This window comes from Rhineura floridana, chromosome 3 (genome assembly GCF_030035675.1).
Source record: "Rhineura floridana isolate rRhiFlo1 chromosome 3, rRhiFlo1.hap2, whole genome shotgun sequence".
Classification (NCBI taxonomy): Eukaryota; Metazoa; Chordata; class Lepidosauria; order Squamata; family Rhineuridae; genus Rhineura; species Rhineura floridana.
Window position 1 is genome coordinate 202258602 of NC_084482.1, and position 141378 is coordinate 202399979.

At 45.8% G+C, this 141378-nt stretch overlaps 7 protein-coding genes and 1 long non-coding RNA gene across 16 annotated transcripts in view; 5 read left to right on the forward strand and 3 right to left on the reverse strand.

Moving 5' to 3' along the window:
- Positions 1–8986: 8986 nt before the first annotated feature.
- Positions 8987–18666, reverse strand: LOC133381146 (zinc finger protein 397-like). The gene is made up of 4 exons (XM_061619765.1): positions 18535–18666; positions 15273–16198; positions 13461–13596; positions 8987–12413 (listed from the first exon to the last, which is right to left on the reverse strand). Exons 2-4 carry the CDS (start codon positions 16053–16055, stop codon positions 11290–11292), a joined length of 2043 nt encoding a protein of 680 aa, XP_061475749.1. The 5' UTR covers positions 16056–16198; positions 18535–18666; the 3' UTR covers positions 8987–11289.
- A 7950-nt stretch (positions 18667–26616) lies between these two features.
- LOC133381147 (zinc finger and SCAN domain-containing protein 12-like) lies at positions 26617–36870 on the reverse strand. 3 transcript variants are annotated; one of them, XM_061619769.1, is made up of 5 exons: positions 36747–36870; positions 34175–35130; positions 32330–32447; positions 31797–32083; positions 26617–31655 (listed from the first exon to the last, which is right to left on the reverse strand). In XM_061619769.1, exons 2-5 carry the CDS (start codon positions 34193–34195, stop codon positions 30837–30839), a joined length of 1245 nt encoding a protein of 414 aa, XP_061475753.1. In that variant the 5' UTR covers positions 34196–35130; positions 36747–36870; the 3' UTR covers positions 26617–30836. The 3 variants fall into 3 exon arrangements, with proteins under 3 accessions (XP_061475753.1, XP_061475751.1, XP_061475752.1); XM_061619767.1 differs by having other exon boundaries at positions 26617–32083; XM_061619768.1 differs by having other exon boundaries at positions 26617–32083; positions 34175–35074; positions 36785–36818.
- Positions 36871–44482: 7612 nt separating this feature from the next.
- On the reverse strand, positions 44483–48485 carry LOC133381148 (uncharacterized). The gene is made up of 2 exons (XM_061619770.1): positions 47311–48485; positions 44483–45444 (listed from the first exon to the last, which is right to left on the reverse strand). The coding sequence occupies exons 1-2, from the start codon at positions 47932–47934 to the stop codon at positions 44740–44742; spliced, it is 1329 nt and encodes a 442-aa protein (XP_061475754.1). The 5' UTR covers positions 47935–48485; the 3' UTR covers positions 44483–44739.
- Positions 48115–54330, forward strand: LOC133381149 (uncharacterized). Its single transcript, XM_061619771.1, has 2 exons — positions 48115–49427; positions 53214–54330. Exons 1-2 carry the CDS (start codon positions 48861–48863, stop codon positions 53913–53915), a joined length of 1269 nt encoding a protein of 422 aa, XP_061475755.1. The 5' UTR covers positions 48115–48860; the 3' UTR covers positions 53916–54330.
- A 10758-nt stretch (positions 54331–65088) lies between these two features.
- On the forward strand, positions 65089–80350 carry LOC133381150 (zinc finger protein 397-like). 4 transcript variants are annotated; one of them, XM_061619774.1, is made up of 4 exons: positions 65089–65217; positions 68738–69456; positions 76231–76321; positions 79346–80350. In XM_061619774.1, the coding sequence occupies exons 2-4, from the start codon at positions 68749–68751 to the stop codon at positions 80224–80226; spliced, it is 1680 nt and encodes a 559-aa protein (XP_061475758.1). In that variant the 5' UTR covers positions 65089–65217; positions 68738–68748; the 3' UTR covers positions 80227–80350. The 4 variants fall into 4 exon arrangements, with proteins under 4 accessions (XP_061475758.1, XP_061475756.1, XP_061475757.1 ...); XM_061619772.1 differs by lacking the exon at positions 65089–65217 and adding an exon at positions 65228–65352; XM_061619773.1 differs by lacking the exon at positions 65089–65217 and adding an exon at positions 65374–65665 and having other exon boundaries at positions 79346–80349.
- A 17358-nt stretch (positions 80351–97708) lies between these two features.
- LOC133382421 (uncharacterized) lies at positions 97709–111725 on the forward strand. The gene is made up of 3 exons (XR_009761954.1): positions 97709–97867; positions 111054–111128; positions 111391–111725. It is a non-coding gene; the product is annotated as an uncharacterized LOC133382421 (long non-coding RNA).
- Positions 111726–119919: 8194 nt separating this feature from the next.
- Positions 119920–128462, forward strand: LOC133381152 (zinc finger and SCAN domain-containing protein 21-like). 2 transcript variants are annotated; one of them, XM_061619776.1, is made up of 5 exons: positions 119920–120189; positions 121167–122124; positions 124201–124263; positions 124850–124976; positions 126594–128462. In XM_061619776.1, exons 2-5 carry the CDS (start codon positions 121339–121341, stop codon positions 127541–127543), a joined length of 1926 nt encoding a protein of 641 aa, XP_061475760.1. In that variant the 5' UTR covers positions 119920–120189; positions 121167–121338; the 3' UTR covers positions 127544–128462. The 2 variants fall into 2 exon arrangements, with proteins under 2 accessions (XP_061475760.1, XP_061475761.1); XM_061619777.1 differs by having other exon boundaries at positions 126597–128462.
- Positions 128463–134264: 5802 nt separating this feature from the next.
- The window catches only part of LOC133381153 (zinc finger and SCAN domain-containing protein 2-like), a 9900-nt gene continuing 2786 nt past the window's right edge, over positions 134265–141378 (forward strand). Inside the window, exons 1-4 of one of the 3 annotated variants that reach the window (XM_061619780.1) lie at positions 134265–134366; positions 137219–138216; positions 139230–139347; positions 140901–141378. The exon at positions 140901–141378 is cut by the window's right edge and continues 2786 nt beyond it. In XM_061619780.1, coding sequence (XP_061475764.1) covers positions 137464–138216; positions 139230–139347; positions 140901–141378 — 1349 coding nt within the window. In that variant the 5' untranslated portion in view covers positions 134265–134366; positions 137219–137463. Of the gene's footprint in view, positions 134367–134394; positions 134575–137218; positions 138217–139229; positions 139348–140900 lie in introns of those variants that run through there. The other 2 variants (XM_061619778.1, XM_061619781.1) reach the window with 2 other exon arrangements.

Here is a 141378-nt window from a genome sequence, read left to right on the forward strand (position 1 = left end):
AAACATTGGCATATTGGTGTTCTTTCACATTAGCCATGTTCCTCTCTGAGTTCACACTTCTGTTGCAAGGCAATAAGCAGCCTTCGCCAACCCAGCACCCTTCAGATCGTTTAAACTACAGCACTCATATCTGTGATGGGGAGGTCTGCCCCTGTTGAATGTCTGTCTGTCACAACATAGCCTTTAACATGGGAGAGAAACAGAGAGAGAGATTCCATCTTAGCTAGAGGACATTATGCTTTCAAAATACTTTGACAAATGGGATCTTATACACTGCTGTGTCTTTAAAACCAAGAAATTCAACAAATGAAGCCTTTCATCGCTACATCTATATCTACTGGAATTCTGCTTGCCATGAAGCATTAAAAACAATGGAGCCGTTCCAGAAATAAAAGGTGTATTTTTTTTTCTGTAGAGAGCATGCTTATTTCAAAGTGTTGTAATAAAACTGAGGATCTTAACCTGGTTTATTTGACCTTTACAGAAAAGAACACATTAATTCCTATGTAGTTTCCACCCCCTTGCCTACTAATGGTAATCTGGAGTCAGAAATGTCACTACAGAATCATAAAAACTGCAGCCCTTTGATGTTTGCAGCACATTCCCTTTTCTCATATTTCTGTGCCTCTTTAGGAACCTGAGTGAAATTCTGTGGATTTAACCTTTCAGCTGTTTTCCAGGAGAATGCTTGGATGCACTTTGATCTTCTTGTCCCATGGAAGCCTTAAGAACATAAGAACATAAGAACATAAGAAGAGCCTGCTGGATCAGGCCAGTGGCCCATCTAGTCCAGCATCCTGTTCTCACAGTGGCCAACCAGGTGCCTGGGGGAAGCCCGCAAGCAGGACCCGAGTGCAAGAACACTCCCCCCTCCTGAGGCTTCCGGCAACTGGTTTTCAGAAGCATGCTGCCTCTGACTAGGGTGGCACAGCACAGCCATCATGGCTAGTAGCCATTGATAGCCCTGTCCTCCATGAATTTGTCTAATCTTCTTTTAAAGCCATCCAAGCTGGTGGCCATTACTGCATCTTGTGGGAGCAAATTCCATAGTTTAACTATGCGCTGAGTAAAGAAGTACTTCCTTTTGTCTGTCCTGAATCTTCCAACATTCAGCTTCTTTGAATGTCCACGAGTTCTAGTATTATGAGAGAGGGAGAAGAACTTTTCTCTATCCACTTTCTCAATGCCATGCATAATTTTATACACTTCTATCATGTCTCCTCTGACCCGCCTTTTCTCTAAACTAAAAAGCCCCAAATGCTGCAACCTTTCCTCGTAAGGGAGTCGCTCCATCCCCTTGATCATTCTGGTTGCCCTCTTCTGAACCTTTTCCAACTCTATAATATCCTTTTTGAGATGAGGCGACCAGAACTGTACACAGTATTCCAAATGCGGCCGCACCATAGATTTATACAACGGCATTATGATATCGGCTGTTTTATTTTCAATACCTTTCCTAATTATTGCTAGCATGGAATTTGCCTTTTTCACAGCTGCCGCACACTGGGTCGACATTTTCATTGTGCTGTCCACTACAACCCCGAGGTCTCTCTCCTGGTCGGTCACCGCCAGTTCAGACCCCATGAGCGTATATGTGAAATTCAGATTTTTTGCTCCAATATGCATAATTTTACACTTGTTTATACTGAATTGCATTTGCCATTTTTCCGCCCATTCACTCAGTTTGGAGAGGTCTTTTTGGAGCTCTTCGCAATCCCTTTTTGTTTTAACAACCCTGAACAATTTAGTGTCGTCAGCAAACTTGGCCACTTCACTGCTCACTCCTAATTCTAGGTCATTAATGAACAAGTTGAAAAGTACAGGTCCCAATACCCATCCTTGAGGGACTCCACTTTCTACAGCCCTCCATTGGGAGAACTGTCCGTTTATTCCTACTCTCTGCTTTCTGCTTCTTAACCAATTCCTTATCCACAAGAGGACCTCTCCTCTTATTCCATGACTGCTAAGCTTCCTCAGAAGCCTTTGGTGAGGTACCTTGTCAAACGCTTTTTGAAAGTCTAAGTACACTATGTCCACTGGATCACCTCTATCTATATGCTTGTTGACACTCTCAAAGAATTCTAATAGGTTACTGAGACAGGACTTTCCCTTGCAGAAGTCATGCTGGCTCTGCTTCAGCAAGGCTTGTTCTTCTATGTGCTTGGTTAATCTAGCTTTAATCATACTTTCTACCAGTTTTCCAGGGACATAAGTTAAGCTATCTGGCCTGTAATTTCCGGGATCCCCTCTGGATCCCTTTTTGAAGATTGGCGTTACATTGGCCACTTTCCAGTCCTCAGGCACGGAGGAGGACCCAAGGGACAAGTTACATATTTTAGTTAGCAGATCAGCAATTTCACCTTTGAGTTCTTTGAGAACTCTCGGGTGGATGCCATCCGGGCCCGGTGATTTGTCAGTTTTTATATTGTCCATTAAGCTTAGAACTTCCTCTCTCGTTACCACTATTTGTCTCAGTTCCTCAGAATCCCTTCCTGCAAATGTTAGTTCAGGTTCAGGGATGTGCCCTATATCTTCCACTGTGAAGACAGATGCAAAGAAGTCATTTAGCTTCTCTGCAATCCCCTTATCGTTCTTTAGTACACCTTTGACTCCCTTATCATCCAAGGGTCCAATTGTCTCCCTAGATGGTCTCCTGCTTTGAATGTATTTATAGAATTTTTTGTTGTTGGTTTTTATGTTCTTAGCAATGTGCTCCTCAAATTCTTTTTTAGCATCCCTTATTGTCTTCTTGCATTTCTTTTGCCAGAGTTTGTGTTCTTTTTTATTTTCTTCATTCGGACAAGACTTCCATTTTCTGAAGGAAGACTTTTTGCCTCTAAGAGCTTCCTTGACTTTGCTTGTTAACCATGCTGGCATCTTCTTGGCCCTGGCGGTACCTTTTCTGATCTGCGGTATGCACTCCAGTTGAGCTTCTAATATAGTGTTTTTAAACAACTTCCAAGCATTTTCGAGTGATGTGACCCTCTGGACTTTGTTTTTCAGCTTTCTTTTTACCAATCCCCTCATTTTTGTGAAGTTTCCTCTTTTGAAGTCAAATGTGACCGTGTTGGATTTTCTTGGCAATTGGCCAGTTACATGTATGTTTAATTTAATAGCACTGTGGTCACTGCTCCCAATCGGTTCAACAACACTTACATCTCGCACCAGGTCCCGGTCCCCACTGAGGATTAAGTCCAGGGTTGCCGTCCCTCTGGTCGGTTCCATGACCAACTGATCTAGGGAATAGTCATTTAGAATATCTAGAAACTTTGCTTCTTTGTCATGACTGGAACACATATGCAGCCAGTCTATGTCCGGGTAGTTGAAGTCACCCATTACTACCACATTTCCTAGTTTGGATGCTTCCTCAATTTCATATCTCATCTCAAGGTCTCCCTGAGCATTTTGATCAGGGGGACGATAGATTGTTCCCAGTATTAAGTCCCTCCTGGGGCACGGTATCACCACCCACAATGATTCTGTGGAGGAGTCTGCCTCTTTTGGGGTTTCGAGCTTGCTGGATTCAATGCCTTCTTTCACGTATAGAGCGACTCCACCACCAATACGTCCTTCCCTGTCCTTCCGATATAGTTTATATCCAGGGATAACCGTATCCCACTGGTTTTCTCCATTCCACCTGGTCTCCGTTATGCTCACTATATCAATGCTCTTCTCTAAGACCAAGCACTCCAGTTCTCCCATCTTGGTTCGGAGGCTCCTAGCATTAGCGTACAGGCACTTGTAAGCAGTGTCTCTCTTCAAGTGTCTTTGGCACTTGTGGTTAGGCCTGTGGTAATTTTGCTCTTCTGAATTTATATCCTGTGCCCCTGCTCTCACAATGCCTACTTCTAGGCCTACCCCTTTTAAAATTTCATAATTTCTTTGGTTTTTATCCCAGGGGGGAGGTTTATTCCGAACCGGACCTTTCTCAGCTCCTGTCGGGTTTCCCCCCTCAGTCAGTTTAAAAGCTGCTCTGCTACCTTTTTAATTTTAAGTGCCAGCAGTCTGGTTCCATTCTGGTTCAAGTGGAGCCCGTCCCTTTTGTACAGGCCCGGCTTGTCCCAAAAGGTTCCCCAGTGCCTAACAAATCCAAACCCTTCCACCCGACACCATCGTCTCATCCACGCATTGAGACTGCGAAGCTGGGCCTGTCTGGCTGGTCCTGCGCGTGGAACCGGTAGCATTTCAGAGAAAGCCACCTTGGAGGTCCTGGCTTTCAGCATCCTACCTAGCAACCTAAATTTTTCCAGGACCTCACGGCTGCATTTCCCCATGTCGTTGGTGCCAACGTGCACCACGACCACTGACTCCTTCCCAGCACTGTCTACCAAACTATCTAAACGACGGGCGATATCCGCAACCTTCGCACCAGGCAGGCAAAACACCTTGCGGTCTACACGCCCATCACACACCCCACTGTCTATGTTCCTAATGATCGAATCACCCACAAGGATCCCTCCACCCCCTGGAGATATATCCTCGGCACGAGAGGATAGCTGCTCATCCCCCAAGGAATGGGTCCCTGCTAAGGGATCGTTTCCCTCTTCCTCAGCTGGATGCTCTCCTTCCCCGAGACCATCGTTCTCCATGATAGCAGGAGAGCTATCATCGTTGGAGTGGGACACAGCTATAACGTCCCTGAAGGCCTCCTCCACACACCTCTCTGCCTCTCTCAGCTTTTCCAGGTCCGCCACCTTGGCCTCAAGGAAATGAAGTCGTTCCCGGAGAGCCAGGAGCTCATTACACCGAGAGCACCGAGAGCACCGAGAGCACCGAGAGCACACCCATGACTTCTGTCCAACAGGCAGATAGTCGTACATGCTGCAGGCAGTGCAAGACACTGGAAAGCCCCCACACCCCTGCTGGCTTCTTACCTGCATAGTTTTGTTTAAGGTTTATTACGTCAATGGGTTGGAGACTGCGGTTTAGCTGAGGTCAGGGAACCGACTGACAGAGTGGGGGGCCCTGGCCTCCTCGCCCTGCTGCCGAACTCGCTCTGCTGCTTAACTCGCCTTGACGCTTTGTCAGCTGGGGCTCCTTCTGCTCGTGGAGCAGGCCTACAGATTGCTTCAAAGCACATATTGTAATTGCAACTGGCAACAACCGTTTTAGTGAATTACCACTATTAATTATGTAATGATCACTGTACTTTTCTGCATTTCATTTCCGTCAGATCTTAAAGTTTACAGCTCCCTTCCCGAAAAACCTCTATGTGTATACCAGACAACTGAGGATCTCACTCCATGCATCTGACGGAATGTAGTCCCTAAAACCTTGTGCCATAATAAATTGTTAGTTTTTAAGGTTTCACAAGACTCTTTGGTTTTGGACAACAGCGATGCTTTATTTCTATTATAAATTAAAGTCTTCTTTTTCTTTATGTCAGGATATTAAACTGAACATACCCACACTTGATTTTTGCTAAATCACACCTTCAACCTTGCTGCGCTACATTCTTGTGAAATTATAGTGTTAATTCTTCCTGTTTGCACATAATTGACATAATAGTGCTTTTATTAGGCATTGGGGCTGTAGAAACAAATTTTTGGAACAGCCTGCATTTGTCACCTGCGGAAGCTCCTGCCTGTCATAAGCATGTTTTAGGGTCATGTGTGAAGTGCATGCACATGCATGTTCCTACATGTGTAACAGCTTCCTGCTGAAAACTTGTACATTTTTATAGCACAAATGTTCCAGGAGAAGGTACACCCCTTATCAGTTTCTGTGCCCCTCCAGACGGCAAAAATGCTGTAACACTGGGGAAGCAGAATAAAGCAGAATAATGTGTAGACAGTCCAGTATAAATCCACCACTAATGCAATATTACTGTGACAATGACATATTGCAGAATTCACCCGCAAAAAAAATCAGTCCGGAGGGGCCCACACCAGCCCCAGCAGCAGAGATGGCAATGAGTCTGAGGGGAGGCCAAGAGCTTCCTTAAGGTCCTCTCATGAGTCCATGACAAAGGGGAGAAACAATAGTTAATAGAAGAATTCTAACTACAATGTAAACAAACGTTTAACATTTTGAAAAAGAGATAATGGTCCACCCAAAGGGATGAGATATAATTTATATCAGGAAGAAAAGAGACTTGATGGCTGAAGATACCATTCCTGAGAACCCTGAAATTACTGGCTGAGGGAATGCTTTTATTAGTGTTTTTGGAATGCTCCCTAAAATGTCTTTATGATAGATGTTTTTGTCACCATAGGCTGCTTTGGGAGAAAGGGCGGGATATAAATTGAATAAATAATAGTAATTCTAATAATATATGAGTGGGCCATTTAAGAGCTGCTATTTAAATTTTAAGAATTGGTGTCCGAGTTTTGCTGTTTTCCTCTTCCCTCCTTGGCCCTTTTTCCTTTTGTGTCATGCCTTTTAGATTAAAAGCCTGTGGGCAGGGACTATCTTTCTTAATTTAATAATTTATATGCAAGATCCTGGGGCCTTTTTCAACTCAATAGTGGGGTACAAATGCTCTAAACAAACCAACAAACCTATACTTCCTTCCTTGGAGATATACCCCATTGAACTCAGTGGTACTTACTTCTGACATGTTTTGCTGGAAGCCTAGGATGCTGCTTTTTACCATCTAGCTCAGTATTGTCTACACTGACTGGCAGCAGCTCTCCAGGTTTTCAGGCAGGGACACTCTCCCAGCCCTACCTGGAGATGCCAAGGACTGAATCTGGGACCCTCTGCCTGCAAGGCAGATGCTCTACCACTGAGCTACAGCCTCTGTGGGATGATGATGATGATGATTACATTTGTATACCGCCCCATAGCCGAAGCTCTCGGTTTACAACAATTAAAAACAAATATATAAATTTAAAAACACATTTAAAAAAAAAACAATTTAAAATTATTTTGCTGAATTGGATTACTGAAAATTCAGCCTCAGATATTAGATAAACAAAAAGATAAGGAACAAAAAAGAAAGAGAAACAAATGGTGCGAAGGAGAGGATTTTTGGGGTGTGTGAATAGGTGGGATTTATATGTGTTGTGAAAGAATAATGAACTTTGACCTTTCTGATAAGGAGGATTCTATAATCAATATGCTTGTATCTGTTTTGAAGAACTGAGAGGCTTTCTATCTTTCTATCACATCTTAAGGTACATTTTGCAGTCACAAAGGAAAATGAGGAAATTCTGTGGGATGCCAGCTAGCAGGGGAACAGGACAGTTGGGGGCTAGCGAAAGATTTCACAAAGAATGTCAGTGTAAATGTCAGGCAGCTGCTATAAGCTGGTTTTTAGGATGACAGGTTTTCGGATGGGGGTTGGTAGCAATGGTATGTACTCAACACATGCTCTGCAAACCCCTCCTCACTGCCCTAAGTAGTGGAGATACATCATGTGTATTAATAACCACTAGCTTACCATGTATGGGATAAATCCAGATGGTTCTATGTGACGTATATAAAACTATATAAGCCTGTGGGACCATGGTTTGGGAGGGAGACTCTTCGACTCTCTTTCCTGATGTACATCAGCATTTTCTTTATTGCAATAAACCTTGTTCAAGCGACTGCTTCTCCTAGGTTTGACTGGTGAGTTATTTTTTCCTTCAACAGTGTTTTAGCTCGGCAAGGAGTTGGACAGGGTACCACATTATAGCAATTGTGGTTCTTAGACAATTTTGGTGCAACCACATCAAAACACTCCAGAAAGTCACCCCATAATATGCCACTACATTTGTGAAAAGTACGCCAAATTGAGATGCCAATTCTCAAGCATTCTGCAGTCATCAGCAGCTCTGGGGTGCAGAATGGTATTTGCAAGCTTGTAAAACCAGCAACTAGAGGGGTGTTCAAATAGGTTCTTATGGCACCAAAACAACACCATCTGTGTACGAGAGGGCGGTATTGACTGGTTTGCAGGAACCCAATGGCTTGCTGAAGTATTTCAGGGGAAAACGAAGAACTGCAATGTGGTATGCATGATAGACAGCCTGACAGAGATGGGCTGAGTTGGCTGGCAGAGTAAGAAAGGCTGGGTACTAGGGATGGGGAGAATATCCACTAAATCAGACTTAGTACCGGATTTTGACTGAATCCAACACTCCACTGTCTTTTCGGACCGGCACTGATTTCTTGCAGCAGGCTGCAGCTGTAATCAGCACAGGTTTTTTTTTCAAATCCCCCCCATTTTACATAATTAACTTTGTAATTACAATCACCATTATCCATTAACTCCTATGGATTTACATAAACATTTATGTTAAAAATTGCAATTTTTTTTCACACACCCCCAAAAAAACAGCAGATCGAATCGGCAAATGCAAGAGCAAGCAGGAACAAAAAACAGCAGATTGGCATTGAATAGGAATAAAAGCGGATCAGAACTAGGCAGCGAACCCCAACCCTGCTGGGTACACACCATACATTTAAAGCACATGGCTTTCCCCAAAGAATCCTGGGAGCTGTTGTTTACTCCTCGCAGAGTTACAATTCCCAGCACCCTTAACAAACTGCAGTTCCCAGGATTCTTTAGGGGAAGGAATGTGCTTTAAATGTATGGTGCGTGCCCAGGCAAAGAGTTAGCCTTTTGTAAAAGTTTTTGTTTGTTTGCCTGGTTGAACCTAAAACTTGGTTCAAGGGGAGTGGGTTTGTGGTTTAAGGTTCAGAAGCCATACAGCTGCCTCCTGCTCTCTTCCATTTTGTGATGGCCCCCTCAATACTTTCTCAAAATTCCAAATGTGCCCATGGGCTCAAAGCAGGGTGGGCCCCTGGTCTACACTGACAGGCAGCAGCTCTCCAGGGTTCACAGAAACCCTCAGCAATTTTCAAGCAGTCTGTGCGGGGGAACAGTTTGGGAATCACTGAAATAAGGCAAAATGCATACTAAGCAGAAAGTGTCATATTATTCATAGAGTCAGCGTAGCAACAAATTCCACACCTAACTTTGGTAAATTTACCAGAATGAAAAAGTTCAGTTTGAGAGTGGGCCGTATTTATTTTAAAACGCTTTTTTAAACACGTAAGGAAATCACACACATCCGTCCCATATGGGTTAAGAACCGAAGAAGAGCCCAGCTGGGTCAGGGCAAAGGTCAATCTGTTCTCCCAGTAGCCAATCAGGTGCCTCCGGGAAGACCACAAGCAGGGCATGAAGGCAATAGCCCTCTCTCCTTGTTGTTCTCAGCCACTGGTATTCAGTGACTCTGATATTCCTCTGATACTAGAGGTATCAAATAACCATAATGACTAGTAACTTTGATAGCCTTGTCCTCCATGAATTCAAGCCACTTTTTAAAAAGCTGTCCAAGCCAGTAGCCATCACTACATCTTGTTCAATTGTGCGTTGAGTCATTCCTTTTGTCTGTCCTGAATCTTCCAACATTCAGCTTCATTGAATGACCCCCAGTTCTAGTATTCTGAGAAAGGGAGAAAAACATTCCTCTGTCTGATTTCTCTATACCATGCATGATTTTGTACACCTTTATTGTGTCTCCCCTTAAATCTTTTTTTTCTAAAGCAGGGGTTCCCAAACTGTGGTCCGCAAGCTTCATTCAGGTGGCCCACAGCATGTCCACATCAAATTGATTTTTAATTGTATTGTTATTGCTTCTTTTACTGCTTCTTTTGTATTTGATTGAATTACAATTAGAAATCTATGGAAGCAATTTATAATACAATAAAATACAATAAAAGAAATAAAAGCAGTAAAAATATAATTTAAAATCATACAGCACCTAGCACAGTGCATTACCATTGCTACAACAGGCAGAAAAAGAATTATTTTCAAGTGGTCCTTGGGAAAAAAGGTTTGGGAACCAGTGTTCTAAAATAAAAAGCCCAACTGTTGTAACCTTTCCTCATATGGAAGTCCATTTTGATAGTTTTGGTTGCCCTTTTCTGAACCTTTTCCAGCTCTACAATATCCATTTTGAAGTGAGTGGAGCAGAACAGTACAGAGTATACCAAGTGCAATCACACCATAGATTTGTAGAACAATACTGGCAGTTTTATTTTCAACCCCTTTCCTAATGATCCCTAACGTGGAATTCATCTTTTTCACAAATGCTGCACACTGGGTCAACATCTTCAAGGTGATATCTGCTATGACGTCAAGGTCTCATTCGTGATCAGTCACAGCCAGTTCAGACCCCCATCAGTGTATATGTGTTGGGGGGCACATTGCCTCAGTGTGCATCACTGTACGCTGGCTTGCATTGAACAGTCTTTGCCATTTTAATGTTCGTTCAGCCAGTTTGGAGAGATCCTTTTTCAAGCTCCTTGCAATCCCCTTCTGTTTTTAATCACCCTAAACAATTTGATGTCATCAGCAAGCTTTGTCACCTCACTGCTTGCCCCTAACTCCAGATCACTGATGAACAAGTTAAAAAGCACTGGTCTCAATTCAGAGTTGTGTAGGGGAGTTGTGTAAGTGGTCTCTAGCTACTATCATGTGCATTGCCTGTTGGTCGAAGAGAGTCCCCTTTTTTCTTCTGGAGGTCAAGACAGGAGACTGTGATTCATTACACACAATTCCCTATTAAGAAGATAATGCATGAATTGAAGATTGCAAACCTTTTTCTCTGGCTCTCACAAAAATACATGGTCCCATTACCAATTCGCAATGCTTCCCCTGAACTTTAGTTACAGTCTTTAATATTAAAGTTATCTCTTGTGTAAATGTTCAGCAAATTCTGTAGTCAGACTAAAACCTGTCTGGATTCGCAGTTGAGTATTATAAAAATCAGATATCCCTCTTCAGGCTTCCTCAGTGTCAGATTTTAGTTAGAAGCTTCTTCCACAGTCACGGCATTGATGCGACTTCTCTCATAGCCAACCTCCAAATGCTTATGGCGGGAAGGGGGATCCTGTGGCCCTCCACACCATCCCTGACGAGTGGCCATGCTGGCTGGGGCTGATGGGAGTTGTGGTCTAACAACATCTGGAAGGCCACCAGTTTCCCTATCCCTGCCTTATAGCCTCAAAACCAGCCTTTCCCAGCCTGGTGCTCTCCAGATGTTGTCGGACCATAATTCCCATCACCCTGACCTTTGGCCCATGCTAGCTGGGGCTGATGAGATTTGAAGTCCAGCAACAGCTAGTGGGCACCAGTTTGGGAAGGATAACCTAAACCTTTTTTATAAAACACTGGGGTGGGGAACTGGTGGCCCTCCATATGTTGTTGGACTCCAACTCCCTTCAGCCCCAAGCAACATGGCCCATAGTCAGGGGGATGGTGGGAGTCATAGTCCAGCATCACTGGGAGAGATACAGGTTTCCCACCCCTGTCTTTAACACAAATGACTTCAGTGTAGATTCTCTTTTGTGTCAGAAGGAAGACGCTCCATCCAAACTCTTCCCCAATAACCCATATGGCTGCTCTTCCATGCTATTTTGTTCTCCTCCTCTCAGCTGCCCTACGCCACTGAAGTTTTCCCTACAATCAGCACTCGTAAGCAATCTGTCCCCAGGATTCGTTTCCTGATGCACACAACTGTTTGCACTGCCAGCCACTCCCTTCCGACACGCTGAGCGCTTGTAGGGGTGGACTCCAGTGTGAACTCGTTCATGTGTCATAAGGCCTGACTTCTGACAGAAACTTTTCCCACAGCGGCCGCATCGATACGGTTTGACTCCCGTGTGAATTCGTTCGTGGGTGATGAGATTTGAACCATCAGTGAAACTCTTCTGGCACACAGAGCACTGATACGGTTTCACTCCGGTGTGAATCCTTTCATGAACCCTCAAATCCGCAGATGTCCGGAAGTTTTTCCCACATTCTGAACACTTGTATGGTTTCTCACCCAGGTGGATCTTTTCATGCGTCGTCAGGGTCCCCTTCTGACGGAAATTCTTCCCACAGATAGAGCATTTAAAAGGTTTCTCTCCGATGTGAATTTTCTCGTGCGTTGTCAGGGTCCCCTTCTGGCGGAAACTCTTCCCGCAGTATGTACACCTGTATGGTTTCTCTCCAGTATGAATCCTCTCATGGGCAACGAGGTTGGAGCCGCTAGTAAAAGTCTTCTGGCACATGGAGCACCGAAAGGGCACTTCCCCTGTGTGGATCCCCTCGTGGGCCTTGAGCTGCGCAGATTTACGGAAACTCATCCCGCATTCTGCACACTTATATGGCTTCTCACCAGTGTGAATTCTCTCGTGAACCCTGAAATTCGAGCTCCATCGGAAGCTTTTCCCACAGTGACAATGGTGGATTTTGGGCTGGGCTCTGGTTTCTTCCTCAGCCAAGTTACCTTCGCTGACAGGAGCAACTTCATGCGCACTCTTCCCTGATTTTGTTCTCCACTCACTCTCTGGCCTCTCCTGGCTCCCAAGCCCCGTTTCCTCACTGCAAGACTGGAATGCAGTATCTCCTTGCAGTGATGTGTCTGCTGGTGCCTCCAAACAACCCGGATGAAGATTATCCAGCTGGTTTACAGGTACCTGTCCATCACCTGCAGGAATAAAAAGAGTCAAAAGTCCTGCTTGGAGTAATTTTCTAGAGAGACGTATCAAGGAAATTAAGTAATATGGAGTTCAAGAGGAAATTGTTTAAAAAAGAGAGAGAGTGTCTCTGAACATGTTTAGCTTGCTTTTCCTTTAACAGTGAGCAACCATAACCACCACATGCATGTTGGAGTGAAAGAACGGGGGCGCTTCCACACAAGCATTCATCCTGATTTGTTTGCAGGGAGATGAGACAAAGCAAGGGTTATCCATACTTTCCAGTCCATTTTCCTCTCACTTTCCTTATCGCAAGAAGTCTGATGTTTTGGGGAATTAGGTTTGTTGCACAAGAGCTCCCAATTTACTATAACTGCACAAGCTGAATTTATCAGCATGTGACTGAATCCCACCCACAAAAGAGTGACTGCCTGGAAGCAGCATGGAGGAGTTCCCATGGCGATCTTAAATTTGTGACACAGGTGCATTTCTATCAAGATGGGTTGAGCGCTCTTTTTAGAGCCGGCCTAATAAGGAGGCAGAATGACACAACCGTCTCGAGGGTGGCACATTGGCATCAATCCTCCACCGAACCCCCTTGCTTGCCTCGTTATTGTCCACCCAACAAGGCAAGGCTGTCCGCTGCCATCTCCTCCTCCTTGGCTCACCTTGCCTTATTCTGAGAAAGGGCTGAGGGGGTCCTTCTTCAGAGCACGGAATTCTGAATGTGGTGGCCAGGAGAATGCCTGCGCCACTGCTTTGATTTGCTGTGGCGGCTAATATAGTATTGTCTCCATTGATTGGCTGTGGCTCTCCAGGGTTTCAGGGAAGAGACATTCTCAGCTTTACCTGGAAAAGCTGGGGATTGAACCTGGGACCTTCTGCATGCAAAGCACACTGTCTGCTTCAAGCTACGGCTCAGATACGCAAATTATGCCGGACCAGAAAGGCATAAATGAAAGGTGGTCAAACATGATTAAAAAGGGCTATAGTCAAAATGTTGATTTTTTTAAAAAAAGTTTTAAGTATCCAGCAACTGCGTTGCAATCAATCCTTACCAAATAAGCTCGCCTCTTCATCTTGCTCCTGCTTGGGCTCCTTGAATGGCTGCCTTTCCCACGTGGCTGGTGGTGGTGGATCCAGGCCTGCCTTGGAGGGATTTGCAGCCACTGCAGCTCCCAAAGGCCACAACACCTGAAACAGCAACGAGGAAAACTTTTCAGGGCAAGCGATGGTCCCAGACACGCTGGAACTTCTACACTCCTCCTCCACTGAGAATTCACACAAACACAACCAGTTCTAGATTCCCCCCAAGGAAAGAGACATGGAGATAAATTAAGGGGCACAGGGAGGTGGGCTTGCCTAGAGTGCTCCTAGCTGGGCAACTGTGGAATGAGACAGAAGGGGCTGTTGCTGCTCCTCCCACCTACCTCGGCTACCCACTCGTTCTCCTGCTCTCTTTCGCTGGGCTGGATAAATCACAGAGGGCGGGTATTGGTGAGAGAGCTGGAAGGAAATAGGAACAGTTGCTGACTTGGACTGGGCTCAAAGGGAGTGAGTAGGGTGATCTCCCACATCCCTCCCAGCTATAGGGTTCTGTTCTATGCTATTGGGAATACAGAACACAGGGCTCCTGGAAAAGAGAATCACTAGTTTTTAGTGCACTTTAGAGATCAACAGTGCCAGTCCCACAAGCCAGGCCAACTTAAAAAAAAAAAACAGATTCCAAAACCTCAATTATTTTCTGGGTGATAGATGAAACCAGTCAGCCTGTTTACGATTTTGATAGGACGCCATGCTCTTCAGAGTAACGTTTATTCAAAGTCAGAAGGCTTGACACAGACCTTTGTGAAGTTTGTGGGGTGGAGGAAACTGTTGATCATGTAGTATGAGACTGTTTGAGATACAAGGACAAAAAGGAACCTCTCCTCTCCTTGGCAAGCTTAATTACTTGGGCATCATGCATCTGTCTTTGAGGGCTCTCTTTGGGGACAAAAATATTATTTTGGGTGTAGTGCAGTGATTTTATTTATTTATTTATTACATTTATATCCTGCCTTTCCTCCAAGGAGCTCAAGGTGGTGTACATGGTCCTCTTCCCCATTTAATCCTCACAACAACCTTGTGAGGTAGGTTAGACTGAGAGACAATGACTGGCCCAAGGTCACCCAATCAGCTTCATGGCTGAGTGGAGTGGGGATCTGAACCCTGGTCCAGCACTCATCATCATCATCATCATTATTATTATTATTAATTGCATTTATATCCCACCTTTTCTCCAAGGAGCTCAAGGTGGCTTACAAACATTGTTCTCCCCCTCCTCATTTAATCCCCACAACAACCCTGTGAGGTAGGTTAGGCTGAGAGGCAGTGACTGGCCCAAGTCACCCTTCATGGCTTCATGGCTGCATGGGGATTCAAACCCTGGTCTCCCAGGTCCCAGTCCAACACTCTAACCACTGCACCACCCCTGGTTCCTACACCAACACTGGCACCACTGATTTTATGGACATTCTTGCAAGGTAACTAGACATTATGAACAACTGTAACTGAGAAATAATAATATAGCCAATAGGTGGCAGTAATAGGGACTCTTCTTTCAACTCCCATTAAAAATTCAAGAAGCAGCGATATTTCTGGACAGCAACATTACTCCAGCTTGACTTCACCACAACTCCACCTCTGACTACCTACAAAAATCTGGACTAAAAATGGCTTTGGCAACTGAGCCTCTGGGACATTGACACCTTTCAGACGACAGAGCATCACTGAATTGTCACCTCTGTGAAAATAACAATGTTAAGGAATCAACTGTCTCCTGAATCCACCTTCCAGGACCAATTGAATGACCAACATCGAAACCACCTCACCTCTCCTTCCTGTTTCACCATTTTCTGTTTCAGCAGGAAATCCTCAGCTAGGACCACAGCCTGGGCACAGGTCTCTGGGCCCCGTTCTCTGACCCAGCTCTGCATTTCCTGAGGAAGGACGGTCAGGAACTGTTCCAGGATCAACAGCTCCAGAATCTCTTCCTTCGTGTGTCTCTCTGCTCTCAGCCACTGACGACAAAGTTCCCGGAGCCGACTATAAACTGCACGTGGCCCCTCCGTGTCCCGGTAGCAGAACTGCCTGAAGTGCTGGCGCTGCCTCTCCCTCAAGATGGCCTCCCCTTGCAAGATGGCTGCCTTCACCTTCCCATAGTCACCCCTGTCTGGGGAACTGAGACCACTGAAGGCCTGCTCGGCCTTTCCGCTCAGGGACGGCAGGAGGAGGGTCACCCACTTGTCTCGAGGCCACCGGCAGGCTGAGGCAACTTGCTCGAAGGAGGCCAGGAAAGCCTTAGTGTCCTCCCATGGCGAGGGCACCACAGACTTTTGAAGGCTCCCCCATCCCGAGTGAGGGGCCTGCAGCGTCCTCAAGAACTCCTGCCATTGGGCTTCCCAGCGCTCCTGAAGCTCCTCTTCTGGTTCACGTTTAACCTGCCGTGGAGAGGCCACAGCTTGTAACTCTCCAATCCCCTCTCTGTGTCCAAGCTGTGGGGCTTTTGTTCCCCCGAGATCAGCCCACAATTTGACGCTGGGAGCGTTCAGCTCTGGGGCCTTGGCTGCCCCTTCGTCCACAGACATGTTCACCTCCACACTCAAGGCCTCCATCAAAGTGTTCAAATGTAAGGAGAAACGTCCATCCTCTGATTAGCTTTCTTCACATTAAGTCACTGCTCAAGCACCATTAATCTCTCAGGAGATAAGACACTTCCAGCAAAGAGCAGAAGACAGAGAGCTTCTCCTAAAATGCGCTGATGGGAGAGGATTAAGACAGAAAAAGAATATTTAGAAAGTCACAGTCCCACCTCAGCCAGAGCATAGAATCATAGAACAGTAGAGATGGACCATCAAATCCAACCCTCTGCTCAACGCAGGAATCCAAGTTATAGCATCCCTGACAGGTGACTATCCAGCTCCTCTTGAATGCCTCCAGTGTTGGAGAGCAATCAATATTCATGCATTCGCAGAACTTGGAGTTTTCTGATGTTTAGCTTTGCAAGTTCAGGAAGCTTTGATCCGCCCCCCACCAAATATCAAGGGTTGGATGTATGAGCTTTTGCAGTTGGCAGCTCAGAACATGGTCCACTTAGTAAACTACAAAAGGAAATTTCTTAAGGTTTGGATTGGTTGCTTAAAGCTCTTTGCAGAATAAATCCTGGGGCCCAAGGAGAGTCAGTGTGGTGTAGTGGTTAAGGTGTTGGACTATGACCTGGGAGACCAGGGTTCGAATCCGCACACAGCCATGAAGCTCACTGGGTGACTTTGGGCCAGTCACTGCCTCTCAGCCTCATGAAAACCCTATTCATAGGGTCGCCAAAAGTCATAATCGACTTGAAGGCAGTACATTTACATTTTAAGGAAGTGGAAGACACATGGAAAGTGCAACTTTAAAAAAGCAATATTAGTATTATTATAATTAGTAATAATAATAATATGGGCACTGTTCAACAAATTCATTCCATCAGCACAAGAACTTTGGGCTGCACGAGAGAACTTCCCCTCTCTTTCCTCTCCCTGTGCGTCCCCTGAATCTATTCTGACAGTTCCCTCAATCCTATGGATTTGGGGATGGTGCGGTGCCAGGTCCCAGCCAGGGGAGTCCTCATCAGGGGAGTCCTCTTCAGAGGAAGATCAGGAGGCTCCGGCCTGAGACCCAGGGCTGGGTCAGGTTCCATCTGGGGGTGAGGAGCCAGGGTCCTGCGAGGAGGCCAAGGAAAGGCCATCTGGAGAGCCGCCGCCACCAGTCAGTGCAGACAATACTGAGCTCAATGGACCAATGATCTGACTCGCTAGATGGTAGCTTCCTAGGTTCCTATATACGTCAGGGAGGGGGAACCTGGTGGCCCTCCAGACACTGTGGGACTCCACCTCCCATCAGCCTCACCCAGCATGGCCAATGGTCAGGGACGAGGGGAGGTGGAGTCCAGCAATGTCTCAGGGGTGGCACGGGTTGTTCCCCAGCTCCATCTTAGTGGAATTACTGGTAGATCTCGGGTCGATTCAAAGTGGATCAGCTAGGATTGCTGATTCTGAACTGGTTCTCTTTAATGGCAACAATGCAGTATTTTGCACTGAAATGCTTTAGTAGGGGAAATTACTAGTTTTGTGTGTGTGTGTGTGTTGTTTTCTTTGGACTCAAAAACAACAACAAATTGATGGGCCCAGAATTCTTTCATTGTAAGTGTAGGTCTTTTTGACACCTGGCTCCAGCTGCTGGATCTTGAAAAACACACGCACAAAATAAATCCTACAAGCCTGATATCTGTCCTAGAGAGCCAGTGTGGCGTAGTGGTTTGAGTGTTGGACCACAACCTGGGAGACCAGGGTTTGAATCCCCACACAGCTATGAAGCTCACTGGGTGACCTTGAGCCAGTCACTGCCCCTCAGCCTCAGAGGAAGGCAATAGTAAACCACCTCTGAATGCCACTCACTATGAAAACCCTGTTCGTAGGGTCGCCATAAGTCGAGATTGACTTGAAGGCAGTCCATTTCCCATTTTGACACCTGTCCACCCTGTAGCAACCTTCAACATATATATAACCGTGCCACCTCTCAGCTTTTGTACAATCTCCCCTTTGGGGCATGTTTAATGCACTTTAAGATATGGAAGAGAGGATGCCCTGGGAGGCAGCCTGCGTCTCAGCAGTAGAGTATCTGCTTTGCATGCAGAAGGTCCCAGGTTCAATCCCTGCCAACTTCAGGTAGGGCTGGAAGAAGTTCCTGCATGAAGCTCTGGAGAGCTGCTGCCAGTCACTTTGGACAATACTGAGCTAGACAGACCAATGCAGGCCGTAGCTCAGTGGTAGAGCCTCTGCTTTGCATGCAGAAGCTCCCACGTTTAATCCCCGTCATCTCCAGGTATGCCTCCTGTCTGAAACCGTGGAGCGCCGCTGCCAGTCAGTGCAGACAATACTGAGCCAACTGGACCAATGATCTGACATGGTACAAGGCAGTTTCCTGCAAATCGTCCCCGCTGCCTCAGTCCGCCCCCATTTAGCAATTGCTTACTTCTCCTGCAATGTTATTCCTTGCCCAATCTCCCCGTTACTGCCTCGCCCTTCTTAACAACACCCCCTTTTAACTCACCTCTCCCTGCAGGCTTGACACCTGCGCTATCTCCCTGGCCCTGAGAAGCTGTTCTTGGCAGCTCCCTCGTGTCTTCCCCAAGCCTTCCCCAACGAGAACTAATTCAAAAGCCAGTTTCCCACCAGAGGTGAAGCAGAGGGGTGGGGGTGGGGGTGGGGGTGGGCAGGAAATGAATTCTCTAATCATATATTCACCGCAAAGAAGCCGCGCTCGAGAGAAAACACCAAGAGTTCGCCCCAACCTTCATTTCAGGTTTCCATTAAAATCCCCTATTTGAGAGGCAAAACTGGGGTGGTACCTGTTGAATTGCTGCCTGTCCCATTCAAAAAAAATGAGAATAGCGCCTGAACATTTTGCCTCATATTTCAGGTTCTGCAAATGCTAGACATTTGCTATAAAAAAAATAACAACTGGGAATGTGGGGGGGGGGTATTGCTGCTCCCTGTTTCTGAAAAATGACAATCTGCTTTGTAACCCAGTTCTCCGTCCTGGAACCGGATACAAGGTCGCCTCGTGGCTAAAGATCTGACTTAATTTTCCTACTTGGTTTTTTTTTTCTAAAAACAATTATTATTTTCTATTGAATACGTAATAAATATATAAACAAGGAAAGAAAGAAATTTCCCCACTCATCCTGTTTCGTGTAACAGTATCTTATCTGATGAAGAGCTCTGGAGAACTCGAAAGTTTGCTCATTATTTTATGACATTTTGAGTGGTCCCAGCAAAGGTATTGCCCAATTGTAGATTTTGGAGTTTGCTCATCATGAGACAATTAAAACCTGTGTGGGAGGGAGAAATACTCCTTATCTACCTTTTGTACTTTATTGGTTAGAAAGTGAGATTATTTCATGGCAATGAAACAAGAGTCTTTTTAACCCTGTCTGCTTTATCTGATTCAGTCTCTATCCGTTCTTATGATACCATGATTATTTCAACCCGCCCTGCAATCGGGAATCGGAAGTGTCCTTTGAGAACTATGAAAACTGCAGTCCTTGGTTGTTAAGAATTCATCGCACATCCTGGGCTCGCTAGGAATCTGAGCAGAGCTCGGTGGGTTTAACCTTTACTGCTCAGCTGTCTCCCAGATACGAGGGTTAGTGCCTCTTGGAGGTCTTCCTGGGTCAGTTAAGCTTCAAAACATCTACTGCAGCAGCATCAAGCTACGTCAGCTGCACAATAGTAGTGATTTGGGGTCGTTTGTATCGAATACAGTCATTGCTGCACCGTTTTCAAATGTCCAACGTCTTTAAACAATATCACATGATCCCTACAACATCCTTGCAAAGTAGGTCAGTGGTTGCAGCATCCCCCTCATGTAGACGGAGGGACTGAGAGACCATGCAGTAGTTTGACAAGCCCCCCTAATGATCTCATGGTGTGTTATGTGTGCTATGTGCCTTCAGGTCGATTACGACTTATGGTGACCCTATGAATCAGCGACCTCCAACAGCATCTGTCATGAAATACGCTGTTCAGATCTTGTAAGTTCAAGTCTGTGGCCTCCTTTATGGAATCAATCCATCTCTTGTTTGGCTTTCCTCTTTTTCTACTCCCTTCTGTTTTTCCCAGCATTATTGTCTTTTCTAGTGAATCATGTCTTCTCATGATGTGTCCAAAGTAGGATAACCTTAGTTTCATCATTTTAGCTTCTAGTGACAGTTCTGGTTTAATTTGTTCTAACTCCCAATTATTTGTCTTTTTCGTAGTCCATGGTATGCGCAAAGCTCTCCTCCAACACCACATTTCAAATGAGTTGATTTTTCTCTTATCTGCTTTTTTCACTGTCCGACTTTAAGAACATAAGAACATAAGAAGAGCCTGCTGGATCAGGCCAGTGGCCCATCTAGTCCAGCATCCTGTTCTCACAGTGGCCAACCAGGTGCCTGGGGGAAGCCCGCAAGCAGGACCCGAGTGCAAGAACACTCTCCCCTCCTGAGGCTTCCGGCAACTGGTTTTCAGAAGCATGCTGCCTCTGACTAGGGTGGCAGAGCACAAACATCACGGCTAGGAGACATTGATAGCCCTGTCTTCCATGAATTTGTCTAATCTTCTTTTAAAGCCGTCCAAGCTGGTGGCCATTACTGCATCTTGTGGGAGCAAATTCCATAGTTTAACTATGCGCTGAGTAAAGAAGTACTTCCTTTTGTCTGTCCTGAATCTTCCAACATTCAGCTTCTTTGAATGTCCACGAGTTCTAGTATTATGAGCGAGGGAGAAGAACTTTTCTCTATCCACTTTCTCAATGCCATGCATAATTTTATACACTTCTATCATGTCTCCTCTGACCCGCCTTTTCTCTAAACTAAAAAGCCCCAAATGCTGCAACCTTTCCTCGTAAGGGAGTCGCTCCATCCCCTTGATCATTCTGGTTGCCCTCTTCTGAACCTTTTCCAACTCTATAATATCCTTTTTGAGATGAGGCGACCAGAACTGTACACAGTATTCCAAATGCGGCCGCACCATAGATTTATACAACGGTATTATGATATCGGCTGTTTTATTTTCAATACCTTTCCTAATTATCACTAGCATGGAATTTGCCTTTTTCACAGCTGCCGCACACTGGGTCGACATTTTCATCGTGCTGTCCACTACAACCCCGAGGTCTCTCTCCTGGTCGGTCACCACCAGTTCAGACCCCATGAGCGTATATGTGAAATTAAGATTTTTTGCTCCAATATGCATAATTTTACACTTGTTTATATTGAATTGCATTTGCCATTTTTCTGCCCATTCACTCAGTTTGGAGAGATCTTTTTGGAGCTCTTCACAATCCCTTTTTGTCTTAACAACCCTGAACAATTTAGTATGGTCAGCAAACTTGGCCACTTCACTGCTCACTCCTAATTCTAGGTCATTAATGAACAAGTTGAAAAGTACAGGTCCCAATACCCATCCTTGAGGGACTCCACTTTCTACAGCCCTCCACTGGGAGAACTGTCCGTTTATTCCTACTCTCTGCTTTCTGCTTCTTAACCAATTCCTTATCCACAAGAGGACCTCTCCTCTTATTCCATGACTGCTAAGCTTCCTCAGAAGTCTTTGGTGAGGTACCTTGTCAAACGCTTTTTGAAAGTTTAAGTACACTATATCCACTGGATCACCTCTATCTATATGCTTGTTGACACTCTCAAAGAATTCTAATAGGTTACTGAGACAGGACTTTCCCTTGCAGAAGCCATGCTGGCTCTGCTTCAGCAAGGCTTGTTCTTCTATGTGCTTAGTTAATCTAGCTTTAATAATACTTTCTACCAGTTTTCCAGGGACAGAAGTTAAGCTAACTGGCCTGTAATTTCCGGGATCCCCTCTGGATCCCTTTTTGAAGATTGGCGTTACATTGGCCACTTTCCAGTCCTCAGGCACGGAGGAGGACCCGAGGGACAAGTTACATATTTTAGTTAGCAGATCAGCAATTTCACATTTGAGTTGTTTGAGAACTCTCGGGTGGATGCCATCCGGGCCCGGTGATTTGTCAGTTTTTATATTGTCCATTAAGCCTAGAACTTCCTCTCTCGTTACCACTGTTTGTCTCAGTTCCTCAGAATCCCTTCCTGCAAATGTTAGTTCAGGTTCAGGGATCTGCCCTATATCTTCCACTGTGAAGACAGATGCAAAGAATTCATTTAGCTTCTCTGCAATCTCCTTATCGTTCTTTAGTACACCTTTGACTCCCTTATCATCCAAGGGTCCAATCGTCTCCCTAGATGGTCTCCTGCTTTGAATGTATTTATAGAATTTTTTGTTGTTGGTTTTTATGTTCTTAGCAATGTGCTCCTCAAATTCTTTTTTAGCATCCCTTATTGTCTTCTTGCATTTCTTTTGCCAGAGTTTGTGTTCTTTTTTATTTTCTTCATTCGGACAAGACTTCCATTTTTTGAAGGAAGACTTTTTGCCTCTAAGAGCTTCCTTGACTTTGCTCGTTAACCATGCTGGCATCTTCTTGGCCCTGGCGGTACCTTTTCTGATCTGCGGTATGCACTCCAGTTGAGCTTCTAATATAGTGTTTTTAAACAACTTCCAAGCATTTTCGAGTGATGTGACCCTCTGGACTTTGTTTTTCAGCTTTCTTTTTTACCAATCCCCTCATTTTTGTGAAGTTTCCTCTTTTGAAGTCAAATGTGACCGTGTTGGATTTTCTTGGCAATTGGCCAGTTACATGTATGTTTAATTTAATAGCACTGTGGTCACTGCTCCCAATCGGTTCAACAACACTTACATCTCGCACCAGGTCCCGGTCCCCACTGAGGATTAAGTCCAGGGTTGCCGTCCCTCTGGTCGGTTCCATGACCAACTGGTCTAGGGAATAGTCATTTAGAATATCTAGAAACTTTGCTTCTTTGTCATGACTGGAACACATATGCGGCCAGTCTATGTCCGGGTAGTTGAAGTCACCCATTACTACCACATTTCCTAGTTTGGATGCTTCCTCAATTTCATATCTCATCTCAAGGTCTCCCTGAGCATTTTGATCAGGGGGACGATAGATTGTTCCCAGTATTAAGTCCCTCCTGGGGCATGGTATCACCACCCACAACGATTCTGTGGAGCAGTCTGCCTCTTTTGGGGTTTCGAGCTTGCTGGATTCAATGCCTTCTTTCACGTATAGAGCGACTCCGCCACCAATACATCCTTCCCTGTCCTTCCGATATAGTTTATATCCAGGGATAACTGTATCCCACTGGTTTTCTCCATTCCACCAGGTCTCCGTTATGCTCACTATATCAATGCTCTCCTCTAAGGCCAAGCACTCCAGTTCTTCCATCTTGGTTCGGAGGCTCCTAGCATTAGCGTACAGGCACTTGTGAGCAGTGTCTCTCTTCAAGTGTCTTTGGCACTTGTGGTTAGGCCTGTGGTAATTTTGCTCTTCTGAATTTATATCCTGTGCCCCTGCTCTCACAATGCCTACTTCTAGGCCTACCCCTTTTAAAATTTCATCATTTCTTTGGGTTTTATCCCAGGGGGGAGGTTTATTCCGAACCGGACCTTTCTCAGCTCCTGTCAGGTTTCCTCCCTCAGTCAGTTTAAAAGCTGCTCTGCTACCTTTTTAATTTTGAGTAATGACATCGTCAGCAGCGGCAGTGCAAGGAGTTGGGAGTTGGGATAGTAATCCCCTCTTCTTCCTGGTAGCACCTCAACCTCCTTTGGCATCTGCCATGTGTGGTATAGGCTGATGGCTGCCCTCAGCGTGCCTGAAAGACGCTTTGGCACTTCAGTAAAGTCCTCCCCTCTAGTTTGGAGCAAGGGGAAGGTGTCATCTGCAACAACAGTGGGGAGCAGACAGCATCCAGGCAGTGAAGACTTTTTAAAAATAAATAAATAAATAATGCATTTCTTGCTTCATGGCCCCCAGGTTGGGAACCACTGGTTTAGGTGTTTCTTGAGAAAGAGGCTATTGATTATATTAGTTCAGCCATTACAAGAACGTGGGGAAACAAGAACTATGATGCACAAGGCTTTCAAGATAAAATAAATAAATAAATAAATAAATAAATAAATAAATAAATAAATAAAATGAATGTGGTGTTCAGTGATACATCTCATGGTAGAAGATATTAAATCCAGGAGCAGCGAGTCTTTTTTTCAGCCCAAGGGCCACATTCTGGGGGCCACACAGTAGTGGTAGTTGGGCCCAGAGGCAAAAGTGCACGGAACAACTTATGTAAATCTTACCATCATATGATAGTTTTCCTGAGTTCCCTTGTGGGAGGAAGGCTGGGAGATAGATGTATTTAACAGGAAAAAATAAAATACTCTAGTTTCATCATGCACACTCATGCACCCCTCTCTGTCCTCCATCCCCGGTAAGCAAGAGGCATTGTGAGAGTTCAAAGACCCATTCCTGCTAGACATAAACACGCAAGGAGGATGTGAATCAGCAGAACTTGGAAGTTACTTTTTTGAACTACAACTCCCACCAGCCCAATCCAGTGGCCATGCTGGCTGGGGCTGATGGGAGTTGTAGTTCAAAAAAGTAACTGTTCCAAGCTCTGTGAATCAGGACCAGTTGGGGGTGTAACCTGGGAAGACCCCAGGGCCAGAGAGAGAAGCTTGGAGGGCTACATTCAGCCCCCAATACCTGAAGTTCCCCACCTCTGTATTAAACCAGGATTTATTTCTTTTTTTGACTGACACCGATTGCCATCTCTCTGGTACTGGCTGTTTTGTAGAGGCAGCAGTAGTGCATGTTTGACACCCTCCCCCTGCCCCCCTGTGGCTTTAACAATTGCTCACCAGGCAGAAATTCATCCGAAGAGGCACTTCCCAGACTGGAGAAGTAGGGCTGAAGGGAAGTTTCTCCTGCTGAACTCCAGAAGGAATCTCAGCAAAACAACAAGGAGTCTTGTGTTATGCCACAGATGAACACGACACGACAATGGAACCAGTTACCTAGAGAGGTAGTGAACTCTCCAACACTGGAGGCATTCAAGAGGCAACTGGACAGCCATCTGTCGGGAATGCTTTGATTTGGATTCCTGCACTGAGCAGGGGGTTGGACTCGAGGGCCTTGTAGGCCCCTTCCAACTCTACTATTCTATGATTCTATGAATACACTTACTGTGGCAGAAGCCTTCATGAGCCAGATGCTTCTGATTATTTTCTATCTGCACTTCAGTTATAATGAGGGATAGGTGTAATTTCTCAGTTGAAACATATCAGTGCATTCGTTAGTCTTTTTAATATGTTGCAAGACTCTGTTGCCCTGCTCATTAATGGCTGCCTGCCATGCAATTCTCAAAGGCACATGAGCTCACCCAGAAAAATGAAGTTGGCAACGCTAACAGGAAGGGATGCCTTATCCACGGCATTGTACTGAGTCACATGAGCCAAAAACAATTGTGGAATGGGGGAAACTAGAGAGAACCAAGTTATTGAAAGGGCCAAAATGTTTTATAATGCCCAGTGTGTTTTGCTAGTAAGAAATTCCATCATCTGGGGCAAGCAGCATTCCTTACTAGCGACCTGCAAAGATAAACCTCTGTCACTTTTAGAAACTGACTTATCTTTACAAAAGGGTTAATTTTTAAAAGAAGTGGCTAAATCCAACATTTGCAAGGGACAAGTTTTTTAGAATTTTAAATAGTACTCTGAGTGTGGATCCTTACATAACCAAAACACCACCATGAACTGAACCTTCTGCCTGCAAGTCAGATGATCTACCACTGAACTACGGTCCTGAGCTACAAGGATTCCCAAGGTTTGTAGTGGTAAGGGGGGCAGCAAGACTCCAAACAGCCCAATAAGGACTGAGCATGTTCAATGGCCCCAGAATGCTGAATGTCTGTTGGGATGAAAACTGGGAGAGGAGTGGGATGGAATGGAGTATGTTGGGAAAGGGCATGGCTGGCTGGAACACTGAATGGGAGCGCTCAATTTTTATTTATTTTATTTACTTATTTTTGCAGATCCCATTTGTGGATTGATAAATCTCAATCCCAACATGCTTCCAGCGCCACGTTCTTTATCAGAATGTGAGGACCTAAGCGTGCTTTAAAACGACACTGTATCTGTAGCCAAGAAAAAGTTAGCCCTATGAACATTTCTGGCAAAAAGAGATCTACAACACACATTTAAAGCACATGACTTCCCCCAAAGAATCATGGGAACTGCAGCTCTGCCAGAGGAAAACCACCATTCCCAGAATTCTTTGGGGGAAGCAATGTGCTTTAATTGTGTGTTGGATGTGCTTTAAATGTGTGGTGTGGATCATACACACACACATACAGGACACACCACTCTATCCACCCTAGGGATGTGTCTATTTTACATTTTTCCTTTTTGCCACCATAAACTCAAAGTGTTGGTGTGTATGCGTGTGTGTTTTGATGGACCACCAATGCATTTCCACTTTATAAAGCAAATGTCCCGACTGAAAGGCCTAGTCTTCATTGAGGTGGCAAAACCTGTGCCAGGGCTGTACCACTTTGGACGGCAGGGGAGGACAGATGAGCTGGAGGAAGGTTCCACCCTTCAGCTTTTCTTTTCAGTTTCTACCTGAGTGAATTCCAACAATAAACCCACCAGTTTTCTTAGTCTGCAAACAAAGTGATTAGGAGTTTTATTTATATATTAAAAGGTACTTCAATACAAAACACACGGAAGCGGGTTTTTTCCTAATTTAAAAAATCTCTCTCACAAAACCTGCAAACATTTACCCCTTTCAATAAATATAAATACTCGGAATAGAAATCTGAAATTTAAAATCTGAGGAAAGAGAGGGAGGGAGGGAGGCAAAGACAACATAGTGGCCTGTTCTTGTCAGACTGTCCACAGAGCCTACTGACCCCATCTGCCCTGTGGATAGGAACATCTGATGCCAGCTCCTGTTTCAGTGGGGCTGGTGGCTTTGTTTGCGAGCATGGGGCCTCTGTCTGCACTACATCTGAAGCACTCTTATACCACTTTAAACAGTCCTGGCTTCCTCCAAAGAATCCTGGGAACTATAGTTTGTTAAGGGTGCTGAGAGTTTCCTGGAGAGCCCTGTTCCCTTCACAGAGCTACAATTCCCAAAGAGGTTTAACAATCAGTCCCTCTTCCCAGGGAACCTCCCTTTTAGCAGGAGATTCTCATGCACACCCCTTCCTGATTCAGGGAGAAAGTTGCATGGAAATCTCTTCTAAAACAGAGGTATCGTTTTAGCAGACACTCCTCACCACCAGCTTACCCTTCCAACGGAGAACGTGAAATGGTCTTAAGTCCCCTTCTGCCTTGAGATGCACATAGTAGTTGGCTTCTACTTTCGGTAGCGGCTGGTGGCTCTATGTCAGAGGAATCCACTCCTGGTTTTTCCAGGAGCTGTCCAATGAGCTGTGACCTATTCGCAAAACAGGCTTCAGAATTTTGGACAGCTCCTGGAAAAACCCAGAGTGGATTCCACTGCCCCACTGACATGGAGCCACCTGCCTCCACTTCTGGTGTTTATTGGGACTGGTAGGGCGGAAGACAAGGAGCCCTACTGTAGGTGGAGCCAGAACCAATGAGAAGCAGAGCCAAATAATTCTAGTTTTCTCCCCATCCTCCTCCCTGCTGAGTTCTACAAGAGCAACACTAAGACCAAGGTGCCTGGAGGCTGTGAAGGGCTGGATGTGGGCTAACAAACTGAAACAATCCAGACAAGATGGAAGTACTGCTGGTCAAGGGGAAAACTGCATCAGGGATGGGGTTGCAACCTGTTCTGGATGGGGTTGCACTCCCCTTGAAGGAGCAGGTCCGCAGTCTGGGAGTCCTCCTGGATCCTGCCCTGCTGCTTGAATATCAGGTGGCTGCGGTAGGCAGGAGTGCTTTTGGCCAACTCAAACTGGTCTACCAGCTGCGTCCGTTCCTGGAGGCAGTTGACTTGGCCACAGTGACACATGCATTGGTGACATTGAGGTTTGATTACTGTAACACACTCTATGCGGGGCTGCCTTTGAAAACAGTTTGGAAATCGCAGTTGGTTCAAAATGCAGCAGCCAGAATGTTAACTGGAGCACGGCGCAGGGAGCATATCACCCCTGTGCTTTATCGACTCCACTGGCTCCCAATTTGTTTCCGGGCCCAATTCAAAGTGCTGGTTCTGACCTTTAAAGCCCTAAACGGCCTTGGACCAATGTACCCAAGGGACCGCTTACGCCCATATGTACCTGCCCGGGATTTAAGATCATCTGCCTCTGGTCTCCTTTACGTGCCTGGAGTGAAAGATGTTAGATTGGCAGGCACGCGGGAGAGAGCTCTTTCAGCTGTGGCCCCCAAGCTTTGGAATACTCTACCCCAACCAGGCCGGCTCTGCTCCCTCTCTGTTGGTTTTCTGGAGACTTCTGAAAACGATCTTGTTCCGGAGAACCTTTGGGAAGGACTGAAGGTAGAGCCTGATACTGATTTTATGCCTTCTATGTTAAATTTTACCTTTGTAGTCCCAATCCCTTGCGCGCACGTGTGTGTGTATACTCTGTGTGTGTATATATATATATATATATATATATATATATATATATATACATACATATATACGGGCTTGTGTGTTCCAATGAACCCTGTGAGCGATGCCGTCGGGAGTCATGTACTCCCAGCAGGGTCACCCACGGCGGTAAGGTCAAGAACAGGTGGAGGCTAACAATGTGTATGTTACAATGGCTGTGAAGGCGGATGAAGGCTGCAGCAGATAAAAGACTTCCAATTGTCATGGTACCCATGCCATTGGATCAAAGCCTTTTTCTGTAACATTGTGTGTTGATCATCGTGCACCGATCTCCCCACATAAAACTAATTCACGCACAGGCATCTTGCAAGCAAATTATCTTGGAAGACAATCTTACTCGGCCACGAGTGATCGCCAATGAATTTTGTATATATATATATATATACACATATACATATATATATTGTATTTTATGTATTTTAATTGTATTTTATATATTTTAATTTATTGTAATGTTTTTTGTGATTTTACTGTTTACAATTTTATTATGTACATGTTTGATTTTATTTTTGTAAGCCGCCCTGAGTGCCCTATTACAGGGTAGAAGGGAGGGATAGAAACCTTTTAAATAAATAAATAAATAAATAAGGGGGAGGAAGCTGACAGGCAGTGCCACCCACTGGACTGGTTGTGAAGAAGAAGACAGGCAGGCAGGGCCTGGCTGAGGTTAGTGGGACAAGGCCCTGTTTGCTCTGACCAGCCTCTCCTGTGCACTTCCTCATCTCTGCAGGTATTTGTGGGCTGCATTTCTGTTTAACGCTGCAACCTCTCGGTCACGGCCACAGCCCCTGGGAGAAGCTGAGAGCTCCTTTGCTGAGCCATGCGCTGCTCCATATGCTCCTTTAACAAAGAGGAGGACCTGCCCAAGAGTGGCAGCAGGGGCGCCGGAGGCCACAGAAAGGCTCAAGGGCCATCAGCATCTGCACCACAGCGAGGCAAGTGTCCCTGCTCCCAGGTCTTGCCGCCCGGACAGGAGCAGAGGAAGCTGCCTTACACTGAATCAGATCATTGGTCTATCTAGCTCAGTATTGTTTACCCTGACCGGCAGGAACTCTCCAGGGTTTCAGGCCCTACCTGGAGATGCTGAGAACTGAAGCTGGGACCTTCTGCATGCAAGGCAGATGCTCTGAGCTACAGCGTTAGGAGCACAGCAAGCTGCCTTCTATCTGGTCAGGCCATTTCTCAGCTGAGCCCAATATTGTCCGCTCCAACTGGCAACAGCTCTCCAGAGTTTCTAGCCAATAGCCTTCCTAGTCACCTGCAAGGCTGATGTTTGTAGCTGGAGATAGTGAGGATTGAATCCAGAGCCCTTTGGCATGCAAAGCAGGCGCTTTACCTCTATTTCAGACCACAAAGGATTTCTCCTTGGTAGCATTTGTATTTCTGATCAACACTGATTCTACTGTCAATGCTAGGCTAAAGAGCCAGGCGTCAGATACATGACCTAAGCCCTAAACGACTTAGGTCCCAAATGTCTGAAAGACCGCTTCCTTCCCTACAGAACCTTTTGGGTGTTGAGATCAGCAGAGGGGGCCCTTTTGGTAGTTCCGCCACCCTCAGAATCTCGAGCGGGAGGTGGCCCAGGAGAGGGCATTCTCTGTGGTGGCCCCTAAGCTGTGGAACTCTGTCCCCGACAAGGTGTGTCTGGCAGCTTCATTGTACAACTGTTGCAGAGCTTGGAAAAGTTACTTTTTTGAACTACAACTCCCATCAACCCAATGGGCTCTTTACCCTGGCCTTCGACGCCCGAGATGTCTATTGTTAGGACCCACCCTATTTTTCTATGATGTTGTTTGGGTTGTTTTTAACTGTTCTTAATTACACATTTTAGAATTGTTGTAATCCACCCTGGGACCGCTGGATGAAGGGAGGGAAATAAATTCTAATAATAACAACAACCACAACCTGTACCAGGCAGGCTGCCAGCATCGCTCTGTATCTGGCCTGGTGCCACCTCCAGTTGCCACCAGGGACAGCCCTCAAGATGCAGGCAGGTGCGCTATGCACGCTGGCTGCTTCAGCTGTCCGTGGCAGAGCACACAGTCCGTCTCTGCTGGCGAGCTACCTTGCAACCAGCAGTACACAGTTAGGTCATTTTAGACCTGATGGCCTTACAGGGAATAGGTGGGGCGGAAGAGCCTCTTCAGATGATACAATGTGAATGATCACTTCAAAATGTGCTAGGCCAGCCCTGCTGCATCTGGGGGACCCTCCACTGCCGAGTGGGGCCCCAGACCTCTGCCCCAAAGCCCTGCCTTGACAGCGCCACTTCAGCCTATCCTTGGCTGCCAGATCTAGGGACGAGTCCATGTTCCTGTGAAACAAGGAGCAAGCCATATTCTGCATCAAGACGGGGCCTTCTGGCTCCCTTTGGCCTTCCTGTCACCATTGTTCTTCAGAGCAGACCGAGATGGAAAGCCCCTGGGCCTCCCCTTGCCCACTTCCCCTTGCCGCAGCACCAGCTCGTGATGCTTCCTTAGATGGTGCATCATGCCCGAGTTGGTGAGCTGCCCCATCACCTTCCTGCGGCTGATCTGCCTCCTGCACAGGAGGCATTGCCCCCGCCACGGGTTGTCCATTTGGCGGAAGTACTTCCACACCTCCAAAGTGCGGGGGGCTCCGCCTGGCCTCCTCCCGGAGCCTGCGCAGGGAGTAGAATCGGGGGGATGGCGCTCGGCTTCCATATGCTCTTCCTCCCCCGTCACAACCTGCATGGAGAAGCCACAGCCACTCCTGCTGCCTTGGATGGGGGTGACTTGTGGCTGTGCAGCTGGGAGAGCGATGGGGGAACTCGGAATCGCATCGCTGTAGTCGAGTTCCTGCTCCTCCTTCTCCTGCTGAAGTATGTCCTGGGTGGTAGGGGACAACCTGACAAGGTTGATTTCCCCCAGGTCACCCTCCTGAACCTGAGCCTCCCCTGCAAAGTCCCCCTGGAGAACGGCTTTGGCCATAGTTGTGGGGATGAAAGTCTGGGCAAGAACAGCCTGTTCCTCAGTGGCTGCACCAGTGGTTTTGCCAGTGAACAGTGTGCACCAGGTCATATTTTTCCTTCCTGCTCCAGTGCTGCTCAGTTTGGTAGAACGTCGGAAATCTTCCCCACGTATAAAACAGTGATGCGGTTTCTCTTGGATGTGGATTTCCTCATGCGCCGCAAAGGATCGGCCCTGAAGGAAATTTCCCCCACATTTTAAACACTTATAAGACTTTTCCCCAGTCAGAATTCTTGCATGCATGAGGTTAGAGCCATTATTACAGCTACTCTGGTATACAGAGCATCGCTGAGGCTTCCCTCCAGCATGAATTACCTCATGTGCTCTGAGGTTTGACCTCCACCGGCAGCATTTCCCACAGTGACAAAGGTAGGTTTTGTGGATGGCCCCAGTTTCTTCTTGATCAGAATCGCCTTCGCCACTGGGACAGGCTTCGTTCATGCATTTCCCTGGTTTGGTTCTCCTCTTGCTCTCTGGTCCCTGCTGACTCCCAAGCCTTGCTCCCTCCTCACGATAGTGGAAGGCGTTGCTTCTTTCCAGAGGTGGGTCGCCTGATGCCCTTTGCTCAGAACCACTCTGGGGAAGATGACCCTCCCCATTGCCTGCAAGGACCAAACAAAAAAAAAAGCAGAAGAGAGAGTTGCGTACTTTGCAGGTCAATCGTATGTTTTTATTCAATGGGTTAATGGACAAGCTTAAGCACATGACTTCCCCTAAAGAAACTTGGAAACTGTTGTTTGTTGAGGGGGCTGGGAGGTTCCCTAACCCTAGGCTATAGTTGAAATGTGAAAGAATTTTTTTTAATTAAAGTTTTAGCATCCTCCAAACTGTGCACAATTAATTCTTACCCAATGAACATGCCTGGTCATCATGCTTCTGCTTGGGCTGCCTTTCCCACGAATCCAGGAGCGGATCCTGGTGACCAGTGTCAGAGGGATTCACAGCCACATCCAGAGGCCACAACGCCTAAAACAGCAATGAAAAAATATTCAGGAGAGCTTCTAGAGGTGCAATTCAATTGCATACTGGCAAATTCAGGTAGTGCAAGAAAAGTGATTTGGATCTCTTATGTACCCCCTCTTCCAATTCTGACATCCTGCAGTAAGAAAAATGATACGAAAATATCATTTATATTTTCCATATAACATACAATTTCATTATCTATATCTGTTTTAAAAAGCATTATTGATTTTATCCTCATTTATGGTTATGGTTATATATTTTTGGTTTTAACCATGATGGCTTTATGCATGCTTGTTTTTAATTGGACTGTGGATTCTACCTGTGTTTTATCTCCCAATTTTATACATACATTGCTTGGAGAGCCTTTTGATCAATGGTTTATACAATTCCAAATCAATAGTCAAGAAATCAGAAGAAGGCTAGGACTGGGGAGGGCAGCTATGAGAGAACTAGAAAAGGCCCTCAAATGCAAAGATGTATCACTGAACACCAAAGTCAGGACCATTCACACCATGGTATTCCTGATCTCTATGTATGGATGTGAAAGTTGGACAGTGAAAAAAGCGGGTAAGAGAAAAATCAACTGCTTTGAAATGTGGTGTTGGAGGAGAGCTTTGCACATACCATGGACTGCGAAAAAGACAAATAATTGGGTGTTAGAACAAATTAAACCAGAACTGTCACTAGAAGCTAAAATGATGAAACTGAGGTTATCATACTTTGGACACATAATGAGAGGATGTGATTCACTAGAAAAGACAATAATGCTGGGAAAAACAGAAGGGAGTAGAAAAAGAGGAAGGCCAAACAAGAGATGGATTGATTGCATAAAGGAAGCCACAGACCTGAACTTGCAAGATCTGAACAGGGTGGTTCAAGACAGATGCTCTTGGAGGTTGCTGATTCATAGGGTTGCCATAAGTCATAATCAACTTGAAGGCATACAATAAAGACAAACCACAAGTATTCAGGGGCATACTGTCTCTGACATTCAAGGAGACAGTTACTTGTTCAGGTTTATACTGATGTTTTCAGATGATATCTAATTGTTCTGTGCTGCTCTAAAATACGGATTTGTGATTATATTTTCTGAATTTATTTCTGATATTTTTACGTTCCTGCAAAGTGTTCAGAGACTTCTTTGAAATATAGAGCAGTACATAAATCACCTAAATTAAAAGAAATAAAAAGAACAGACTATTAAAAAAATAGCTTCCCAGATCATCTTTATTCCAACTAAATTCCACTAGAAACCTGCTTGGGAGAAGCTACAAAAATCGAGATGAAAATGTTGGTGGCCTCTGGTATTTTGATCCCCTTTAGACAACAGGCTGCACGAGATTCCTAGCCTGCCAAGAAACACAAAAGCTGGAGAATTCAGTGCCTCCCAACTCCCCCCTCGGGGACAGTGGTGGCTGGGGTCCATCGGGACTGGTAGGGTGGAAGGCACAGCCACCAAGAGTAGGTGGAGGAGGAGTCAGAGCCAATCACATGTGGAGCCAACTGATTCTAGTTGTTGCCTCCCTCCTCCTCCCTCCTGAGTTCTGCAAAGGGATAGGAAACTGACAGTCAGTGCCACCCCGAGGACTGCATGCAAGTAAGAAGGTAGGGCAGATGGCGGCTGGCTAAGGACAGACTGAGGCTGGTGGAGCAATGCCCCAGTCGCCCCTAAAGGACCAGCCTCCACTGCTCGGGGACCAATTGAATGACCAACATCGAAACCACCTCACCTCTCCTTCCTGTTTCACCATTTTCTGTTTCAGCAGGAAATCCTCAGCTAGGACCACAGCCTGGGCGCAGGTCTCCGGGCCCCGTTCCCTGACCCAGCTCTACATTTCCTGTGGAAGGACGGTCAGGAACTGTTCCAGGATCAGCAGCACCAGAATTTCCTCCTTGGTGCGGGTCTCTGCGGTCTCTGCTTTCAGCCACCAGCAGCAGAGCTCTTGGACCCGACTATACACTGCACGTGGCCCCTCCGTGTCCCGGTAGCAGAACTGCCTGAAGTGCTGGCGCTGCCTCTCCCTCAAGATGGCCTCCCCTTGCAAGATGGCTGCCTTCACCTTCCCATAGTCGCCCCTGTCCTGGGAACCGAGGCCACTGAAGGCCTGCTCGGCCTCTCCGCTCAGGGACGGCAGGAGGAGGGTCACCCACTTGTCTCAAGGCCATCGGCAGGCTGAGGCAACTTGCTCAAAGGAGGCCAGGAAAGCCTTAGTGTCCTCCCATGGAGTGGGCTCCTTAGACGTCCAAGGGCTCCCCCATCCTGCCTTAGGAGGCTGCAGAAACCTCAGGAACTCCTGCCACTGGGCTTCCCAGCACTGGTGGGCTCCCTCTTCCAGTTCCTTTTTAATACATGGCAGAGATGATACAGTCTGAAACTCTCCAACGCTCCCCACGTGTACAAGCTGTGGGTCTTTTGTTCCCCCCAGATCGATCCATAGTTTTTCTCTGGGGGTGTTCCACTCTCCCTTTTCAGTTCTGGAGCCTTTCTTGCCCCTTTCTCCACAAAAACGTTCACCTCCGCACTCGAGGTCTCCATCAAACTATTCCAGTGTGAGAACAAACGTTCAGCCTTGGAGAAGCTTTCCTTGGGTTAAGCCACTCCTATGGGTGACTCTCACTGAATAGCAGTCCTGCTAGGAAAGAGTAAGTACCACACAGCTCACTGGTTAAGTGGTACAGACTTCTCCTAAGTTAGGCGGGAAAAGACAAATCAATATGCAAGAAAATATTCAGAAAGTAACATTCCGCATCAGCCAAAGCAACTGTACATAGGGACTCAGAAGGCTGCCTTATACTGAGTCAGACCATCAGTCTGTTTCACTTAGTAGTGTCTACACTGACTGGCAGCAGCTCTCCAAGGTTCCCAACCCTACCTGGAGATGCCCAGGGATTGAACCTAGGACCCCTTGCAAGCAAAGCAGATGCTCTACCCACTGACCGATGACCTTTCCCAATAAAACGGGGAGGGTCAGGGACCCTTGGCATGTGCCAAGGATATCTGAAGGTGTCATGGTGCCCACAGGAGCCATGTAGGAGAGCCCAGGTCTACTCTGACTAGCAGTGTCACTCCAGGGTTTCAGGGTGGGGCCATTCTCAGCCCCAGCTGAATGCACTGGGCATCACCACAGATGAGTGGAGAGCATCTGCTGCCTGTGCCGATGGTTCCAGGTTCAATCCCCAGCAATGCCAGATAGGGTTGGGAGAGAACCTTGGAGAGCTGCTGCCAGTCAGTGTAGACAATACTAAGCTAAACAGGCCAATGGTCTGACTCAGTACAAGGCAGCTCCCTATGTTCCTGTGCTTTAGCTGGAGCCACTGGAAGGCACAGCTACAAGGATCATTTCAGAAGCTAGCAAATCCACAGCAACTTCGAATAACTGGGACACCATCCTTCCCCTTATGGCATGCTAGAACTGCTTTAAGGTTTGGAAAAGAGGGTGTCTGGGTAAGCATGCTGTTCTCCCCTGATCTGGCAGCCCAGTGTCAGGACACCTATTCAACAACTTTCCCTTCTACAATTTATTTCTTCTCCATCACCTGCCTCTCTTCTCTTAAAGGTAAATCCCACTGAGTGCAATGGAATACAGTACTCCCAGGTAAGAGTGCTGTGTTTAGTATTGCCATCATCCATCTACCTAATATCACCTGAGGTGGAGGCTGGTCATATATCCAAGTTGTCTATGAAGGACAGATAAATCTCCTCTGTACTGATTCAGGCCACTGGTCCATCTAGTTCAAATCAAATCAAATATATTTATTACGGTCATAGACCAAAGGTCCATCTAGTTCAATGGCAGTGGCTCTGCAAGATTTCAGCCAGGGAGTCTTTTCCCGTGCCATTGGGGATTAAACTTGGGACCTTCTGCATGCAAAGCAGATGCTCGGCCGAGCTATGGCCCTCCCCTATGGTTCAACAAGGCAAATGGGGCACTGCCCCACCAACCTGCCTTCTTACTTACAACCAATCAGAGGGTGGCTCAGCCTGTCATTGGTTCTGGCTCCACCTAATGTTGGGCTTCCTGCCTTCTGCCCTACCAGGCTCAATGGGCATTCGCCACCGCTGATTCTTCTGCACTCCATCAGAATACTGTTTCAAATTGTGGACCTTCAGGCTTTAACAACATGCTCCAATTTCACCCACCCACCGACCCACATTTCCCCTTTTCCTTTTTGCTTAACATCCAGCCAGAACTTCTAAAGAACTTCTGACTAAAGACTAGCTTGTGACATTTGAGTTAGTCCTAATCAAGGTATTAATCTCCCCCCAGACACACACATTTTAACAAAATCCCTTGAATTTACCTCTCCCTTGCAGCTAAACAATACACTCCTCTCCTGACCTGACAATCTGTTGTTTACAGCTCCTGTTTTCCCCAAAGCTAAAGAAAAAAAAAATCGAAAGCCAGATTCCCATAGACAGGAAGTGCCTTCTCTCATCGGTTTACCCCAAAGAGATTTATCACACACAAAACAGTCTTCATTTCCGGGTCTTTTAGAATTTTACATTTGCAGTGGAAGTACGTGGGAGGCAGTGGGTAAAATGTCAAATAAAATTCTGTTCGTTGTAGTGCTTTGAAATAAATACGTCGCTCTGCCCCCCCCACAATCACACCCCCAAAAAGTGAGTGTCTACCTAGAATTAAATTCCATTGAATTCAGTAGGATTTACTCGCGTCTAAGTGGGTATAGGACTTTGCAACCTGAATGAGCCTGATTCTTACATCGATCGCGTGCGTGTTAAAAACAGAAAAAGCCTTTTGGGTATCTGGGGCTACTCCTGTCTGTCCTCAGTACCCTGTCAGAATTTAAAATAATATGTTACTCCTTTAAGAGAATCCGCAATCCTAACCATGTCTTCTCGTAAGTAAATCCTATTGAATTCAGTGGGGCTTACTCCCAGGTAAACGGGGTTAGGCATACATGCTTAGGTAGTTTGAGCTGTGTACACACCATACATTGAAAACACGTTATTTCCCCCAAAGAATCCAGGGAACTGTAGTTTACGCCTGGCAGAGCTACAGTTCCCAAGACTGTTTGGGGAAAATAATGTGCTTTCAGTGTGCCTTAAAAGCATGGCATAAAAAATTACAATGGCCCACTAAGAGTTTTCCTGCAACATGCTCTGACAATTACAAATACAGCCTTCAGTTTCAGTTGGGGTGTGGGAAACTCCCCACCCGATGCCTTCAAAGGCAGAAATCCAACTGGATCAGTCTGCCCTCACTGCAGACTGCACTGCATCTCCATGATGGGGAGTGTTGTATCTGTTGAATTTCTGCCTGTCACACGGCCTTTAAAAAACAGGAACTCCCACCCACTCTCCTGTAACTGTTTTCAAACCATTTCAACCAAAGCTTTCTTGTGCTTTTCAACTATACCCTGACAGATAAAAATTCAACAGGTTATAACTTTCTTGTCACAACTCCTGTTGGATTTCTGCCTTGTTTTGTACTTTTTGGGGGCAGAGAGCAAGATTTCAAAGGGCTGCTCTATCCTCCGCCTGCTTTTTAGATTCGTCGCACTAGTCCATAGGCAATCGGAACTATCTCTAGGGAAGTATGAAAACCGTAACTCTTGCCATGTTAAAGGAATTCCCTCTTTCTACCGTGGCCCCATTAGGAATCAAAACGGAACTCCATGGTTTTAACCCTCTAGTACAGCCTTTCCCAACCAGTATGCCTCCAGATGTTGTTGGACCACAACTCCCATCTTTCCTGACCATTGACAATGCTGGCTGAGGCTGATGGGAGTTGTGGTCCAACAACATCTGGAGGCACACTGGTTGGGAAAGGTTGCTCTAGTAGTACCTTTCAGCTTTCTTTCAGGGGGAGGAACGGATGCGCCTTGAACCTCTTCCAAACACAAACTGTAGCTGCATCTTGGAACCACTTCTGGCCCGAGGGCCATGTTCCCTTCCGAGCAACATTCTGGGGGGTGACATGCCAGTGGTGGGCAGACCCACAGACCAAAGTGGTCAGAGCAAGGAATGCACATTTTCCCTTTGGTACATTAGGCTAGTTCCTACACACATCCGGCTCTGTCCATCCAAGAAAGCAAAGGCACGATCAGATTTCAAAGACACACTCCAGCCAGGCAAAACCACTTGGAGGTGGAAAGTCCTGCCAGTGAGGGGTGTGGCCTGGATAGGGTCCCGAGGGCCAGTTACAAAGACCTGGGGTTGCGTTTGGGCGCCTGCCCTGGGCATGAAGTTCCCCATCCCTGGGCTGTGTGAACTGCATAACACTGGTACTTTAAAGGCTGTCTGCAGGGGCCCTTGGCCAGGGCCCGATTTGGCCACCCGCTGGCGCCAGCCCTGCCTCCACTGTCTGTGGCTGTGTGCTTCTGAAGACCAGTTGCTGGGAATCACTTGTGGGAAGAGTCGTGTTGTTGCACTCAGGTCCTGATTGTGGGTTTCTCTTTGAGGCATCTGGTTGGCTGCTGAGAATAGGATGTTGGACTAGATGGGCCATTGGCCTTATCCAGCAGGGTTTTTATGTTCTCATGAGTAAGGCCAGGTTGGGGAAAGCTGCGATATAGACTTTTCTGGGGGTAAGCTCCATTTAACTCAAGGGAATTCACTCTTTATGGGTTCATCTTGGAGGGTTAGTGTGTTGGACTGTGACCTGGGAGACCAGGGTTCGAATCCCCACACAGCCATGAAGTTCACTGGGTGACCTTGGGCCAGTCACTGCCTCTCAGCCTCAGAGGAAGGCAATGGTAAACCCCCTCTGAATACCGCTTACCATGAAAACCCATTAATGGGGTCGCCATAAGTCAGAATGGACTTGAAGGCGGTCCATTTCCATTTCGGAGGGAGAGGCACATGGTTTTGGGACTGGCTCCAGGGCCTCCCTTCACCTTAACCTGTCAAGATAAGTATCAAGATGCAGGACTGGGCTTCCTGCTTGTCTTTTGTCCCCAGTATCTAATCCTCACCACTTTTCATATGCATATTATTTGCCCAGTTGAGGATATCAATGGGTTCCAAAACACAAGCGTTTTGTAAGAAGGATGCTAATCTTTGGAAGTGCCAGAACTCTTTTATTGCTGCTGTTAATGCTGAGGGAGATTGCCACTTTTTCCCTCTTGCAAGGGCTTCTTTAGACAGCTGGGTGAAAAGGTGGCTGTTCAACTGGTGCCATTTTGTCCAGGTGCAGCAAGCAAATCCAACAACTGCAGGGATGATAGTTGCTCCTGCCTTTTGTGCAAATCTCCTCAGAAGGCACAAAGCCTCCCCCCCCATTATTATCATGACTGGGTGACTGTGGGCTAGCCAAAACTACCTCACAGAGTTGTTGTGAGGATAAAATTGGGAGGGAGAGAACCATGCATGCCACCCAGAATTCCTTAGAGGAGAGGTGGGATATAGATGTAATAATACTAATAGGAAAGATGGGATATAAATGTTATAATAATATTAATACTTACTACTACTCTGCTTTCTGTCTCCTCCAAGGTTTTGTGATGGTCCTTTGAGGTCTGCAAGGGGAATAGGGCATCTCATAACAACTGTCAGCATCCTTCACAAACTACAATTCCAAAAAATTATTTGGGGGAGGACACAATTTTTTAATGTGGAAGAAATGCTTGGTGTGGATGTGGCCTTAATCTTGGCTTATATCATAAAATTTTATTTATTTATTTATTAGATTTTTATACCGCCCGACTAGCAATAGCTCTCTGGGCGGTGTACAACAGAAAATACGAAATACATCTCATAAAAAGTGCATAATAAATATTACAAAAACGTATAAAGTACAAAAATCAGATTACATAATTTTTTAAAATTTAAATTAAAATGCCATAGAAAAGAGGCAGGTCTTAAGCTGGCGCCGAAAAGACAGCAGCGTCGGCGCCATACGCACCTCAACGGGGAGACTATTCCAGAGTTCGGGGGTCACCACTGAGAAGGCCCTAGTTCTTGTCACCACCCTCCGAGCCTCTCTATGAGTCGGGACTCGGAGGAGGGCCTTCGATGTAGAGCGCAGTGTCCGGGCAGGTTCATATCGGGAGAGGCGTTCCGACAGGTATTGTGGTCCCGTGCCGTATAGGGCTTTATAGGTTAAAACCAACACTTTGAATCTGGCCCGGAAGCATATTGGCAGCCAATGTAAGTGAGCCAGAACAGGTGTTATGTATTCCGACCGCTTAGTCCTCATTATTATTCTGGCCGCCGCATTTTGGACAAGCTGTAGCTTCCGAACTGTCTTCAAAGGCAGCCCAACGTAGAGTGCATTGCAGTAGTCTAATCGCGAGGTTACCAGAGCATGTACAACTGATGTAAGGTCCCCTCTGCTCAGGTAGGGACGTAGCTGGGCTACCAACCAAAGTTGGTAGAACGCGTTCCGAGCCACCGAGGCCACTTGAGCCTCAAGTGACAGGGAAGGATCTAAGAAAACTCCCAGACTACGAACCCGTTCCTTTAGGGGGAGTGTAACCCCATCCAGGACAGGGTAAATAGAGAAACCATCCACGAGCAGCATCTCAGCCTTGTCTGGATTGAGCCTCAGTTTGTTAGCTCCCATCCAGTCCATTATCACGGCCGGGCAGTGGTTCAGCACATTGACAGCCTCACCTGAAGAAGATGAAAAGGAGAAGTAGAGCTGCGTGTCATCAGCGTACTGATGACAACGCACTCCAAAACTCCTCATGACCGCACCCAATGGCTTCATGTAGATGTTGAAAAGCATGGGGGACAGAACCGATCCCTGCGGGACCCCACATTGGAGGTCCCACGGTGTCGAGCAATGTTCCCCAAGCACTACCTTCTGGAGACGACCCGCCAAGTGGGAGCGGAACCACTGCCAAGCAGTGCCTCCAACTCCCAACTCCGCGAGCCTCTCCAGAAGGATACCGTGGTCGATGGTATCAAAAGCCGCTGAGAGATCAAGGAGAATCAGCAGAGTTACACTCCCTCTGTCCCTCTCCCGACATAGGTCATCATACAGAGCGACCAAGGCTGTCTCAGTGCCGAAACCGGGCCTGAAACCCGATTGAAATGGATCTAGATAATCAGTTTCATCCAATAGCGCCTGGAGTTGGCCAGCAACCACTCGTTCCAGGATCTTGCCCAGGAATGGAACATTCGCTACTGGTCTGTAGCTGTTGAAATTTTCTGGGTCCAAGGAAGGTTTTTTCAGGAGTGGTCTTACTGCCGCCTCCTTCAGACAACCAGGGACCACTCCCTCTCGTAAAGAGGTGTTTATCACTTCCCTGGCCCAGCCAACTGTTCCATCCCTGCTAGCTTTTATAAGCCAAGAGGGGCAAGGATCTAGTACCGAAGTGGTTGCACGTACCTGTCCAAGTACCTTGTCCACATCCTCGAGCTGAACCAACTGAAACTCATCCAATAAAATATGACAAGACTGCGCTCTGGACACCTCAATAGGATCAACTGCTATAAACTGGGAGTCTAAGTCCCAACGGATGCATAGGATCTTATATTGGAAGTGTCCAGCAAACTCATTACAGCGGGCTACCGATGACTCTGCCATGTCCTGAGAGCCAGAATGAAGTAACCCTCGGACTACTCTAAAAAGCTCCGCTGGGCGGGAAAGAGATGACTTAATGGTGGTAGTGAAGTATTGTTTTTTCGCCACCCTCACCGCTTCTAAGTACAGCTTAGTGGAACCACTTACCAGCGCATAATTGCATCCATCGGGAGTTCGCCTCCACTTCCGCTCAAGCCGTCTCCTATTTTGTTTCATCGCTCTCAGCTCCGGGGTATACCATGGAGCTGCATGAGCTCCAAGTAGCCCAAGGAAGAACAGTCCCTCAGTTTGTGCTTTTTTAAACATAAAATGAAGGTTCCCCCACCCCCACAGAAGAAACAATATCTTAGCAGTGCACAGGAGCCTGGCCCGCCATATGTTGTGCAGAGAAAAATGCGGCCTCCATGACTTTCAGCCTGGTGTCGATGGCTGTAATGCAAATGTCCTCAAATTTTTTTCAAGGTCTCCTCAAGCAAGTTGAGACGGATCTCCAAGCTCTGTGCTGTGAAAGCAATAGAAAAAGTAGCTTTAGATTGTATACTCATGTACTATCCATTATGTTCCAGCTATATGCACATCATGGACTTTGATTGTTTATGCACTGTGGGGAGTGCAGAAACAGCAGCCAAAAAAACACATTTTTTTAATATAAATTCAGCTCACCATGATTTGAACATTTGCTTTCCATCACTTTAATTCTGCATAGGACATTCTCAATACTTGTTGTCTGCGTGGACTTTGTCAGCTTATCAGTTTGCGTACACATGTCGATATAACACGTTAAGTACTTCTGTGTGTGCATCCGTTTTAATGCTGGGCATTCTCCTACAAAGTAACAGATACACAAAGGGGCATTTAATATGCTGGTAAAGGAGAATACATACCATCCTATGCCTTCCATTTTCTATGGTTGCTGTTATATGCCTTAAAGATGATTGCAACCTATGGCGAACCTAAGATTCCTTTGTTGACGTTTATTCATAGGGTTTTCAGGGAAAGGGGTATTTCGTGGAGTTTTGCCATTTCCTTCTGCTGCAGCCAGTCTGCAGCAGCTGTGTAGGCACTGCTCAGCTTGCCACAGCAGCGCAGTCACAAGTTTCCTTGTGCAACACTGGCAGCTGTGGGCCAACAATGCTCCTTTGGACTCTGCAGCTTGCCCATGGCTGAACTAGTGGCAGGGCACGTAACCACAGAGCCACTTACTGTGGTGGTGATCTTTAGGTGGGCCTTGAAACACAGGAGACATGTGCAAGGATTAGAAGCCACAGACTGTGGTCTTCAAGCCAGTCTGTCCTCCCAACTGCACTATACCAGCTGTTTAACGTTGCAATTGTTTGTAGCTTCAATTTATAAATAAACAGAAACCCTTTCTTTTGGGGATGATTTAGGGACGTTGCTTATCCAGATGTTCTGTGTTCCAATTTTTTTCCATCCTGAAATTAAAAAAAAAGGGCATACCTGAATCACTGTCCTGATTTTGTCCGGGGGGGGGGGTAAACAACAATAACTGCTGAGTCATCATGGTCATGACCTGAAATCTGAGTTTGTTCATCCTCCTCTTCTGATGAGATTGGATGCACTGTGGGTTCAGAATGCTATTGGTAATACACAGAACTGTTTACCAAGGCATAACATGAAATGCAATGCATCCCTTTTCCTTGTTGCTTAACAAAGGAGCAGGTAACAAACCAGATGACAGATTAGGCTCTCCTTATTGTATCAAAATCATACTGTGTCAACCCTGAACAACTAATGAGTGACTTATATTACATCCCAGCACCTAAGTATATCACCAAACATCCAAAGCAGCACCGGGTAATTATTGCAGAGTGGAAAAGAAAGTTAAATTTGCAGGTCTCATTAATTCCACGGAAGCCATTTTAATGGACCTGCAGATATCAGTTTCCAGAAAGCTGATGTCAACAATAAAGCTTGCACTATTTTCTTTATAATTTGTAATTACCAGCTGGCCTGCGATCCTCCCAGGAAGGACATCCTCCCTCCTTCCACAAGTTGTACATCTGTCTGAAGTATGGTGGTCTTTCCAGGGGGGATGACGACTTTACCTTGGAATGTCTCCATTGCTGTGAAGAAATCAGCTTTTAGTCATTTGAATCAAGGTCGCACCTGGGCGAGTGTGCGCAAATATGCAGTCACAAAGCTGCCATGCCACGAGGAAAGGTTGGTGCTGTAAGGAGGGGGGTGCTCCCCGTTAAACGTTCAGCTTGTCCGGCATTCTTAACAAAAGAAAGAAGTTGTAGCAGCTCCTCAGTGCGCCAATACCTTCCCTTTGGCACTCCACTGTAAGGCATAGCCCAGAAATAAAAGGACAAGGGCACCTTCCCTTTTTTCCCCTGTAAGGGCAGAAGAATGGCTCCACGTCCAGTTTCCAAGCTGCGGTTTGCATCCTAGAGCGCCTCTGGAGCTCCCAATCATAGAGTGGTGGTTTACCTTCCTAGACATGACATGGGATTACTTCCAGGTCCAGCTCCCACATTATGACAAAATAAGTTGAAACACCAGCTGTGTATATATCTAGAAAGTTTAATATGCAGAAAAGCAAAGATACATTCGATTTAGTGAAATAGCACAAATACAAGCAAACAGAAACGGAGGAATTATTGGCATAGAAGTTCTTTGAATTTTCCTTTTATCAGAGGGAACAATGCAAACCGGGAATACGAGAAAGGATTTTGATGAAATATTTGCAATTAACAATAAAAAAGGGACGCATAGTTTGAAAACAAAATATGTCATAATATTGTACATATTACACAGACGTTAATTACAAAGTTGTTGTCCACTTAAAAATTGTTGTCCATTATAAACTGGGCTATAGCAGCTCTAACTTCATTCCCTCTGCACGCATCCCGATTGTCATTTCTGCGGGATTGCTCCCCGTATGCTGGCAGTTCCAACTCATCAGACAAATCAAATAGTTCATGCACAATATGTCCTTTGGTCTCGCAAATGTTGTGTAGTACCACACAGGAAGTTACCACACTAACAAAATTTTCCTCAGCAACGGGAAGGCGAGCAGTGAGACGGCTCCATCTTGATTTTAAACGTCCAAAACTTCTTTGCACCACATTTCTGCAGCGGTTAAACACTCGATTAAAACCCATCTTGCAGTTGTCCAGCTGTCCGCCATAGGGCTTCATCAGCCACTGGTACATTGGGTAGTCAGCATCAGCAAGGATGAGTGGAGGCACCTGAACCCCCCCGATTGTTATTGACGGGTTCTCGGGAACAAAGACCCCAGCATCCATTGCTTGATAGATTGCAGAATTCCGAAAAACAAAGGAGTCATGATTTTTCCCACTCCAACCAACCTCAATGTTTATGAAACGCCCAGTATGGTCACAAGTTCCTTGCAATAATATCGAATAAAAACCCTTGCGGTTTATGTATACCTTGCCCTGTCCGGTGGGAGCCATTATCGGAATGTGACATCCATCTACAACCCCAACAACCTGGGGGAATCCCATGCTCATAAAACCGTCCATTATCTGAAACAGAAAGAAATCACATTATTACTGTTGTGTTTCATCGTTGTTGCAACAATACGATAGTTTAATATACAGTAGGGATCCCCCACGACTACTAAGCCGGGGAGGGGGGCTTCTCCCTTCCTCCCTACAAAGCCAGGAGGCCACTTTGGCTTAGTTGTTGTGGGGGGTCCCCGGTGGATCCCCCCAACAGGCCTCCTTGTCACATAGCACTAATAGAACTCCCATACCACCAAGATGTGTCTGGCAACTTCACTCTACAGTTTTTGGCAAACACTGAAGATGCACCTCTTGACCCTGGCCTTTGACACCTGAGAGAGACATATATTTTTTTGTGACCCACTCTGTTTTGTTGTGGTTGTGTGATGTTTTCTTTAATGGTGTATTTTAAAATTGTTGTAACCCACCCAGTAGTATACTGGCAAATTCAGAAGTGCAGGGTCCCTTCTTGATAATCACAGCTATACACCTCCACGGCCACACCCCTTCCAAGATGATACAACCTAATATTATAGAATAACCTGACCAAGTTAGAATCCTGCTTTCTGCTTCTCTTCCTTGTTAATGCTTTCTCTCACAACAACAGGCATTCCTGGGAGCCAATCAGCATGAAAGGCGAGTGTGTTTACAACTAAGAAGAGTCTTCTCAGTGGCTGACTCATCGCCTTTCACTACAATTGGATCCAATCAGCAGGAACGGACAAGGAAGCATGCTAGAAGACTCTTCTCTGTGGCTAACACATTTTCCTTTCATTCGTTCATCCTTTCCTTCTTTGACTATAGCCTCTTCACACAGACTCTTTGGCCAGAGAAAACCACATCACATGTCCATCCAGCTGCCTTCCACCTTTCTTGTCACATAGCACTAATAGGAGACTGTTGTCATCTATGGTTTTAAAGATCTGGTTTACCCCTATAAATGCCTTCCATCATTTCAAACGTTAGGCTGCAATCCAAACCTGATTCACCAAAAGAGCTACTGGGCAGAATTATCCCCAGCAAGAAGTAGTCCTGTGTAAAACACTGCGGTGGAGCACTGGGGGGGGGGGGTGTCTGTGCCTGCACAGGAGATCCCTGAACTGCCCCAATTCTGACACTTGACTGGATTGGGTCGCATGGCTATCCCAAGTCAAAGGTGGCATAAAGCACAGCAGGCTTTTGCTTCCCCCCCATCCCATCCCGGGTAAGCGAAGGGGCTGTGGATGGCATGTTGCTTCCATTGCAACTCCCACCTTGCCTGGTTGGGGATTTCTTGGCTCGCGCCCGCTCGCACACTCATCTTCCACTGGCTCCCTCCCTCGCTCGCTCTCCCCCCACTCACTTGCCGTCCCCAAGCTCCCCCACCCACTCCCTTGCTCCCTGCACGCCCGCTCGCTCGCCCTCCTGTCCTGGTCCAAGGCAGATGTTGGGGCGGTGGGGCTGGAAATCCTGTTTCCCCCGCATCAACTTTTCAAGCAGCTTTCTTCTCTTTTTTACTGATTTAAATTTTGGCGCGAAGGGGCACCATTTTGTCCCTTTAACTTTTCAACAGGGGCCAGGGTCAGGTGTTCGGGAACTCAGCGATCAGCTGTTCGGCACCCCCCCCCCCCACCTTCGCTATACAGCCCGCTGCATTTGCAGGCAGCTGATCAGCTTTTCGGGGGGGGAGCCATTTTTCTCGCGGCTACTGCCACTTGCTTCTATCCACCGGGCAGCGCACCAATCCGATCAGATGTGCCGCCCCCCCTAGTCTTTTCTTGCGCCTACTGCCTTGCTTCCGTCAGCCAGCTGCTGCCGGCGATAAGGTGGCCGGCAGTCCACAGCTGGCTTGTCCTCTCCCCCCCACTCACTTGCCCCCCCCCACGGAAACTGCCCCCAAAAATTTACCTCCTGATGCTGTCCAATATTCACAGTTCTGGAAAGAAGAACATGTTCTATTGCCAGGCAGACCTCCACAACAATGTCTCCAACCGTTGACTTTCCTACTCCGAAGTTCACTGCAACCTCCCGATAACACTCCAGTGTCGCGAGCCACCATACAGTTATAGCCAGCCTCTTCTCAACTGGAATTGCATTACGCATATTGGTTCCCTGTCGTTCCAGATGAGGTCGAAGAAGATCTGCTATCTCAGATAAGGTTGCCCTTGTCATACGAAAGTTGGCAAGCCATAGGTCATCATCCCAGTATTTCAGAACTTCAGTCTCCCACCAGGATCTTGAACGATCTCGAACCCAAACACTGCGAGGGATATTTCTTTTGAAGGTACAATGCGCCATGGCAGCAAACATCTGCAAAGGTGTACAACTATATTTTCTGCGGTTCTTCATTTGCTTAGCGCGCAGAAGCATCAATCGATTTCGGGATTGCTGCAATTGCATGAGGTGCTCATACTCTTCCCTTTCTTGTTCCGCCCGCATGAAGTTGAGGGACACATCCCTCAACTGCACAAGGCAGACAGTCAATAGCTGTACATGAAGCTGTACAAGAGACAAAAAGTCTGCAAACTCCATTACAGCAACTTAAACCAGTCTGCCCCAACCGCAAAGCCAACAGCAAATTCAAAATTTCGCGCTTTTCCGTCCAAGCGCCTGCAATTTATTGTGCTTGGGTGCAAGGCGAGGGAGACCGCAACATATTTTGTGGAACAATTGCCTCATAGGGGCGGAGTGGCAAAAACCAGAGAGTGAGGACTTCCATTGAGACACGCCTTCCCCTTGGCTGGTAGGCACCGTCTAGGAAGCAGAGCTCTGTCGCTTTAACCCGTGAGGGCCCCCGACTGCGTTTAGCCAGGCATGGCCGCAATGAGAGAAAGCACGTCCTGAGAGGGAGCCTTACAGGAGGAGAGGTTGGAAAAGGCAGCGCGCTCCATTTCCAGAGAGGAAAAAAGAACGCAGCGGTTTCCTTGAAGCGTATTTGTTCTCGTCTTTTCAGAAGAAGCTTGGACTGCATACTGTTGTTGTTTAGGAGAAAAATCCGTGTGCGACGTGAGTTTCTGGGATAAACTGCGTGGGTTAAACTCGCCTTGCATCTGAACCACCTTACCTCGGTTTGCCGCGGCTCCCACGCTGGACATTTATTTCGTGTCTTACGAAACTCCGAGGGTCCCGCCCATTCCTCCAGAGACAGAGGCATGAATTGACTTCCCACCACCGTCCAGTTCCCCCCCCCCTTTCTGTTAACTGCTTGCTTGTCATGTTTTTTTAATCTACTGGTAGGCCGCTTTAAGCAATTTTGGGAGTCAAATCAGGGTGCAACAATAATGCTTTTTTAAAAATCGACATTTATGTCGTTTTTCTGCATGTCTCTAGTCATCATGTTCGCTTTTCGTGTGTTAGGCCAGTTTTAGGAACAGGATATAGCTGGGACGAGGTAATCTAAAGATAGTTAGCCCCCTTGTTTTAAGAATAAAAGATCGTATAGGGTTCCCCCACCCCCAATGGAAAACATCGAGGCGATCATCCTTGTGATCCTGGCCACCCACAACCTGGTGCGCCTCCACCTGCACCGCGGTGGCGTGGCGGGCCGGGCCCGGCGGACGATGCGGCGGGTCATGGCCAACCACATCTCCCTCCTGCACCAGCTTCTTCCCGACATTTGCCCCGACAGCGAGACCCGGCTGATGGTGGAAGAGCTCAACGCCGGGCCCCACCGCTTCTGGTCCCGCCAGATCAGCCAGGACTGGTGGGAGCGGGTCGTGCTGGAGACGTGGGAGCCGAGCCAGTGGCTCCAGAGCTTCCGCATGACCAAGGACACCTTCCTGGAGCTCTGCGAGGAGCTGCGGCCGGAGCTGCAGCGCCAGACCACCACCATGCGGGCCCCGCTGAGCGTGGAGAAGCGGGTGGGCATCGCCCTCTGGAAACTGGCCACCACGGAGTGCTACCGGTCGGTGGCCAGCCACTTCGGCGTCGGGCGCTCCACCGTGGGAGAGGTCTTCATCGAGGTCTGCTTGGCCATCGAGAAGCTGCTCTTCAGGAAATTGGTGGCGCTCGAAGACCCCCAAGAGGTAAGGCTGGTGGGCAGGGGATGGAGCTTTTTGGCCTCTGGGGAGGGCCGCAGCGCAGTGGCAGAGCATCAGGGCCCAGGTTCAGTCCCCAATGGCATCTCCAGGTAGGGCTGGGAGTGCACCCACTCTGGAATCCTGGGGACCCGCTGCCAATCAGTGTAAACACTACTGAGCTGGGTGGCCCATGGTCTGTCTCAGTGTGAGGCAGCTTCAGTGTTCCTATTTACAGTCTGTGCAGTAAAAGCAAAGTTCTCCTCCCAAGGCCATCTCTGTGGTGCATTTGAAGTGCTATTATACCACTTTTTAAAAAAATGTTGTAACACTTTAAAAAATCAGTAAGGAATGAGGAGCTGCACTGGTTCTGGGGGGGCACATAGTGGTCTTGAACATAGAAACATAGAATTCCGGTTCGGAAGCTACAGCTGGTGCAAAATGCGGCGGCCAGACTGCTAACAAGAACAAAGCGGTCTGATCATATAACACCTGTTTTGGCCCGCTTGCACTGGCTTCCAATACGCTTCCGGGCCAAATTCAAAGTGTTTGTATTAACCTATAAAGCCTTATACGGCGCGGGACCTCAATATCTGTCGGAACGCCTCTCCCGCTATGAACCGGCTCATACACTACGGTCTGCTACGAAGGCCCTCCTCCGGGTCCCGACTCATAGGGAGGCCCGGAGGGCAGTGACAAGATCAAGGGCCTTCTCAGTGGTGGCCCCCGAACTATGGAATGGTCTCCCCGAGGAGGTTCGCCTGGCGCCGACACTATCATCCTTTCGGCGCCAGGTTAAAACCTTTCTCTACTCCGAGGCATTTTAATTTTTTGTTAATGATTGTAATGTTTGTAATTTGATTTTAGCCTTTGCTGTTTTTAGACTGTGAAATTTGATTTTAGACTGATGTTTTGTATTATATTGTATTTTATTGTATCTATGTTCACCGCCCAGAGAGCTATTGCTAGTCGGGCGGTATATAAGTTTTAAAAATAAATAAATAAAATAAATAAATAATAGAGTTGGAAGGGGTCTATAAGGTCATCCAGTCCAACCCCTTGCTCAATGCAGGAATCCAAATCAAAGCATTCCCGACAGATGGCTGTCCAGCTGCCTCTTTAATGCCTCCAGTTTCGGAGAGCCCACTACCTCTCTAGGTAATTGGTTCCATTGTCGTATGGCTCTAACAGGAAGTTTTTCTTGATGTTCAGTCAAAATCTGGCTTCCTGCAACTTGAGCCCATTATTCCGTGTCCTGCACTCTGGGACGATCGAGAAGAGTTCCCGGCCCTCCTTTGTGTGACAACCTTTCATGTACTTGAAGAGTACAGTCTTTTCTTCTCCAGGCTACTCCTCTAGGCAATACAGTCTCAGCAGTAAAAACAAATGCCTTCTGCCTAGGCCACATTTGCACCATAAATTTAAAGCACTCTTATACCACTTTAAACTCTTTTAAAAGTGTTATTGTAACACTTTTAAAAAAGGAATGAGGAGCTGCACCTGTATGAATATTTACAAGAGTGAAATAGAATAAAAATTGTAAGGGAAAATTCAGTAGTGAGGGAATTAACAGGGTTTGAAAATGTGACCCTTCATAAACTACACTTCCCAGGATTCTTTGGAGGAAGCCGCAACTGCTTCGAGTGGTATGATACCGCTTTAAATGTATAGTGAAGATGGGCCTCAGCTTCTGCCAGTCTGGTTGGATACTGTACAAGGGTGGGGGATGGGTGAGGTGCCATCTTGCCCTTTGCCTCATGTGGCAAAATGTCTTGGGCTAGCCTTGCTTGCAAAAGTACAAAAATCTGTTTGGGGGGAACACAAGTAGGGAATCCTCAAAACAACCCTGTGAGGACTGAGCATGCCCCGGCACATCCGCATAATACATTTAAAGCACTCTTCTACCGTTTTAACAGCCATGGAGAATTCTGGGAGCTGAAATTGGGAGCTGACGTCGCAGAGCTACAATTCCCAGCACCTGCAACAAACTACGGTTCCCAGGTTTCTCCATGGCTGTTAAAGTGGTATAAACATATGGTGTGGATATGACCTCTGTGTGTGTGGGAGAAGGGAATCTATTTCCTGATGCCTCGTGGTATTGGTATGCTTATTTCTTTCACTCATATCTGCAGCATGTCCAGAGAAGGGCAACAAATGCAGTCAGACACCAGGAGACCCAAGTTCTATGACGAAAGGTTTTGTTTATTTATTTATTAAATTTATATCCCGCCCTTCCTCCCAGAAGGAGCCCAGGGGGGCAAAAAACATTAAAAGCACTTAAAAGCAAAAGGCTAAAATATATTAGAACAAAACATCTTTAAAAACATATTAAAACAAAGGTTGAAGGCACTGGATGTATTTAGCCTGGGGCGGAGACAATTAGGACATCGTGTGACTGCCAACTCTTGGAAGGACTGTCACATAGATGATGGAGCAAATTTGTTTTCTGTTGCTCCAGAGCAGCCTTTCCCAACCAGTGTGCCTCCAGATGTTGCTGGACTACAACTCCCATCAGCCTCAGCCAGCATTGCCAATGGTCAGGAAAGATGGGAATTATAGTCCAGCAACATCTGGAGGCACACTGGTTGGGAAAGGCTGCTCCAAAGGGTAGGATTCAAAGTAGCGGCTTCAAATTACAAGAAATGGGGTTTCGGCTAAACATGGGGAAGAATTTCCTGGTGGCGTAAGTTGTTTGACAGCAGAACAGACAAACTTGAAAGGAGATGGACTTGTTTTTAAGTAGTGGATGGATGACCACCTATCAGGGTTGCCGTAGCAGCAGATTTCCTCCATCAGCAGAGGGTTTGACTAGATGATCTTTGACATACCTTCTAACTCTATGATTCTCTCCAGCTCACTAGAGTCTAGTCCTAAACAAGACCCCTGAATGTGTATGAGTTTGGAGTTTGCAAAGATGTGGCAATAGGAACACACTAACGACATCATAACCCTCAGAATGCAAAGCAATGTAATTAAAATAACATTGTTTTGATAGCATGACCTGTTGGAGCTCTTTACAAAAGACATAGATGGGTTTCTTAAAACAAGTATTTGATAAATTCATAACTTGGATACCTGCCACTTTTTTTCTAACAGCCATCAACTGGTGGTGTTTGCTGTGTTGTGGGGAAAGTGCCTGGGGGAGAAGAGAAATGAAGCGGAAGGGGAAAGGGTTTTCATCTCAGACTACAGGTCAAGACTTGCATGACTGAATGCTCCTCCCTCAAAGTGAAATATAGATACAGTAGCTTGTCAGGGAAACTAGAAACCCTTCTCTCTGACATTTTTGCTTTTTGTGTTCAAGAAATCCCCAACACACACATGCAGTCCAGACACAAATGTATCACCTCATTGAGAGCTAGGCCTTAAGTCACACAAGCAGGCCCAGCTGTTATTTTGCTGTCTTTGAACTGAAGAAGAGCATCTCTGGATGTTCTTAATACTCCGCTGTGACTGCTTAGTGCAGGGAAAGACAGTTAGTGGGAAAACAAATTGCCTTATGAGCTGCTAATGTGACATTATCCGTCTTCCCAGTAAGGAACTCCTGATAACATTTCTGAGGAAACCCAGAGTTCTTAAGAACAGGTAGGAAATGATTATTCATCTAGGCAAGCCTTCCCCAACCCGATGCAACTACAAAATACAAGCCCCATCAATCCCAGCCAGCGCAGCTATGCTGGCCAGGACTGATGGGACTGTTTTTCAAAACCCCTGGAGGGTGCCAAGTTGAGGAAGGCTGGTCTAGGTGATGACAAATAATTGACTCTCTGATTTTGTAATCTTGCTGTTTTGAAGGTTATGGCAGGGTTTGCGGAAATGGGGTTTCCCAGCTGCGTGGGGGTCATGGACAGGACCCACATCCCCATCATCTGCACGGTCCGAAAGGGAACCAGCGTCAGCCAGAAGGGATTCTTCCCCATGTCGATGCAAGGCACGGTGGACCACAAGGGCCGTTTCATTGATATTGAACTCAGCTGGTGCGGTAAAGATAAGGATGCCTCCTTCTTCCGAAACTTGGCCCTTTGTGAGGCGATGGACCAAGGGTCTTTCGTGCCTGGGACTCCTATGATGACCATTGGTGATGTAGAGATTCCCCCACTGATCTTGGGTGACGCATCCTATCCCTTGAAGAAGTGGCTCATGAAGCCCTTCTCCGGTGACCTCACTCCTCGCAAAGAGCATTTCAACTCCCGCCTGAGTGACTGCAAGAAGGTGGCCAAACGTGCCTTTGGGCGGTTGAAGGGGCGGTGGAGGTGCCTGGCCACTCGCTTGGAGGTTGCAGAAGAGAACATTATCCCTGTGGTGGTGGGGTCCGTTGTGCTCCACAATATCTGTGAGAATCGCGGGCATGCTTTGGTTGACGGGCCTTGGTCCCAGGATGGGGTGTGGGACCAGGCCCCTGAGGGACACTTGAAGTTCCCAACATCCCCAGCAGATGCACGGGACGGGAGCCTGGTGAGGGAAGCTCTGGCAAGCTACTTCATGAGCAGTTCCTAATTCCTCATCGAAGCCTTGAATAAAACCATACACAATACTTTGAAATGCACACTTCAGATGATTTCAAATGATTGTTTGCTCTGGGGAAGCTGGGGGGGTCTACCACATAAAGATCCAGTGAAGTGTCATACGAAGCCATGATGTGAGGTGACTTTTGCCACAACCCTGTTTCTGAACAGGCAGTGAGGCACAGTGAAATAGCCTCATGCCACGCTTCCTGTAGTCACCACAGCAAATAGTTTTCTGAATCCACTTTGTGTATGTCAGCAGAGCTATGAATGTTATGGCTAACCACTACCCTGCCCCCTTTTTATTTTATTGTTGTTATTTCCATTGTTGTAACCTGCTGGGGAACTTTGGGGAATAGCAGTATAGAGTATTTTTAAATAAATCATAAGAAAAGAAATTAAAAACCCAGGATTCTCAGTTCTATACTTGTCGCCAATGTGTAAAGCAGCACAAGGGAGGCAGATATTTGTAAGAGAGAAGTAGCAGTTACGAGGGAGGAGAGCTTCACTCCTCTTCCACCTCACAGTTTTTCTAAGGGACATGTCCCTCTTCCCCTCCCACTTTGCCAGCAAACCTGCTTTGGAACCCCCACCTGGGAAAAAGGAACCTGGATAAGGTGCTATAGACTAGCGGCCTTTCCCAACCTTTGGGTCTCCAGATGTTGTTGGACTACAATTCCCATCAGCCCCAGCCAGCATAGCCAACCCGTAAGCAATTCAAATGCTCATATTTATCAGACTTCATTTCTGCCCTGTATCCAAACTCAGGAACTGCATCTTATTTATTTATTTATTAAAATGTATATGTTGCTTGATTGTAAAAAACCTTTAAGCCACTGTTCTTCAACGTTGGGTCCCCAGCTGTCGTTGGACTATAACTCCCGTCATCCCTGGCCGGTGGCCACTCTGCCTGGGGATACTGGGAGTTGTAGTCCGACATCATCTGGGGACCCAACGTTGAAGAACACTGCTCTAAGCATTTACAAAAGTCATTTACATTATCGATAAAACTATTAACAAGTAATTAAAAACATTTTTGAAACAAAAACCGCAGGAGGCTAAAAAAATTAAAACATGGGCATCTATGCATGGTCAGGAATGATGGGGATTGTAGTCCAGCAACAACTGGGGATCCGAAGGCTGCTGTACAGAAAAAGAGGCAGGTGGGAAGTGTTAAAAGCGCATGTGTACGCACACGCAGAGATCGCCCCCGATAACTGCCTCTGCCCACTTTGCCCCTAGACAGCAGACATGGGGCTGGGAACCCTGTGTTTGCTGCTGATGCTGCAGTTTACTTGCGGGACCGCCTTTGCCTGTATGTGCCCACTTGAGCGCTTTGATGTGCAGAACAGGCACTGTTGCAGGTGCCACATAATATTTGTTCCGCACTTGTAAGAAATCGTTCTTTTAGTGCGGCAGCACCCACTCTTTGGAACTCCCTGCCTGTGTCAGGCAAGCACCAAGTATTCTTCTTGGTGCCTGCTTAAAACTTTTTTGTTCAGGCAAGCTTATCCAGATGCATAGATGCTCATGTGTTTTAATTTGTTTAGCCTGTTGCTGTTTTTAATTTGTCTCAAAAATGTTTTTAATTACTTGTTTTTAACTGTATTATTGATGATAATGTCTTTTGTTAATCACTTATAGCAGCGTCCTTCAACCTTGGGTGCCCAGATGTTGCTGGCCAATGGCCAGGGATGATGGGAGTTGGAGTCCAACATCTGGGCACCCAAGGCTGAACAACAATGACTTAGAGGGCTTTTTTACAATCAAGCGGTATATAAATTTTAAGAAATAAAACTAAAGGCTTAGTGAGGGAAATGTATAGGATGTTAACAGGATTGACTGTGCAGTAAAATCCTTAGCAAGGCAGATGGGAACATGATCCTGGGAGAAGAGGTTCTGAGAAGATGTAGAGCTGGATGCTGCAGGCAGTTCCATCTGGAGTTAAATGTCCTTTACAAACTTTTGTTCACCCTGGAAAGTTTGAGCCATTGTGGTGTAGTGGTTAGAATGGACTAGGCCTTGGGAGACCAGGGTTCAAATCCGCACTCAACCATGAAACTCATAGGCTTCTCAATTGTCCCAGAGGGCAGAACACACAAAAATGGGCTCAAGTTGCAGGAAGCCAGATTTCGACTGGAAAAACTTCCTAACTGTTAGAGCGGTACGACAATGGAGCCAATTCCCTAGTGAGGTGGTGGGCTCTCCAACATTGGAGGCCTTCAGGAGGCAGTTGGACAGCCACCTGTCGGGGATGCTTTAAGTTGGATTCCAGCATTGAGCGGGGGGTTGGACTGGATGGCCTTATAGGCCCCTGCCAGCTATGATTCTAGGGTGACCTTAGGGCAGTCAATGCCTCTCAAGCTAATCTACCTGACAGGGTTGTTGTAAGGATAACATGGAGGCGGAGGCAGGACAATGGATGCCACCTTGAGGAAAGGCGGGACACAATTGTAAAAATGAGAAGATGACAAATGCTGGAGATAGGGGAGCACAGGAGTGGACATGCTGCATGTTTTTCAGGGGGTGTACATTTATTAAGAAGTTCTGGGAATTAGCGTTGGAGAATATCAAGGAAATGACAGGTTCTAACTTAACATAGCTCAACATTGTCTACACTGACTGGCAGCAGCTCTCCAAGGTTTCAGACATCTACAAGGAGATGCTGGGAATTGAACCTGGGACCTTCGGCATGCAAAGCAGATCCCTTACCATTGACCTGTGGCCCTTTCTACACAGGACCCATTAGGTGTTTAATTTTATTTTTTTAATGAAGTAAACGGGGAGGATAGAGAAATACTTGTTTTCTTTGCTGGCAGCTGCTAACATGGCATGTTGCCCAAAGTGGCAACATACAGAATCCCCATCATTAAGGGAAATGTTAAACAAGATACGAATTACGGCACAGAAGATGAGGCTGACCAACTATCAAAAATAGACGTCAGTAAAACCATTATTGAAAAATGGTCATTGTTTGTTTAGGTCGGGGTAGCCAGTGAGGTGCCCTCCACATGTTGCTTGACTACAACTCCCATCATCCATCTCCATTCGAGGGCACTCTGGTGGCTACCCTTGGTTTTACCCTTGGAGTAACATATTACAAGATAATGTGCAACCCTACAGTTTGCTGGGAGTTTTATTACTATTATTCGTACGTAAAATCCCAAATGGTCCGAGGGCGGGTTAAAGAAATATCACCATTAAAATTAAGTAAAATGAATAATTCAAATTATAAAATAAAAAAGGCAAAATCAAGTAGTCTGAGAATAACAAAACCGTAGCACAGAAGAGCCCTGCAGGAGGAGAGAAGACACCCACTCAACCAAACAGCTTGGGCAAAGAGGTGCATCTTGATAAATCATCAAAAAGCATACAGCAATGGCGCAGTAGATCCCCGGGAACACATAATCAGAAACATTTATTATTGCTTATCTTTATTTTCCTTCTCTCTCATATAAAGCACATGGAATTTATTGCATTTTTCTTTATTTTCTTTATTTCTCTCAAGTTACGGATTCACACAAATAATTGGAAGCATATATTATACCCAGACTACATCTGCATTATACATTTAAAGCACTCTGCTACCACTTTCATAGTGATGGCTTCCCCACAAAGAATCCTGGGAACTGTTGTTTGCTAAAGGTGCTGAGTGTTGTTAGGAGCAGGGCTGACACCAGAGGGTGGCCAGATCGGGCCCTGGCTAAGGGCCCTTGAAGAGCCTTTCTATAGGCTGGGTGCGTAGCGCTCCCTTCTGCAATCTGCGGCAGGGTCAGCTCCTGACCCTGTTGCAGATTGCAGAGGGCGCTCCCAGGCATCCCCCCTACTACCGTGCAGGCCAGCTACACCTGTCTGCATGTCCCACCTACCTTTCCTTTGAAGTAAATGCTGTTTGCTCTGCAGGCGCACGCCTGCCATCAACCAAGATGGCAGCCGAGGCTTCTCTAAGGGGCTGATGCCTCTGCCACCATCTTGGTTGATAGCAGGCCTGCGTGCACATAGCTAAAGGTAGGGACAGAACCCTCCAAGAGTACCCTCCAACTCCTACCCCCTTGAGTCACTCCAGAAGGACACCATGGTCAATGGTGTCAAAAGCCACTGAGGGTTCAAGGAGAACCAACATGGATAGAGATTCTACACTCCTCAAGCATGCCTACATCACAGATCTCACAAGTCCCTGAGAAGGGAGATGACAGAAAAGGAAAGCTATGGGTAGTTGTTATGCAGAGAAATGGTTGTGGGGTGGGCTTCCCATAGGCATCTGGTTGGTCACTGTGAGAACAGGATGGCTAGATGGGCTACTGGCCTGACCCAACAAGGCACTTCTTATGTTTTTCTGTAAGATCACTTATCATCTGGAGAAATTTTCCTAATGGCATGGCACCCTCCTGCACTCTGCAGAATATCAAGCAGCATTTTCCACCATTGGTCCTGTACTGTTGAATGCCTTTCCGTTGCCATACGTGAAGCATCATTCATCAGTTCCTTCAGATGTCTTGTAAAGACATAACTTGTTGCCTAGGCTTTCCCTCCCCCATACGATTGCACCTTGTCACCGGATTCCTGTTTATATCTGTTTTTATAATACTGTTTTTGTTAAATGTTATTTATTTATTTATTTATTTAAAATATTTCTAGCCCGCTCTATTTTAACCAGAAACTCAGAGCGGCGAACAACGGAGGATAAAATAGAACACAATAAAATTTACAACCTCTACATGCAATCAATATAGTTAAAAACATACAAAAAACTAATGCTTACAACATAATTTGTTAAAATTCCTATTCCACGTTCAATTTAAACGCAGTCCAAAAAAGGATCGTCTTAACCTGGGGGCGGAATGCCAAAAGTGAAGGAGACAACCGTACCTCCGCTGGCAAAGCATTCCAGAGTCTAGGAGCGACAACAGAAAACGCCCTATCTCTGGTTCCTGATAAATGAGCTTGTGAGACTGAAGGGATCATGAGAAGTATATCCTCAGAGGACCTCAAAAGACGGGAGGGTTCATAACGAAGCAACCGATCGGACAAATAGACAGGGCCCAGGCCGTATTTATAAATCTGTATTTATGACATTATGTTATTTTTTAGGTTGTATGAAAATATTAAACAGTTCAGAAATACTTTTATATACATCATCATCATATCACATTATTATTATTATTATTATTATTATTATTATTATTGATAATAATAATAATAATAATAATAATAATAATAATAATAATAATAATAATAATAATATCATCCTGCTCTTCCTCCCAGAAGGAGCCCAAGGGTGGCAAATAAACACTAAAACATCTTAAACTAAATATCTTTAAAAATATCTTAAAAGCAAAGCATTGTGAAAACATCTTTCAAATACATCTTAAAAATAATTCCAGAACAGATGCAGACTGGGATGAGGTCTCTACCTAAAAGGCTTGTGGAAAGAGGAAGGTCTTGTCACCTTGAATAAGCCCTGCACGTTCTTTCTTCACTGCTCTCATGGGTGGTCTTGAGAAAACCTCGAAAACGTCATCAGATATCCCTGGAAGGCAAAGCCATGCATGGTGAAGGCTGAGCCATTGCCCACTGTTTTCCAGTCGGGAATGCTCACCTTTGTAGCCCCTCATCCCTTTTGTAATATGAGCAGTCAGTAGCAGGGCTGCCTCAGAAGAGCTTGCTGAACTACTGTAATGTGTTCTGTGTGGGGCTACCCTGAAGTCTTGTTCAAAAGCTGCAGCCAGTGCAGAACATGGCAGCTCGGCTTCTAAGTGGAACATCCTACCTGGCAGGGTAGTATTCAACTAAGTCCTACCAAGAGTAGACCCATTAAAATTAATGAACATAAGTTAGTCAAGTCTATTCATTTCAATCAGTTCACTCTGAGTAGGACTAGCGCGGAATGCCACCTTATGGGTTGTATTCACCTAACTTACCCAGACTAAACTGACTGAAATTAATTGATCTAAGTTGTCATGAGTCATCATTAGTTAAATACACCCATATATTATTTGTGCGTATGGAGTCCTGACCAACTCAGAACCAGGTTAAGAGTATAACAAGAGCCTGCTGGATCAGGCCAATGGCCCAACAAGCCCAGCATCCTGTTCTCTCAGTAGCCAGCCAGATGCCTATGGGAAGCCTAGGGAAGGACTGTAGCTCAGTGGCAGAGCATCTGCTTTGCATGCAGCAGATTCCCTGCCTGAAACCCTGGAGAGCCTCTGCCAGTCAGTGAGAGCCAGAGCGTAGTCGCAGGGGGCTGTAGACCCTTTACTTTTTTGAGTCCAAGCTAGGTCCCTGGGTATGAGGCAATCAGCATGAAAGGGAAGTGTGTTAGCCACGGAGAAGAGTCCTTGTCCTTTCATACTGATTGGAACCAATCAGCTTGGAAGGAGGTGAGTTAACCACCGAGAAGACTCTTTTCAGTAGCTAACACACAGAACATAAGAACATAAGAAGAGCCTGCTGGATCAGGCCAGTGGCCCATCTAGTCCAGCATCCTGTTCTCACAGTGGCCAACCAGGTGCCTGGGGGAAGCCCGCAAGCAGGACCCGAGTGCAAGAACACTCTCCCCTCCTGAGGCTTCCGGCAACTGGTTTTCAGAAGCATGCTGCCTCTGACTAGGGTGGCACAGCACAGCCATCATGGCTAGTAGCCATTGATAGCCCTGTCCTCCATGAATTTGTCTAATCTTCTTTTAAAGCCGTCCAAGCTGGTGGCCATTACTGCATCTTGTGGGAGCAAATTCCATAGTTTAACTATGCGCTGAGTAAAGAAGTACTTCCTTTTGTCTGTCCTGAATCTTCCAACATTCAGCTTCTTTGAATGTCCACGAGTTCTAGTATTATGAGAGAGGGAGAATAACGTTTCTCTATCCACTTTCTCAATGCCATGCATAATTTTATACACTTCTATCATGTCTCCTCTGACCCGCCTTTTCTCTAAACTAAAAAGCCCCATATGCTGCAACCTTTCCTCGTAAGAGAGTCGCTCCATCCCCTTGATCATTCTGGTTGCCCTCTTCTGAACCTTTTCCAACTCTATAATATCCTTTTTGAGATGAGGCGACCAGAACTGTACACAGTATTCCAAATGCAGTCGCACCATAGATTTATACAATGGCATTATGATATCGGCTGTTTTATTTTCAATACCTTTCCTAATTATCGCTAGCATGGAATTTGCCTTTTTCACAGCTGCCGCACACTGGGTCGACATTTTCATCGTGCTGTCCACTACAACCCTGAGGTCTCTCTCCTGGTTGGTCACCGGCAGTTCAGACCCCATGAGCGTATATGTGAAATTCAGATGTTTTGCTCCAATATGCATAATTTTACACTTGTTTATATTGAATTGCATTTGCCATTTTTCTGCCCATTCACTCACTTTGGAGAGGTCTTTTTGGAGCTCTTCGCAATCCCTTTTTGTTTTAACAACCCTGAACAATTTAGTGTCATCAGCAAACTTGGCCACTTCACTGCTCATTCCTAATTCTAGGTCATTAATGAACAAGTTGAAAAGTACAGGTCCCAATACCGATCCTTGAGGAACTCCACTTTCTACAGCCCTCCATTGGGAGAACTGTCCGTTTATTCCTACTCTCTGCTTTCTGCTTCTTAACCAATTTCTTATCCACAAGAGGACCTCTCCTCTTATTCCATGACTGCTAAGCTTCCTCAGAAGCCTTTGGTGAGGTACCTTGTCAAACGCTTTTTGAAAGTCTTAAGTACACTATGTCCACTGGATCACCTCTATCTATATGCTTGTTGACACTCTCAAAGAATTCTAATAGGTTACTGAGACAGGACTTTCCCTTGCAGAAGTCATGCTGGCTCTGCTTCAGCAAGGCTTGTTCTTCTATGTGCTTAGTTAATCTAGCTTTAATCATACTTTCTACCAGTTTTCCAGGGACAGAAGTTAAGCTAACTGGCCTGTAATTTCCGGGATCCCCTCTGGATCCCTTTTTGAAGATTGGCGTTACATTGGCCACTTTCCAGTCCTCAGGCACAGAGGAGGACCCAAGGGACAAGTTACATATTTTAGTTAGCAGATCAGCAATTTCACCTTTGAGTTCTTTCAGAACTCTCGGGTGGATGCCATCCGGGCCCAGTGATTTGTCAGTTTTTATATTGTCCATTAAGCTTAGAACTTCCTCTCTCGTTACCACTATTTGTCTCAGTTCCTCAGAATCCCTTCCTGCAAATGTTAGTTCAGGTTCAGGGATCTGCCCTATATCTTCCACTGTGAAGACAGATGCAAAGAATTCATTTAGCTTCTCTGCAATCTCCTTATCGTTCTTTAGTACACCTTTGACTCCCTTATCATCCAAGGGTCCAATTGTCTCCCTAGATGGTCTCCTGCTTTGAATGTATTTATAGAATTTTTTGTTGTTGGTTTTTATGTTCTTAGCAATGTGCTCCTCAAATTCTTTTTTAGCATCCCTTATTGTCTTCTTGCATTTCTTTTGCCAGAGTTTGTGTTCTTTTTTATTTTCTTCATTCGGACAAGACTTCCATTTTTTGAAGGAAGACTTTTTGCCTCTAAGAGCTTCCTTGACTTTGCTCGTTAACCATGCTGGCATCTTCTTCGCCCTGGCGGTACCTTTTCTGATCTGCGGTATGCACTCCAGTTGAGCTTCTAATATAGTGTTTTTAAACAACTTCCAAGCATTTTCGAGTGATGTGTCCCTCTGGACTTTGTTTTTCAGCTTTCTTTTTACCAATCCCCTCATTTTTGTGAAGTTTCCTCTTTTGAAGTCAAATGTGACCGTGTTGGATTTTCTTGGCAATTGGCCAGTTACATGTATGTTTAATTTAATAGCACTGTGGTCACTGCTCCCAATCGGTTCAACAACACTTACATCTCGCACCAGGTCCCGGTCCCCACTGAGGATTAAGTCCAGGGTTGCCGTCCCTCTGGTCGGTTCCATGACCAACTGGTCTAGGGAATAGTTATTTAGAATATCTAGAAACTTTGCTTCTTTGTCATGACTGGAACACATATGCAGCCAGTCTATGTCCAGGTAGTTGAAGTCACCCATTACTACCACATTTCCTAGTTTGGATGCTTCCTCAATTTCATATCTCATCTCAAGGTCTCCCTGAGCATTTTGATCAAGGGGACGATAGATCGTTCCCAGTATTAAGTCCCTCCTGGGGCATGGTATCACCACCCACAACGATTCTGTGGAGGAGTCTGCCTCTTTTGGGGTTTCGAGCTTGCTGGATTCAATGCCTTCTTTCACGTGTAGAGCGACTCCGCCACCAATACGTCCTTCCCTGTCCTTCTGATATAGTTTATATCCAGGGATAACCGTATCCCACTGGTTTTCTCCATTCCACCAGGTCTCCGTTATGCTCACTATATCAATATTCTCCTCTAAGACCAAGCACTCCAGTTCTCCCATCTTGGTTCGGAGGCTCCTAGCATTAGCGTACAGGCACTTGTAAGCAGTGTCTCTCTTCAAGTGTCTTTGGCACTTGTGGTTAGGCCTGTGGTAATTTTGCTCTTCTGAATTTATATCCTGTGCCCCTGCTCTCACAATGCCTACTTCTAGGCCTACCCCTTTTAAAATTTCATCATTTCTTTGGTTTTTATCCCAGGGGGGAGGTTTATTCCGAACCGGACCTTTCTCAGCTCCTGTCGGGTTTCCCCCCTCAGTCAGTTTAAAAGCTGCTCTGCCACCTTTTTAATTTTAAGTGCCAGCAGTCTGGTTCCATTCTGGTTCACGTGGAACCCGTCCCTTTTGTACAGGCCCGGCTTGTCCCAAAATGTTCCCCAGTGCCTAACAAATCCAAACCCTTCCACCCGACACCATCGTCTCATCCACGCATTGAGACTGCGAAGCTGGGCCTGTCTGGCTGGTCCTGCGCGTGGAACCGGTAGCATTTCAGAGAAAGCCACCTTGGAGGTCCTGGCTTTCAGCATCCTACCTAGCAACCTAAATTTTGCTTCCAGGACCTCACGGCTGCATTTCCCCATGTCGTTGGTGCCAACATGCACCACGACCACTGACTCCTTCCCAGCACTGTCTACCAAACTATCTAAACGACGGGCGATATCCGCAACCTTCGCACCAGGCAGGCAAAACACCTTGCGGTCTACACGCCCATCACACACCCCACTGTCTATGTTCCTAATGATCGAATCACCCACTACAAGGATCCCTCCACCCCCTGGAGATATATCCTCGGCACGAGAGGATAGCTGCTCATCCCCCAAGGAATGGGTCCCTTCTAAGGGATCGTTTCCCTCTTCCTCAGCTGGATGCTCTCCTTCCCCGAGACCATCGTTGTCCATGATAGCAGGAGAGCTATCATCGTTGGAGTGGGACACAGCTATAACGTCCCTGAAGGCCTCCTCCACACACCTCTCTGCCTCTCTCAGCTTTTCCAGGTCCGCCACCTTGGCCTCAAGGAAATGAAGTCGTTCCCGCAGAGCCAGGAGCTCATTGCACTGAGAGCATACCCACGACTTCTGTCCAACAGGCAGATAGTCGTACATGCTGCAGGCGGTGCAAAACACTGGAAAGCCCCCACACCCCTGCTGGCTTCTTACCTGCATAGTTTTGTTTAAGGTTTATTACGTCAATGGGTTGGAGACTGCGGTTTAGTTGAGGTCAGGGAACAGACGGGCAGAGTGGGGGGCCCTGGCCTCCTCGCCCTGCTGCTGAACTCGCCCTGCTGCTGAACTCGCTCTGCTGCTGAACTCGCCTTGACGCTTTGTCAGCTGGGGCTCCCTCTAGCTCGTGGAGCAGGCTCCCTTGCTAGGGTGCTCTGACTTTATATGTGTGGCTGGTTCCTCCCAGCTACTGCTGCCAGCCAATGATGTGTTACTTGAGGCTGATGGCTATCAGCTGGGGCTTAACTCTTTAGTATTCTCTCAGGCTTCCTTCCTGAGCGAGGGGCAGGGCTGTTTAAGCTTTTGGCTGCTTTTAATCTCAGCAAGGGGCTGCGCCTTCCAGGCAAGTCTTTTGTGTTTGTTGTTTTCCCACCTAGAACAGCCTGACCTTTCTTTAACCCTCTTTTCGCTCTGCTGCTTAACTCGCCTTGATGCTTTGTCAGCTGGGGTCTTGACGCTTCGTCAGCTGGGGCTCCCTCTAGCTCGTGGAACAGGCTGCCTCGCTAGGGTGCTCTGACTTTATATGTGTGGCTGGTTCCTCCCAGCTACTGCTGCCAGCCAATGATGTGTTACTTGAGGCTGATGGCTATCAGCTGGGGCTTCCCTTTCATGCTGATTGATTCCTAGGGACATCAGCTGTGGGCTGTAGTGGAGTGTGGACTCTCAAGAGGACACGGAGAGCAAGAGAGGTGAGGAAAAGTAGAAAAGGGGCGTGGCTATGAGGGCTGTGTGGTGTGCTTATGAAGGGACCCTGCACCTCTGATCACTAGGGATGGGCAAATCTGTCCATTTCAGCATATGTATCTCAGGTGTCAAAGGCCAAGGTAAAGAGAAGATGCCACTATGGTTGTGTAGGTCTTCCTTCACCCCCCTACCCATTTCTTTGTAAGCATGAATTTGACTCATGCCCCAATTGCCTTTTTTAAAAAACAAGCACAATGAGGAAAGGGTTAAATAAATAGAGTTCTGGTTTGCAGAGAGGCGCATGAATCTGCGAAGGGCAGATGTGAAGGCAGCGGCTTTGTGTCCCTTCTCCTTTCTTGGGAAACTGGCTTTTGCATTGCCTCTGCATCAGGAAGAACTGGGAGGTCCTTGAGACGTTCCCAGGGGGTGCGATGCAAAGACCTCAAGGAGAGGGTGAGTTGAAAGCAAGGCCTGGATCCAGCAGAAATGCTAGAGAAGCATAAATAACAAGAGAGCGAGAGCGCAGCATTGCAAACGGAACCTGAGAGACCACATCTAGGAGAGTCTCTGCTAGGGTTGCCAATTTATGGTCTCTTATCTGTGCCTTTGATTAACAGATATTAGCAGTTGATTACATTTATATCTCTGTGCAGCTGATCCGTGCTGCTTTAAAGGGCTCATAGGGCAGGGTTTTTTTTTCTGATCAGCTGGCACCCATGACCCTGTGCTCTTTTGTAATTTTGCTGGGAGCCACAAGTGGGGAGAGTTGATCTTGAGCACAGGTCCTGCTTGTGGGCTTCCCATTGGGGCATCTAGCTGGCCACCGTAAGAATAAGATGCTGGACTACTTGGGCCTTGGGCCTGATCCAGCGGCCAGCCTCTTCTTAATGTTCTTAAAAATCTCTGTAAATGCTAATGATTGTTATTTTTATCTGATCAGCCTGATGAATTGAACACCGATGGCTATTGTAAAATTCTCCAGTGGCTGTTTAGAAAGAGAGCAATGGATCTATTTGGCCATTTGGTGATGGTTCCTAAAGACCACAGAACAAGCAGCTAATCTGCTTAATGTGTTTCTCTGCCCATTCCTATTCCAGTGGCTGTCAGGAAGAAGAAGCCAATACATTTCTAGGCTGTTTGGGAAAGGAGGGGATTTTTATGGTCGCTTGGAAGAAACCAATGACTTTATAGAGCGATCTGGAAAGTTAATGGGTCTCTATGGCCATTTTTTTTAAAAAAAATGTATTTATAAGCCTAGTTTGGGTGCCACCGAGATAGCCTTTCCACCCGTAGGCCCCATCTGCGTACCACTTCTAACAGCCCTGTGAGGGGAACAGATGTCCTAACGACTCTCATCACCCTTAACAAACTACAGTTCCCAGGATTCTTTGGGGGAAGCCATGACTGTTTAAAGTGGTATCGGAGTGCTTTAAACATATAGTGAAGATAGGGCCCTAGGCACCAGCAGATCAAATGGGGAGGGGGAAGGACAGGAACATAGGAAGGAGGTGCCTGATACTGAGTAAGACCACTGGTCCATCTAGCCCAGTATTTTCTACATGTAGCGCTCTAGCATTCCCACCACATGTGAAGCAAGGGTGCATTTTCTGCTGAGCATCTCCAACATTGAAATCAATATACCGAGCAGATTCTGTTTAACCTTGTGGGTTGTTGCTGCCAGGGAGGAAGGAAGTGGGAGGGATGCTTGTGGGATTTTCTGTATCCAGTGCTAAAATGACTAACGTTGGATACCTTGCACCCTGACTTGGGGAGTGAGAGCACCCTTAGCTCCTCTGCCTGAGGCCGCTTGGGCATTCCTGGGGTAGCTTCAAAGTAGAAAAGGCAGCCCTTCAGATATTCCAGCACCAGACAATGTAGGGCTTTGAAAATGAAAGAAAAACAAAATAAAATAAAATCCTGCGCTATAAACTGAGGCCAGAAACTAACTGGGAACTAATGAAGTTGATGGAGTGATAAGTTTCATGTGCAGAAGGGCAACCAAAGCCTCCTCCGGGTGACCTGTTTATTGAGCATTAATCCTGATTTGCTTGCACAAAGCATATGCAGAGGTTGGACTATCTTTACTGAGCATTCATTCTGGTTTGTTTATGGGAAGCTTATAACAACAAGGAGCCTCCATCCTGAATTCATCCTTATTTTCTTGCATGGTGGTTGCGTATCTTCCTGTTATTCATTCATTCATCCCACACTTTTCAATGCATTTCCTAACCTCAAAAAGTCATTTTAAAAAAATAAATGTGGATTTGTTGCATCAGGGCAACAGGTCACTTTAATCCACTTTAATTTTACAGACCCACCCTAATGTTGTGTTTTTAAGGTTTTAAATTCTTTTAAAGGATGTGTTTCAGATTGTTGTATCCTGCCCTGGGACCTCAGGGTGAAGGGTGGGTACTACTACTACTACTACCAACAACAACAACAATAATAGTAAATAGTTCTTGTTTTCCCAGTAAGGTAATACCTCAGTTAAGGAATCCTCCAGGAAGGAAGCTCCTTTTAAGGAAGGCTTATCTAAGGTGAAACTGACTAGCTTTGCTTTGCTATGGATAAGCTTTCATCCTGTGCCTTTGCTTTAAGGTGAAACTGACCTTCCTGTGTCTTTGCTTTGCTATGGATAAACATTCAAGCCTATGACTTTGCATTAAGGTGAAACTGAGTAGCCTGTCTCTTGTCTTTGCTATGGATAAACTTTCAAGCCTGAGCCTTTGCTTTAAGGTGAAACTGGCAAGCCTATGTGTTTGCTTTGCATTAAAGAGATCTCCAAAGGCTGGGGAGAAGAGGATCCAATATGATTCAGAGGAGGGAGAATGGGTGGGTGGGTGTCAGGTAGGCACCCTTTAAAGCCCCTGTTGAAGCTGACCCCACCATCTATGAGAGGGTGTAGGAGCCAATCCCTATGCTTTCCACGTTATTCCTACCTCTGGTACCAAAGTTTCTGTTAAAGAAGTAATGTCCAGGAACACATCTTCTTTGTTAACTGAGGTATTACTATATGTGCTTGAATATCTTCTCCAAAACACTGAGAGTCTGAAGGCAACCTCAAAATGATCAGAGTGCTGGAGCAACTCCCCTATGAGGAAAAGTTGCAACATGTGGGGATATTTCATTTTTAGGAAAAAAGGCGAGTATGGAAGGACATGATAGAGGTTTATAAAATTCATGCATCATGTGGAGAAAGTGGATAGAAAGATTTTTTTCCTCCCGTTCCCATAATACTAGCACCAATGAAGCTGAATGGTGAGAGATTCTGAACCTGTGGCCATCCAGATGTTGTTAGCTTCCAACTCCCATCAGCTCCAGCCAGTGGTCAGGGATGATGGGAGTTGTAGTCCAGCAACATCTAGAGGGCCACAGCTTTGTCATTTTTCAGTTTCATTTTGCATTTGTATGGTTTTTGCATTTCCTTTTTTGTTTTAAGTTGCAAGTTGCTTCAAGACATTTTATGTACGAAGCTACGCATAAATGTGATAAATAACAATAATAATAATTCCATTTCATTTGCAGAGCAAAGAAACATGCCAGGAATAAAAGTGGAAACAGAGGATCCAACCGAAGGTGGACCAGGGGAGACAGACCTTCACATCGTCCAGGTTGAGGCCAGCGGAGAACTTTTGGGGGGAGGAGCCACATGCAAAATTAAGCAGGAACCCAACGAAGGGCTGGAGCAGAGCTGGGAAGGTCCACGGTATGATGTCCCCTTTCCTCAGCCAGGATGGGACAACCCACAGCCATCAATCAGGTCTCAATCAGGAGACATTCCTAAGGATTTTAAATATTCCATCAAGGGATTCACGGATACCAGATGGTGGCCTCATGGAGATTGGGGGGCTCAAGCGCAGCTGGGCATTCCTAGAGAATCCCACCAGGCTGACAAAATCCCAGATCTTTCTGGGAACATATCAGAAAGGAAGATTCTGGGTAAGGACACAGTCAGCTTGGAGGTCCGTTGCTGGCGCTTCCGGCGCTTCTCCTATTGGGAGGCCGAGGGGCCGCAAGAAGTATTTGGCCATCTCTGGGAGCTGTGCCGTCAGTGGCTACAGCCAGAGAGACGCACCAAGGAGCAGATCCTGGAGCTGGTGATCCTGGAGCAGTTCCTGATGATCCTGCCAGAGGAAATGCAGAGCTGGGTCAAGGAGCACGGACCGGAGACTGGTAACCAGGCAGCAGCTCTGGCGGAAGATTTCCTCCTGATGCTGAAGCAGTCTGAGAACCACAAAGAGCAGGTGAGTAAAATGTCCTGTCCCGGCGGGTCATGTCTTCCTTCCAGAGTAGAATGGCAGTTTTGCTTTGTTGTGTTTTCCCTCATGGAGAAGATGATGAAAGAAGCCTGGATCCAGTTCCCTTTGCAGGGCCCAAGGAAAGGTGGCTGCATCTCCCCATGTATCAGAGGAGAAAGGTAATCCGTGTCAAACAATTTGAAACCAATTCATTACAAAATCTTCCCTCCAGACTGGTTTTTTTTCCTGCAGGTGTATTGCGCAACATGTCATTGATGCAATTAGCATTTGCTGTGGATTTTTACTGGACCATCCACACACCATTCTGCTTTATTAGTTGTTCTGCAATCCTACCACATTATTGCCATCTGGAGGGGCGCTCTGGCTCTACAGCGCAACAAAAACTGGACAAAAAAATTAACCGGCGCATTTGCGGTATAAAATGGTTCAGGATTTCAGCAGGAAATTGCGGAACATGCTGTGAGGCGTCCTTCCCTGGCTCTCCCTGTCAGGTTCCTACCTGCTCGTGGTTACTGCCTGTCTCTAGGCACCACCAGGGACTCCACCAGTCCGGACCGCACTCTCTTATGGTTTACCTATCCGCTCTAGCACAGATCTCAACAGATCCCCCTGCTAGGCAACCACCAGTAACGTCCAAATACTAGTATTCCCAGAGACTCTGAATACTGGTATTGTTATTCTCTTCACTGCTGCCACCATTTGTTACAGTTCCCCTTCAGCCTTGGTCATTACCTTACCCTCCCTTCTGGTCTGTGAAACTCCAGCCAAGGATCAGGCCTTTGGTAAACCAAATTAAGTATTTATTAAAGATAACAAAGCTAACAAGATTAACAAGATTTCTTCTTAAGGCACATAAGCATATGGTTTTACTCAATACTAATCTGAACTCCACCCCCCTCCTTCTTCACTCTCTCCTGGCAAACAACTCTCTCAAACCCCACCAAGCAATCCACTCTTTCTCTTCTCCCCCCAGATTCCACAATTCACCACCTCACATTCACCCAGATTTACCTGTCATCCTTTCATTTATACTGTCAGCCATTTTAAACATTCAGCCAATCATCAAGCATTCTATTGCCCATTCACTCCCCCTCCTCTTTCACTACTTACCATGTATACTCTAAACAACCAGCACTTACCATATATACACTAATATATAGGAACATCACATTTCCCCCCCCTTAAACAACGGCAGAGTATTATTCCTGTTCCAGGATTTATACGTCGCGTTAACAAATAAAAGTCTCTATGGGGAAAATGTCTTTCTTTGTTCCTCTGTCTGGTCACGTCACTGCAGTCCCAGCCACTTGCCTGGAAAGTCCATCGGCCAGTACATTGTCCTTGCCTTTGATGAACTGGAAGTCCACTTGATAGTCCTGTAGGGCCCAGGACCACCTCTGCAGCATAGTGTTATGGTTTTTCATAGTCTGCAACCATAACAAGGCCCGATGATCCGTAGTCACTGTGAATCTTCGTCCCCACACGTATGGGCGCAACTTGTTCAGTCCCCACACGACCGCTAGGCACTCCTTCTGGACCGACGAATAGTTTTTCTCCCTCGGCGTCAGCTTGCGACTCAGGTACGCCACTGGATGTCTGGTGCCTTCTCTCTCCTGCAGCAAGACGACTCCCAGCGCGAGGTCCGACGCATCTGTAGCCACGATGAATGGTTTCTCATAGTCTGGTGCTATTAATATGGGTCCTTGGCACAAGGCTTGCTTCAGTAGATCAAAAGCCTTCTGACATTCATCCGTCCATACCACACGCTCAGAACACTTCTTCTTTGTTAATTCATGCAAGGGGGTTGCTATTTCCCCAAAATTTCTCACAAACTTCCTATAAAATCCAGCCACACCCAGAAATGCCCTTACTTGTTTTTTGGTTAAGGGGATCGGCCACGCTTGTATTGCCTCCACCTTGCTCCATAAGGGGGTGATTTTCCCACTCCCCACCTTATGTCCTAAATAGATTACTTCCTTTAGTCCAAACTGGCATTTCTTAGCTTTTATTGTGAGGCCTGCTTTTCTTAAGGCCTCCAATACTGTTGTCAGGTGTTGGACATGCTCAGGCACCGACTTGCTAAAAATGGCCACGTCATCGATATAGGCCACTGCAAAATCTGACATGCCTCGCAACACAGTATTGATTAGCCTCTGAAATGAACTTGGTGAGTTTCTTAGTCCCGTGGGTAAGGTCACAAACTCATATAACCCATCTGGTGTACTGAAGGCAGTTTTGGCTCTGGATTGCTCGTCTAGTTCCATTTGCCAAAATCCTTTACAGAGATCTAGTGTAGAGATAATGGTTGCTGCCCCCAATAACTCTAACATTGCGTCTACCCTAGGCATAGGATACGCATCTGGGACAGTAATTTTATTGATTAGCCGATAATCAATGCAAAACCTTGTCGTTCCATCTTTTTTCGGAACCAGGACAATACTTGAGGCCCAGGGACTGATGGATTCCCTGATCACTCCTAATTCCAGCATCTCTTCCACCTCCTTTTTGATCTCATTCAAAACTTTCCCATTCACACGGTACGGAACAGATCTGATTGGGGCATGATCTCCAGTATCAATGGAATGTATAACTATACTGGTTCGGCCAGGTTTGTTGCTAAAGAGATTCCTATAGGTTTTCAAAACTCTCAGAATCTCCTCTTTTACTTCCTCCTTCACCTCCTCTGACCATTCCACTTGATCTACCCCTCCTTTGTCTTTGCTTTCCTGTACCAAATCTGGAAGTTCAGGCCCACTTCCCTCAGGGAATAAGGTAACTTGCAACACCTTTGCATCCCTGGTATGGTAAGGCTTTAACATATTTACATGAACCACTTTGCTTTTGTTTAATTGGTCTGTGGTGATTACATATGTCACTGTGTCAAGCCTTTCTCTGATGGTATATGGTCCTTCCCAGTTAGCCTGTAATTTGTCATGTTTCCTGGGTATGAACGCCATAACCATATCTCCCACATCATACACACGTTCTCTGGCTGTTCTGTCATACCAGTAACTTTGCTTCTCCTGTGCATTACTCAAATTCTCTTTCACCACTTCCATCATTTGTTTCACTGGTTCACATTCATCCTTTCTCTCAGCAGGCATCCACAGTCTATATAAAATCCCATTCTCACACACAACTTGATTCCTCAGTTTGTCAGTGAAAGGAATCTGTTGGGTCAGCGCTTGTTCCTTTATCTGCTTCAGACATATCTTTATGCAGCTCTTCCCTGAATTGATCTGCTTCTTCCCCAGAGACCACTTGATACAGTTTGTCTTCTTCAGCAGGCCTGCTAGTGGTTGCTATGGTGACCTGAGGCTGGTTAACAGATTCCACCCTGTTTGTTTCAGCCCCCCTTAATATGGCTTCTTTTTCTCTGCCAGTTTGCTGTCTGGTCACTACATATATTTTCCCCTGTGCCACCATAACATCTCTTCCCAGTATTACTGGTTCTTGTTGCTGGGCATTAATACCAACTTTATATTGGCCCTTTCGGCCTCTCCATTCCATTTTCACTAGGGCCACAGGCAAACTCTCTGGTTGACCCCTCACTCCTTGGATAGTCACTGTTTCCTGAGGTAATATTACCTCAGATTTTATTAAATCTGGCCTCAGTAATGTCTGAGCGGCACCAGTATCAAGCAATGCCCAATAATTTGCCCCTTGTACTCTCACTTCCTCTCTCAGACTTGAATCAAGGTCTGTTACTTCTGTCCAGTTTATCTGGCAAAACTGAACCTTTTTCGCTGTTTCTAAAGCCTTGGGCTCTGTTTTCACTGCCCTTGTCTGAGCAGGATTATTACTGGGGTTGGCAGCCTCACATTGAAAACGTAGGTGCCCTGGTCTACCACATTTGTAGCATAATTTCTCCTCACTTTTAGGGTACACAGATCCACTCTGGGGTGTCCTGTGCCCTTCAGATTTTAATGGAGGACTCACTCGCTGTGGTACCACATCCCTTCTGCCAGCACTATATGGTCTGGGTTTAAACTCTCTTGATGTTTTCCCCACCCAGCCAGTTCTATTGGAGGCGAAGTGATCCGCCAACTCTGCGGCCTCCTGCACAGATGTAGGGGAACGGTCTTTGACCAGGAGCCTTATTTCTGGTGGTAACTGATGGTATAATTGATCCAGTATCATGAGGCTTTTCACCTCTTCCACTGACTGAGCTTTGGCACTACTCATCCACTTTCCAAATATATCCATCAACTTTGCTCCAAGTTCCACAAAAGACCTCCCTGTCTGTATCTGGCAATTTCTGAAAAGCCTTCTAAAATAATCAGGCCCCAGTCTGAATCTTTTAAACACTGCTTCTTTGAATTCAGCATAGGTGATGGGCTTGTCTGAGGGGAAATATTGGTATACCTCAGCCAATTCCCCTTTAATCAGGTTTGATAAATACTGCATGTATTTATCTTCAGGTAGCCCCCACAACTGAGCTGCTTTTTCAAAGGTGCTGAGGTAAATTTGAGGATCTTGACCAGGCTCATAGACAGCAAAGTCCTTTGGAGTAATTTTTATTTTTGCTCCATCTCTCTCTTTCCTTGTCTCCTCAGAGTGAAATTTCTCTCTATCAAATTTTAACTTTTCTACTTGTAATTCAGCATCCAATGCTCGTTGCTTCTCCCTCTCCTCAAACCCCAATCTCATTCTCTCAATTTCTAACTCCCTCTGTTTTTCCTTCTCTGCACCTTCCATCCTCAATCTCTCAGCTTCCAACTCCCGCTGTTTATCTTTTTCCTCAGCCTCCATCCTCAATCTCTCAGCTTCCAACTCTCTCTGTTTTTCCTTCTCTGCACCTTCCATCCTCAACTTCTCTCTCAAGTACTCTATATAAGCGGGATTGCTTAAATATCCTTCTGGGGTCTCTTCTCTGACAGGTTGTTTTTGCTGGGCAGTTGCAAATCCTATAAGTGCTACCCTCAATTCATCTACCCCTTTACCCTCATGAGGTAAATTGAATGTTATGCACTTCTCCACCAGCTCCTCTCTTTTCATTTTTATGTATTCAGCCATGGTGTTTGAGTTCACTCACTCTTTGCCACACACTCTTTGCCAGTCACTCTCACAAGAAATCTTGTTTTGTTATTTCTGTTTGCCACACAACTATTAGGGATAGTCTAGTATTCGTATCTCACTGCTACAGCCAACACCTGTGACGTAGTCTCCTTTGTCACCACGTGTCTTTGGGACTCTCTTTGGTTCGTATCTGGATTCTCTGTTGTTCGTATCCCACCGCTACTGACACCACATGTGAGGCGTCCTTCCCTGGCTCTCCCTGTCAGGTTCCTACCTGCTCGTGGTTACTGCCTGTCTCTAGGCACCACCAGGGCCTCCACCAGTCCGGACCGCACTCTCTTATGGTTTACCTATCTACTCTAGCACAGATCTCAACAGATCCCCCTGCTAGGCAACCACCAGTAATGTCCAAATACTAGTATTCCCAGAGACTCTGAATACTGGTATTGTTATTCTCTTCACCGCTGCCACCATTTGTTACAGTTCCCCTTCAGCCTTGGTCATTACCTTACCCTCCCTTCTGGTCTGTGAAACTCCAGCCAAGGATCAGGCCTTTGGTAAACCAAATTAAGTATTTATTAAAGATAACAAAGCTAACAAGATTAACAAGATTTCTTCTTAAGGCACATAAGCATATGGTTTTACTCAATACTAATCCGAACTCCACCTCCCTCCTTCTTCACTCTCTCCTGGCAAACAACTCTCTCAAACCCCACCAAGCAATCCACTCTTTCTCTTCTCCCCCCAGATTCCACAATTCACCACCTCACATTCACCCAGATTTACCTGTCATCCTTTCATTTATACTGTCAGCCATTTTAAACATTCAGCCAATCATCAAGCATTCTATTGCCCATTCACTCCCCCTCCTCTTTCACTACTTACCATGTATACTCTAAACAACCAGCACTTACCATATATACACTAATATATAGGAACATCATACATGCATTGGCTGGAAACGAAGCAGTATGTCCACCCGGAAATGTTGCAGGTGCAAAAAGTATTGGAAACAGGATCACGTCTAACCACCGCAGTACAATCATGAGCACGAATTATCATGAACGCACAATAAAAAGGGACATCTGCATGTAGTTCAGGAGAAGGATAATCAGTATCCATTCAAAGCCAATTCATTACAAAACCTTTCATCAAAAAGTGTCAGCTAATGGAGTGCCTTGTTTATAAATCACAGTATCTCAATCATTTTGATTTTTCTACAGTGCCCTGGAGTGTCTGATGTAGCGTTGCTCCAGAGCATTGCAGGAGAATCAAAATGGCAGGTGACTTCCCAGATCTAGGATGCTTCCAGGTGACCCATTTAGGATATTCATCCTGATTTCTTTGAAGGGAGATTAGACGATGCTAGTTGTCTAGTGAGCATCCATCGTGGTTTTGTTTGCGGGGAGGCTAGATGAGCAAGCATCAAAGCAAGCCTTTTATCCCACACTTTCCATTGCATTTCCTGCCACTTTCCTTATCCCCCAAATGCTAATATTTTGGGGAAATTAGTTTGTTGCACAAAACCCTCCAATCAACCTGAATTTTGACAGTATGTTATTGAATCCTGCGTGAATATAGCAATAGTCTGGAAGTGCCCCAGCGACCAGTTAAGCCCACACTTGGGGAGCAAGGGGGGGCACCGATATGGACGAGGGTGACCAGTACAGGATATTTTGCCCCAGGGGCTCCTTTAACTTCCTACCTCTTGCCTAAAGTATGCCCTGGCCTTTCTTTCAGGCACCGTTTGGGCAGGATCTGTCAGACACTACCACGATGCAGCTTTCTACAGAGGCCAAGGAGGAGGGCAAGGCAGAGACCACCATTCCAGGCAAGTATTAATGCGGTGACAAATCAGTGGATTTTATTGGGTGTCCAAGGTGCTTGCCATGTGGTGGGCACTTTAGATTCCTGCTGTGTGAAATCCAGAGTGCACCTAAACTCCAAACACCAGTATAAAGGCCAAGAATGTGATCCATGAGCCCAAAGATCCCCTGCTCAAATGTTTTCCTCAGCTGGATCTGCAGATCTGCAGTTGAATAAAAGCGGTGGAGTCCAGAGGGGGTACAGGAATACCTCGCATTAACGTATGCAATGGGTCCAGAGCGAGTATGTAAACCGAAAATGTACTTAAAGTGAAGCACTACCTTTTTTCACTTGCTCCACCACTGTGCCACCTCTCCTTCACGCGGAGCCTCAAAGCCCCGCGCTAAAGCCTCGGCTGCTGCGCTGCCGCGTCTCTCAGCTGATTGCAATCGCGCCTCCCAGCTGATGCGAGGTCACGTCTCTTTCCACTCCCCCACCGAAAGAACAGGCCAGAACCAAAGGTTAAGTGTCTGTTCTTGCGAAGCGAAGTACATAAACAGGGGAATGGTGCTACTGTATGTCTGTACTTGCGAGTGTCTGTAAAGTGAAGGTCCATATAGCGGGGTATTCCTGTAGAATGGGCTCTGTTGCTTCAGACTTGTAGAGGCGGAATCATGGTTTTGAAAGCTCTTATATAAAAATAGCACAGGAAATGCTTTGTGCATGGAATCCCTAGAATTCTGTGAGAGAGGTACCGAGCATATGCCACACTACAGGTTTAGACTGGGGCATTCCCTTTCCCCAGAGGATCCTGGGTATGTTCCCTTCTTTAACACTTCAGGACTCGGACTTCCGGGAAGGGTGACTTAGCCTGTGCCTGCTTTTGAGACGGGCTCCTGCCTCAAAAGAAGCTTATTCAGATATATCAGTCAGTTTTTTCTTTTTTTTTTGACTGATTAAACTTCTCCCGGGTAGGGAGAAACGAAGAGATTAACCTCAAAGCCTATTTTTGTTGGGACGACCAGATCTCATTAATTTATGGGACGAGGTCCAGCCGACGAAGGTGGGACGGATTTTCAACAGCAAGCTCTATCTGTTAAAGCGAACGTTCATCTTATCTTCTAAGAGAGAACGCACTAACAGGCAAGCACCCTTCTTTCTATATTTTTCTTTTACTTGACTTAAATTGTTGCTGTTTAAAAGAGATTTGCCAGATTGATCGGTTTTTGACATCTCACTGGGGAGCCGTAACTTCTCTCTGCTACGCACTAATTAATAGCTTATCTCTGTTTTTGTTGCAAAAAGCTGTCCTGGATTTGCATTCTAAAGATATACACAGAAGAGGGATTTCTATTCCAGATTTTTATTTTGAAAAATATTATACTGTTTTGAGACTACTCTCTTTTTGGTCTATTTTATTTTGACGAATCTGTTTCTTGACGATTGCCATTAATTGTTTCGATCCTGGGAACTGCATTTTGTTTACTTAACTATTGGAGAGATAAGGCTGTCTGCTCTGTTTATACTGTGATGTCACCAAGTTTGGAGTATTAACCCAATTGTTGCTGAAATAAGAAGTGGTTTTCCTATATTTTTCTTTTAAAATGGCAATTAAGAAAGTGGCTGAAAATCTGGAAATAACTATGTTTCAGAAAATAATGGATGAGATTGAGATAATGAAAATTGAATTGAGTAAAATGAAGCAGGAGATTAAAGATGTAAGGGTCCCTGTGAGAGAGGTGACCCTGGAAGGGGTCCCTGTGAGAGAGGAGACCCCGGAGATTGGAACAGGGGTCCCTGTGAGAGAGGAGACCCTGGAGACTGGAATAGGGGTCCCTGTGAGAGAGGAGATCCCGGAGATTGGAACCAACGTGGAACAGGAACAAGATTTGGAGTCTATGGACTTTAGAAATAAAATCTATTGTTTGGAACTCAATGTTATCTCTGAAGAAATTAATGAAGATTCTAGAGATAAAGTTATCAATGGCATGGACTATCTTCTGGACTGGAATGATGTGATGGAGCCTAATATAGAGAAAATCTATGGACTTAACTGCAGCCATGTGACAATGGAAAAACTTTTAAGAGATGACCCAGTGTATTTTGAAAAAAAGAACAGAGATATGATTTTACAGCAGTATTTCAGCAACCTATTCAGAATGGATGGCAAGAAAATATTTGGGATAGAGGTAATTCCCATCAGACTCTTACTATATGACTATGGCTTTGACAGCAAGATTATTATGGAATACTGATAATGGAAGATTGGATATTGAAATTACTGGACTTAACAAGACTACTGAAGATGGAAGATGGAAAATGGAATTACTAGAGATAATAGAACAATGGCTACTGAAATTACTGAACCTAACAGATTCTGATGTGATGGATTAATTGAAATGTTTATTTTGACTATGGTTATGACAATAAGATTATCATAATTAGTAATGAGATGGATTAATCGATATGCTTATCTGGAAAAAAAAATTGATAGATATATTTCTTAAAGAATTGAAACCTCTCTTTGACTTTTTGTGGAAAGAATAAAGTAATGTTTATGAGATTTGATGATTAAGTAAGATAACTACTGGAGGAAAGTGATTTTATAATATGACTTAAGAGACAGGATTGTTATATATTATAGACTTATAACTGATTTGATCTTTGACAAATGGGAAGTCAATATTTTACTCTTTATTTTTTATTTTTGTTTTTTTTTCTTTTTCTTTTTTTCTTTTTGTTTAACTATTTTTGATTTTGTTTTTTGTCTTTGAATGTTTTATGATTTTGTCTTGTATGTTTTATGAAAATCTGAATAAAAATTATTGAAAAAAAAAAAAAAAAACACTTCAGGACTCTACTGTGTCATGTTGCTGTATGTGTGGAGGTTGCCTCAGTTATGCGTTCTGAAGTATCCGTGTCACAGGAGCATCTGCACCATGCACCTCGATGCGTAGATTAGCTTTACTTTGTAGATTGGCTCTTACTTGGCTATGTGTCCTTTGTTTGGTGCGTGTGACTGTTTTAATGAGTCTCTGTTTTATTCCAGCAACTGACTGGCAAGCAAATGTGAAAGAGGAGCCAGAGGAGGAAGAAGATCTTCCTCTGGAAGGTTCTGAGCCAGGAGACATCCCCAGAGCCTCATGGGAAAGCGCCGAAGGGAAATGTCTCCAGGTTCCTGCAATGGAACCGGTGCCTGGGCGTTTGCAGAGTCAAGAAAATCACCTGGAAAACCATCCTTGGAAAATGATGGAGCAAACCTTTCCCTGTGAGGATGCTCACATAGCCCCACCTGAAAGGGCCTTTCAAGATGGCATGCTCAGGCGTAAGAGAAAGAGGGTGGGTGCGGATGGTGGGAAAAGCCTGCGCCAGAGCTTTGACCTTCTGGAGAAGCAGAGACTGCAGACTGGAGAAAAGGCATATAAATCCTCAGAATGGGGGAAGAGCCTCAAGTTGAGGCTGCACCTCAACATGCCTGAAAGAAAATACCTGGGAAGGAAATCCTCCATCTGGTCAGACTTTGGGAAAAAGTTCCCTCAGCCTTACGATGTCCCTCAACCCCAGGAAATCCAGGCACGGACCAACAAGCATGTATGTTCAGAGTGCGGAAGAACCTTCAGCAGGCAATCCCACCTCCTTATACATCAACGCATGCACACCGGAGAAAAACCGTACACGTGTTCAGAGTGTGGGAAGAGCTTCAGCTATAGCTCAGTCCTTACAGAACATGAAAGAATCCACACTGGGGAGAAGCCTTACGAGTGCTCGGACTGTGGGCAGACCTTCAGCCGCAGGTCATACCTCATTCAGCATGAGAGGACCCACACGGGAGTGAAACCTTACGAATGTGCAGAGTGCCAGAAATGCTTCACGCGTCGCAGTGGCCTTCTTCGCCATCAGAAGCTCCACATGGCAAAGAAGCTGGGTTGAAAGCACAGTCCCCCCACTCTTTTTTTACTATGCATTAAAGATAATAATATTGAGTCTTCACAGCTGCTGGAGAATCTTATGAATAAATATGTAGGTTGTGCATTTTTAAAAAAAATTGTTTCTGTAAGAATTGTCTTGCTGGATCAGACCAAAGTTTATTTCATTTCATTTATTTCCCACTTTTCCGTCAAAGAGTTCAGGGCAGCACACAGGGCACCCCCTCTTTTAGCCTTACAACAGTCCTGTAAAGTAGATTAGGCTGAGGGACAGTGACTGGCTCAAGGTCACACAGTGAGCTACATGGCTGAATGGGGATTTGAAGTCTGGTCTCCCAGGTCCTAGTCTGACACTCTGACTGCTACATTACACCATTTCTCAAAGAACATAAGAAGAGCCTGTTGGATCAGGCCAGTGGCCCATCTAGTCCAGCATCCTGTTCTCACAGTGGCCAACCAGTTGCCCATGGGAAACCTGCAAACAGGACCCGAGAGCAAAGAGCACTCTCCCCTTTTGCGGTTTCCAGCAACTGGCATTCAGAAGGATACTGCCTCCGACAGTGGAGGGTGAACATAGCCATCATGGTTAGTAGCCTTCTCCTCCATGAATTTGTCCAATCCTCTTTGAAAACCACCCTCGTTGGTGGCCATCACTGCCTCTTGTGGGAGCAAATTCCACAATTTAACTGTGTGAAGAAGGACTTTCTTTTGTCTCTCCTTAACCTTCCAACAAATTACAGATTGCAACCTCAACCTTTTGAGGGGTTCCTGCTGGGAGGAAGGGCAGGATATAAATCAAATAATAAATAAAGCAAATAAATAAATAAATAGTCCTCCCACCCAAGCATTTCAGAAGGATGGCTACTCAGCTGAGCAAAAACAGAGCATTGCAAGGGTAAAATCCAAGCAACTGCATGGCTCTGCAGAAGCAAATGCAGCCGGCTTCTGCCATTGCTGCGCCTTCCTGTAAGTCAAGACTGTGACACTCTGGGAATGCAGTAAGTTTGGCCTGGGCAACAGGACATTGCAACCGGTAGCAGCAACCCTCACCTGACCCTGTTCCTCATGAACCTTCACAAGGTGGCAAATGATTCACACGCAGCAAACAGTTGAAAGCCCTCATAGTGTCTCGGGACTGGCACTTAGATGCGTTTTTAAACATTTATCACTTAGATCAGGAATGGGGAAGCTGCGGCCTTTCAGATATTGCTAGACTACAGCCCCCATCACTCCTGTCTGTTGGCCATGCTGGCTAGAACTGATGGGAGCTGGAGTCCAGCAACATCAGACACAGTGGTTAAAGAGAGATAGAAATCCAAATTGTTGATCAAATGTTGCTTCTGCTATATATTCATGAGATGGCCTTAGCACTCTTTGCCTTAATTAACCCCATATCTGTAATATGTGAATAATGATACCAGCCTACCTTATAGAGGTATTGTAAGGACTACTATAACAAGCCTCCATCATATACTGAGTGAGTTCCACCTGCCCCACTCCATTACTTTAGAGTAGTCTTGCTCAAACAGTGGCCCAAGAACCATCAGTGGGCCTCATTGGCACAGCCTGCCTAGTGCTGCCTCATTTGCTTGTAGGGATCTGGCAGAAATTAAATTCCATTCACATTTTAAGGCAAATCTACCTTATTTGCACTTTATTTATTTTTTGACATGTGAAAACTTCTTTTATTTCATTATTTCAACATTACAATTCATTAAGATCCAACTAGAATTGAAAAAGAAAAAGAAGAAACCAAACATACTAAGCCAAATTAATTTGCAAGCCAGAAATTACAATCAGGAGTGGGTAAAAACATAATTACATGTACATAATCAAAATAATATTTTGCCTTATTCATTTAGAACATTATAGGTGTGCCAAATTACCTTACCTGTTTGGTCCATACATTCAGGGAATCAGACTGTAATTGATGACCTCATTTTTTTCCTTTTCCCTTTACCCAGTTACCACAAAGTTCTATTCATCTTTGCCATATTTCAACCTAGACCGAGGGTATTGGGTACCTGTGTGTATCATCATTATTCACACTTTCTGGAACAGTGCAAGACCCGAAACACAGCCATCCTTCAACATTTGCACTTCTCTGAATTTTGCAGTGGAGTTCTCTAGCCAAGTAACATGTACAATTCATATACTAGGGTAAAGTATGCATAGAAATGCAAATATCAGAGAAAATAACATATAAAAATGCATTATATTAGGGAACATTGCAAAAGTGTATGTAACAGGCAAAAGTGCATACAAATGAGTATGTTTGGAAAAGTTTGCATGAATGATTGTTTTTTTAAAAAAGTGAATTTATGTGGAAATGTAAGACTGAAAAATAAGAAACTGGGAGAAACAGAAATTGACAAATTATTTTATTTATGAAATTTATATCCTGCCCTTCCTTAGAGAAGGACTTCAGGGCGGCAAACAAAAACAACAAAACCACTTTAAAACATCTTAAAAACAAAAGACTTTAAAATATATTAAAACATATTTAAAACATATTTTTAAAAAAGCTTTAAAACATCTAAAAAAGTAATTCTAACACAGATGCAGACTTTGTCCATCCCTACTTGACTGCCCCTTTATTTATTTTGTTTAACAAAATTTATATCCCGCTTCATTGTAAAAAACCTCTAAGCAGTTTAGGGGGGGGGAAGTAAAGGTGACCAGGAGACAGAGAAATTTATAGTGATTCACAGAGGGGATGAATCCAACGTTAGTCAGAGTGGACCCATTGAAATTATTTCATTTGTGAATTGCTTCCTGTGAAGCATCTTGAAGCCATTTCACAATACAATAAAAAAAAAAGTTAAAGCAATTGCATATATGAAAACAGTTTTGAATCCAATACAGATGCAGACTGGAACAAAGATCTTGTTGAAAAAGGAAGGTCTTCATTACATTCACTGCTAAAAGACAGTGCCTGTCTGATATGTAACCGGGGGAGGGGGAAGAGTTCCACTACAGTAGGTGTTACCACACTAAAGGCTTGATTCCAAAATCCACATCATGCAGAATGGACCTCCTGATGAGGGTATCTACAGGGGGCTGTCTCCTGCAGAGGACAGGGATCCTTTGGGTATATAAGGGGAGAGAGAATTGTTTAGGTTAATGGAAATGCTGAACTTAGGCCCATTAATTTCAATGGGTCTTCTCTGAAAAGAACTTAGGTGGATACAATCCATTTTTTAATCAGACTTTATTCTCCTTTCAAAAATGTGATTGAAATGTATCAATGAAACTCAGTTAAAATTATCTTGAGAAAGGAATGTGTATGTATGTATGTGTGTGTGTGAGAGAGAGAGAGAGAGAGAGAGAGTGCATAGCTGTAGATGCTTATAAGGCCAAGTTTCTCAAATGCAGCTAGTGGGACACTAAATTGCAGGCACCACTTCGCTCCATGTACAGTTATGAGATGCGGGTCAGACACTGTTCTGTTGCCACAATTAAGGACCATGGGCAGGAAGAGGTTAAAGCAACAGAGCTCTGGATCCCAAGGCAGCCTAGACATATGTCAAGACGAGGAGATGCCCAAGTAAAACTGCCTTCCCATCCACTTTCTTGGATGAACACCGGTTTTTTGTGGCCTGGGAATGAGAATGATTGTGCTGGTTGCCGATTCTCTTGAGAATGCAATGCAGAGGAGTGAAAAGACATGTGAGTTAAAGGGGCATTAGGGAGAAAGGGAGAATCTGGACAGGCTTGCCAGATGGCTGGTCTTTTAATTTTTAAAAATTGTCCCTTATTCTGGTGTTGGAGCCGACAGGGAGGTCTCATAGGACAAGAAGCCCAGAGCAAGGGAGACACTCCCTTGACTTGGCGCAGAAGCTGTTAAAGAAGCAAGCTGACCCTACCATTAGGTAGAGTGAAGTGGCCGCCTAATTTTGGATATAATAAAGGGATCTCCAGGTACAGCTGGAAGAGACCCCCTGCCTGAAGCCTTGGAGAGCTTCTACCAGTCAGTGTAGACAACACTGAGCTAGATGGACCAGGGATCTGACTTGATATAATAGGCAACTTCCTACGTAAATCGGCATTTTATTCAGAACAATGAGGACTAGCATCTTAATTTATTTTTAGGGGAAGGACCATCGCTCAGGGGTAGAGTACCCACCTTGAATGCAAAAGGCCCCCAGTTCAATCCATGGTATCTCAAGGAAGGGCTGGGAAGAGATTCCTGACTTGAAACACAGGGGGAGCTACTGCCAGTCACTGTAGACCAGGTGTGAGGAATCTGTGGCCCTCCTGATGTTGCTGAATGACAACTCCCATCATCCCTGACCATTGGCAATCCTTGATGGGGCGGATGGATACTGCAGACAATACTGAGCTGACCAAGGTCGTATAAGTTTTCACTCCTAAAGATAGTGTCTCTTATTTTCCATTCAGTTCTTTTCCTCTATGTAGGTGAAGACTGGTCATGTTAGCTTGGACAGCAGCCAACTCCCATTGGTTATTGAAGAGCCTGGATGCTTTGCTCTGTCATTTGAAGAGTCTGACTGGGTGAGTCTGTTCTGCTGAAGAACCAAAGATATAGTAGGAGGGCTGAGGCTTCCCTCAACGGTTAGTGCCAATGAAGAGCACAAAAAGGCAAGGCCCCATGGGAGAAAATAGCTGTGAAACCAAGGGATGGCAGCTGGTAGGTCTCTGCTAAAGCAGGAACCAGGAAAAAAAATGGAGGAGCAGGATTCAGTAGGCCCTGAACCTAGAGAGACTAGGGATTGAATCCTCTCCTTTTTTATGTTTTGTTTTTAAGTGTGGCCTCCAGTGGTCATTAACGATCCAATTCCTTTTCCCTCCAATATCTTGTAATTTTTCCGATCTCTGATTTTATTTTTTATTTTTGCTTTGCAGAGAATTATCAATATTATAATTGCTATTTATTTATTAGTCTCCACTAGTATTGATCTTTATTCTGAACTCTGTAATTATTGCCTGTTTACATTCTTTTTCAAGTGTATAGCAGAGCGGATTAAAGCAGATAATCAAGTCAGTGTCTTCCCTCTGCTGCTTAAAATCAACACTTCATTCCCCCCTGGTGCTTTGTCTGTCAGTTACAATGAACACTTCATTGACTTCAGTGAAAGGGAACGTACATTTGAAGAGATCACGCAGAAAGTAGATCAATAAAAGTATCACTCACACTATTAATGATTTCAAGGCAAAAAAAAAAAGGAAAAAAGAAGAATGAATCAGAAACCAGGTGCAGAGAGTTGCTATTTCAAAATTTTCTCTGCAAGGACGGTGAATATCAGAGATAATAATTAATGATGGCAAATCTGATTATTGCAGAAATGGATCCCATTGCTACTAGAGAGAAAGGAAAGACCAGTTATTTCAAGAGCATGGAGGACTATGGAGGCTCTGTCTGGGGAAGCTGAACAACATTTATTTATTTATTTATTTAGACAATTTATATAACACTTATATTTAAATGAAACTCTAAGCAGTGTACAATATAAGTTAAAACATCTTAACATCAAATACAAAAACATTACAGTCTACAATCTATAAAACACAGCTAAAAACTGAACAGAACATCCTCTTCAGTACCAACATTTAGTATAAACGTTGCAAAACAGCTAAAACTGCCAGCCCCCTTTGCTACAGCAAACAGAACTTCATCTAACTACAGTTGGAAATAGGTATCCTTCAGCTTACTCAAGCACACCCTGCACCCTTACAAGATCAGCACGCTCACATTAATCAAACACATCAACATTCTAAACAACACACTCGCATACTGTTTCGCATATCTCTAATCACACTCTGCAAGCAGTCACATAATTCAGTCTCACATCCTAAAAAGCAACATGCTCACATGTCCACCCCATGAGAACCAGTCACATCTAAATGCATACAAACAAGCAACAATAGACGCTCACACACATATCAAATAAAACATTCAAACCAAGGACTCCCCTTCATGGGGCAGACTCCATCCTCAACAGCCTGTCATCCTGGAGATATAGAAACTACTGTTTCTGACATAGTAGGCAATGACACTTCCCTCAGCTCTCATCCAAGAAACCAAAAACTATTCAAAGGGGGGCTTTCAATCACAACAACCTGTTGGTTTGCCTCTCTCTCTGTCTCCAGCACTTGCAGGGCGTAGTGATGATTTCTCTTGGAGGGGAATGGATTCCACACTGACTCCAAGTGCAACACTATGCAAAAATGTGAAGCAGGAACCAGAGGAGGGGCCATCAAGGAACTGGGATGCCCAGTTGCAGGAGTTTCTGAAGACACTACAGGATTCCCATTAGGGAGAGGAAAACCCACAAGTGCCTCAGCCAAAGCAACAGCATCAGGGCCAGTGCCAGGCATGCCGGGGCCCTTGGGCACCTGCCTGCCCCAGGCCCCAGCACATGCCAACATGCCCATCCCACCTACCTCTCCCTGAAGGGCCCCTCCTTAGGTGGGTGGGTAGCAGTAGCTTCTGTGATCCATGCCGCGGATCGCAGGAGAGAGTTCTGAGGCACCCCACCACCACTGCGCAGGCCTGTGACGGCCACCTGCAACATGCTGCACCTACCCCTTGAAGCAAATGCTGGTCGCCAGGGTGGTGTCAGGCATGCTGGGGGTTGTTGCACTGCGGACGCAAGTCTGCCATCAACTAAGATGGCGGCCGAGGTTTCCCTAAGGGCCTGATGCCTCTGCTGCCATCTTGGTTGATGGCACGCATGCGTGCTATGCGCGTGCATCCCTGCCGTCAATCAAGATGGCGGAGGAGGCATCAAGCCCTCAGAGAAACCTCGGCTGGCATCTTGGTTGATGGCACACTTGCACCCGCAGTGCAACAGGCTCTGGTATGCCTGGCACCACTCTGGCGACCAGCATTTACTTCGAGAGGTAGGCGGAGCATGTTGCAGGTGGCCAGGGGCGTCACTACCGGGGTGCGGAGGGTGCGGCCCGCACCCGGGTGTCACCATGAGGGGGGTGACTGTGATGTTCCTATATATTAGTGTATATATGGTAAGTGCTGGTTGTTTAGAGTATACATGGTAAGTAGTGAAAGAGGAGGGGGAGTGAATGGGCAATAGAATGCTTGATGATTGGCTGAATGTTTAAAATGGCTGACAGTATAAATGAAAGGATGACAGGTAAATCTGGGTGAATGTGAGGTGGTGAATTGTGGAATCTGGGGGGAGAAGAGAAAGAGTGGATTGCTTGGTGGGGTTTAGAGAGTTGTTTACCAGGAGGGAGGTGGAGTTCGGATTAGTATTGAGTAAAACCATATGCTTATGTGCCTTAAGAAGAAATCTTGTTAATCTTATTAGCTTTGTTATCTTTAATAAATACTTAATTTGGTTTACCAAAGGCCTGATCCTTGGCTGGGGTTTCACAGACCAGAAGGGAGGGTAAGGTAATGACCAAGGCTGAAGGGGAACTGTAACAAATGGTGGCAGCGGTGAAGAGAATAACAATACCAGTATTCAGAGTCTCTGGGAATACTAGTATTGGGACGTTACTGGTGGTTGCCTAGCAGGGGGATCTGTTGAGATCTGTGCTAGAGCGGATAGGTAAACCATAAGAGAGTGCGGTCCGGACTGGTGGAGTCCCTGGTGGTGCCTAGAGACAGGCAGTAACCACGCGCAGGTAGGAACCTGACAGGGAGAGCCAGGGAAGGACGCATCACATGTGGTGGCAGTAGCGGTGGGATACGAACAACAGAGAATCCAGATACGAATACTAGAGAATCCAGAACAGTGGTGCGGCAAACAGAAATAACAAAACAAGATTTCTTGTGAGAGTGACTGGCAAAGAGTGTGTGGCAAAGAGTGAGTGAAATCAAACACCATGGCTGAATACATAAAAATTCAAAGAGAGGAGCTGGTGGAGAAGTGCATAACATTCAATTTACCTCACAAGGGTAAAGGGGTAGATGAATTGAGGGTAGCACTTATAGGATTTGCTACTGCCCAGCAAAAACAACCTGTCAGGGAAGAGACCCCAGAAGGATATTTAAGCAATCCCGCTTATATAGAGTACTTGAGAGAGAAGTTAAAATGGGAGGCTGAGGAAAAAGACAAGCAGAGGGAGTTGGAAGCTGAGAGATTGAAGATGGAAGCTGAGAGATTGAAGATGGAAGCTGAGAGATTGAGGATGGAAGGTGCAGAGAAGGAAAAACAGAGGGAGTTGGAAATTGAGAGAATGAGATTGGGGTTTGAGGAGAGGGAGAAGCAACGAGCATTGGATGCTGAATTACAAGTAGAAAAGTTAAAATTTGATAGAGAGAAATTTCACTCTGAGGAGACAAGGAAAGACAGAGATGGAGCAAAAATAAAAATTACTCCAAAGGACTTTGCTGTCTATGAGCCTGGACAAGATCCTCAAATTTACCTCAGCACCTTTGAAAAAGCAGCTCAGTTGTGGGGGCTACCTGAAGATAAATACATGCAGTATTTATCAAACCTGATTAAAGGGGAATTGGCTGAGGTATACCAATATTTCCCCTCAGACAAGCCCGTCACCTATGCTGAGTTTAAAGAGGCAGTATACAAAAGGTTCAGACTGGGACCTGACTACTTTAGAAAGCTTTTCAGAAACTGCCAGATACAGACAGGGAGGTCTTTTGTGGAACTGGGAGCAAAGTTGATGGATATATTTGGAAAGTGGATGAGTAGTGCCAAAGCTCAGTCAGTGGAAGAGGTGAAAAGCCTCATGATACTGGATCAATTATACCATCAGTTACCACCAGAAATAAGGCTCCTGGTCAAAGACCGTTCCCCTACATCTGTGCAGGAGGCCGCAGAGATGGCGGATCACTTCGCCTCCAATAGAACTGGCTGGGTGGGGAAAACATCAAGAGAGTTTAAACCCAGACCATATAATGCTGGCAGAAGGGATGTGGTACCACAGCGAGTGAGTCCTCCATTAAAATCTGAAGGGCACAGGACACCCCAGAGTGGATCTGTGTACCCTAAAAGTGAGGAGAAATTATGCTACAAATGTGGTAGACCGGGGCACCTACGTTTTCAATGTGAGGTTGCCAACCCCATTAGTAATCCTGCTCAGACAAGGGCAGTGAAAACAGAGCCCAAGGCTTTAGAAGCAGCGAAAAAGGTTCAGTTTTGCCAGATAAACTGGACAGAAGTAACAGACCTTGATTCAAGTCTGAGAGAGGAAGTGAGTGTACAAGGGGCAACTTATTGGGCATTGCTTGACACTGGTGCCGCTCAGACGTTACTGAGGCCAGATTTAATAAAATCTGAAGAAATATTACCTCAGGAAACAGTGACTATCCAAGGAGTGAGGGGTCAACCAGAGAGTTTGCCTGTGGCCCTAGTGAAAATGGAATGGAGAGGCCGAAAGGACCAATATAAAGTTGGTATTAATGCCCAGCAACAAGAAGCAGTAATACTGGGAAGAGATGTTATGGGGGCACAGGGGAAAATATATGTAGTGACCAGACAGCAAATTGGCAGAGAAAAAGAAGCCATATTAAGGGGGGCTGAAACAAACAGGGTGGAATCTGTTAACCAGCCTCAGGTCACCATAGCAACCACTAGCAGGCCTGCTGAAGAAGACAAACTGTATCAAGTGGTCTCTGGGGAAGAAGCAGAGCAATTCAGGGAAGAGCTGCATAAAGATATAAGTCTGAAGCAGATAAAGGAACAAGCGCTGACCCAACAGATCCCTTTCACTGACAAACTGAGGAATCAAGTTGTGTGTGAGAATGGGATTTTATATAGACTGTGGATGCCCGCTGAGAGAAAGGATGAATGTGAACCAGTGAAACAAATGATGGAAGTGGTGAAAGAGAATCTCAGTCAAGCTCAGCAGAAGCAAAGTTACTGGTATGACAGAACAGCCAGAGAACGTGTGTATGATGTGGGAGATATGGTTATGGCGTTCATACCCAGGAAACATGACAAATTACAGGCTAACTGGGAAGGACCATATACCATCAGAGAAAGGCTTGACACAGTGACATATGTAATCACCACAGACCAATTAAACAAAAGCAAAGTGGTTCATGTAAATATGTTAAAGCCTTACCATACCAGGGATGCAAAGGTGTTGCAAGTTACCTTATTCCCTGAGGGAAGTGGGCCTGAACTTCCAGATTTGGTACAGGAAAGCAAAGACAAAGGAGGGGTAGATCAAGTGGAATGGTCAGAGGAGGTGAAGGAGGAAGTAAAAGAGGAGATTCTGAGAGTTTTGAAAACCTATAGGAATCTCTTTAGCAACAAACCTGGCTGAACCAGTATAGTTATACATTCCATTGATACTGGAGATCATGCCCCAATCAGATCTGTTCCGTACCGTGTGAATGGGAAAGTTTTGAATGAGATCAAAAAGGAGGTGGAAGAGATGCTGGAATTAGGAGTGATCAGGGAATCCATCAGTCCCTGGGCCTCAAGTATTGTCCTGGTTCCGAAAAAAGATGGAACGACAAGGTTTTGCATTGATTATCGGCTAATCAATAAAATTACTGTCCCAGATGCGTATCCTATGCCTAGGGTAGACGCAATGTTAGAGTTATTGGGGGCAGCAACCATTATCTCTACACTAGATCTCTGTAAAGGATTTTGGCAAATGGAACTAGACGAGCAATCCAGAGCCAAAACTGCCTTCAGTACACCAGATGGGTTATATGAGTTTGTGACCTTACCCATGGGACTAAGGAACTCACCAAGTTCATTTCAGAGGCTAATCAATACTGTGTTGCGAGGCATGTCAGATTTTGCAGTGGCCTATATCGATGACGTGGCCATTTTTAGCAAGTCGGTGCCTGAGCATGTCCAACACCTGACAACAGTATTGGAGGCCTTAAGAAAAGCAGGCCTCACAATAAAAGCTAAGAAATGCCAGTTTGGACTAAAGGAAGTAATCTATTTAGGACATAAGGTGAGGAGTGGGAAAATCACCCCCTTTTGGAGCAAGGTGGAGGCAATACAAGCGTGGCCGATCCCCTTAACCAAAAAACAAGTAAGGGCATTTCTGGGTGTGGCTGGATTTTATAGGAAGTTTGTGAGAAATTTTGGGGAAATAGCAACCCCCTTGCATGAATTAACAAAGAAGAAGTGTTCTGAGCGTGTGGTATGGACGGATGAATGTCAGAAGGCTTTTGATCTACTGAAGCAAGCCTTGTGCCAAGGACCCATATTAATAGCACCAGACTATGAGAAACCATTCATCGTGGCTACAGATGCGTCGGACCTCGCGCTGGGAGTCATCTTGCTGCAGGAGAGAGAAGGCACCAGACATCCAGTGGCGTACCTGAGTCGCAAGCTGACGCCGAGGGAGAAAAACTATTCGTCGGTCCAGAAGGAGTGCCTAGCGGTCGTGTGGGGACTGAACAAGTTGCGCCCATAAGTGTGGGGACGAAGATTCACAGTGACTACGGATCATCGGGCCTTGTTATGGTTGCAGACTATGAAAAACCATAACACTATGCTGCAGAGGTGGTCCTGGGCCCTACAGGACTATCAAGTGGACTTCCAGTTCATCAAAGGCAAGGACAATGTACTGGCCGATGGACTTTCCAGGCAAGTGGCTGGGACTGCAGTGACGTGACCAGACAGAGGAACAAAGAAAGACATTTTCCCCATAGAGACTTTTATTTGTTAACGCGACGTATAAATCCTGGAACAGGAATAATACTCTGCCGTTGTTTAAGGGGGGGGAAATGTGATGTTCCTATATATTAGTGTATATATGGTAAGTGCTGGTTGTTTAGAGTATACATGGTAAGTAGTGAAAGAGGAGGGGGAGTGAATGGGCAATAGAATGCTTGATGATTGGCTGAATGTTTAAGATGGCTGACAGTATAAATGAAAGGATGACAGGTAAATCCGGGTGAATGTGAGGTGGTAAATTGTGGAATAGGGGGGGAGAAGAGAAAGAGTGGATTGCTTGGTGGGGTTTAGAGAGTTGTTTACCAGGAGGGAGGTGGAGTTCGGATTAGTATTGAGTAAAACCATATGCTTATGTGCCTTAAGAAGAAATCTTGTTAATCTTATTAGCTTTGTTATCTTTAATAAATACTTAATTTGGTTTACCAAAGGCCTGATCCTTGGCTGGGGTTTCACAGACCAGAAGGGAGGGTAAGGTAATGACCAAGGCTGAAGGGAAACTGTAACAAATGGTGGCAGCGGTGAAGAGAATAACAATACCAGTATTCAGAGTCTCTGGGAATACTAGTATTGGGACGTTACTGGTGGTTGCCTAGCAGGGGGATCTGTTGAGATCTGTGCTAGAGCGGATAGGTAAACCATAAGAGAGTGCGGTCCGGACTGGTGGAGTCCCTGGTGGTGCCTAGAGACAGGCAGTAACCACGCGCAGGTAGGAACCTGACAGGGAGAGCCAGGGAAGGACGCATCACAGTGACACCCAGAGCTGCCCCGCCCCACCCCGCGCTGTTGCCCGGCAAGGCTGCTCCAACTCCTCCTCGGAGGCAGGCGGGCGAGACCGGGAGCAGCGTCGGCGGGGCGAGGGAGGTGCGCTGGCATTCCCAGGCCTTCTCCGGCTGGGTGCCCCTCCGGCGCGCACCCTCCCAGGGTCATGGACGGGGTGGCTGGCCTCGAGTGCGTGCATGCACGCACGCGCACGCAAGCCCAGCCACATCCATGCCCCTGGGAGGGCGCACACCAGAGGTCCGCACCCCCCCGCACTCCCACTAGTGACGCCGCTGCCGGTGGCTGTTGCGGGTCTGCATGGCAGTGGGGGGGGCCTCAGACTCACTCCCACGATCTGCACTGCAGATCGCGGAAGCTACTGCTACCCACCCACCCTAAGGAGGGGCCCTTCAGGGACCCTCAGGCAGGGCTTGACCTGGTCGTCCTCTGGCGCCGGCCCTGAACAGCACAACTCCCTATTCTCCTCACAGTGCTACAGTTTGTCAGAGTGGATTAAGAGTCATTTCCTCTTCCCAGAAAACTCTGACAATGGTAGCTGTGTGAGGGGAACAGGAATTTTCTAACAACTTTCAGCACCTATCACAAACTGTACTTCCCAGGATGCTTTAGGGGAATCCATGACTGTTTAAAGTGGAATAATAGTGGAATAAATGTATGGTGTGAATGTGGCCATTGACGCTGTTACTTTTTTTTTATGGGCCACCATATCTATGATAACTATAATCCATATTCCCTCTGTATAAGCATGGGGATTGAAATAACAACAGATTTAACCAACCATCCCGCTAGCAGGAGCCATTGCAAGGATTCCCACTAGTGGAACATTGCTTCCCCCCTTTCCTCCTCTGGCGCCTCCCCCAAATCAGCCCCACACAGTGCATGGGGGGAAGAGAGGGGAAATTGCTCCACCAGGCAAGCAGAAATGTTTGTGCTGACAGAACAATCTCATTAGTGCTACACAGAATGGAAATAATGTCTTCATTTTATTTATATTTCCCCCCTCACATTTGGCACCCCTCTTAACTGGGCACCCTAGGTGACTGCCTTGTTTGCTTTCCTGTATGGGCCACTCCTGACATGTGGCCTGTTGCATTCATGTCCTGCTTATTGGGCTTCCCAAAAGCATATGTGGCTGACTGCTATTGGGAACAGGCTACTAGACCAGATGCACTCTTGGTCAGATCTAGCAGGACTTTTATATTCTTATGTGAAAGCATAAAGGACTAGCCCAGAGATGCCGTAGACGTTTCTTTAATGGATTCTCTACCAGCGTCTCATGAATTTAAAGTATGTGCGGCACTACCTCAGAGAACAATAAATGTAGGAAATTAATAATAATAATAATAATAATAATAATAAAATTTTATTTATGAGTAGCCTATCTGGCCGAATGAACGGCCACTCTAGGCGACGTACATAACACGGTAAAATACAATATAAAAACAATGAGAACCACAATCAATAATTAATCTAAACACCACCCTTCCAGTTAATAACAGCATTAAAAGCTAATCTACCCCGGAGATCCCGTAGGCCTGCCTGAACAGCCAGGTCTTCAAGGCCCGGCGGAAACCTATCAGGGAGGGGGCATGGCGAAGATCGAAAGGAAGGGAATTCCAGAGGGTGGGGGCCACAATCGAAAATGCCCTCTCTCTGGTCCGCACCAGCCTAGCTATTTTAACTGGTGGGACTGAGAGGAGGTCTTGTATGGCTGATCTCGTCGGGCGGCATAATTGGTGACGCTGGAGGCACTCCTTCAGATAAACTGGGCCGAAACCGTATAGGGCTTTAAAGGTCAACACCAACACCTTGAATTGGGCCCAGTAAACAACTGGCAGCCAGTGTAGATCTACCAACACCGGAGTAATATGATCACGGCGACGGCTGTTCTTAATCAAACGTGCCGCCGCATTCTGTATCAGCTGTAATTTCCGGACCGTTTTCAAGGGTAACCCCACATAGAGCACATTACAGTAGTCTAAGCAGGAGGAGACCAGGGCATGTATCACCCATGGGATCAGATGGATAGGAAGGTAGGGTTGCAGCCTTCGTATTAGATGTAATTGATACCAAGCTGCCCGGCTCACTGCCGAAATCTGAGCCTCCATGGACAGCTGGGAGTCAAGAATGACCCCTAGGCTGCGGACCTGGTCTTTCAGGGGTAATCTTACCCCATTGAACACCAGGTCTATATCTCCTAACCTTCTTTTGTCTCCCACAAGTAACACCTCGGTCTTATCGGGGTTTAGTTTCAGCCTATTCCCTTCCATCTATCCACTTACGGCTTCCAGGCACTTGGACACGGTGTTCACAGCCAACTCTGGTGAGGATTTAAACGAGAGATAGAGCTGGGTGTCATCCGCATATTGATGACACTGCAGCCCAAATCTCCTGATAATGGCCCACAGCGGCTTTACATAGATGTTGAATAGCATGGGGGAGAGGATAGAACCCTGTGGGACTCCACAATTAAGAGGCCAAGGGTCTGAAACCTCATCTCCCAATGCCACCCGTTGATGCCTGTCTGAGAGATAGGAACGGAGCCACCGTAAAACAGTGCCCCCTATTCCTAATCCCTCCAGGCGATCTAAAAGGATACCATGGTCAACGGTATCGAAAGCCGCTGAGAGGTCCAGGAGGACGAGGAAGGTATATTCTCCCCTATCCAACGCCCTCCTCATATCATCCACCAGAGCGACCAAGGCTGTTTCAGTTCCATGTCCAGTCCTGAAGCCCGATTGGAATGGATCGAGATAATCTGCTTCAAGTGTGGCTGTAACTGTTTGGCTACCACTTGCTCAATCACCTTGCCCAAGAATGGTAAGTTAGAGACTGGGCGGAAGTTATTCAACTCTTGGGGATCCAAGGAGGACCTTTTCAAGATAGGCTTTATTACTGCCACCTTGAGGGCTGCTGGGATTGCACCCTCTTCCAAGGATGCATTTACCACTGCTTTGATCCCTTTGCTCAGCTTCTCTTTGCAGCTCATAATGAGCCACGAAGGGCAAGGGTCAAACAGGCAGGTGGTTGGCTTCACAGAAGAGAGCACCTTGTCCACTTCCTCAGAGGGAAGAGGCTGAAACCGATCCCACCGTTTAACCGGAATGCAACTGACCGACTCTGGCTCACTTCCTGTATCCACGGCGTACGGAGTCATGCTCTTCAGGCGCTCAATTTTATCGGCAAAGTGTTTAGCAAATGTGTCACAGGAGGCTTTAGAATGTTCCATGGGTTCCTGAGCAACTGGACCGACCAGGCTTTGGACCACTTGGAACAACCTCCTGGGGCAGCACTCTGCGGACGCAATAGAGGCAGCAAAGAATTCCCTCTTTGTTGCCTTTGTTGCCACCTGGTAGGCAGCTATTGCTGCTCTAACCAGTGTCCGATCGTCTTCAGAGCGAGACTTCCACCACCGGCGCTTTAGTCGTCTCACCTCCTGTCTCAGACCCCGCAGCCGTGGTGTATACCAGGGTGCTATCTGAGTTCTATTCAGGGGGAGAGGACGTTTCAGAGCCACCTGGTCTACTGCCCTAGTGATCTTCCTATTCCACTCCATCACCAGGGTTTCAACTGGGCGTCCTTCAGCAAGCTCCAAGTCTCCCAGCGCATTCAGGAATCCTTTAGGATCCATCAGGCGTCTGGGACGGACCATCCGAATAGGTCCTTGTCCCCTGCGGAGGGTGTGTGGCATTACGAGGTCCATAGTCACCAGGCAGTGATCTGACCATGACACAGGGTTGGAAATGACAGTCCCCATTTCCAGATCATTTCCCTCCCCTCCCGAGACAAACACAAGGTCAAGAGCATGACCGGCTACATGGGTGGGCTCTGTATTACTAAGGTGCAGTTCCCAGGAAGTCATGGTTTCCATGAAATCTCGAGGGGCTCCAGCAAGGATGGTCTCGGCGTGCACACTGAAGTCCCCCAGAACTAATAGGCTGGGGGAGAGCATCCGCATGCACGTGACCACCTCGAGCACCTCAGTCAGGGAGTCTGCTGTGCAGCGGGGTGGGCGGTACACAAGTAGAATCCCTAAACTGCCCTTTGGGCCCAACCTCCAGTACATGCAGTCAACAAACTTGGTCTCATGGAGAGGGGTCTGGTGAAAACCAAGGACCCCCGATAGATGACTGCCACTCCCCCTCCCCGCCTACCAACCCTCGGCTGCTGTGCGTATCGGAAACCAGCTGGACACATGGCCTCAAGCGTAGGAGCTGAGGCTTCATCCAGCCAGGTCTCCGTAATACACATCAGGTCTGCGTCCTCATCCAGGATCATATCATGGATGAGCGTTGTTTTTTGTGCCACAGACCTGGCGTTACATAACAGCAGACAAAGGTCGGGTGGAGTCCTGCGTCCCCCAGTTATCTTCTGGTTATGGACAGGCCCGGAGCAGGGGATGGATATTATGCATCTATCCCTTGTTCCCCTAAACTGGCGTGGCCTGCCACCCGCACCTTTCCAGGATCTGCTGCCTAGCCTTTTAATATCGTGGCCCCCCACCCTCCCCACGGTACTCCCCTCCGGTCTGCACATGCCCCCTCCTTATCCGTCAATCAGGCAAGCCCCCCACCCCAAAACTACACCAGAATATCTTAAGTCCAACAGGCATCCAATCTCCGCTACAAGTCACTCCTCTTCAGCTGGTAGGTCGGAGCAGTAGATGGAAATTCCTGTGTAGCGGGGCGATGAAAAGGTTTCGCCTGCTGGAGATGTCTCCTTCTTCCTGGCCACCACCAGATTCATATCATGGTGTGGCAGGTGTCTTTAGGGGCCTGCGCTGCTCTAAATATGATGATACAATCCTTGTAGCAGCCTGACCAGTCGTGGAGAAGTCAAAAACAGGGCAATTTTAGTGGTTCCAGTTAGATGATTAATATCCACTAGCTATATCTCTCATATATAGATGTTATTTGATGGGTATCTCTCCTTACAGATGTTCTCGAATATCTGTAGATGGTTATATCTCTTAAGGCCTCTTAAGGCCTGAATCTGTAATGGTAAGCAAATATCAGCTGAAGCAGAGGAAGAGCAGGTTTTCCACAGAATCTCACTAATATAACCCAGCCAAGCAATGGCCGCCGTAAAGCAACACAGCTGTCCCGTGTCGGTTCTCTTGTTGGGTCATATTAACTCTTCCACTCAGAGTTGCTGAGTCATAGATAATAAAATACAGGCATACATAAAAGTTTCTCACAGATATTTTCTCACAGATATTCACCGGCAGTGTTTACTTCAGAGGACAGGAATAGTTCAACAATCAAGAAGGTGGATAGCAAACTTATATTGTCTTATTTCTCAAATGCTATGGCTGTAGTTGTTGTTATGACTAATAGTCTTGCCCCAGCACTTAAGATACTCCTTGTAATGCTACTTTTAAATTGCTTTCAGTTGCAATTGCTTTCCAGTTACAAACACAGCTCTAAGCTGCTTTGGCTTGCGAGCAAGTTGAAACTCAAATCCCCAGCTGCAATATGATCTTCAAGGCCGCTCGGTAGCGTTCTCACAATTGCGTCCAAAACAGAGTGCAATTAAGATGAAATTCCCAACTTACACTCTTCTCAGGTGATGCTCACAAGGTTGATAATTTATAGCAGCAAGGCAGCAGAATAACACACAGCAAAAAACATCAGAAGCACCAAAAGTGGTAGATTACGGAGCCTTCAACAAACAACGCGGCCTCCCTCCTGTAGAGCTAGGCCTCTTACTTAAGTGTTATCAGCTGGTAAAACCATGCATATAGTAGTGTTTTTTATGATACAACGGCTGTGTACACGCATTACATTTAAAACACATCTTTCCCTTCAAAGAATTCTGGAAACGATCATTTACTCCTCACGGAGCTACAACTCCCAGCACAATTAACAAACCAAAGTTCCCAGGATTCTTGCTGGGGAGGGGAATGTGCTTTCAATGTGTTTTCAATGTATGGTGTGTTTGCAGCCTATTTCCCTATGTTTGTGATCTTAGTTGTGATATATTTCTATTATATATTTTAATCATAAGTGTAATACTATTTAACCTGTGATTTTTTAAAGACAAATACACCTGCAACGAAATGTTGTAGAGGGGACTGGCTCCTGTTCACGCTGCCAGCCAGCCAGTCATGCCCTCTTTCAAGATAGTCCTTTCCTATTGTGCCCCCTTAGTTTTCTCTCTGCACAAGTCCGTCAATATTCCATGTCAACTGAGCATGCTCAGTCCTCATTGACTGTACCCTTATGGGAGCTTTTTCTCCCTACAGGTTTTTGGAGCAGTCTTTTTTGCACTTCTGCAAAGCTTGCAGTTCCTGTGAACTTTTTGATACTTTTCTTTTTTGTATGGATGGTGCTGTTTTGGCGATATAAGGGCAGATCTGGAAGAGAAAGTGGCAGGACACCACTTCTGGTCAACTATGGGAAATGGAAATGGACTGCCTTCAAGTTGATCCCAACTTACGGCAACCCTATAAATAGGGTTTTCATGGTAAGCGGTATTCAGAAGGGGTTCACCATTGCCTCCCTCTGAGGCTAGTCCTCCCCAGCTGGCTGGGCCTGCTCAGCTTGCCACAGCTGCACAAGCCAGCCCCTTCCTTGTCCACAACTGCTAGCTGGGGGGCAACTGGGTTTCTTGGGACTCTGCACCTTGCCCACGGCTGCACGGCACGTAACCCCTGAGCCATTCACTGTGGGGGTGATCTTTAGCTGGCCCTTTACACCCAGGAGACACAAGTGGGGATTTGAACTCACAGACTCCAGACTCCCAGCCAGGCTCTCCTCCCCACTGTGCTATACCAGCTGTTATGGAAGTTAATATATAGGCATCGTGATTAGTTGCCAGTATTTTCCATTAATTTGTCTAATCCTCTTTCAAAGCCATCCAAGTTGGTGGTCATTACCACATCATGTAGCAGTAAATAAATTTTGCATGCTGGTGTGTAAAGAAGTCCTTCCATTTCTCTGTCCTGAATTTTCCACCCTTCACCTTCACTGGATGACCCTGCAATCCAGGATTATATGAGAATGAGGGAGAGAGAGAGAGAGAGGAAGGAAGAACAACTCCTTTCAGAGTGTTTCTGTATGGCAGTTTATTATGTAACTTAGTGCTGTTCACACATGCAAGTTTTGTGCCGTGTCCACATGACAGTATCCACATCCTTAATCCAGGTTTCCTGTTTCAGCAGGTTTTTTTACTCATTGGATTTTCCATGGAAAAGTTACATCTGGATTAAATGGGAAAGTAATACTGGACAGCATTTTTATGGCATTGTGTGGATGCTGAGAAAAACTTGCATGTGTGATTAACGTAAAGTCTAGGAAAAAACTGCCCTGCGAAAGTGCCCTCTATTCACTTTGTCCATACCATGCGTACTTCTATCTACCTCTGTTATGCCCCCCTTTACACAATAAGCTAAAAAAACACAAATGCTGTAAAGAAGCTCCAACCCCTTGATCATTTTGGTTGGCCTTTTCTGCACCTTTTTAAGCTCTAACAAGGTCCTTTTCTGAGATTCTGGAGAAAGGCACTCTGCACCTGCTCAGGGGCATTACCACCTCAGTGATTTTATTTATTCTTCTCGCATGCATCATGCTATACATTTCTAATTAAAAAAGATCTCGAGGCTGGGAAACGCCTTCTGGTTGAATCTAGGCAAAAGTGTGCTGGGTGGACAACAGCTTTACTCTAAACGGGGCAGCTTCCAGTGTGGTGTAGTGGTTAAGGTGTTGGAGTATGGTTCGAATCCCCACACAGCCATGAAGCTCACTGGGTGACCTTGGGCCAGTCACTGCCTCTCAGCCTCAGAGGAAGGCAATGGTAAACCCCCTCTGAATACCGCTTACCATTAAAACCCTATTCATAGGGTCGCCATAAGTCGGAATCGACTTGAAGGCAGTCCTACAGTAAAGCATATCCTTTTCATGCAGATCAGGCTGCGATCCTAATCATGTCTACACGAAAGTAAGTCCCGCTGAATTCAATGGGGCTTACTTCCAGGCAAGTGGGGTTAGGACTGCAGCCACATTCTCTCTCCACTAGCAAAGGACCTTGGTGGACCACTGGTCTGACTACAGAATTAAAACAGCTTCGTGTTTCTCACACCCTCCCGCTCCTATTGATCTCCACGTTTTCCACTCTTTACTCGCCTCTCCCCAATGATCAGCCCCCGCTGGGATCCTGCATTCAGGGCGGTCCAATAGTCCTACTGGCTTCTCTACCCATCCTAACTCTGTCGCTTTAACTCGTTGAGTTCCTCGTTGAGAAATTCTCAGACGTGGTAATCTGTTTACAAGCGAGGAAAACCTTCAGCCCTCCAGGTCTTGTGGGACATTTCCCCCAAAGTTGGAGAAGGCTGCTTCAGATAGTGAAAAATACTTCAAGCCACCTGTAATGGGCTTTTTATCCAGCCCTCCCTCCCAGAGGAGCCGTGAGCTGCAAACAATACAACGATCAAAACATTAGACTTGAAAAAAACATTGAAAATAATCAATTATCCTCTTAGCTAAATCATTTCAAGATTAAATTATCCTTCTTTTAAGTGTATGTCTTGCACCATTATTATTTCTGGATTGTGTGATTATGGGTTTGTTTTCCATTTTAAAATACCTGGGTGAACAGGAATGTTTTAAAATTCTGCCGAGAGATTAATAATGAGGGGGGCAGGCGCACAGCACCAAAGAGGGAATTCCATAAGTGTGTGTGTTGAGGTGGTCCCTTCCTCCTGCCCACCACCACCACAGGGCTACCTGAGCACCATCTTATCCCAAAGGGTGGACAGATCTTGTTTTCAAAAAGTTTCCCCACCTTGTACTTTCCTTGGCAAATTCAGAAGTGCAGGGTCCCTTCATGTTAATCACAGCCATGACCCCTCCCTGTTTTTGTCGCTGTGAGGTTGAGTATGAGACCCTTGGTAATGCCTAGGAACCAATAAGCATGAAATAGGAGAGTGTTAGCTACTCAGAAGAGTCTTCTCAGTGTTTGACTCACCTCCTTTTACTCTGATCGGCTCCAATTTGTAGGAAAGGACAAGGAAGCATATTAGAAGACTGTTCTTAGTGGCTAACACACTCCCCTTTCATGCTGATTGGCTTGTAGGATGCTTGAGATGTAGGGACCCTGCTCCCCAAAACACAAAGGGTCTAAGACCCCGCAAGACTTTGCACGACTACACCCCTGATTGTTATATAGAACATAAGAACAGCCAGCTGGATCAGGCCAGTGAGCCATCTAGTCCGTCATGCCGTTCTCACAGTGGCCAACCAGATATCAATGAGAAGCCCCTGCAAGCAGGATCTGAGCACAACAGCACTATCTCTTCCTGTGGTTTCCAGCAGCAACTGTTATTCAGAAGCATACTGCCTCCAACTCTGGAGGCAGAACTTAGCCATCATGGCTAGTAGCCATTGATAGGCTTATCCTCCATGCATTTGTTTAATCCTCTTTTGAAGCCATCCAAGATGGTGGCCATCATTGCCTCCTGTGAGAGCGAATTCCGTAGAAGTACTTTCTTTTATCTGCTCTGAATCTTCCAACCTTCGGCTTCATTGGATGTCCATCAGTTCTGGTGTTATGAGAGGGGGAGAAAAACTTCTCTACCCACTTTCTCCATGCCATGCATAATTATACACTTCTATCATGTCGCCTCTTACTCGCCTTTTCTAGTCAATAGGGTTAATTGATGCCTGCTGCTTTAATATTTTTACATTCACTGCCTTGTGATTTTTATTTATTTATTTATTTATTTATTTATTTATTTCATTTATATACCGCCCTAAGCCTGACGGCTCTCTGGGCGGTGTACATAAGAGATAAAAGGCACCTTCAACTCTTCTGCGGAGGCAGTTCTCTCCTTGTTTCTCAGACAAATTTTTGGCGTTCCCAGGTGCGTTCCTGCGGCGGTCCTTAGGTTAGAATCTGGCCTAGTCTCACTTGAGTCTCAAGCGTGGTTGGCCGCCCTAAATTTCTGGTTTAAAATGTCTTATGAAAAATCTACTGGCTATCTCCCTTTACTCTGGGAAGACTCTTTTACCTCGAAATGGGCCCGTACGTTTACAAATTACCTTGCAAGTATTGGCCTCTCAATTGAACATCTGATGTCCCTCGCTCCAGAGACAGTTAAACATTCTATCCGGACTCGTATTAACGATATGGACTTCCAACGCTCCATAACTGCAGCCACCTCGACCTGTTCTCCTATTCACTTTGGTCTGAGCTTTGTGCCTATGCTCAGTGCCCCTTATCTGGAAACTCTTACGATCCCCAAATATCGTCTAGCCTTTACAAAGGCTAGATTTAACTGTCTTATCTCTGCCTTACTTGAAGGGAGATTTAAACGTATCCCGTATGCAAACCGATTATGCCTTTGTGGTGTCAGCGCCATAGAAACTCTCTCTCATGTCATCTTTGAGTGCGCCCTATATGACGATATTCGCTCCAAATTCATAACCCCCATCATAAATAAATACCCCTACAAACCACTTAACTGTTTACTTTTACATCTTTTGTCAGCAGCTAATAAGGATACTATCTTGTCAGTTGCTAAATATATTTTCGCGGCTCAATCAATTCGGAATGCATCTATCCCTTCAGAAGCTTCCGCCACCCAACTGTAACTGTTTTCCTTGTTGTTTTATTGTTTTACTGTTTTAACATGACTGCAACTTTGTAACCTTTTATTATAAATGTATGTAGTTTTATTTATAAATGTCTTTTGGTCTATGACTGTATCAATAAAGATTGATTGATTGATTGATTGATTGACATAAGAGATAAAAACAGCACAATATATAATTACAATAAATATAATAAAGTCAAAAACCAAAAACAAACAAATAACAACAAAAAGCAAACAGCATCATAATACAACATAAAAAGCACAGTTAAAATACACTTTAAAAACAGATTAAAATACACTTTAAAATGCCTGGGAGAATAAAAAGGTTTTCACCTGACGCCGAAAGGATAGCAGCGTCGGCGCCAGGCGCACCTCATCAGGGAGACTGTTCCACTATTCGGGGGCCACCACCGAAAAGGCCCTAGATCTAGTCACCACCCTCCGAGCTTCTCGATGAGATGGCACTCGGAGGAGGGCCTTAGATGTTGAGCGCAGTGTACGGGTAGGTTCATATTGGGAGAGGCGTTCCACCAGGTATTGCGGTCCCATGCCGTGTAAGGCTTTATAGGTCAAAACCAGCACTTTGAATCTAGCCTGGAAACAAATAGGGAGCCAGTGCAGATGAGCCAGAACAGGTGTTATATGAGCGGACCTTCTGGTCCGCGTCAACAGTCTGGCCGCTTTTTCACCTGAAAAGTGGCATAGGACTATTTTTAAGTAGGTGGGAAGAGGGAAGATTTATGGGGGGGGGGGAGTAAAGTAGTATTGTTTAGATTGTTGATGAATATATATGTTTTTCAAAACTTCTAAATAAATAAACACAGAAAAGGGGGGAAAAGAAAATAAATATTTTTACGTACGTGGGAAAATCCCCCGTATTGCTACAGTAGCAAGTGTCAGTTAGCTTTATAAAACAGCCCAGTTGGTGTGCTGCACCCTGGTGGTCAATGATGGTTTATTCTTGTTATTAATAATAAAAAAGCAAACAAAGAAATCACTGCTGAGGTGCAGCCAGAATTGTGAGGTCTGGGAATGTTATGGCAGCACCTCCCCATTTCTTGCCATTGGCTGTGGACTGACTATGATGTCACAAAAGGACATGGCAGATGACTGGCTATAAAAGTGGGGAAAGCCAGTGGACCAAGGGGAAAAGACTTTCTCTTCTCCAACAGAATGCAGTGGGCAATGGCTGTGCCATTCAGTGTTGGTTGGTCATCTTCCATGTGGAAGAGGTGACTTAGCGGTTGGAGTGAGGCAACCATTTAGCATCGGGACGCAGTGTGGAGTAGATGAGAAGGCAAGTTCACTTGCTGAGTGGGTGGCGTGTTTTATTGCTTGACGGCAGCTGACACCCATGGCCGGAAGCTGTCTGATGCCTGGCGACGGACCTAGTGGAAGCTGGCAGATGTTGGTGGGTGGAAGCCGGTAGAGTTCGCATTTGGAAGCCAGTGTGTGTCGTAAGGCTGAAACAGGAGGATATTTGTGGATGTATACTGGTTGAAGTTCTCCTTCAGAAGCCAGTCAACAGAAGCTGTTGGATATTTGTGGATTTAAGCAAGGGCATGAATGTGAATGAATGGAAAGTGAATGACAAGTGGAATGAGTCCACTGGAGAAAAAAGATTGAAGTCTCAGACCATCTTGGTGTTTGTAATGATGCTCTTAGCAGAGAGCATCATGCCATGAGGCCTCTCTCAAAGGTAGGAAGATCAGCAAATGGAGAATATGCAAGGAATCCTCCAGGACAAAGGAGGAGGAAGTCAGGTAAGTAACCCCACCCATTAGGAAGTTACATCATGGTAAAACAGGTATATGGGATGTTCCCCAAATATCCCTTAACGTGAACATGCAACATTTGCCTATTCCAACAGGACTGACACTTGGCCACGAATGTGAATCAACAGAGAGTGAATGACGAGTGAATGTGTCCACTGGCATTCTTCATGGATGTTTGTTGGACTGAAGCTTAGCCACAAATGTGAATAAATAGAGAGTGAATGATGAGTGAATGTGTCCACTGGCGTTCTTCATGGATGTCTGTTGGACTGAAGCTTAGTCACAAATGTGAATAAATAGAGAGTGAATGACGAGTGAATGTGTCCACTGGCGTTCTTCATGGATATCTCTTGGACTGAAGCTTGGCCATGAATGTGAATAAATAGAGAGTGAATGACGAGTGAATGTGTCCACTGGCGTTCTTCATGGATGCCTGTTGGACTGAAGCCAGGCCATGGATGTGAATGAATGAAGAGAGAGTGAAGAGGGAATGTGTGCAACGGCGTTCTTCATGGATGCTTGTTGGACTAAAGCCAGGCCACGAATGTGAATGAACAGAAAGTGAATGAAGAGTGAATGTGTGCACTGGCGTTCTTCATGGATGTCTGTTGGACTGAAGCCAGGCCATGAATGTGAATGAATGAAGAGAGAGTGAAGAGGGAATGTGTGCAACGGCGTTCTTCATGGATGCTTGTTGGACTAAAGCCAGGCCACAAATGTGAATGAATGGAAAGTGAATGAAGAGTGAATGTGTGCACTGGTGTTCTTCATGGATGCCTGCTGGACTGAAGCCAGGCCACGAATGTGAATGAACAGAAAGTGAATGAAGAGTGAATGTGTGCACTGGCGTTCTTCATGGATGTCTGTTGGACTGAAGCCAGGCCATGAATGTGAATGAATGAAGAGAGAGTGAAGAGGGAATGTGTGCAACGGCGTTCTTCATGGATGCTTGTTGGACTAAAGCCAGGCCACAAATGTGAATGAATGGAAAGTGAATGAATGTGTGCACTGGTGTTCTTCATGGATGCCTGCTGGACTGAAGCCAGGCCATGAATGTGAATGAATGAAGAGAGAGTGAAGAGGGAATGTGTGCAATGGCGTTCTTCATAGATGCCTGCTGGACTGAAGCCAGGCCACAAATGTGAATGAATGGAAAGTGAATGAAGAGTGAATGTGTGCACTGGTGTTCTTCATGGATGTCTGTTGGACTGAAACCAGGCCATGAATGTGAATTCAGAGGGAATGAAGAGTGAATGTGTGCAATGGCGTTCTTCATGGATGCTTGTTGAACTGAAGCCAGGCCACAAATGTGAATGAATGGAAAGTGAATGAAGAGTGAATGTGTGCACTGGTGTTCTTCATGGATGCCTGCTGGACTGAAGCCAGGCCATGAATGTGAATGAATGAAGAGGGAATGACGAGTGAATGTGTGCAATGGTGTTCTTCATGGATGTCTCTTGGACTGAAGCCAGGCCATGAATGTGAATGAATGAAGAGAGAGTGAAGAGTGAATGTGTCCACTGGCGTTCTTCATGGATGCCTGTTGGACTGAAGCCAGGCCACAAATGTGAATGAATGAAGTGTGAATGTGTGCACTGGCGTTCTTCATGGATGCCTGTTGGACTGAAGCCAGGCCACAAATGTGAATGAATGAAGAGGGAATGTTTCCACTGGCGTTCTTCGTGGATGCTTGTTGGACTAAATCCAGGCCACGTGAATGAATGAAGAGAGAGTGAAGAGTGAATGTGTCCACTGGCGTTCTTCATGGATGCCTGCTGGACTGAAGCCAGGCCATGAATGTGAAGAATGAAGAGAGAGTGAAGAGGGAATGTGTGCAATGGCGTTCTTCATGGATGCCTGCTGGACTGAAGCCAGGCCACAAATGTGAATGAATGAAGAGGGAATGTGTGCAATGGTGTTCTTTATGGATGCCTGTTGGACTGAAGCCAGGCCACAAATGTGAATGAATGAAGAGGGAATGTTTCCACTGGCGTTCTTCGTGGATGCTTGTTGGACTAAATCCAGGCCACGTGAATGAATGAAGAGAGAGTGAAGAGTGAATGTGTCCACTGGCGTTCTTCATGGATGCCTGCTGGACTGAAGCCAGGCCATGAATGTGAAGAATGAAGAGAGAGTGAAGAGGGAATGTGTGCAATGGCGTTCTTCATGGATGCCTGCTGGACTGAAGCCAGGCCACAAATGTGAATGAATGAAGAGGGAATGTGTGCAATGGTGTTCTTCATGGATGCCTGTTGGACTGAAGCCAGGCCACAAATGTGAATGAATGAAGAGGGAATGTTTCCACTGGCGTTCTTCGTGGATGCTTGTTGGACTAAATCCAGGCCACGTGAATGAATAAAGAGAGAGTGAAGAGTGAATGTGTCCACTGGCGTTCTTCATGGATGCCTGTTGGACTGAAGCCAGGCCACAAATGTGAATAAATAGAGAGTGAATAACGAGTGAATGTGTCCACTGGCATTCTTCATGGAAGTCTGTTGGACTGAAGCTTAGCCACAAATGTGAATACATAGAGAGTGAATTATGAGTGAATGTGTGCAATGGTGTTCTTCATGGATGCCTGTTGGACTGAAGGCAGGCCATGAATGTGAATGAATGAAGAGTGAATGTGTGCAATGGCATTCTTCATGGATGTCTCTTGGATTGAAGCTTAGCCACAAATGTGAATAAATAGAGCGTGAATGACGAGTGAATGTGTCCACTGGTATTCTTCATGGATGTCTGTTGGACTGAAGCTTAGCCACAAATGTGAATAAATAGAGAGTGAATGAAGAGTGAATGTGTCCACTGGCATTCTTCATGGATGTCTGTTGGACTGAAGCTTAGCCACAAGTATGAATGAATAGAGAGTGAATGAAGAGTGAATGTGTGCAACGGCGTTCTTCATGGATATCTCTTGGACTGAAGCTTGGCCGTGAATGTGAATAAATAGAGAGTGAATGACGAGTGAATGTGTCCACTGGCGTTCTTCATGGATGCCTGTTGGACTGAAGCCAGGCCATGGATGTGAATGAATGAAGAGAGAGTGAAGAGGGAATGTGTGCAACGGCGTTCTTCATGGATGCTTGTTGGACTAAAGCCAGGCCACAAATGTGAATGAATGGAAAGTGAATGAAGAGTGAATGTGTGCACTGGTGTTCTTCATGGATGCCTGCTGGACTGAAGCCAGGCCACAAATGTGAATGAACAGAAAGTGAATGAAGAGTGAATGTGTGCACTGGCGTTCTTCATGGATGTCTGTTGGACTGAAGCCAGGCCATGAATGTGAATGAATGAAGAGAGAGTGAAGAGGGAATGTGTGCAACGGCGTTCTTCATGGATGCTTGTTGGACTAAAGCCAGGCCACAAATGTGAATGAATGGAAAGTGAATGAAGAGTGAATGTGTGCACTGGTGTTCTTCATGGATGCCTGCTGGACTGAAGCCAGGCCATGAATGTGAATGAATGAAGAGAGAGTGAAGAGGGAATGTGTGCAATGGCGTTCTTCATGGATGCCTGCTGGACTGAAGCCAGGCCACAAATGTGAATGAATGGAAAGTGAATGAAGAGTGAATGTGTGCACTGGTGTTCTTCATGGATGTCTGTTGGACTGAAGCCAGGCCATGAATGTGAATGAATGAAGAGAGAGTGAAGAGGGAATGTGTGCAACGGCGTTCTTCATGGATGCTTGTTGAACTGAAGCCAGGCCACAAATGTGAATGAATGGAAAGTGAATGAAGAGTGAATGTGTGCACTGGTGTTCTTCATGGATGCCTGCTGGACTGAAGCCAGGCCATGAATGTGAATGAATGAAGAGGGAATGACGAGTGAATGTGTGCAATGGTGTTCCTCATGGATGTCTCTTGGACTGAAGCCAGGCCATGAATGTGAATGAATGAAGAGAGAGTGAAGAGTGAATGTGTCCACTGGCGTTCTTCATGGATGCCTGTTGGACTGAAGCCAGGCCACAAATGTGAATGAATGAAGTGTGAATGTGTGCACTGGCGTTCTTCATGGATGCCTGTTGGACTGAAGCCAGGCCACAAATGTGAATGAATGAAGAGGGAATGTTTCCACTGGCGTTCTTCGTGGATGCTTGCTGGACTAAATCCAGGCCACGTGAATGAATGAAGAGAGAGTGAAGAGTGAATGTGTCCACTGGCGTTCTTCATGGATGCCTGCTGGACTGAAGCCAGGCCATGAATGTGAAGAATGAAGAGAGAGTGAAGAGGGAATGTGTGCAATGGCGTTCTTCATGGATGCCTGTTGGACTGAAGCCAGGCCACGTGAATGAATAAAGAGAGAGTGAAGAGTGAATGTGTCCACTAGCGTTCTTCATGGATGCCTGTTGGACTGAAGCCAGGCCACAAATGTGAATAAATAGAGAGTGAATAACGAGTGAATGTGTCCACTGGCATTCTTCATGGAAGTCTGTTGGACTGAAGCTTAGCCACAAATGTGAATACATAGAGAGTGAATTATGAGTGAATGTGTGCAATGGTGTTCTTCATGGATGCCTGTTGGACTGAAGGCAGGCCATGAATGTGAATGAATGAAGAGTGAATGTGTGCAATGGCATTCTTCATGGATGTCTCTTGGATTGAAGCTTAGCCACAAATGTGAATAAATAGAGCGTGAATGACGAGTGAATGTGTCCACTGGTATTCTTCATGGATGTCTGTTGGACTGAAGCTTAGCCACAAATGTGAATAAATAGAGAGTGAATGAAGAGTGAATGTGTCCACTGGCATTCTTCATGGATGTCTGTTGGACTGAAGCTTAGCCACAAGTGTGAATGAATAGAGAGTGAATGAAGAGTGAATGTGTGCAACGGCGTTCTTCATGGATGTCTCTTGGACTGAAGCCAGGCCACAAATGTGAATGAATTAAGAGAGAGTGAAGAGTGAATGTGTGCAATGGCGTTCTTCATGGATGCCTGTGGGACTGAAGCCAGGTCACAAATGTGAATGAATGAAGAGGGAATGAAGAGGGAATGTGTGCAATGGCGTTCTTCATAGATGTCTGTTGGACTGAAGCCAGATCACAAATGTGAATGAATAAAGAGAGAGTGAAGAGTGAATGTGTGCAATGGCATTATTCATGGATGCATGTTGGACTGAAGCCAGGCCAGAAACTGTGAATGAATGAAGAGGGAATGACGAGTGAATGTGTCCACTGGCGTTCTTCATGGATGTCTGTTGGACTGACGCTTAGCCACGAATGTGAATGAACAGAGGGTGAATGACGAGTGAATGTGTCCACTGGCATTCTTCATGGATGTCTGTTGGACTGAAGCTTAGCCACAAATGTGAATAATTAGAGAGTGAATGACGAGTGAATGTGTCCACTGGCATTCTTCATGGATGTCTGTCGGACTGTAGCTTGGCTGTGAATGTGAATGAATAGAGAGTGAATGACGAGTGAATATGTCCAGTGGAGTTCTTCATGGATGTCTGTTGGACTGAAGCTTGGCCACAAATGTGGATGAACTGAAAGCAAATGATGAGTGAATGTGTCCACTGGCACTCTTCATGGATGTCTGTTGGACTGAAGTTGGGCTATGAATGTAAACAAATGGAGAGTGAATGATGAGCGAAAGTGACCACTCATGTTCTTCATGGATGTCTGTTGGACTTAAGTGGGGCATGAATGTAAATGAGTAGATGGTGAATTGAGGCGAATGGTGTACTTATGCAGATTCAGAGGCTGCTCTGAGTCAGGATGCAGAATCAATGTGATGTGTGACAGAAAACCTGTCAGTGTTTGTGGATGGAAGCCACGACATGAATGTGAATTCAGAGGGAATGAAGAGTGAATGTGTGTATGGGTGTTCTTCATGGATGTTTGCTGGTGTATGTTTTATGTGTGAATTGGAGGTTTTGAAAGTAATTGAGGTGAATGGTGTGTGTATGTGTGTGAATGTGGTGTGTGAACAGAAACCGGTGAATATTCATAAATAGATGAAACCCATTGAAGTTGGCAGGCTGAAGCTAGTGGATGAAGTTGCCAGGCAGAAGCCAGTGGAGGTGCCTCGGTGATGCTGTCGGATGGTGGCCATCCCACTCACTGTCCCTGCATTTTTTCCTCCTAGGGATGTCTGCAGCTGGCAAGATTTTCTAAAGACTTCCCCAGAAAGCTATGAAGAGGACTGCAGAGCTTAAGCAAAGTGAGGGCAGTTTCATTTTCTCCTCGTTCACCCCGGGTCCCCTTTCCACCCTTCCTCAACAAAACACAGCTGTGACATTCAACATCGCTTGGTCTTTTCCAAGCTGAAAATCTCTAAGAACTTCTAAGTTGCAGAAACCTCTTTTTCATGAGTGCCATCACCATCTGGTGGAGAGAGAGAGAGGTTCCCCCCCCCCGCCTCTGCTCAAGTCTTCAAGGAGCCCATATTCAGCCACACTGACATAACTATTCTACTTTCACAGGCAGGCTGCATGGCAGCCAGCACATGGAGGCAGTGAACTGGCGGATGGAAGCAGGCAATCATTTGGCAACCATCTGCCGCTTTCTACCAGGTCCATCTATTGACATCAGCCAGCTGAGATGACCTTAGAAATAAATGTGCTGGAAATGGGGAAAAGAGGAGAAATTTGAACGAGACTGGCAAAAGTTTAAGGAATTATGGAATAGTGAATGAGAGACCATTAACTATAACAAATTGTTGAGAAAGTATGGCTTCCCTCAAAATATTTGTTATTAGTAATGATCAGAGGCTCAAATTATCACTAATTTTTGCTCTTATTTTATGTAATTATTATAAAGGAGATTGTGATTTGTTATTGTTACAAGTTGGACTTTTATTTAAAAAGTAAAAAATAAAATATCTTTAAAGAAGTGTGTGTCCATCTTTTTTTCTTAGGATAGGTAACAAGGGATCAAATACTCTGGTGTTAGGGCACAACCCTCCCTGGTATCAACACACATGAGGGGTAGACTTTTTAATAAAACAAATTACAGCTGAGGTGCCTGCACAATTGTCAGTCGAGGGAGGTTGTGCTTATGCCTTCCCAGCTGTTGCCATTGGATACAGGATGCCTGTGATGTCACAAAAAGACATGGTGGCTGAAAGAGGCAGTTATTAGTGGGAGGGGAGAGAGGGAAGAGACCCAGGAGGAGGAGGAGGAGATTGAGAGGTGGGGATGTTGGAGCAGGGCCAGCTGGAGACACAACAGGTCACACCATACCTGTCGTTCATTAAGGGTGCTGGGAATTGTAGCTCTGTGATGGGTAAACTACAGTTCCCAGGATTCTTTGGGGGGAAACCATGTGGTTTAAATATATGGTGTGTACACAGGCAAAGCTAAAAATAGACATTTGTTTATTATTAAATTTATATCGCATTCTTCCCCCCGAAAGCAGCCCAGGGCAACACTGAAACAACAGGCTCATTCTGTGTCCACTGACGTTCACACTCTGTAGTCTTACAAATGAATCGGTCCAAGTTGTCATCACTCTGGGATCCAGCAGAGTGGTTCACCAATCAACCCCTCTTCCCAAGGAACTCTGGGAGTTGTTGCTGTGTGAGGGGAATAGGGGTCTCCTAACAACTCTCACCCCCCTCACAATCTACAGTTCCCAGGATTCTTTGGGAGAAGCCATGATTAAAGTGGAATAATAGTGAAATAAAGGCAGGGCCGGTGACAGCCTGCCCTGGCCCCCTGCTCCCAGTCTTCCCCCACCCCCCGTACAGACCGTGTGGGACTGTTCCACCTACCTCTTGTCTCTTTCTGTGAATGCCCTGCACACTGGGCGTACAGGTTGCTGCCATCAACCAAGATGGCGGTGGAGGCTTCTCTAAGGGGCTGATCCCTCTACTGCCATCTTCATTGATGGCACACATGCATACCATCAATCAAGATGGCAGGAGGGGCATCAGCCCCTTAGAGAAGCGTCTGCTGCCATCTTGGTTGATGGCAGCTGCACGCAAGCACGCAGGGCATTCATAGAAAGGGAGGGAGGTGGAGTGGGCGGGCGCCACAAGCCTCCAGTCTGTAGGGAGGGCTGGGAGCTCCATCTCTGCAATCTGCGGCAGGGTCGGGAGTCGACCCTGCCAAGGATCACAGAAGGGGAGTGCTACCTCCACACCCTAAGGAGGGGCTCTTCAGGGGCCCTCGGCCAAGGCCTAACCTGGCCACCGTTTGGCGCCGGTCTTGAATAAAGGTATGGTGTGAATGTGGTCCAAGAGAGAGACTATGGAACAGAGGAAGAGTGCCCATCTTCATGCCAGAGGGTTGGCCCTTTAAGGCTCTGTAGAGTTCTCTACAACGGGGTGGAACCTGGAGGAGGCAGTCTGGAGACAGAGGCACAAAATACCTCCGTCTGTTCCCAACTTTGCTGGAGCAAGTTACTCAGAGCTGTTTGAGGTCCAGTAAGCCAAAGTCTCAGACCAGATCATGACACAAGCCAGTGGAGTGACATAATATAAAGAAAATAAAAGAAGCAAAAGGTAAGGCTGCTGTCCTACTGCTCGGCTTCCAGAATATGCTTTGCTGCCATATACGTATGTATGGCCTGCAAGGAAAGAGCCCAGCCCACACTCAGAACATAGGGATGGTTTTGATAGGCTTAACAGGGCTCCAAGAGGAAGGCAATGGTAAACCACCTCTGAATACTGCTTACCATGAGAACCCTCTTCATAGGGTCACCCTAAATTGGCAACCCACCAAAATGTACCAACAGGGGCATGTGAGAGTAGTTGTTGTTGTTATGTGCCTTCAAGTCGACTGCGACGTATGGCGACCCTATGAATCAGTGACCTCCAAAAGCATCTGTCATGAACCACCCTGTTCAGATCTTGTAAGTACACGTCTGTGGCTTCCTTGATGGAATCAATCCATCTCTTGTTTGGCCTTCCTCTTTTTCTGCTCCCTTTTGTTTTGCCCAGCATTATTGTCTTTTCTAGTGAATCATGTCTTCTCATGTATGATAACCTCAGTTTCATCATTTTAGCTTCTAGTGACAGTTCTGGTTTAATTTGTTCTGACACCCAATTATTTGTCTTTTTCGCAGTCCATGGTATGCACAAAGCTCTCCTCCAACACATTTCAAAAGAATTGATTTTTCTCCTATCTGCTTTTTTCATTGTCCAACTTTCACATCCATCCATACAGATTGGGAATACCATGGTCTGAATGATCCTGACTTTAGTATTCAGTGATACATCTTTGCATTTGAGAACCTTTTCTAGTTCTCGCATAGCTGCCCTCACCAGTCCTAGCCGCCTTCTGATTTCTTGACTGTTGTCTCCATTTTGATTAATGACTGTGCCAAGATATTGATGACAAGTTCAATGTCCTCGTTGTCAACTTTAAAGTTACATAAATCTCCTGTTACCATTACTTTAGTCTTTACTCCCTCCAATTTTCACGCCTCCTTCATCTTGGTCCAATCCCGCTTTCCGTATGTGTTCTGCATATAGATTAAATATATAGGGTGAAAAAATACATCTCTGTCTCACGCCCTTTCTGATTGGGACCCAATCGGTTTCTCCATATTCTGTCTTTACAGTAGCCTCTTGTCCAGAGTACAGGTTGCGCATCAGGACAATCAGATGCTGTGGCACCCGCATTTCTTTTAAAGCATTCCATAGTTTTTCATGATCTACACAATCAAAGCCTTTGCTGTAATCTATAAGGCACAGGGTGATTTCCTTCTGAAATTCCTTGGGCCATTCCATTATCCAACATATGTTTGGTACCTCTTCCCTTTCTAAATCCAGCTTGGACATCTGGCATTTCTCGTTCCATACACGGTAAGAGCCTTTGTTGTAGAATCTTGAGCAGTACTTTACTTGCATGGGATATTAAGTCTGATAATTACTGCATTCCCTGGGATCCCCTTTCTTTGGAATTGGGATGTATATTGAACGCTTCCACTCTGAGGGCCATTGTTTTATTTTCCATATTTGTTGACACATTTTTGTCAAAATCTGGACAGATTCAGTCTCAGTAACTTGTAGCAACTCTATTGGAATGCCATCTGTTCCTGGTGATTTGTTTCTTCCAAGTATTTTAAGATCAGCTTTCACCTCATATTCTAAAATTTCTGGTTCTTCATCATACGGTTCCTCCGTGAATGAATCTGTAATCCTTGCATCTCTTTTATAGAGTTCTTCAGTGTATTGCTTCCATCTTCCTTTTATTTTATCTCGGTCAGTCAGTGTGTTCCTCTGTTGATTATTCAACATCCCTATTCTTGGTTTTAATTTCCCTTTAATTTCTCTAATCTTTTGGAATAGGGCTCTTGTTCTACCTTTTTTGTTGTCCTATTTCTATACAATAACTATTGTATAGTTCTCTTTGTCCCTACATACTAGTCGCTGTATTGTTACATTTAGGGTTCTGACCGTGTTTCTATCTCCTTTTGCTTTTGTTTTCCTTTTCTCTAACCATTTTAAGAGTTTTGTCAGTTATCCACTACATAGCGCTACACATACTTGTCTGTTGTTCTTCCCCAGTAGGTCGATGAGTGCCTTCTGACCTGGGGGTCTCATCTTCCAGCACTATCTCGTGTTGCATTTTGGATACTCTGTTCATAGGGTTTTCGTGGTAAGAGGTATTCAGAGGTGGTTTACCATTGCCTTCCTCTGAGTTTGGATGCATCTTAGTCTGGTGTTTCAGCTTTGACCATTCCGTCTTGGGTGCTCCTGCTAGGAGTCTAGCCTGTTGGTCTAGACTCCTAACGGCATTGTTCTCAGCTTCTTTGACGCTCTCAAACCCCCTCACCATGTTAAGGAGTGCATCCTAGAGGAGAAAAGGAATACTAGAATTGGCCCTTGGTCTGATCCAGCAGGGCTGGATACCTTCTTATCCTGGTACCTTCTTATGCTTTAAATTGGAAGGACCAGGATTGAACATGAGACTTTCTGCATGGAAAGCGTGAACTCCACCAATGAGCTACATCCCTACATTTGACTGTGCATAATTGTAAGGAGCTAGATAGGCACAAGCCTCCTGATTTGGAGGGGTAGGTCTGGGACGTCTCTCACTCCTTACGCCCTCTTTCCCCTCTCCAGCCATGGATTCCTTGCCTCTCTTGCTGCTTCTCTCTCCCCTTCCTTGCTTTAACTCGCTGTGAAGTCTTCCACTTGCAGCTCTTCTCTCTGGGAATATGCAGCACCTATTCTACAGAAAGAACAGACCTCCAATCCCATCCTCCCCACCAGTTAGGAAGAGGTCATCACAGCAGTTTTCATGCCCTCTGATGCCATCTCTAGGAGCCAGAACTCTGTGGTTTTAATGCTTTGGAGTCTGATCTTTGGACCATCTTGCCATAAGAAGAGCCCTGCAGGATCAGGCCAGTGGCCCACCTAGTCTAGCATCCTGTTCTCACAGTGGCCAACCAGTTGCCTCAATGGGAAGCCCACAAGGAGCACCTGAGTGCAAGAGCACTCTCCCTACCTGCGATTCCCAGCAACTGGCCTTTAGAAGCAGATGGTATATACTGCCTCCGACATAGAATTGAATCATAAACAAACAGCCACTTAACAGTCTCTCTCTCTCTCACACACACACAATTAGCACAAGCACATATCCTCCCCCCCCCATGGCATAGGCTTGAGCCAAAAGGAGGGTTTTTTCAAGCTTAAATGTGACTGTGTTTTCAGCAGGTAAGGGGGAGTCGCAACAGAGGAGGGCAAAAGGTTACCTGTCTGCCACTACCCCATCATTCCCCAGCTTTGACACCCCACATACACAGCCTCTCCCACCATCGCCTCAATAGTTAGGCTTGTGGGGAGAGAGACTCCCCTTGGTTTCAATATGAGCTTTTTAAAAGCAGGGCAGAGGCAAGGAGGGGAGGCTGTGGCCAGATGAGGAGGCTCTCACATGATGGTGGTTTTGCACCTGTAACCTAAGCCTAAGCATATGCAACTGCAATAACCAGGCCCTGCTTCCCTGTTGACGTTTGACGCCCCTGCCTTTGAGACAGGAGACGCAAGCGGGGATTTGAACTCACAGACTCTGGACTCCCCGCCAGGCTCTCCTCCCCACTGTGCTGTATCAGCTTCCTGGTCAACTATAGCTCCCTGCTAAAACCACTCCCAATATTCAATCAAAGATCTACAGCAGGGATCATCAATGTGATCCCTTCCAGAAGTTGCTGGACTCCAACTCCCATCACCTCTGACTACTGGGCCATGCTAGCTGGGGCTGATATGAGTTGGAATCCAGCAACAGCTGGAGGGATCACTTTGGCCACCTGTCCTGGCCAACGATACTTCCCCATCGCACAACATTGGGAGGTAGGTCTACTGTCAGTTTTCTTTTCTTTAATGAAACAACAGAATGATATTTTGTATTGTTTTCATGCGCTGTTATTATCTTAAGTTTTGATTTTGGAAAACTTGTTATACATTCATCCATGAATGCATTGCACATTATGATTTGTGCTCATTATATTATTGGGGCAGTCACATGGGATCCTGCTTTCAATACTTTTTGTATTTGTTTGAAAATGCTTTGTGATGGCCAAACTGCTGCATTTTCAGGCAATGCATATCCCATAACTTCCTGCTGAAATCCTGTATATTTTTATACCACAAATCATAGAATCATAGAGTTGGAAGGGGCCTGTAAGGCCATCAAGTCCAACCCCCTGCTCAGTGCAGGAATCCAAGTTAAAACATACCTGACAGATGGCTGTCCACTGCCTCTTGAAGGCCTCCAGTGTTGGAAAACCCACCACCTCCCTAGGTAATTGATTCCATTGTCATACCGCTCTAACAGTTAGGAAGTTTTTCCTGATATTCAGCTGCAATCTGGTTTCCTGTAAATTGAGCCCATTATTCCCCATCCTGCACTCTGGGATGATCAAGAAGAGATCCCGGCTCTCCTCTGTGTGACAACCTTTCAAGTACCTGAACAGTACTATCATATCTCCCCTCAGTCTTCTCTTCTCAAGGCTAAACATGCTCACTTCTTTCAGTCTCTCCTTATACAGCTTTGTTTCCAGTCCTCTGATCATCCTTATTGTCCTCCTTTGAACCTGATCCAGTTTGTCTGCATCCTTTATTTATTTATTATTTATTTATCATTTGATTTATATCCCGTCCTTCCTCCCAGCAGGAGCCCTTCTGGGGCTCCTTCTTAAAGTGTGGTGTCCAGAACTGGAGGCAGTACTCAAGATGAGGCCTAACCAGTGCCAAATAGAGGGGAACTAGTACTTCACATCATTTGGAAACTATGTTTCTGTTAATGCAGCCTAAGATAGCATTTGCCTTTTTTGCAGCCACATCACACTATTGGCTCATATTCAGCTTGTGATCAACAACAATTCCAATATCCTTCTCTTGTGTAGTACTGCTGAACCAAGTATTCCCCGTCTTATAACTGTGCACTTGGTTTCTTTTTCCAAACGGAGAAATTTGTACTTATCCTTGTTAAATTTAATTATGTTGTTTTCAGTCCAGTGCTCCAGCCTATCAAGATCACTTTGAATTTTGTTTCTGTTCTCCAGGGTATTAGCTATCCCTCCCGAGTTTGTGTCATTTGCAAATTTGATAAGCATTTCCTGTACCTCCTCATCCAAGTCATTAATAAAAATGTTGAAGAGCACTGGGCCCAAGCCCAAGCCCTGAGGTATCCCACTCGTTACCTCACCCCGGTTTGAGAAGAAACAACTGATAAGCCCTCTTTGAGTACGATTCTGTAGCCAACTGTGGATCCACCTAATAGCTCTATCCACACCACATTTAGCTAGCTTGGCAATCAGAGTATCATGGGGCATTTTGTCAAAAGCTTTGCTGAAATTGAGATATATTGTGTCCACAGTAGTGCCACAGTTTATCAAGGAGGTTGTCCAATCAAAAAAATGAGATAAGATTAGTCTAGAAGGATTTGTTCTTCACAAATGTATGTTGACTTCTAGTAATCACTGCATTGTTTTCAAGGTGCTTCCAACTAGAGTGCTTTATAATCTGCTCTAGAATTTTCTCAGGGATTGATGTCAGGCTGACTGGTTTGTAGTTCCCAGGTTCTCCTTTTTGCTCTTTTTGAAGATAGGGACGACATTCAGCCTCCTCCAGTCATCCGACACTTCACCCGTCCTTCACAATTTCACAAATATAATAGTGGTTCTAAGAGTTCTTCAGCCAGTTCCTTCAATACTTTAGGATGCAGTTCAGTGGGGCCTGGAGATTTGAACTTGTTCAAAGTCATTAGGTGCTCCTTGACCATTTGTCTCTGTTCCTTGACTATTTGCCTAAATGCTCAGAATGCTGTGTGTGTTGTTCCGCTTTTGTTGCACTATAGCCCCTCCAAACCAGTATGGTGTAATGGTTAGTGTTGGACTGGGACCCGGGAGACCAGTGTTCAAATCTCCGCTCAGCTATGAAGCTCACTGGGTCAGTCACTGTCTCTCAGCCGAACCTACATCAGGGTTGTTGTGAGGATAAAATCAGGAGTGCGATAACCATGTTTGTATACCATTTTGAGCTCCTTGGAGGGAAGGCAGGATATAAATAAAGCAAGTGTGGCATAGTGGTTAGTGTTGGACTACAACCTGGGAGACCCAGGTTCAAATGCCCACGTAGCCATGAAGCTCATTGAGTGACCTTGGGCGAGTCACTGCCTCTCAGCCTCAGAGGAAGGCAATGGTAAACCCCCTCTGAATACCGCTTACCATGAAAACCCTATTCATAGGGTCACCATAAGTCGGAATCAACTTGAAGGCAGTCCGTTTCCATTTTTCAAATAAATAAACAGCAATAATGTAATATTGGGCAACCATCACAGATCAAACTGGCAAAATAAACCCACCACTAATGTACTGTTATTGTGGCAAGAACATGTTGCAGAAAACACCTGCAATAAAACACCAGTCTGGAGGGGCCCTCAGAAACCACGCATTGCCAACGACCTTTCCTGAAAGACAACACCTGGGCCGCCTCCTACGGCTGCCACAACTTCAGCCGTCTACAGCTAATGTTCCTGGCCACGAAAGGGTTAAAGCGAGAGAGCACAAAATCCTAGAGCGGTCCATCCAGTTGGCAAAATGAAGGTTCCTTCCGGTCCTCTTTCCCGTTGAAGGGGCCGAAACTTTTATTATTGGGTAGCCTGGGAGATATTGCAGATTCCCAGAAGGGTGCGAAAAATTGCCCCTTATTCTGAGCCTTGGTAGTCACAGGGAGGCCTCCTTGGGCAAGACGCTCAGCAGTGGACATTCCCTTGTTGTGGGGCCGCTGCTGTTTAGGCTGTAAGGCTGCAAGCCATCCCTACCAGAGCGAGGTGAGTTTGTGTGTCATGAAAAGGCAGGAAATGATTGGTTACTATCCATATCCTTTTATTGTATTTTTACTGGCAGGGAGGGGGAGGTGTTTGTGGGTTTGTTGTCCACGTGCCAAGATAACTTGGCTGGGCCTGGGTATTGTGCACCTGATTTTGGGGGTGGGGTGGAGAGAGAAGGAAGTGTCGTTTCCTGTTCTGTCACAGGCAGTAAAACGTAGGCTGGCCCTGCTTTTGAGTTTTGCCTCTCTCAACATCTTTCGGTTCTGTATATCTTTATATTAAGAAAAACGGGATGTAGGTGTAAGCTTCTGCTGGTACTTTTTTTCTCTTTGGTGAACAGCCTCAGAGCCTAAGCAGAATCCTGAAGCTGGATCAGGCCAATGGCCCATCTAGTCCAGCATCCTGTTGCCACAGTGGCCAGCCAGATGCCCCAATGTGAAGCCCACAAGCAGGACCTGAGCGCACAGGGCTGTCCCTATTTGAGATTCCCAACAAAAGGTATTCAGAGGCATACTTTCTCCAACCATGGAGGTAGAACATAACCATTGTGACTAAGCAGCCATTGACAGCCTTACCCTGACTGAATTAGTCTAATCCTCTGTCATAGCCATCCAGGTTTGTAACCATCGCTGCCTCCTGTCCCATCACTGTCCAAGATAGAGCCTGCAGCAAACTGTCCTGGTCCACAGCACCTGCGACGCTGCCAGGACAAGAGTAGCACAAATGTTTCTATCACCTTGATTGTGAGCACAGCAGGATGATTAAATGGCTAAAGGGTGAATGTTGTGTACCTGTCAGCAATTTTTTTATAAGTTGGGATTTTCCTTGCTTTGGAATCAATCAAAATTTTGAGTGTTGAGGATGAAATCTGAACACAATTATTACATTGCATTCATTAAGCGATCCCCAGAGGTTTTTGCCTGCAGACTCATAGGCTATAAGTCTTAATCTTTCTTTTGTGTTTTATTTTGTCCTAGGCAGTGGAAGACAGTTGTTTTACCTCAGAGTATAAACGGCTCCTGCTGGTTGTGGAAAGGCTTGAATGCTTTGCTGTGTCATCTGAAGAGTCTCACTGGATGAGTCTCTTCTGCTGACAGAACGTCAAGATACAACAAAAGTGCTGAGGCCTCCAAGGGTGGGTGCTGAAGGATGGATGGGAAAAGCACAGCACAAGGGAAGGTGGCTGACAGGTCTCTGCTAAAGCGGGGCATGGATCTGGAAATCAAAATGGAGGAGCAGAACTCAGGAGGCCCTGAACAAGGAGAAGGGAGGGGGAGTGGGGTTCTTCCAAAAAGATGGAGGATCCAGGAAGTTCTGTCTGGGGAAGGTGGACAAAATGTGAAACGGGAACCAAGCAATGAGCCATCAAGGAACTGGGATGCCCAATTGCAGGAGTTTCTGAAGACACTACAGGATTCCCATTCGGGAGGAAGAAACCCAGAGCTGCCTGAGCCAAGCCAATGGGATGATCCTAAAACACCTCAGTTACCCTCCCAGGGAGCTCCAGATGTCAACAAGTGGCCCAGAGGATTATGGGTTTCCCAAATCCAGCCACATCTCACTGGGGAAGCGCAACAGGCCCATGAGGCCCATCTGGATGCCAAACACAGTGAGGAGGCAGGACCTCTGGACGGGAATACTGTGGGGATGGAGAGGCACCGCCATTGCTTTCGTAAGTTCTGCTACCAAGAGGCTGACGGGCCTCGAAAGCTTTGCAGGCAGCTGCAGGAACTCTGCCGTCAGTGGCTGAAGCCAGAGAGACACACCAAGGAGCAGATCCTGGAGTTGGTGACCTTGGAGCAGTTCCTGGCCATCCTGCCACCAGAGATGCAGAACTGGGTCAGGGAACGTCACCCGGAGAACTGCACCCAATCGGTGACCCTGGCAGAAGATTTCCTTCTGAGGCAGAAAGAGGCCAAAGGCTGGGAAGGGCAGGTGAGCATGTTCCCATATTTAATGTCCCTGAAGCTTTCTTGGGACTGTTCCGTTCACAAACACGAAACCTGAATTGGCCACTTTCCCAGAATAATTTGCCTATAAAGCAAACATGCATATATTTACATTGGTTGCGTGATACTTTACAAAACGTTCGTAGCTGAAAGCAAACCACCTCCTATTCATTACCTCTCCCAGCAGCTGGCTCAGGACCAGTTTTTAAGGGTGACATCCTTCTAGCACTCTCATTCAACAGACCAGTTTTGCATCACAAAGCCAAATTGGAGGATGGGGCCTCTTGCCCTCACTCTGAATGAATGAAACTCTTCACCCAATCTCACAGCCTTCCCTCCCATCCCCCCCCCAAAAAAAATATAGGAGGGAGAGAACATGCTGTGCTCAAGGTATGTGGTGTAAGAGATCCAGCTTTGAAAAATGGTAAACTTTTAGTTCTGTTGTTCCCATCGGAAGATGCTAGAAGATTTAGGACAGACAGAAGGAAGCACTTCTTCACACAGCACATAATTAAACTATGGCATGTGCTCCCACAAGAGGCAGTGATGGCCACCAACTTGGATGGCTTTAAAAGAGGATTAGACAAACTCATGGAGGAGAAGGCTATCAATGGCTACTAGCCATGATGGCTGTGCTCTGCCTCCATGGTTGGAGGTGGCATGTTTCTGAATACCAGTTGCCAGAAACTGCAGTCGGGGAGAGCCCTGTTGTGCTCAGGTCTTGCTTGGGGGCTTCCCAGTGGGGCATCATGTTGGCCACTGTTGGCAGGTTTTGTTGCTGCAGCACAACAAAAGTCATCATCACCATCGTGTTTTATTTGTATGCTGTCTTTCCATAGTAATCTACGCTCAAGGAGGCTCACAGCATGAAAAAAAGTTACATATTTTACTGTTACAAGACAAAATTCAAATAGTCAAACAGTAAGTTAAAGCAAACATCTTAAGAAGCATGAAGTAAATTGAAACACCCTTGTCATTCCTAATAAGGTCCAAGATAATCCCAATAACAGCAAAAATAACTGACTAGCAGGATTAAATTGTGGCCCAAACAGAAGCCCCTAAACAACGCCCCACAGTCGAGATGGTCTCTAGCATCTTCGGGTAATAATACCTTCCACAGTTGTGGTCAGCCACGGCCCCACCCTCCTAGGCCAGGTGGAAAGAGGCCACTAGGCAGGGAGAGTGTCTTGTAGGATCTGGAGTCGAGGGGGAAAAACTGTTATGGGATTTCAGCAGGAAGCTATGAGATGTGCACTGATTGGAAACGAAGCAGCATGTCTGCCCCAGAACTTCTGCAGGAACAAACAGTATTGAGAGCGAGATCAAGTATAACCGCCCCAGTGCCACCATGAGCATGAATAATCATGAACGCATAATAAAAGCCAGTGTGGTGTAGTGATTAGAGTGTTGGACTAGGACCTGGGAGACCAGGGTTCAAACCCTCACTCAGCCATTAAGCACACCGGGTGACCTTGGGCCAGTCCCTTTCCTCTCAGCCTAACCTACTTCACAGGGTTGTTGTTGGGATTAAATTAGGAAGGGTAGAAGCATGTACGCCACTTTGAGCTCCTTGGAGGAAACGTGGGATATAAATGCAATAATAATTAATAATAAATAATAAAAAGGACGTCTGGAGGGATCCTAAGGCAACGTTTGGAGGATGAACCTGGCCTATATTGGAGACTTGTATTAGGACAAATCATGAAAGGAACTTCACCTTGACCAAAGTAACGTGACCTGAGCATAGCTGACTGTCTGCTACGTTTGTCCACTGAAATTGCATCCCGGGTGCCCCTCCTTTTGGAGGCTAAGCAGTTGGCTACAGGGATGGGTTCTTCTCTGTCATGTTTCTCCAGCTGCGGAACACTCTCCCCAAACCTCTTTTACCTTGTGCCCCTTTTGATGATCTCTTGGGTGAAGGCTGCCTTTTATCTCTGCTAGGATGCTTGGGAGATTAATGTCTAAACCTGTTTTAGAGGTTTTTTTCCTGGACATCTGTGCCGCTTATAACATTGGTTTGTAATGTTGATGCTATCAATTTTGTCTGACTTGTTTGGTCTAGGAGTGTGATTCTCTCTTAGGGTGCGAGAGGTCCCAGTTCACATGTGAGGCAAGCCCTATCCAGGTGAGTAAGAGGGCTACACTTTTGGGAGGGGCTGTACGCGGTGGTAGAATACATGCATTGCATGCAGAATGTCACGTGTTCATTCTCTTCTATCTCCAGTTACAAGTGATCAGGCAGCAAGTGATCAGAAATGTCCTCTGCCTTGGATCCTTGAGAGCCACTGCCTGTCAGAGTAGAGCAGGGGTTGGCAGATCCAGGAGGAATACTGGAAAAGCCCATAGAGCTGAAGGAGGAAGTTGGAAAGGATGTCATTCTTCCATCTTCCTTCTTCAGCATTCTTCCTTCTTCTGTGTTCTTTTCAAGGGAGAAAAAGGTAACCAATCTCACTGCCTCAGGATCAAGGGTGTCAATGTGTCCATGGGCACCACATGGGTAACCCCTGAAATGGGAAAACCTGGAGGAAATGGACAAGTAGTTGGCCTGCTAGGAGGCAGTATCCTATGTTGTGCTTTTAATCCTTGTAAGCTGCTCAAAAATGCTCTCTTTTTAAAAAACTGAAGGGCAGGGTAATAAGTAAAATAAGTAACCTTTCGTTTTGCGACCATCCTGACTTGCATTTTGAACTCGTTCCCTCCACACAACCCAGATTGTAAGGATGGCGGAAGAGGAGTTTGTAAGTCCCCCCAAGGCAAACCAGGCTCTGCCAGACCCGGTGAAAACACAACTTTTTGCAGAAGCAAATCGAGAGGCCAGTGGGAGTGTGAACATGTTGAGTAAGTTTCTCCTTTGCCATCTGGATCGGGAGAGGCAGTGCAGGTGGTGAACCAGTGGCTGGAGGGGGTAATGGGCTGGATCTGGGCCAACCGACGGCAGATCCACACCATATATTTAAAGCATGTTCCATGCACATCTAAACTACATGACTTTCCCCAAAGAATCCTGAGTACTGTAGTTTACATCCTCACAAAGCTACTGTTCCCATCAACAAACTACAGTTACCAGGATCCTTTGGGGGACATTACTGGCTATGAATGTGCTTTAAATGTATGGTGTATATGCAGCCTACTGTCTTCCAGGCCTGATTTAAGATATTAATGTTAATATTTAAGGCCCTAATGTTAATATTTATGGCCCAAATACGTGCCGTAAAAGGGGAAGGGCATTAGCTGAGTGGTAGAGCATCTGTCTTGCATGAGGAGGTCCCAGGTTCAATCTCTGGCATCTCCAGGTAGGGCTCGGAGAGACTCCTGCCTGAAACCCCGGAGAGCTGCTGCCAGTCAACGTGGACAATATTGAGCTAGATGGACCAATGATCTCACTTGGTATAAGGAAGCTTCCTATGTTCCTTAGTTTTAAGATCTCCAGCGGGAACTCTGCTGTTGGGAAATGAGATTTGTGGGGCGGGAGCCCTGAGGTAGGTTTTCTCTGTGATGGCCTTTTGCCTTTGGAACGATCTCCCCTCTGAGGTGAGTCTCACTATGACGCGGATGATGTTTAGGTGGCATGTGAAGACACACCTCTCAGCCCAGGCTTTTTTGGGAGAGTTAAGGTGTGTTGGGCATTTCCATTTCTGTCGCTGTTCCTATGTTTCCGCCCTGGGATCTTCTGGCAGAGTGTGACCCAGTACGCATGTCATGCAGTGCCAAATCATGGCATAGTGCGAATGCGCAGGATCCCAAAGAGGACATGGCAGCTGAATTGCTCCTCCTCTGGTCCTGCTGCGCTGTTGTGAGCTAAGGCAAAGTTTAGTTTAGCACAGGAGCAGCCAACATTGTCCCCTCCAGATGTTTGTGGATTCCAACTCCCATAAGCCTCAGACGGCATGAGTAATGGCCTGGAGTGATGGGAGTTGTAGTCCAGCAACATCTGGAGGGCACCACATTGGTTTACTGTGGTGCCTGAATCTGGGCTCATGGGATGGTATTCAATGCTAGTCCTACTCAGAGTAGACCCATTGAAAGTATTGGACTTGACTAACTTAGGTTTATTAATATCAATGGGTCTGCTCTGGGTAGGAGTGCGTTGAATACAACCCATGGATTGCTTTGCTCAGACAAACCATGAACCGTACCCAAGGTTTGTTTTTGGTTTACAGCTCATGGTTTGTCTGAAGGAGTGGATGTGCCGCTGCAGGAATCAGCCTTCCTACCCCATCCTGCAGAGGGGAAAATCTGGACTAACCCAACTACCAAGGGCCAGATCATCACGAAGGCCATCTTTGTGGGTTGGCAACTTGGTTAAAGTGTTCAGCTAGGACCTCCCTCCCACACCTTTCACAGAGCTGACAGGGAGAGATGAGCTATGTCAACTGCATGAACATCTTGTGTTGCCACCTCCCTTAATTTTCGAGTGAGGTTTGATTCCTATCTGGATTCTCTCCTTTCTTCCAGCAGGTGATGGCAGGCTTGATGAATGTGTGGAACGGAAACCCTTGCAGGAGAGTTCTGAACAATTGGAGCAACTGGATGCGTTGTCGAAAACAGCCAAAGAGAATGATTTTCTGTGTCATGGAGAAGCTGATGAGAAGCGAGACAGGGCAGAGAACCAGAAGGAAAACAAGAAAGAGCAAGAGAAGGGAGTGGATCAATCTGTTCTCCAAAAAGAGGTTTGCAAAGGTGTCAAAGAGCCCATAACCCTGCAGTATGATGAGAAAGAAGTGAAATATGATAAGTGCAGGGAAGGCTTTGGTCAAAATTCCCACTTTGCTATGCACAGGAGCACTCGCACAGAGGAGAAGCCATACAAGTGTTGGCAGTGCAACCAGAGCTTCAGTAGCACCACAGATCTTTTGACACATGAGAGAACCCATGTGGCTGAGAAACTGTATAAATGCTCCCACTGTGGCGAAAAAGAGAGAATCCGCATAGGCCAGATGTTGCATAAATGTTTCCACTGTGGGAAGAACTTTGGCTGGATTCCTCACAAGGATAGCCATGCAGAGGAGAAGTCATTCAAGTGTTGGCACTGTGGCCAAAGCTTCTGTAGTAGCTCAGACCTTCTGACACATGAGAGAAGCCACGTAGGCGAGAAACTGTATAAGTGCTTCTACTGTGGCGAAAGAGAGAGAATCCGAACAGGGGAGGCTTCTCATGAGTGCTCACACTGTGGGAATGACTTAAGCTGGATCTCTCAAGAGGGGGTCCCCGCACGAGAAAAACGGTATAAGTGTTCAGAGTGTGGGAAAACCTTCTGTGGGCGAGCAGGTCTCTTTAATCATCAGAGAACCCACACGGGTGAGAAACCTTATATATGCACATTGTGTGGAGAAAACCTGAGAAGCTGGACAGGTTTCAAAGTACATCAAGAGAGTCACAGAATGGAGAAACCGTGTAAACCATAAGAAATGCTTGCGTTGTGGGATGTGTTTCCTTTGGAGTTCATACCTTATGGCATACGAGAGAATCCACACAGGACTGTGCCTACTGTGAGAAAGGCTTAACCAAAAGCCAGAACGTGTTGAACTTGAGAGGACCCACACAACAGAGAAGCTATTTGTGTGGCTTTGCCTGTGGGAGCAGCTGTTCCAGTGCCTGTGGGGAAACCTTCAGGAATAATTTGTAGCTCATTGTGCAGAGATTATACATCTTTTCAGAATTTTGGACAAAAAATCACCTGGAGCTCTGTTCCTTAACACCAGAGAATCCACATGAGGGAAGAAGGTTCTACCTGCCTAGAATGCAGGAAAACCTTCTGGCTCTGGTTGTATCTGATACAGTACGGGTGTGATATGTACTATAATGACTGTGTCCAACAAGAAATGTTTATAGGGGCTAACGTTTTCTTGTTTTCAGACACACTGTTGTTTTAAAGCACACTTAGGTCCTCGCTTCTTGTTTTGCTTTTTACAGAACTCGGCATTGGAAACATGTTGGGTTTGAGATTTATGAATCTACAAATGGATAAAAAAAAGGTTGAATGTTCCTATTCCGTGTTCCTGTCAGCCATGCCCTTTCCTAAGATATTTGATTCCATTCCACCCTCCCCCAGTTTTCATTCCAACAGACATTCAGCATTCTGTGGCCACTGAACATGCTCAGTCCTTATTGGGCTGTTTGGGGATCTCTCTCCTCCTTCCATTTCCCCCCCCTAAAGATTTCATCTACCACTGCAAACCTTGGGAAACTTTGTAACTCAGGACCATAGTTCAGTGGTAGAGTGTCTGCCTTGCACGCAGAAGGTTCAATATATATTGTCGTTTTGGTTATGTAAGGATTCACACACAGCAGTATTTAAAATTCTAATAAACGTGCCTTGCAAATGCTGGATTTTGTGTTTGTTTTTTTCTTTTCACGCCTCCCTCTTGGTGCGTCTTTTTCAATAAGATTATAGATTTTTTTTGGGGGGGTGAGCAACATTCATGTCATTTTTAAGTTAAGAACCTAAGAAAAGGCTCATGTAAGATCAGACCTTCCAGCTGAGCATCCTGTTTCCCAGAGTGGCCAAACCAGATGCTCTTTGAAGGCAAACAACCTTCCCTTTTCAGTCTGTCCGGCGGTGTTCTCTACTGCTCCTAAGTCAGCCTCTGGCTTCTTGCAGCAGGAAAGGAAAAAGGACACTGATGCAACCATTGCAACATTCTTCTTTCCTCCTTCATGCTGGCCTTGTGTGCCTTTTTTGGAAAGCGAATTAAAACTATGGGGGTCTCGCAGTTGCTTTTCTTAACAAAAAGCATTGCCGATCCTCACCATGCTATTTAGCCATGCTGCTAACATCACATGTAGTTTGCCTCTCCATCATCATCATCATTTATTTGTATGCTGCTTTTTCATGGGAAACCATGCTCAAAGTGGCTCACAGCATCAAAAAGGCGACAGAAGATAATTCACTAACTGTGATGAATAGTGTTTATTTGATTTATTACCCACCCTTCACCATAAAGTCCCAGGGCGGTTCACAGCAATTTAAAATGCGATTTCAAAAACAATTGCAAGACCTGACAAGACTTAAATAGCCTTCTAAACCGTAGGTTAATGATAATGTCTTGAATAATTAAACATACAATAAAATTAAACAATCCACTGATCATAAGTTCAGTAACAATAAAGTTACAAGAATGTATTCCAGATAACAGCAGAAACAATACATCTCCAAAACTAAATCTGGACTCCAGCAACCCTTAAACCAGGGATGGGGAACCTTTGGCCCTCTGGGTGTTGCTGCACTCCAGCTCCCATGAGCCCTAGCCAGCAGGGCCAATGGTCATGGATGATGGGAGTGGTAGTCCAACAGCATCTGGAGAGTTGCAGGTTCCCCATCCCTGCTCTAAACCATACTTCACCCTGATGGTCTCTTAATCCTTAGAACAAGGTACTATGGCATTAAGGAATATTTCCAGAACAAATCCAGCAGCTGTACTGTTTTAAATATGGTGCAAATGTATGCTCTGCTTCTCTGGTCACATCCATAGCATACCTTTAAACCACATGGCTTCCCCCCAAGAATCCTGGGTACTGTAGTTTATTAAGGGGGCTGGAAATTGTAGCTCTGCGAGGAGCAAACTATGGTTCCCAGGATTCTTTAGGGGAAGCCATGTGCTTTAAATGGACGGTGTTGATGTGTCAAACAATTTTGAGTATCGCATCTTCAAGTTTGAGACTTTATTTTCTAGCTGTTGAACTCTGGTTTTGTTCTCTCCCCCCCCCCCCGGTCTTAATGTTGGCTTCTGCAGCTTGATGGCCCACCAGGCTGTATTTTTATCTACTTGGGTCTTTTCCAATTTAATTTGCTGAAATGCCACTTCTGCAGCTTCTCCCGCTTGCCTTGAGCTGTGAGCAAGGCAAGTTATCGCCCAAACTGTTTCTCCAGAACAGTGAGGCCCTTCCCTAGAATATCCTTTTGAGTCACAACATCAGTTTCTTTTCTGTGGTCAGCAGTTTTCTTTTTGGAATTTGATCACACTAGCTGTGACTTCCTCAGGATGATGTAAGTTGCTGGAATGCACAATTCAGTTTGTTCTGTGCATGACTCTGTTTTAAGCTGTTATTCCAAAACGTTATTGACACTCTGTAGCTATTTTGATTTGTGAAGTGGCTTATAATTACCTTGTTCCTGTTTTCTCATCTACTGAAGATTTCTGGGAAGAAATGTTTTCCAAGTGGGATTCTCTTCTACTTGACTCCACATACAATCCTGGTCAGCGGCTGGTATCTTACACAATTTTTTTTTTAAAGACTGGTAAAATAATCCAACAAAAAAATAGAAATTTGCAAGTGTCATTTATTTCAATGGAGATAAGGGTGGAGAAGAGTTAAACATATTTTAACTTTTTTCATTGAAAGCTACAGGACTTGAAAGTGTTTACTTTACATACTTTGTGTATTCACCGTATTTATGGATGGGGGGACAAGTTGAAGAGTTTTTCAAGGATGGGTTTTTAGACAAAGGCTAAAACCCCTGTCTGCCACCACTTTTCTTTTTCTTTTTTCAAAAGTTTTATTATTCAGGAGAATCAGGAGAAGAAGCTATCAAAGCAGAATAACCAAAGACCGCCCCAGGTCTGCTTCCATTTTTCTGATGAACAGTTGGTAACTGCCTAGTTCAGGAGTTCCCAATCTGTGGTCCACAAACCATCGGTGGTCTATGAGTTTCATTCAGGTGGTCCATGCCATGCCTGTGGATTTGTGGTTGAAGACGGGAGACGGCACATCCATTGCATTAAATATTCATTATGGGTGGTATTCAGTGGTAGTCCTATTCAGAATAAGCCTATTAAAGTTAATGAGCATGACTATCTTAGGTTCATTAATTTCAGTGGGTCTATTCTGCGTAGGTGAACTTAGAAGATCTGAACAGAGTGGTTTACAACAGATGGTACCGGAGGTTGCTGATTCATAGGGTCGCCATAAGTTGTAATTGACTTGAGGGCACATAACACATTCTGTGTAGGTCTAGCACTGAATACAACCCACTGATTTTTGTCTTTTTAAGGTTTCGTTTACTTCTTGTATTACAATTTGAATTCTATGGAATACAAATTGTAATACAATAAATTCCAACGTATACAAAATAAAAAAGCAATAAAAAGACAATTAAAAATAATACAGCACCTAGCACAACAGGCAGAAAAAAATCATTAAGATCTTCCAAATCACTCAGCACTTTTCAATTGGTCAGTGGTTTGAGATCCACTGGTCTGGTTCTTTCCCTTGTTTATGGTTTGGCCAAGGAATAAAAGATCAACTTTTTATTTGAAGCTTTCAACAGTGTAAATCCAAACAGAATGATCCTGCATTTATTGTTGGAATTTTGGAGATTAGGTTGTAATCCTAACCCCATTTATGTGGGAGTAAATCTTACTGAATTCTATAGGACTTACTTTTGAGTAGACACAATTAGGACTGCATTGTTCATGCATTTCCATTTGTCTTTGTTACGTGATAAATTTCGATTTAAGCTTTTAATTGTGGGTATCTCCATATGATCTATTTATTGAGCATTCATTCTAATGTGTATGCAGGGGAAATTAGACAGTGTTGCGTCACACTTTCCAGTGCATTTTCCTGCCACTTTCCTTATTGTAAAAAGTCGAGTCTTTTGGAGGAGCAGACCACCATTTGTTGCGCCAGATTACCAAAATCAGTTACAATTGTGTGCCATGAATTTGCTGATACATAATTCCATCTGAAAATAGCAACAGTCTGGAAGCTGCTTGTGATGTCCAGTCATATTCTGTATTACATTTTCTGAAAATCCTCACTTAGTCATAAAAACTAACTGGGTGACCTTGATCTGGTCACTGTCTCTTAACCCTAACTACCTCACAGGTCGCGAACACCAAACACCAACAAAAATGGCCTGTCCAACCAACTAACTACAACTAACTCTTCTGACCAGCAGCTGGCCATGGATGGCACTTTTTCTAGACCCAGCCAATCACACTGAAACCACCAATCATATGCACACTTTCTATTCTTCTTTTGCATACTGAGAATTCAAATTCACAGCTCTCAGTTAAGGTCCCCCCATTAAAAGTTAAACTAACTTTCACCTTATCAGACAGAAAACATCCCCATCATAGAGTTGGAAAGGGCCTATAAGGCCATCAAGTCCAACCCCCACATTACAATGTATATTACAATACAGATGACAGAATACATTACCCCAAACCCATTAAAATACAGTTGAAACTATCAGAATTTTTTCACGGAAGCACATCCTTATTTTTCGTCTGAAATTTTGGATGGTATTCCCACCTAGAAGAAGATCTTTCAACCTTGAATGTAGCTATGAAGCTTGTTAGGTAACCTGGGCCAGTCCCTGCCTCTCAGCCCAACCCACCTTCCAGGAGCTTAAAAAGGGAGACACGTGTTGTATTCTGAGCTCCTTGGAAGATGGGTGGAAGAAAAATGTAATAAATGAATACCGTCCTGTTCATGAAAAGTAGTTGGGGGAATCACACCTTATTTAGGCTCTGGTTTAAGCCTCCAGGAAGAACATAATGACAAAGGGAAGATCAACTTGGCTCTGTCCATTGATCTTTTGTACTGTGTGTCTGTTAGGTTATGAGTCTTCAGGCAGGGACTTCTGGTCTTTTGATGAAGAGGTGAAGAACCTCAGGTCTGGGGGCCAAATGGTGCCTTCTCTGTGGCCCTTTGGATTCTCTCCAGCGACATCTTCCTGGAGTGTTTTTGCCTGGCAGTAAGATGCCCTTGTAGTCTGATTATGCCTCTAACTTGCTTGGATGGAGGATAGGGAAGGGTGTGTGAGTGTATGCAGAAACCAGTCCACTGTTCAAAGGTAACATTTACAATAATTGCTTGCCCTTCTTGCCTCTGGCTCCACTTGCCACTGACATGTGGACCCCAGAAGACTGCGTAGATGCAGCCCCTCAGGTTGTAAAGGGTTCCCTACCCCTGTTGTAAATGAGTCAGTTCACCACTTCTTTGGTTCTGGAAAGGTTAGATGGGGAGCCTGGCAGCTTCCAGATGTTCTTGGGCTGCAGTTTTCATCATTCCCTCCCCTTTCACATCAGGCAAGGTCCATTTCTATTGTCTTTGCTGCACCTATTGAAAATCTTCCTTTTTCAACAAGCCTTTTAAGGGGAGATTTTAAAAAAAACACAAGTTTGTATCTGTGTTGGCTGTGGGATGGTTTAACATATAGCATTGTTGCATGTATGGTTTTGTTTCTCATGTTTTATTGTTGCCTTGCTTGAGCTACTTCATAGGAAGCAATTTATAAATAGAATGAACTAAAATAAATAAGTAGAAACATACAGAGTCAGACCATGACTGACAGTGGCTCTCCAGGGTTTCAGTCAGGGGACATTCCCAGCCCTACCTGGAGAGGCCCGGGATTGAATCTGGGGCCTTCTGAATGCAGGCAGGTGTTCTTACCACTGGTTTATGTCCCCAGTAATCTCTGACCATTGGCCGTGCTGGATGGGAGTCCAACAGTTTTTGGAGGGACAGGAGTTCCCCATCCGTGCATAAAATTAATAATGTTTAGCATTCACATGTTTGGGGAGGTGGATTTGGCTGAAGCAACAAAAGAAAGTGCCTTTTCAGTGGTGGCCCCCTAGCTGTAGAATGCTCTCCCCAGGGAGGCACACCTGGCACTATTTTTATCCATCTTGAGGTGCCAGGCATAGACCTTTCTTTTTACCCAGGTCTTGCACCCTTAATGAGTGGGGTCTTGGCTACTTACGACCTCTTCTAGTGGGGTGAGACTTGCACACCTGCCCTTCATTTATATTGATGGTGTTTATTTTAACTGGTTTTTAATTGTGAGAAGTGTTTTTAGGTTTTAACGATTCTGTTGTTTTTAACTGGTTAAACTAAGGCACTTTGGGTCAACTCGGCGAGAAAAACGCCCAACAAATATAATAAATAATAACAATAACAATATCATTTTGCCATTTAAAAAAAATAAACGTTGATGATTCTCCTTTCAAGAGAGTCATTAAAATGTATCAACGAAGTCAAGTTGAAGTCATCTTGGCCACGCACATTAGGAAGGCAGGCTATAGCTTGTTTTATGTCTCTGTGCGTCTGTTAGCATAGAGGCCGAGTTATCACAAACGCAGCCACAAAGGCGATATTAAGAAAGCAATACAATTTTTAAGAACTGAACCAATTGGAGCCAGCCAGAGACTTTTTAATGCAGGTATCGCTTTGCTCCCTCGACTTTAACGGGACGCGATAGAGCTTGCATCCTCCATTCAGGTACGTTCGAAGGGGTTAAAGCTGAGGCGATCTGAATCCTAGAGCGCCCCACGCATGTGACCAGAGACGATGCCGATGTGAAGGCTCCTTCCGGTCCTTTTCCTTGGATGGGAGCAGGTTGTGGTTTTTTTTGCTCTGTAACCTGGGAATGATTGAGGTGCCTGCAGATTCCCCGGGAATGCAATGCAGGGAGGAGTGAAAGGACTAGGTGAGTTAAAAAGAAATTGGGGAGAGTCTGCATAAGCTTGCAAGATGGCTTGCCTTTTCAATTTTAAAAAAATGTCCCTCACTCTGAGTCTTAGTTGCCTGCAAATCACATAGGACAAAAAGCATCAAACAATGAAGACGTTTCCTATACATGGGCGTTATTGTTATTATTAATAAAATATCTATCCTGACCTTCCTCCCAGAGAAGCTTACAGTGGCAAACAACAAAGCAGCAATACAATTTAAAATAATAAATAAATAAATAAACGTTTACAAACGTTGGAAATGGACTGTCTTCAAGTCGATCCAGATTTATGGCTGCCTTATGAATAGGGTTTTCATGGTAAGCGGTATTCAGAGGGGGGTATACCATTGCCTCCCTCTAAGGCTAGTCCTCCCCAGCTGGCTAGGGCCTGCTCGGCTTGCCACAGCTGCATAAGCCAGCCCCTTCCTTGGCCACAACTGCCAGCTGGGGGGCAACTGGGCTCCTTGGGACTATGCAGCTTGCCCATGGCTGCACAGGTGGCAGGTGACGGAACCCCTGAGCCATTCACTATGGGGGTGATCACTCACTGTGGCCCTTGACACCCAGGAGACACAAGCAGGGATTTGAACTCACAGACTCTGGGCTCCCAGCCAGGCTCTCCTCCCCACTGTGTTGAGCATCTAAAAAGATTTTGAAGCAGTGACATACCCTCACAGCTAGTAGCTCCAAGGTTTCCAGGTAGGGTATCTTTCAACCACCAAATACCTGGGTGAACAGGAATGTTTTTACAGTTCCTCCTGAAAGTTATCATTGTGTGTGTGGGGGGGAAGGTGCATCTCACCAGGGAGGGCATTCCACAAGCAGAGAACCAACAGTGAGAAGGCAGAGTGAGTTGGGTATTTTGAAAGAGCAACGGAGAGTTAGTTTTACTATTATTTTGTTTCATTGCCAGAGAGGGGAGAGGTGCTTGTGGAACTTTTGTTGATATTTATTTATTTAGTGCCTTCTGTCCCAAAATGCCTTCATCAGCCTGGGCCGCTATACACATTGACTTGAAGGGGTGTGTCTCCAGGTAGGGCTGAGAGAGAAACCCCTGCCTGAAACTGAAGATCTGCTGCCAGTCATTGGAGATAATACTGAGCTACCTGGACTAACAGTCTGACTCAGCGTATGGGCAGCTTCCTATGTTCCCAACTTGGCCGGGCTTGGGTACCCTGCCTCTTGACTTTTTGTGGGGAGAGGGTGCTATTTCCTGTTCTACCACATGCAGGGAAATGTCTTGGACCAGCCCTGCTTTTGAGTCTTGCGCTGCTTGTGACCTCCACCCACCCCCAATCTTATTTATGTTAATTTACAACATTGTTCAGTTTTGTGTATCTTATATTTAACAAAATAGATGTAGGCTGCGAGCTCTTGCAGATTCTGTTTTGCATTGGTGAACAGCCCCATGTGCGTGCACACCTGCACATCCATACACACACCTGGGGATTCGTGGAAAGGTCTTTCAGATTATAGGGGGTGGGCTTTGGGTTGACATTTGGCCAAAAGGAACTTGGCATAACTTGCTCCCGTGAATTTTAACAGAGATTTGGTCAGCAGAATCGGCAAGTGAAGCATTTTACGGCCTGGAGCTAAATATAAATCACATGCTAGTTGTTGCAGATTAAGGCGCTGTAGCCCAGTGGGACAGTCCAGACACAGAATGATTACCTCCATGAAAACAAATGATTCCAAAAAAGATGTAGCTGTAACTTTTTTAAAAAGGTGAAAAATACAACCAGTGGGTAACTCTGTATGTATTTACAGCATTTATGTGTTGCGATGCCAATTAAAATTACTTCAGAAAAATAAGTAAGATTTACTGTAAGACCATTAAAACCATCAAAAACGCAATAAAAATACAGCAGCCGGGCAAATATAAATCTATATTTGGATGAACATGTGAAGCTGCCTTACACTGAGTCTGATCATTGTCTGATCTAATCAAGGCTGGGTCTACTTTAGGTGGTCTTGGATGTGGGTCTGTACTTCCTGGTGCTGCTAGTTGAGACTGGACATGCTGGACCTTCTGCATGCAAAGCACGGGCTCTGCTGCTAAGCTCTGCTGCCTCCTCATAATAGACACTGTAGCTAGTTGTCCTGGCCCGCAGCACCCACAGTGCTCCCAATACCCATAACTGCCAACTCTCAGAAAGGTAGGATGAATGCTTCAATAATCTTGATTATGAGCACAGCAGTTTATTAAAAGTGGCTGGAGAGGTACCTTTGTTTTATGTATCTTTAGCTTTTAGCATGAGCCAGTGTGGTGTAGTGGTTAAGGTGCTGAACTACAACCTGGGAGACCAGGGTTCGAATCCCCACATAGCCATGAAGCTCACTGGGTGACCTTGGGCCAGTCACTGCCTCTCAGCCTCATGAAAACCCTGTTCATAGGATCGCCATAAGTCGGAATCGACTTGAAGGCAGTACATTTACATTTAGCGTTCAGTATAAGTGGGAATGTTGTTTGCTCTGGAATCAGCCAGGATTGTGGGAGTTGAAGGGGCAAAACAAACACAATTTCTCCATTGCATTCATTAAGAGATTCTCATGCATTTTTACCTGTATTTCTACAAGATTCTCTCTTATTTTCCTTGTCTGTGCATTTTTTCCTTGGCAGCACAAGGGTGTTATGGAGAATGGTCAGCTCCCTCAAGTTGCTGAAAGGCCCGGTCACTTTGCTGTGTCACATGAAAAGAGCTTTTGGATGAGTTTGTTCTGCTGATGGAACTTTGTTGGATTGGTCAGTCTCTTGTGCTGATGGATCTGCAAGGATTTGGCAACAGTGCTGAGTCATCCCTCAAGGGTTGGTGCTGAAAGAGAGAGCAGGGAAGAGCACAATAAGGCCCGTCCCCGTGGGAGGAAATGGCTGGCTTACAAGAGACAGTGGCTGGTGGGTCTCTGCTAAAGCAGGTCATGGATCCAGAGATCAAGATGGAGGAGAAGAACTCGGCAAGCTCTAACCCAGTAGAGTTAAGGGAAGTTCTTCCAAAAACTGGGAGGGTCAGAGAGGCTCTGCTTGGGAAAGCTGGACAAACTGTGAAACAGGAACCAGATGAGGGGCCATCAAGGAATTGGGATGCCCAGTTGCAGGAGTTTCTGAAGACGCTACAGACTCCTCATTTGGGAGAGGAGAACCCGCAGCTGCCTGAGCTGAGGCCATGGGACAATTCTAAAATGCTCTCAGAGGGAGTGATGGACATCAAGACATGGCCCAGAGGATTGTGGGTTTCCGAAATCCAGCCACATCTCATTGAGGAAGCACACGAGGCCCATCTGGATGACAAACACGGTGAGGAAGCAGGACCTCTGGCTGGGGATGCTGTGGGGGTGGAGAGGCACTGCCAAAGCTTTCGTAAGTTCTGCTACCAAGAGGCTGACGGGCCTCGAAAGCTTTGCAGGCAGCTTCTGGAACTCTGTCATCAGTGGCTGAAGCCGGAAAGGCACACCAAGGAGCAGATCCTGGAGCTGGTGACCCTGGAGCAGTTCCTGACCATCCTGCCGCCCCGGATGCAGAGCTGGGTCGGGGAACATCACCCGGAGAGCTGCGCCCAGGCGGTGACCCTGGCAGAGGATTTCCTTCTGAGGCAGAAAGAGGCCAAAGGCTGGGAAGGGCAGGTGAGCATGTTTCCAAACTGGCATCCTTGAAGCACTCTTGTGTCTTGTGTCGTTCACAACCACAAACCCCAACTGGGCCCCCAGCAGCCTTGACAAAGGGACTGGCCTGGTTGCCAGCAAGGAGCAGCTATTCTTGTCTGGTGAGTTACAGTTCCCTTGGGCTTTAGGATCACACTGGGCCAGGCGCTAGTAGGACAATGAGTCAGGGATTGGGAACCAATGGTGCTCCAAATGTTGCTGAACTACAGCTCCCATCATCCCTGACCACAAGCCATGCTGGCTGGGGCTGATGGGAGTTGTAGTCCAATAACATCTAGAGGTCCAGAGGCTTCTCGCCCTTGGAGGAGGAGAACAGAAATATTATGATGGGGCTGGACTGTGCAGTTGACTCACAGAAACCATTAACTTATTGCACTCAGAATAATTTTGTCCAAACATGGTGTATGTTATTTGTGTAATGCATCTGGGTTCTGAGGGCATGCAGACGGTTGCAGGGTTGATCCCTGGAGTCTCCAGTTTGAAAAGGATCAGGTAGCAGGTGATCAGAAAGGCTTGTCTCTACCTGAGTCCTTGGTTGAATTCAGCTCAGTCCTACTCAGAGTAAACCCATTGAAATTAATGCATCTAAGTCATGTGCATTGACTTTGAGTATGACTGGTGTTGAATACCACCTGTAGATGGTGCACCTTATATTGTGTCAGGCCATTGGTCTATCTAGCTCTGTAATGTTGACACTGGCTGGCAGCAGCTCTCCAGGGTTTCAGGCAGGGTTCTCTCCCCACCCTCCCTGATGATGCTGGGATTGAATCTGGGACCTTCTGCGTGCAAAGCAAATACTCAATCCCTCAATACTCAAAGCAAATACTTAATCCCTGTAAGTTGCTATTAAATTTTCTTCTTTTGACAAAAGGGGTAATTTAAATCCTTGTCACACGTAAATACATAAACGTTATTACCCACCCTCTCAATAATATGTTTTATCTGCTTTCATTCCGACCCCCCCCCCTTTCCAGATCATGGAAGAGGAGTTTGTAAATTCCCCCAAGGCAAATAAAGCTTTGCAAGATGGAGTGAAAATGCAGCTTTTCACACAGGCCGAACTGGAAGCCGATGGGAGTACAAGCTTGTTGAGTAAGCCTTTCTGGTTTCCTGTCTGAGTTAAGCATTGTACAGTTTCTGAAGCCAGTTCATCTCTGGGTTTGTCATTTTCCTGCGTCTAAAACGATGGTATCATCTTCCCATATCATGATTTCTCCTTGCGCAACAGAACAATCTCCCCCTCTTCTCCCCCCATGCGCCCCCTAAGTTTGTTCTGGGAGTTACTCCAACCCTCCAGAGCAGCTTTAGGGAAGTGCAGGGCACCTGTGGGACAAGGGGGGGGGAATCCTTGCCTTAATGCTTGAATACAACCCTTGCAGCCTTTCCCAACCAGTGTGCCTCCAGATGTTGTTGGACCACAACTCCCATCAGCCTCAGCCAGCATTGCCAATGGTCAGCAAAGATGGGAATTGTGGTCCGACAACATCTGGAGGCACACTGGTTGGGAAAGGCTGTATAGTCTAGGCTAGAACTGGTCCCCAGGGTTGATGGAGCCCTTACTAAAGTACCATCCATTGGCACCCTTCCTATGTCCATCCCCCCCCACACATATGCACCTCAACCTTGGCTTCCATGATGGCAGTACTGGGTGACTACGAGGCTGCCATTTTTAAATATTCCCCACAGTGCCTCAGGTTGCGCAGTGCAAAACTGCTCTGGGGCATTGTGGGGAATTTAAAATGGCGGCTTCTGAGACTTACTTGCACAGTGCAATTTTGCTTAGGAACTTCTTGCTAGAGCACACTCCTCTGCCCCAGTCAGAACCCTCTGACTAATCACAGGTTCCCTCTGGAATTCTGACTATAACTAAAGACCCATGAGTTTAAATGGAATGTCCGCTAAAGGACCTATCACAGCCTGCCACTTTTGGATTCTACTGATGCTTATAAAAGCCGGGTTTTTTATTGCCCGCTGTCATAACAGAAGACCTCGTAAGACACATAGTCCCTCTTTAGTAATTGTATCAGGCTAGCTGCTTTTTGAAAGACTGCCAGCTGAAGAACCCTATGCATTGTATATCACAGGCTTCAATTAGAAGAAAACTGCTAATTCTCCCCTCATTCAGTCAGGTTTTTTTAATCATTGAACAGCATTGTAACATTTAAAGTTCTCACAGTGTTACAGTTTCTACACACAAGAGCATACACGCTTTCTCTCTGTCCACAGAACAACCCTCTGAGTGAGAGTGACTGCCGCAAGGTTTCCCAGTGGGCTTCATGGCTAAGTAGGGATTTCATCCTGGATCTCCCAGTCCTGGCCCAGCCCCTTAACCATTATTTATTTATTTATTTTTTATCTCCCCTTCCTCCTGAAAGAGCACAGGGTGGTGGTTATGATGCCAACCCACAAAAGCGGCTGGTCCCTGGTGGTTTCAGACTCTTTTCTCTACAGAGAAGGGTCAGATTCCTGTAGAGGAACATTGAAAAGGCCAGGAAGAGGCAAATATATTATTACTTATTTCCCAGGGAGACTACAGAGCTGATGGAAAGAGATGAGCTATGCAGGAACAAGTTATGTTACCTGCTTCCCTCACTTTAGAACAGTGTCACTCTTCATTCCTATCTGGCTTCTCCCCTTTCTTCCAGCAGAGGATGGGTGGCTCAGTGAAAGCAAGGAACAGAAACCTTTGCTGCAGAATCCTGAGCAAATGGAGCAACTGAGGACATCACTGAACACAGCTAAAGAGAATGATTTCCTATGTTGGCACCAAGCTGATGGGCATCAACATGCAGCTGAAAAGCAGAATGGAAATGACATAGAAAATGGAATGGATCATTCTGTTCTCCGACCAGGTATTTGCAAAGGTGATGGATCCACTGTCCAGCAGGATGAAAATGAGATAAAATATGACGGATATGGGGAAAGCTTTGTCCATCTTACTGTGCATGAGAGCATTCACACAGAGGAGAAGTCATACACATGCTGGCATTGCGGACAAAGTTTTAGTAGCAGCTCAGATCTTGTGACTCACGAGAGAACCCATGTGGGTGAGAAACTGTATAAATGTTCTCACTGTGGAAAAAGTGAGAGAACCCATACAGGACAGAAGCCACATAAATGCTC

Coding starts and splice junctions, on each gene's coding strand:
- LOC133381146 (XM_061619765.1), bottom strand. CDS start 16,055: ATGGAGGCCTTGAGTGTGGAGGTGAACATGTCTGTGGACGAAGGGGCA. Junction 13,597..15,272: donor TGGTGAAACAGGAAGGAGAG/GTGAGGTGGTTT, acceptor TTGCTGTTTCAG/GTGTTGTGGCCTTTGGGAGC. Junction 12,414..13,460: donor TGAAGAGGCGAGCTTATTTG/GTAAGGATTGAT, acceptor TTATTCCTGCAG/GTGATGGACAGGTACCTGTA.
- LOC133381147 (XM_061619767.1), bottom strand. CDS start 34,195: ATGGTGAAACAGGAAGGAGAG. Junction 32,448..34,174: donor TGGTGAAACAGGAAGGAGAG/GTGAGGTGGTTT, acceptor TTGCTGTTTTAG/GCGTTGTGGCCTCTGGATGT. Junction 32,084..32,329: donor TGACCAGGCATGTTCATTGG/GTAAGAATTAAT, acceptor TGGTCCTTGCAG/GCAATGGGGAGGGTCATCTT.
- LOC133381148 (XM_061619770.1), bottom strand. CDS start 47,934: ATGGAGTTTGCAGACTTTTTGTCTCTTGTACAGCTTCATGTACAGCTA. Junction 45,445..47,310: donor ATATTGGACAGCATCAGGAG/GTAAATTTTTGG, acceptor TTTCTGTTTCAG/ATAATGGACGGTTTTATGAG.
- LOC133381149 (XM_061619771.1), top strand. CDS start 48,861: ATGGAAAACATCGAGGCGATCATCCTTGTGATCCTGGCCACCCACAAC. Junction 49,428..53,213: donor CGCTCGAAGACCCCCAAGAG/GTAAGGCTGGTG, acceptor GCTGTTTTGAAG/GTTATGGCAGGGTTTGCGGA.
- LOC133381150 (XM_061619772.1), top strand. CDS start 65,301: ATGGGCAAATCTGTCCATTTCAGCATATGTATCTCAGGTGTCAAAGGC. Junction 65,353..68,737: donor CTCAGGTGTCAAAGGCCAAG/GTAAAGAGAAGA, acceptor TTTCATTTGCAG/AGCAAAGAAACATGCCAGGA. Junction 69,457..76,230: donor CTGAGAACCACAAAGAGCAG/GTGAGTAAAATG, acceptor CCTTTCTTTCAG/GCACCGTTTGGGCAGGATCT.
- LOC133381152 (XM_061619776.1), top strand. CDS start 121,339: ATGGATGGGAAAAGCACAGCACAAGGGAAGGTGGCTGACAGGTCTCTG. Junction 122,125..124,200: donor CCAAAGGCTGGGAAGGGCAG/GTGAGCATGTTC, acceptor TGTTTGGTCTAG/GAGTGTGATTCTCTCTTAGG. Junction 124,264..124,849: donor GTGAGGCAAGCCCTATCCAG/GTGAGTAAGAGG, acceptor CACACAACCCAG/ATTGTAAGGATGGCGGAAGA.